At 41.4% G+C, this 140270-nt stretch overlaps 2 protein-coding genes across 5 annotated transcripts; one reads left to right on the forward strand and one right to left on the reverse strand.

Moving 5' to 3' along the window:
- Positions 1 to 16141: 16141 nt before the first annotated feature.
- Positions 16142 to 94278, forward strand: RAF1 (Raf-1 proto-oncogene, serine/threonine kinase). 4 transcript variants are annotated; one of them, XM_028101669.1, is made up of 17 exons: positions 16143 to 16518; positions 65449 to 65681; positions 69847 to 69959; positions 72161 to 72263; positions 72573 to 72730; positions 74018 to 74116; positions 75906 to 76059; positions 79571 to 79598; positions 79707 to 79834; positions 80195 to 80312; positions 88196 to 88280; positions 89017 to 89193; positions 90890 to 90936; positions 92182 to 92300; positions 92664 to 92795; positions 92905 to 93039; positions 93233 to 94278. In XM_028101669.1, the coding sequence occupies exons 2-17, from the start codon at positions 65475 to 65477 to the stop codon at positions 93374 to 93376; spliced, it is 1947 nt and encodes a 648-aa protein (XP_027957470.1). In that variant the 5' UTR covers positions 16143 to 16518; positions 65449 to 65474; the 3' UTR covers positions 93377 to 94278. The 4 variants fall into 4 exon arrangements, with proteins under 4 accessions (XP_027957473.1, XP_027957470.1, XP_087883355.1 ...); XM_088027229.1 differs by lacking the exon at positions 16143 to 16518 and adding an exon at positions 32794 to 32954; XM_028101672.1 differs by lacking the exons at positions 79707 to 79834; positions 80195 to 80312 and having other exon boundaries at positions 16142 to 16518.
- On the reverse strand, positions 94175 to 121665 carry MKRN2 (makorin ring finger protein 2). The gene is made up of 8 exons (XM_028101674.2): positions 121552 to 121665; positions 107856 to 107984; positions 106248 to 106429; positions 104751 to 105055; positions 103405 to 103619; positions 101408 to 101518; positions 95840 to 95984; positions 94175 to 95683 (listed from the first exon to the last, which is right to left on the reverse strand). The coding sequence occupies exons 1-8, from the start codon at positions 121575 to 121577 to the stop codon at positions 95546 to 95548; spliced, it is 1251 nt and encodes a 416-aa protein (XP_027957475.1). The 5' UTR covers positions 121578 to 121665; the 3' UTR covers positions 94175 to 95545.
- Positions 121666 to 140270: the final 18605 nt, after the last annotated feature.

Raw genomic sequence — 140270 nt, forward strand, 5'->3', positions numbered from 1 at the left:
TATATGTTATACAAAATTGGATAATAACCCTACAAAACAAAAACCTACAATGATGAGAGAATGATCCAGAACTCACAGTTGGCACCCATTCAGCCTCGGTTCCGCTGTCCCAGGTCATCCTCTGCCTCTGTGACCCCTGGGCAGTTCTTCTAAGTTTCGGTTTTCCTTCTGTAAAATGGGGCTGATGATAGTCCAATCTCATAGAACAGACCTTAAAATTCAATGATAATACACAAGAAGTACTTAGCATGGTTCCTGGAATTCAGTGAGTGCTCAATAAAAATTTAGTTTCCCTTACGATTATTCAGGGCTGATGTATGCTCCTTAGGCCAGGGAGGCTCCAGCCCAAGGAAGATCCAGATTCTGGCCACAGAGAGAAGCAAAAAGTGAAGGCTGGCTGCACACGGTCTAAAGGGCTGAGGTGAGGCATCCAGCATAAAAGCCTGTGGTCAGGATCTGGAGGTCCAGGAGCAGTTTAGAAAGTGAGGTGCATGGGGCGGGGGATGGGGGGGTGGCAGAGCACAGCAGCTCACGATGGGGATTATGTACTGGGGGTGGGAGTAAGGGCTGGAGATGCTTCTGGAGTAAAGCCCAAAGCTGTACTCCTCTCCCAGCCTTCCAGGTCTGGAATAATCACCCAGCGCTGAAACTTGCCTGAAGCCTCCTCCCTCCAAGTAAATAGGTGTTGCTATTTCAAGCCAGGCCTGTGATAAAAATACTTGCTTTGCTTTGGAGGGATTTTTTTCTTTTTTCTTTCTTTTTTTTTAAGCCATGAAAATTTTCATTTTCAAATAACAGGGCAGTAGGCTGTCTATTTTAGGTTGGGGCCTTTGGCTTGCTTTCAAAGTCATGGCCCAAATGAGATCTCTTTAGAAACAGGTCACTGCCCACTCTGCACGCGTTGATCGTCCGGTAGAACAAGCCTGGATGGATGCACCTAAGAGACTCTGGGGCCTGTACCCGAGGGGCAGAGTTGGAGCGAATTGCAATGCGAGCCATTGTTTATGCCCGAACGTAACAGCGAGCCCCGGCGTCTCCCCTGGGGGCCCCAGAGCCCTCCCCACGCCCCCGAGTTGTCAGGAGGCCGAGCAGCCAGTCAGTCTCTGTTTCCACTTGGAGAATCCTGGGTCAGGGTGGGGCTGGGATCTGGGAAGGCTCTCCACCTTTTCTATAAATCTGCGGGGCACGCAGCAGCTTCGGAGCCAGGCAGGAGCTCCAGTTGGGGTTGGCCATCTGGAAACGGACTGAAAGTTTTCCATCCTCTGTGGACCAAAGGGTGCCTTTAGGGACTGAGAAAGAAACTCTGGAGGGGATGGCCTGAGGTGGGGTGGAAAGAACCTGAACAGATTTCAGTTTGAATCTTGGTCCTGCCCCTCACTAGCTGTGTGACTTTGGGAAGGTAACTTCACTTCTCTGACCCCTTGTTTTCTTCTTAGTGAAATGGAGGTAATAAAAGCAAACCTTACAAGACTGTTGGGAAGATTAAAGAAGATAATGTATCTTAAAGCATCTAGTACATATAGAGGGGTCATCAGATATGGAAACACAGAGGAATTTTCAGAGTAAATGGTTTATTGGTAATACATATCTCTGTATTTCCAGACATTAGGGTTCTTTTTGGTATAATTGCTAGCACTGATATACTTAGAATGTGCCAGGCACTGTTCTAAATGCTTAACGTATATCACCTAATGAATGCTTTTAAAATTTTTTAAATTTAAATTCAAGTGAGTTAGCATCAATTCATTAATTCTTTTTTTCTTAAAGATTTTATTTATTTATTTGAGAGAGAGAGCATGAGAGAGAGAGAGAGCACATGAGAGGGGGTAGGATCAGAGGGAGAAGCAGACTCCCTGCTGAGCAGGGAGCCCGATGTGGGACTCGATCCTGGGACTCCAGGATCATGACCTGAGCCGAAGGCAGTTGCCTAACCAACTGAGCCACCCAGGCACCCGAATTCTTTTTTTTTTTTAAGATTTATTTATTTGGGGGGGCGGGGAGTGGCAGGCAGAGGGAGAGGGAGAGAGAGTCTTAAGCAGACTCGGTGCAGAGCCTCTGGCAGGGCTCGATCTTATGACTCTGAGATCATGACCTGAGCTGAAGTCAAGAGTCAGGTGCTTAATGACTGCAACACCCAGGCGCCCCAACTCATTAATTTTTAATAACCCTAGGAAACAGGCACTACATCATCTCCATTTTACAGGTGAGGAAACAGGCTCAACAGTCAAATGACTTACCCAAGGCCACACAACTAGCAAATGGTATAACCAAGAATCAAACCTGAGCAGTCAAGCCACACTACTGCTAACCATTATGCTATACTTGTTTTTTTCTACTACAATTGATGTCTTGATGCTCAGATGATGCTAACAGGTAAAAATAATGACAGCAACAATCACGGGTCACAGAGTCCCAGCACTGCAAAGAATCTTAAGAGGTCACCCAGTGGGGGGCGCCGGGGTGGCTTGGTCCGGAGTGCCCGACTCTTGGTTTTGGCTCCGGTAGTGGTCTTGGATTCCTGGGATGGAACCCCGGGGCGGGCTCCAAGGGGAGTCTCTTCCTCTCCCTCTGCCCTCCCCCCCACTTGTGCACACACATGCTCTCTCTCTCAAATAAATAAATAAAATCTTTAAAAAAAAAAAGATGTCACCCAGTGATTATGGTCTTAACCTTCTGCCTTTACAGTCAAAAATACACTGAAAATATTTGGGAAGTAATTAAGAGGTGATTTTTTTTTTTTAAAGATTTTTATTTATTTATTTGACAGAGAAAGACACAGCGAGAGAGGGAACACAAGCAGGGAGAGTGGGAGAGGGAGAAGCAGGCTTCCTGCTGAGCAGGGAGCCCCATGCAGGGATCATGACCTGAGCTGAAGGCAGACGCTTAAGGATTGAACCACCCAGGCGCCCCTGGTGGGTATCTCTCTCTGTTTGATTTATTTGCATGTTCCTTTTTGTGAATTGTCTGTTCCTATCTTCTATTTTTCTGTTGGGTACTTGGTCTTTTCTTATTGATTTTGGAGCTCTTTTTATAGTAGAGAAACCAATTCGTTGTTAATTGAATTACAAGTATTTTTTTCCCCAGTGTGCCACTTGACCTTTGCTCTTGTTTAAGGTATTTTATTACCATGCAGAAAGTTGACTTTATTGTTGAATTTATTAACCTTCTTTTACAGCTTCTGGCATCTGTATTATGCTTAGAAATGCCTCCCCTATGCTGAAAAAACTATTTTTTTTTAACTTTCACACGTTTTCCTCTGGAATGTCTATGGTTTCATTTTTATATTTAAATCTTTCAATCATTTGAGTTTCATTTTGGAATTTTGGTATTTTCCTAGGGGCTCAGAAAACAGCACTCTTGGTCCCATTCTTCTCCATGCCTGGCACTTCCATGTTCCGTGTGAGATCATCTCTGTCCAGTTTTCCTTGGTTCCAATTTTGATAGGAAAATTTGGCCTTCACTTGGTGTCTATATTAGTTTCTAGGGTTGCCATAACAAAGTTCTACAAACTGGGTGGCTTAAACAATCAGACGTTTAGTCTCGTGGTTCTTGAGGCCAGAAGTACGAAATCAAGGTGTCGGCTGGCCTGTACCCTCTCTGGGACTCTGGGTGCAGTCCTTCCCCGCCCTGGTGGTGTCTGGCAGTGTTCTGTCCGTGGCTTGCAGCCGCCTCACTCTAATCTCTGCCTCTGTCATCACGTGGCCTTCTCCCTGTGTGTCAGTCTTTTCCTCTTCTAATAAGGACACCAGTCCTATTTGGCTAGCGCCCTCCCTACTCCCATATGATTTCATTTCCATTTGGTCACATCTGCAAGACTCTATTTCCAAATAAGGCCACATTAGCAGGTGCTGGGGATTAGGACCTCAACACAGCCTTTGGGGAGACACAATTCAACCTATAACGTTTGGTTCCTCAAAAATAATCTACCCTCCGGAGAGACATCTTAAAAGTTACGGAATAAATCATAAAGAAAAACACAAAATACAGGTGAAAGACACTGTTGCTTAAAACCCTCCCAAACTGGCACAACAGTAATAACTAACTACAAAACCACTACAAATAAATGAAACAGCTCCAAAATAAAAAGGCAAGGGAAAAAAAGAGAGAGAGAGACTAGGAACAAACATTTGCCATCAATATTTAAGAAGGGAATAATTCACAAGAATTCACACATGTTGGTAAGAAAAAAACGCCAATACCCCCACAGTGCAAGGTCATGAACAGGTTAAGTCAGAAAACGGATATGCGGGAAAATATTCACCTGCATGATTAATCAAAGAGCTGCAGTGATAAAGTACTTTTTTAAAGCCGTGATAAAGTACTTTTCTTTTTCTAATAACCGACAGAAAAAAGATCATGGTATTTTTGTGCCGGCGCAGTGATGGTGAAACTGGCTATTTCCCATGCTGCCGGTGGCAGCGCCCTTTTAGAAAACAAGCTGCCAATATAGATCAAGGGCCATAAAAATGTTTATTCCAGTTGATCCAGTAATTCCACTCCTGGAACTCTATTCTAGAGAAATAATCTGAAGTGTGGAAGCTGTTTGAAAAGGCAGAGCAAAGGGACATTTATTGGATCCCTGCTTGATGCCAAGCTCTTTACATATCTTATCTCAATTCTCTCAATAACCTTGTGAGGTCAGTATTTGCTCCATTTACAGATAAGGAAACCAATGTTCTGTGAGGTTAGGCCCCTGTCCAAGGTCACACAGTTTTTTTTTTTTTAAAGATTTATTTATTTATTAGAGAGAGAGAGCCCACACTGGAGAGAGGGGCAGAGGGAGAGAGAGAATCTCAAGCAGACTCCCCGCTGAGCACGGAGCCCAAAGTCTCAATGTCATGACCCTGAGATCATGACCTGAACTGAAATCAAGAGTCTTACACTTGGGGCACTTGGGTGGCTCAGTCAGCTGGGTATCTGCCTTCAGCTCAGGTCATGATCTGAGGGTTCTGGGATCGAGACCCGAGACCAGCATCGGGGTCCCTGCTCTGCAGGGAGCCTTCTTCTCCCTCTGCCTGCTGCTTCCCCAGCTTGTGCTCTCTCTGACAAATAAATAAATAAGATCTTTAAAAAAAAAAAAAGAGTCTGACACTTAACTGACTGAACCATCCAGTGACACTGGGCTTTAATCTGAGTTCTTTTTTTTTTTTTTTAAGATTTTATTTTTAAGTAATTTCTACACCCAACATAGGGTTTGAACTCACACCCCCGAGATCAAGAGTAACAGGCTCCACCCACTGAGCCAGCCATGCTTCTGATCTGAGGTCTAAAGTCACTGGGCTCTCCTCTCCCCCTGGCTGGTTGGGAGCCAGAGCACCCGGCCCCTCCTTCAGGCCTGCTCACTCACTGCCAAGTACCAGAGGCAGTGAGGTTTGCACCAAGGGTCTCTAATATTTCCTTGGACTCTGAGGTTTTATGAATTTATTTATTGCTGTAAGTAAACATCAGGAAGGATAAATACAGAGATAAGTAAGAATTATGCAGAAAATATTTGACAGACTTCGTTTTCACCTTCAGCTTTGGACTTTCAGCCAAGATTGATCTTTGTTTTGGATTTTCATTTTGGGTATATTGATGTTTTCTTAATTAAGATTAACTACTGGGGCGCCTGGGTGGCTCAGTCGTTAAGCATCTGCCTTCGGCTCAGGTCATGATCCCAGGGTCCTGGGATCGAGCCCCGCATCCGGCTCCCTGCTCCGCGGGAAGCCTGCTTCTCCCTCTCCCACTCCCCCTGCTTGTGGTCCTGCTCTCGCTGTGTCTCTCTCTGTCAAATAAATAAACAAAATCTTAAAAAAAACACTAATTCAATGGTTTTAAGTTTAGAAAAGGGGAATGTAAAATGCTGCCTGGAACTGAAGAGCCCAGGTCTGGCTGGTTGCAGGTCAGGTTGGTTTCAGTGCTTAACAGATGTTAAGGACCCTGCAAGCCTCCAGGCTCAGCTCTCAACTGTGCAAAGGTAGCTGAGGCAGCCCCAGGCCCCTCACAGTTCAAGTCCATGGGAAAATTCAGAAGACTCATTCGGAGCGGCTTCAAAAAGCTGGAGATTCACTTTGGTTGGATCTGATTGGGTCATGTGCCCATCCCTGAACCAATCACAGTGACCAGTACCATGTGCCAGTTTGATTGGCCAACCCTGGATCACATGCTCTGTGTAACACTGAGCGCTGTCTAGACCGTATGCTATGTTTGAGTTTCTCACACGTGGCTGTGTTTAATTTGTTCCTCCCTTTCTCCCCCTACCTCGACCTCTGCACAGTGAGCCCCCTGGAAGGCAGGGACCATGCTGGGCATCTTTACATCTCCAGTGGCAGGCTCAGTATGTGGCTCCTGGCATGCAGTATGTGCTCAGTAAATGTTCATTGAAATAAACTGATAATGGAGAGTGAATTGGGGAACTGAGATGTTTGTCCATAAGGTTTATGCAAAACAAAGCAACGCAAGCACTGCTCTAGCCCTGATTATTTCATTCTCCCTTTGGAATCAGCCAACCCAAGCTAATGGAGGAAACTGTACCCATTTTAGACTCTGGACATCGGTGACAATGAAATAACCCGAAATTAAAGTTTTAGTTGTTCAGGAAGCCTTAGGATTTGCTTCCAAGCTGGAGCCACAGTTCTTCTGCCTTAGCGAATAGTGAAATAAGTGTATATTAAGCACCAACTGTATGCTCAGCGGTACATGCTGGGGGATGAGGGTGGTAGAATATCGCAGAACTGAATAATATGGCCCTCATTCCAGAGACTGAGAGAGGCCTGAGCCACTTCCATCTTTTGACGCTCCTGGTGTATTTTTTTTTTTTACGTGCACAAGTGCCAAAGCCCATATTAAAAAGAGCGCATGATGTATTTTAAATGCTTATAGTTAACAAAGTAATGTGTTTAAACCATAACCCCCCATTTCCAGCATAACGCAAATTAATAATGCTCTTTACAAGGTAATGACACCATTTATTTTGGAAACTTAATTCATAGTTGTGGCTGATTGTCCTTTTCACAGATGGCTGTATCCCACATGAGTTTCTGTAACCTTGCCAGTCCCTGCCCATCAAGAGCTGGAGTCTGTGTCCCCTGCACTTAAATCTGGGCAGCACTGTGACTGCTTCCACCGGCCGAGTACACTGGCAGTGAGGCTAGGTGACTGAGTCATAAAAGACTGCGCAGCTTCTGCCTTGTTTACTGGTGCTCTTGCAACGCCATGTGGGAATTCTGACTCCCCCAAGGCCACCGTGCTGGAAAGGCCAACTGGAGGTACGTTGGCAGACAGTCCTGGCTAACCACTCCCCGTTCCCCCACACATACCTTCCGGCCATCTCCACAGAGCTGCCAGACATAGGAGTGACAAACCATCTTGGAAGTGGACCCTCCAGCCCCAGCTATTCAGATCACCTCCAGCCATCAGAGTCCTGACCCTGGACAAGCCATCCCTGCCAGGCCCTGTTTGCATTTCTGACCCACAGAATCTGGGAGCATAACAAAATGTTTGCTGTTTTACACCACTAAGTTCGGAGTGGCCTGTTACACAATGGGCAACCGGAGTAATAGTCTACCAGAGCCAATGTGGTCCACTGATAAGGCTTCAGGTTAAATTGTATGATGAGTGCTTTCTTGTATTCTTGTCAGTGTAACCTCTATGACTGTTTGTGGAGAAGCTTCCAGGGCCATAGGGCCCTCCTGGCTTCTCTCCAGGGTCGTCGACATAATTTGTGGGGCCCAGCACAAAAATGAAAATGTGGGGCCCCTTGTTCATAAAGTAGGAATAAAATGACTTTAAAGGCATTAAAGTGTAGAACTTTTTCCTTTCTCTCTCTCACCTCATCATGGTATTTCGTCTGCGCTCTTTAGTGTCGGATTCCCTGGGCGCAGGGATACTTAGGGCGAGTGCAGACCCTGACGGCTGTGTGTGTCTGCTGGTTGCTGGAGTCCCCCTCCGGGCTGGCTGCCAGACTGAAAGGCTAGACCTGGGCCGGAAGCAGGAAAGTCCATCTCCCCTTCCCTGGACGCACCATCTCAACTCCTGGTGGATAGTGTGACCCTTAAGGGACTGCAGCCTCTGTGCCAGGTGGTGCTCAGTACCTGGATCAGAGGTGGAAATGAGGGCCCCCACGCCCCCACCTTGCCTGCCAAATGTACAGTGGTCCTGACACACTGGGGAGGGCATATCAAGATCAAACATGCCCTCTCCCTCACCTGTGCCTAGGCCTCCCCTGGGCTACAGGACCGCCAAGGTTGCTGGGTGGGAGTGGAGACAGTGAGGCTGGGCAGGACCCGGCTCAGGTTGGGGGCGGAGGCGAGTGCCAGAAAGGAAGGGGAATAGGCTGCTGAGAACCACCAGGGAGACAGGAGGCAGGACCACTTGTGAGCAGAGCTTCCAAGCCTCTGGGGTGTAAGCTCCATTGTCCTACCGGACTTCACTTAACAAAACACAAATTCAAAGATAAAATTTATTATGCATTTCAAAACAGAGACCACAGAGTTTTAAACCCCAAGAGCTGGGCCTTCTGAGTGTGGGGGCCCTGTGTGATGGCACTGATCTCATGCCCAGGAAGCCCACCCTGGCTCTCCCCAACACAAGATGCTTTTTTTTTTTCTAAAGATTTTTATTTTGGGGCGCCTGGGCTCAGTTGTTAAGCATCTACCTTCGGCTTGGGTCATGATCCTGGGGTACTGGCATCGAGTCCTGAGTCAGGCTCCCTGCTCAGTGTTCTGAGCTGCTCCCCCTGCTTGTGTTCTCTTTCCTCTGCTGCTCTGCTTCCTCTGCTGCTCCCCCTGCTTGTGTTCTCTTTCTATATAAAATAAATAAAATCTTTAAAAAAAAATTAAAAAAAAGATTTTTATCTTTAAGAAATCTCCACACCTGGCCTGGGACTCGAACTCACAACCCTGAGATCAAGCATCACACACTCCACCGACTGGTGCCCGAGCCAGCCAGGTGTGCCTCCTCAACACAAAACACTTTAATAGGATCTCAGCTTCACCAAAGTCTTGTGAGGTGGGCGTATTATCCCCATTTCACGGACAAGAAAATCTCTCAGACAGATGGAGTAGCTTGTTTGCCTGGCCTGGAGTCACATGGCTAATGGAACAGGAGATGGAAATTCAATGTCTGCTTCCAAAGACGGTAGCTTTCCTGCCCGCTGAGGCAAGGAGAGGTCAAGAAAAGGCTGCATAATAAGGTGTGGGCTAAAGCAGGCGGAGTCACATGGAAATTCAGAGAAAGGACAGAACATTGTAGGTTGCAGCTGCCAGAGGAGACTCCGTGGAGACATGGATGTTGAGCTGGGATTAAAAATAGGGAGGAGTGGGGCACCTGGGTGGCTCAGTCGGTTAAGTGTCTGCCTTTGGCTCAGGTCATGGTCCCGGGGTCCTGGGATCGAGCCCCGCATCGGGCTCCCTGCTCAGCGGTGAGCCTGCTTCTCTCTCTGCCTGCTGCTTCCCCTGCTTGTGCTCTCTCTCTCTGACAAATAAATAAATAAAATCTTAATATATATATATATATATATATATATGGAAGAACATTTCCAGCAGAGGGAATAGCATGACCTGCTTCACCTAGTGTGCTGGGTTCCACAGGCCTGAGAGGAGAACAGGTGCCATTCCCGGGACGGGAGGAGTCAGACCAGTGACCTTGGAGAGGATGCCCTTTACCAAATGTCGTGAAGGGCACTGAGGCCTGGGCTTGAGCAACTCTTCTGGAGGGATGTTTCGGTGTGAAGGAGAGGCATTTCGAAGGTGGCGGTGGAAGGCAGAGCGTTGGGGCTTAGTGGAGGGATGAGTGAGAGAATTGAGCCTGAGTCTAGACCATTTTTAGACAGATTTGGCCCTAAAAATTTAAGGGGAAAGAAAAGAAAGAATCAGGGTGGAAGGGGGAAAGGGACATACGAAAGTGCTGGTGTTTTTCTTCGTCACGTTTGGCAGACTTGTCCAGTTAGAGCAGAAAGCAGTATGTCAGGGAGAGGCGTTGGAGAGGGAAGGGAGGAGGAGTGCTCGCTGAGCACCTACTGCGTGCCGGGGCCTGTACTTTCCTGTTTCATTTCCTCCCAGTAACCCCTGACGGCAACTCTTCCAGCTCCTGCACCACCCGAGGGAGAGGCCGAGAATCACAGCAGTGAGGGCAGGGCTGGGATTTGATCTCTTATTTGTCTGACTTCAGAGCCCAGGGCTTACCCTTCTGTACAGAGGAGAGGTGAAGGGTTGGGTTTAGCAAGGCAAAAAACGTGTGTTCTCCTCAGCAACTGCTGCATTAGCAATCTGCTGGAAAGGGGGCAGTAAACAGGGGCTCAGGCTCCTGTTGGGGGTGGGTCGTCACCCCTGAGGTGTGGTCTGAGGCTGGGAGGAGGCAGGTAGAGGTTAGCCAAGGAAGTGGTGGGAAAAGGCTGTGCATTGGCCACGCCCAAGAGGCGGGTGGACCCCATAGTTGCTGCATGTGGGGCTGCCTAGGCAGGGCACCTTTTTTTTTTTTTTTTTGAAGATTTTATTTATTTGACAGAGAGAGACACAATGAGAGCGGGAACACAAGCAGGGGGAGTGGGAGAGGGAGAAGCAGGCTTCCTGCTGAGCAGGGAGCCTGACGCAGGGGCTTGATCCCAGGACCCTGGGATCATGACCTGAGCCCAAGGCAGACGCTTCATGGCTGAGCCACCCAGGCGCCCCAGCAGGGCACCTTTTATCTCGGGGCTCTGTAGCTGAGGAGCTAGCATGGAAGAAAGGATGTGGTTCTGGGAAGCCTGGAGAGGTGGGCCAGGCAGCGGAGGGCATAGCCCTTAGGGTCCCTGGTTAGTGTCCTGGTGAAGGTCACATTGAGTTGGGGGGCTGGGGTGGGTAGTTTGTGTGGAATGTGAACACTGGAGAAGGTGAGAGGGCTGTGGGACAGACTGTTGAGCCCCTTCTCCCCTCTGTCTCTTATTCCCCCCTTCTCAATCTCTGTTTCCAGTGTGGACCATTTCACTGCACTTCCAGGCCTGTTTTTTGTTTTGTTTTGTTTTAATTAAATTTTTGAGTGGGTAACACATTCGCATGGTTAAACAATTAAAAATTATTAGAAGTTTAAGACAGAAAAAAATGAATACAACTAAGATAGAAAAGATTTTTAAAAATTAAAAAGGAAAGAAAACACGAGAAACAAGAAAAACGTAAATAAAAATTATAAAATGTAAGTCAGTGCAAACTGCTTTTTCCCCTCCTATACTCCATACTCCCAGCTCCCACCTTCCTCCTCGCCTGTGATCACTGTTAGTAGCATTTTGTGTCCTTCAGACTTAATTTAAGCAGATGTTTTTCTTCCTTTTCCCAAAAAGCATACAGTTCACACCGTTTTGTGCCTTTTTTTTTTTCCTTCAACAGTATTTCTTGGCCATCTTTCCATATCGGTACATAAGAGAGTTCATCTTTCACCTAACTGCATGACATTTCTTTGTTTAGATTACAAGCAATGTAGCAAGGAATAACCTTGTACATAATCATTTCACACACAAGTGTATCTGTAGGATAAATTTCCAGAAGACTATCTTTGACAAAAAGTATACACATTTATAATTTTGATATTGCGAAATTGACTTCTATAGAGATTGTTCCAGTGTACATGCCCCCAAGTAACTTCTGAGAGAGCCCAGGTATTAATTTTGATTTGGTTTCCAAGATGACTGCTTTAGGCTTTCCTGTATAAGATACTACAACATGTATATTGTAGCTGACACCCCAGTAGCTAGTCCCTTAACCACTCCTCCGCCCCTGTTGAGGACTGCCTCATTATGGCTTAAGGGAGATTGACTCTAGGGGAGATATCTTTTGCCCCTCCAGACCTCCCCTTTACTATTCTCTTCTGCCTCGGGGAGGCAGTCTTCAACTGAGAACTTCATGCTGTTTCCCAGACTTATCTGCAAAGTCACATCTTGATACCTTTGCCCATATTGTTCCCACCTCCTGCCCTGTCCTCCCAACTCTTTTCAGTCTGGAAAATTCTGACTTCTCCTTTAAGACTCAGCCTAAGTGCTGCCTCTGTGGAGGCCTCTCTGACAGAACCGGGCACTCCCTCCCTCCTCTGAGTGGTACCACAGAACTCCGGTCAGCTCGCCCTTAGAGCACATTTGGATCACCAGGTGGGGTAACTGTTTGTTTACAAGGCTCTGTCTCTCCCAGAGCCCAGCCCAGGTCAGGCCCACACTTCAAACTCCTCTGTAACTAAAATTAAACTCACTGGGGAGGCAGGATGGTATGGAAAGGCATGGAAGATGTGGGAGTCAGACTGGATATGACTCCATCCTTTGTTCTCTTCCCACCTCACTCTCCCTCATTCTCTGTGCTCTAAACCACACTGGCCCACACTCCTTTCCCACTTCATGGCCCTTCACATGCCATTCCAGCTGCTCGTCCCCTGGTTTCCTCATCTTTCATTGCCCAGCTTTATCTTACTCCCTAAGAGAGGCCCTCCATGGCTGCTGAGCCTAAAAGCACACCCCCTTCCCATTCTATCATTCTGTAGTCATTCCCTTCATCGATTGACCATGATCTTAGTTCTTATGTTGATTTGTTTCCCAGTTTGCTGCATGTCCTCCCCCATCAGACCTTCAAATCCTTCAGGGCAAAGACCTTGGCTTATTCACTGCCATGGGTCCAGGGCTAACACAGGAGCTGGCACATGATAGGCAGACGGAAAATCTTTATCAACTGAATGATGAATGAATGAACAAATGAACAGGTCCAAACCCCTTCTCCATCTCTTCCCTAGCTTTGTCCTTGGATTAATTACTCTCTCAGAAGGGTTCCTCATTTGAAGATCAGAAATTTCAGGTAGTAATGTGTACGGGTGATTGTGTAAAATGCCTGATACATGAAAAGTTCCCATAAATGGTAGCTATCACTTGTTTTTCTTTCCTTCACCTGAAAAATTCATCCTTTTTGCCAGGCTTAAAGACCTTGTACATCTTTACAAAGAATTTTTTATTGAGGTGTAACATATGTATAGAAAGAACACATATCAATTTCTACACACACATACACATACATACAAACACACCCATGTAACTACCTCCCAAATTAAATAGAACATTCCAACACCCAGGTAAGTTTCCATGTTAGCCTCCCCCCAGCCAATGACACCTATTCTTTCCCTCCTCTCTTTGATCTGAGATCATGGCATGTCCATTCTTCCTCCAAACTCTGACTCATTTCTGCCCCCATTCCTCTTTCTTTTCTAAAAACTCTAACTCTTTTGACCTTTCCTACCACCAAGCCAGAGTTTCGTAAAGTAGAGGACATGCAACCCAGTCGGGTGCAAGATGATGCCTGCAATTCTACTCTTAGGTATATGCCTGAAAGAACTGAAATTAGGTACTCCAACACTACATATATACGCATGCTCACAGCAACACTATTCACAATAGCCTAAAGAAGGAAACAGCCCAAATGTCTATCAACCAACTGTGTATGGTGGAATATTATTCAGTCATAAAAAGGAATGGAGTACTGATTCATGCTGCCACGTGGATGAACCTTGAGAACATATGCTAAGTAAAAAGAACCAGACAAATGGGTCACATGTTGCCTGATTCCATTTATATGAAATATCCAGAAAAGATAAATCCTCAGTTATAGAATGCATCTTGGTGGTTGTCAGGGGGTGGGTGGGAATGGGATGGGGAGAAACTGCTCAATGGGTAAGGGGTTTTGCTTTGGAGTGATGGGAATATTTTGGAACTAGAAGTGGTGATTGCAGGGGTGCGCCTGGGTAGCTCAGTCATTAAGCATCTGCATTTGGCTCAGGTCATGATCCCACGGTCCTGGGATCGAGCCCCGCATCAGGCTCCCTGCTCCGCGGGAAGCCTGCTTCTCTCTCTCCCACTCCCCCTGCTTGTGTTCCTGCTCTCGCTCTCTGTCTGTCAAATAAATAAATAAAATCTTAAAAAAAAAAAGTGGTGATTGCACAATACTGTGAACATATTAAATGCTACTGAATTGTTCACTTTAATAGGGTTAAGTTTATGTTATGAGTTTCACCTTGATAAACTATTTTTGAAAAAAATGAATAGCCACTCTTACTTGTCAGCTGAGAGGTTTGAATGAAGCACAGGCACCCTAAGTGAAGTGTGGGCAAATAGCAGCTGGGGGCCACCGAAGGAAGAAATGGCCTGGGGGTCAGCAAGTGTGGTTTTGTTGCTCTACCCTAAGTAGTAATGATATTATGAGAAGAAATAGCTATAATAATTACAACTAACACTTCTATGTTTAATACGAGCCAGGCACTGTTCCAAGTGCCTTACATCTTAAACTCACTAAATCCTTATAACTCTAAGAGGTGGACACTATCACGTTTTACAGATGAAGAAACTGAGGAACTGAGGTTTAAATGAGTTATCTCAGTCACAGATGAGGAAGTGGCAGTCCAAATTCGAAACTAGGCAATCAGACTCCAGGTACTGAAGTCTCAACCCCAGGCTCTGTGCTAAGTGCTTTCCATGTGTTATCTCATTTAATCCTGTGAGGTACACATTATTGTTATTACTCCTATTAAAAAAAGACAAAAACAACTCTCATGGACCTAGTTTTTTTTTTAAAGATTTTATTTATTTATTTGAGAGAGAGAGAATGAGAGATAGAGAGCACGAGAGGGAAGAGGGTCAGAGGGAGAAGCAGACTCCCTGCTGAGCAGGGAGCCCGATGTGGGGCTCAATCCCGGGACTCCAGGATCATGACCTGAGCCGAAGGCAGAAGCTTAACCAAGTGAGCCACCCAGGCACCCCTCCTGGACGTAGTTCTATATTCATGCCTTCCAGTCTTTCCTCTGCATTTATTTTCATGTTGGTCCTCACATAGTTGCCCTCACATAGTTGCCCTTATCTCATCTCGCTTCATCTTCATTTTTCTATATACTGCACATATTACTATCTGAATTTATTATTTATACTTTCTTTTGGTCTCTCATCACTAGAAGGCAGGGCTTTTGATTGTAGATTTCCCAATAACCAGAACAATGTGTGATACACAACAGGCTCTCATAAAAATTTAAATGAATGTTGCGCATTGTATTGGGTGGTTTTGTGTGCCTGTGCTTGAATAGCATCATACCATACAAAATGTTCTTATAAAAAAATGTAATGTCTTGGATTTAAAAAAAAAAATCAGTACCTAGATCCTCCTCATCCATCTTTTTAAAGGTTTTATTTGAGAGAGAGAGCACAAGCTGGGGGAGAGGCAGACTCCCCGCTGAGCAGGCAGCCCACACGGGGATCATGACCCGAGCCCATAACCGGGATCTTTTTAAGACATAATATCCCATGCCGTGGATGTAGCACCGCTTATTTAAAGTTTAACACATCTTTCCCAGTGTATCTCTAATGCAAACAATATGGCAATAAATATCTTAGCACATGCCTGTTTGTGCTATGGGTATGGGTACACATTTCTCTAAAATTAGTGTCTGAAAGGGGAATTGCTGGCACGAAGGGCGTACACATAAAAAATGTCAGTAGACAACGCCAAATTGCCCTCCCCATAAGCATTCCGGCCAGCGCTGAATTTGGGTACAGAACAGGTTTTCATATACTTTGGACCAGACTGGATATTATGTCTTGTCAACTTTTTGCCAATCTGATGGGGGGAAAGTTCCCTAATTTACAGATGAGGAAAGTGAGGCTCAGAAAACTTTTATGGTCGGGGTGCGTGGCTGGCTCAGTCAGAAGAGCATGACTCTTGATCTTAGAGTCGTGCGTTCGAGTCCCACGTATGGTGTGGAGATTACTTACTTAAACTTAAAAAAAAAAAGGAAAATTTTAGGGACTTTCCTACACAACCCGTAAATGGCTGAGTGGCGGTTCGAATTCTGACATGCCTAAGGCTAGGACGCGCCAAAGCTATGCACAGTATACTGTGTGTCCTCCGCTAAGTCTGGTTATCTTCGGGCCTTGTGATGCTGGCAGGCTTGCGTTCCCCTCGCCGCGAACCCTGGCCGTTGTTGACGGCCGACCCTCTCTGCCGGGCGCCGGCCAACACCGGTCCCATAGTCTCCACGGCTCCGAAATGGCGACCGTCGACATCACGAAGCCACGCCCTCCCCCCGGGGGCGAGGCCTGAGTTCAGGCTAGAGTGATAGATGCCCGAACGAAGTTTGAAGTCCGCTGCCAGGAGGGTTCGCGCAGAAGCAGAGAGCCGGTGGCGCCGCAGGTCGGGAGGAGGAGCACCGAGTGGAGGGCTCGTTTGCCGGGGCCGCCCGAGAGTCTCTTCGTCGCGGGCGTTGGGGCCGCCATCTTAGATGGCGGGAGTAAGACGAGGACGAGCGTAAGACGGGAAGGCTTTCCTGCCGCTCTCCTTGGGCCCGGAAGAGGGCCAGCTGGCCCGGCTTTGGGGCGTGTGCCCCGAGGCGCGGAGCGCGAGTGCGACGATGCGGGGACTGCCCGGGGCTCCGTCCCCTGGGCTAGGGACGCGCCGAATGTGACCGCCTCCCGCTCCCTCACCCGCCGCGGGGAGGAGGAGCGGACTAGACGCCGCCGCCGGACGACGGGACACGGAGGCGGCTCGACTCCTTCAGGTAGGCGGCAGGGCCGGCCCTGGCTGTCGGGGGATCTGGGCGGCGGGGCTGAAGGGGCAGAGTTCCCCGGCGTCCGGGCCTGGGCGGCGTTGATGGAGCGACCCCGCGGCTGCCGGGTGAGGGCCCGGGCCAGGCCGCTGTCACCTCGGGTGGCCCTGGGCGGGCGGGAGCCCTGGGGCCCGGTGTCATGGCCGGCCAGCCGAGTTTCCACATTCTCACTCAAATTTCCTTGTGTTTCGGGGAAATGTGCTAGCGCCACCCCTGTACTCGGTGCACATTCCTTATATTTTGGCAATGGGAAAATCTGCCCAGAATTGCCCCGTATCTATGTTGTCATTCAGGTGGACTAATTTCTTTCTGGTCGCGGAGGGGGTCCCGGTCTTGCATTTTATCTCAGAGTCCGTCACTCAAGAGACACCCTTACAGGGAGGACGAGAAGAATCGGGGACGAGAGGAGGAAGTGGGTCAGTGCCCCACCACAAAGGCATAGGGGCCTCGCCTTGGGTTTCGGGACTCTGTGGGTTACTAATGAAAGGTTTGGAATGCGCATACTGAGGTTTGGCCCTGGGATGCTTTAGAATGAAGATCCAAGGCTGTCTTTTGTGTAAAGTGAGAGCCGCCAGGACGCTTCGGTTCTGCAGCTGCAGAGGTTCTGCAGAGCTAGTCGATGCCCAGAAAGAGGAGTTTGGACATCATGAGAGGAGAGGAGGCTGTGTTCATTCATTGTTCTCTTTTCTGGGCTCTGGGTGTGCCCTCTGGTATTCATTTCTCTGGTGGGAAGAATGTTGGATCCCCTATGTCTCCTTGAGATGTGACCAGGTTCTAGAGGGTCGTTTAATCTAAGTAGGGACGAATTCGGCTCACGTTCATGGAGTATTTCTGCCTACTTCGTCCTCTGTGGGCTAAGCGGAGGGAACCTGCTCTTCTTTCTTTCCACCAAGGCGTGAAGACAATGCGCTACGATAAGGATGGACTTACCAAAGTGTTGTGGGAATTTGGAACAGCTAGTTTTGCCTGGGGGAGTTGAGGAAGCTTGAACACTGGAGGGAACTTTGGCGGCCAGTTTTGGACCGATGAGTAAGTGCTTACCAGGTGAGGAGGAGGGGAGAGCATTATAAGCTGAAGGAACCGCTGGTACAAAGGCATTGGGACATGCAGGAGTTGGGATGCATTTGGGTGCAGGAAGGAAATGGTGAGAGATGAGGGTCTAAAAAGTTGTGAAGGATCTTTATTGTAGAGAGAGTGAACTAGTTGATTTAATTTGGATTATTTTAAATGAATATTCTAATCTTTTCTTGCTGATAACTAATTTCCCCCTTGATGATGTTGAAGCTGATAGTAATTGAAAAAATTTACTGTGTTAAACCCATTTAAGAACATTTTTGATAAGTGCTTTACGTCAGATGTTTTGCACTTACACAGTGGTGAATGAACTGAACTTCATATTCCTAGGTGTTGTTGTAAAAGATTTTTCTAGGGTTTTACTTGCTCACCAGAATGTTGACTTTATGCATGTAGTGCACGCTGCTAATACTGCATTTTAAATGGTTGTTGGCAATAAAAACCACGCTGCCGGGTCATGTAGAAATTGGGAGATTATATGAAACAGCTGAAAGTATTTTAATTTATTAAGTGTGTTGTATATAGTGAACTTTCTTTGCATTGATTCTGTGGTTTACAATTTTGTTAAAAAGTCTTTAGCTCTATAAACATAATTTACCCCAAATTGCTGTATTGTCGTGATTAATGCTTATGCTAAAGTGATTATTATGGTCTTAACAGACTTCAGCTAGCAGTTCCTGAGTTTTTCTTGGGTTGTGATGGTTATAGCCACTGAAGAACATTAAGATACTTTTGGCTTGTTTTCACCCTTATCACTTCAAGGGCTAAGCTGTTTAAAATGCAACAGAAACATTTGACCCAGTTGAACACTGGATACTTGGGAAAATAGACCTGTTAGTGTTTCTGATGGAAAAGCTTATCTTTTAGGTATGTGGTGTTTGTGATTAAAAATTGAAGCGGGGTTGCTTAGCCTTGTTAAAACTTTTGTCAGTATTTGAAAAGTGTAAGCCTTCAAAGTAGAAGGCTTGAGTGAAATACATTAGAACATATTTTAAGGGATTTGGGTTAGCAGAAGAAAACAGGGAAACATTAAGCTGGTCATTTGTGATGAAAAGGAGCTAAAAGATGAAATGGAGAATGATTAAACATCAAGTATTGTATTACAACTGCTCTGAAACTAGTTGTGTTTAGTTTAAAACATGCCATTTGTGAAATCCAAAGTAGGTGGTTTGCTCTGAAGATTAAACAACAACTTCTTGGAAGTTAAATTTGAGTTTTCCAGAAGTACTAGGTTACTTATTAAATGGAAAATACAATAATAACTTTAAATTTCTATTTCAAGTAGTTTGTTAGTAGTAGATGTATGATTCTACATTTTAATTTCACATAAAACTTTTTTAGTAACCTGCTTAAAAATAGAAAAATGTTATATGAGGGAATGCTTTTGTTTGCATGTTAGGAACATAATAGGCCATACATAATAATCCTGGTCTTGGGAGGAGCTTGTTAGCCAAACAGCATGCCTTAATGTTGACTTGCAGAAGAGAATTTTAAATATTGCTTTTGAAAGGCAGTGGACTGTGTGACAGTAGGGGGTTTATGAAACCACAGAATCAAGCTTGCAAAGGTTTTTTGTTTTTCAAATTGTTCAGGTCATGGAAGTCATTTCTTAAAACTGTAGTTGGAAAATTGCTCACCTTGACTAAGTTAATTGGAAAACCAAGGAACACTGGGTTTATTTACGATGAGGTTGTATAGAGTTAGAAGTTGTCATATTGTGTGTGTGTGTGTGTGTGTATGGATGGTTAAGAATTCCTGTTTGCTAAATTGACTAGGTGCTAAATGTAACACTAGATGTTTGTGTTACAATTTAGTTAGTATTTCTGGTATAGGGCTAAACTACCTTACCTATCATCTTCATGATAGTAATGGTTGGGTATTTTATTGCCTTAAAAATGGAGTAAAAATTTGGGGTGCCTGGGTGGCTCAGTCATTAAGCGTCTGCCTTAGGCTCAGGTCCCAGGTCCTGGGATCGAACCCCCCATCGGGCTCCCTTCTCAGCGGGAAGCCTGCTTCTCCCCCTCCCACTCCCCCTCTTGTATTCCCTCTCTCACTGTCTCTCTGTGTCAAATAAATAAATTCTTTAAAAATTTTTTTTAAAAAAATGGAGTAAAAATTCCTTAATTTTGTATTAAAGTTTTCATCTTTCATTTTACGGTGGCTGAATCATTTTGTTCCTCCATTTCACCCAGAATACTTGTGTAGCTCTCAATGATTTTCGTGGTTAACTTCAGAGCTTTTAGCCTTTCTCCTAAAATTGCTCCTAAAATCTCAGTTTTTAACCAAGGAAAATGTCAAGTGGGTGTTGTTTCTTTGTTATTGGTTTTGGCCCAGGCTATCTCAAGTCTCTTTGGCAAATCACTCACAAAGTGTGTTAATTGCTTCACATTCCAATCAGTGTACATAGTTTTTCTTGAGGAACACTTGATACATAGTTTTATTTTTAGACCAGATTCTAAGGGAGTTTAAGGGGTGGGGATTAACAATCCTAAAGCTAGTTTCAAATTTTAAAATCTTTGTGATTTTTGAGATTGTTGGTATTTTTGGTTAATGAATGGAAAGCAGCAGGCAATGACAGTCATTGTTTTAGGGGTCCCAGTATGTTTAAATGCTGGTGAGGACCTTGTGGATTTTACTGGTGTCCTCTTCCTCCTCTTTCTACCTGTTGGATTCCATTTATTGTCATATAGTAACAAGCATAAGCACATTTTTACTGTTGGAATCAAGATCTTCTATTTTCTACAATCCTGCTATGGAAAACAAAAGTGGTCTGATTTCTTTGAAGCTACTTAATACTAGGCATCACATTTGGACAGTGTTTACTTTTTTCCATCCATGTACATTTCTGATGGAAGAGTCAGGCTAGTTATTGTTTAACTGTGTTAATATGTCTTTAAAATTGAGTTTTCATTCCTTTTTTTTTTTTTTTAAAGTAATCTCTACACCCAACGTGGGGCTTGAATTTACAACCCCAAGATCAAGAGTCGCATGCTCTACCGACTGAGCCAGCCAGGTCTTAATCTAGGTATTTCTGAGGGATCCTTTTCAACCACGGATAGCTTTTAACATCTGTACATTACCTGGGTTTGGGATAGATGAAATCCTGAATTTTCCCTGGAAGAATACGACTTTTGTTCTCTGTGGCAAATCTCATTAGGAAGCTCAGAGTTTCTTTCTTTCTTTTTTTTTTTTTAAATTTTTTTAAAGATTTTATTTATTAATTTGAGAGAGAATGAGAGAGAGAGCACGAGAGGGAAGAGGGTCAGAGGGAGAAGCAGACTCCCCGCTGAGCAAGGAGCCCGATGTGGGACTCGATCCGGTTTCTCCAGGATCATGACCTGAGCCGAAGGCAGTCGCCCAACCAACTGAGCCACCCAGGCGCCCTCTTTTTTTTTAATAAAAGATTTTATTTATTTATTTGACAGAGAAAGACACAGCGAGAGAGGGAACACAAGCAGGGGGAGTGGGAGAGGGAGAAGCAGGCTTTCCCGCTGAGCAGGGAGCCCGATGCGAGGCTCAATCCCAGGACCCTGGGATCATCATGACCTGGGTTGAAGGCAGACTCTTAAGGACTGAGCCACCTAGGCGCCCCGGAAGCTCAGAGTTTCTATGAGAAGCATTTCTCTGGATCCAGAAGATCATTCAGAAAGGAGCTATCATTTGCATTTAAGAGAATTTGTTTATAATAGAAAAGACTGGAAAGAGTTCAAATGTCCAACAATAGTGAAATGATTAAGTAAATGATGGTACAGCTACTTGATGGGGCACTGTACTTGTCATTAAATACAGATTATATGAAGCACTGATGACATGGAAAATGCTGAACACAAAATTATGTATCTGGAATGATTACAGTTGTATAAAAAATACAGTGGAATATTGTTCAGTAATAAAGAAATGGTGTACTGTTAAATTCTCCAACATACATAAACCTTGCAAACATTATATTAAATGAAAGAAGCCAGTCATAAAAGACCACGTATTGTATGATTCCATTTGTATGAAATGTCCAGAATAAGCTAGTTCACAGAGAATGTAGGTTAGTGGTTGCCAGGGGCTGGAGGGAGTGGGGAATGGGTAGGGACTGTGATAGGGGTTTTTTTTGGGAGTGATAAAAATGTTCTCAAATTGTGGAGATGGATTCGCAACTCTGAATATAATAAAATTGAATTACACACTTCCAGTGGGTGAGTTGTATGGTATGTGAATTACTCTCAAGATGTTAAAAAAAAATCTCAAAACCTACACATAGGAAGAAAATACATGTAGATGTTAACAGTGGTTAAACAGTAGAAATAAGGATAATGTTCTTTATACTTTCTGTATTCTCTGAATGTGTTGCTTTTATAATAGAAAAATGCATTTAAGAAAATTGTATTCATGGTGTGGATCTTTATGTTACCCCAAACATTCAGTAGCTGTTAGATTCCATTGACAACTATATTTTTGAGCTTCTTTCAGCTGTTTTCTTTTTTCTCCAGATCGTCAGACTTTTCTTACTATTTGCCTTGACTATTGTTAGAACCTCTGAAGTGAACTTTTTTCTTATTTCTTCCCATGGTTGTGCTTTCTCCACACTGCTGTCAGATTCACTCTTAACTGTGCGGCTTCTTAAAAATTAAATTTTATTAATTTTTTTGAGTAGATAATAGTTTCGCATGGCACAAAATTCAAAGGATACAGAAATTTAGGAAGAGTAAGTAAAAGTTGTGCAGGGTAATTCTACCTCCCCCTTTGTTTCCCAGCTACCCAGCTTTCTTTCAGGGAGGGAAATAATGGGGTTTTATGTATCTTTTTTAAGATTTTATTTGACAGAGAATGTGTGAGCGCACAAGCAGGGGGAGCTAGAGGGAGAGGGAGAAGTAGGCTCCCTGCTGAGCAGAGAGCCCAGCATGGGCCTGGATCCCAGGGTATCACGACCTGAGCTGAAGGCAGACGCTGAACCGACTGAGCCACCCAGGCGCTCTTTATGTATCCTATTTTGTAATGTTAACAAGAATATTCAAATGTAGATGTGCTGGCCTTCTGTTCGCAAAACTTCCAAGAGTCTCCATTGCTTATCACACTAAACATACTTTTTTTTTTTTTAAAGATTTTATTTATTTATTTGACAGAGAGAGACACAGCAAGAGAGGGAACGCAAGCAGGGGGAGTGGGAGAGGGAGAAGCAGGCTTCCCGCTGAGGGGAGACCCTGATGCGGGGCTCCATCCCAGGACCCTGGGATCATGACCTGAGCCGAAGGCAGACTCTTAACAACTGAACCACCCAGGCGCCCCAGACTAAACATACCTCTTGCTTAATGTAGATTCCTCATACTATCTTTGGTGGAATGCAAAGGCTTTTTTTTTTTTTTTTTTTAAGCACTTATGTAGGTGCGGGCTAGTGTGCTTAGTGCAGGGTGAATGAGGCAAGTTCCTGCCTTCAACTACCTTATCTAATGAGGAGAGATTGACACAATTTCCTCACTTTTATCTTCCTCTTTTAAGAGCCATTTTGAACACCATCTTCTAAATATCATTTCCTGATCTTTTTTTCCTGTTCTCACTCATTATTTTGTTTCCTTCCTTGAGCCCCACCTTTAAACTTTGCATTTATTTTTCTTATGGCCTTTATCATGTAATCATTTCTGAGTTTACTATCCCATTAGATCATAAACTGAAATTAATGCTTCCTACTCTATATGCAGTTCCTTATTTATTGATATTTGTAAAAAGCTTTCCCTTTGAGAGGCTGAGGGACCATGTTTGTGTGCTTCAGTGAAGGTGTTGAGTCTACATTCCAACACTTAATACTAGGTTTTATAAGACCCTCTATTTAAACTTAAATTATTTCTTTTTTTGTACTATGCACTATAGATTTTATATGTATGTATGGTGACATATATGAAAGTATTTGTTTACTTCTTTGCTTAGAAGATTGTACCTTAATCATCTTTGACTACCCAGAGTTTAGCATAATGGCTGATACCTGATTGCAGCCAATTTGTTGAGTGTAAACTGCTAAGTAGTGTTAATTGAACTGAATTTTTTGTATAGATATCCTACAACTCTGGCTAGACTTAACTTCCTTAAAGGTGGGGCATATCTTACTCTTGTTTATAAATCTCCAGTTCTTAAAACTTTGTCTTGATTATGTAATGAACATTAACTGAATGAGTGGAGATTCAGAGATTAATCACCTGTGGACTTAGTTCCTTCCTACTACTGTCCATCACAAACACACCGATGTTTGCTATTAAGAGGATATACTTACTAAACTCAAACTCAGAACTTTGTAACTTAGGATATCTGTGGAAGGAGTCATCTTGCTTATCCTCTCCCTCTATGGGGCATTATTTGTAGATTGCTCTGGGTTCTCATTGCCAGCTCCATGAGGACATTTGCCTGCTTTAGTAGCTCCCTGATTCACTGGCCCCAAAGCACTCTTGTCATGCTGGCTATTTCCTTTTGTGTTCATAGTCTTTATACATGGAAGAGAGTTTTAACCAGAGAGGATGTGAGGGGGTACGTGATATTCTACCTTCCTTCATGTTAGTCTGGACTGGAATTAGAATGTGATTGTGAATTGTGAGAGTAGAGATCATGCATGACCTTCATGACTCATATTTAGCTGACAGTGTGAAATGGGCCCCTTAGGCTTTTTTGGAGGGGGACAGGTAAGCTATACATAAAATTTACCATTTTAACATATTTGAGTGTACTGTTAAGTGGCATTAAGTACATTTACAGCATTGTGCAACCATCACCAATACCTATTTCCAGAACATTTCTATCATTCCAAACAGAACCCGTACCCATTAAACAAAACTCGCCGTTCCTTCCTATTTATCTTTGGTAAATTCTACTTTCTATGAATTCACTCATTCCAAGTACCTCATATAAGGGAAAATCATACAGAATTTGTGATATTGCATCTGGTTTATTTTACTTAATGTTTTTCCAAGGCCCATCCATATTGTACCATGTTATCAAAATTTCATTCCTTTTTATGGATGAATAATATTCCTGTGGGTGTGGGTGTGTGTAAGGTATTTTGTTTATCCATTCATCTGTTGATGGATTCTTGGGTTGTTTCCACCTTTTGGCTGTTGTGAATAATGCTGCTATGAATATTCGTTTACAAGTATCTGTTTGAGTCTCTGCTTTCAATTCTTTTGAGTGTGTGCCTAGGAGTGGAATTGCTGGATCATTTGGTAATTTGGTTTTAACTTTTTGAGGAACTGCCAAACTGTTTTCCACAGAAACTGCACCATTTTTTACATTTCCACCAGCAATACATGAGGGTTCCAATTTCTTTACATCCTTGTCAACGCTTGTTATTTTCCCCTTTTTAATGATAACTATCCTAATGGATGTGAAGTGGTGCTAGGCTTTTTTCTTACTGCTAATTAAATCTAATGAGGAAACAAACTTAGAAGTTCGCTATATTTGCATCTGATGGATTTTTTTCACAAATATATTTGTACATAATGCTCTTCAAAGAGGTATCACACAACTAATGACTCCTCTTTTTTGAAAAGAATAAACTTTTTTGAGAAGCTAGTACATGTAGTTGGTGTAGTTTCTTTATGCCCTATATCCTTTTACTCTAAAGTGTATTCTGTCAACTAGAGAAAGATGATTTCAGTTAATCCTGTGAGATAGGATCTATTAAGTGAGAAAAGTAGAGTGCAAAAATTAATACACAAAGATCTCATCTTTATAAAGAAAAATATTTACAAGTGTATATATATATTTTTAAAGATTTTATTATTTATTTGACAGAGAGAGTACAAGTAGGCAGAGAGGCAGGCAGAGGGAGAGGGAGAAGCAGGCTCTCTGCTGAGCTGGGAGCCCGATGTGGGGCTCGATCCCAGACCCCTGGGATCATGACCTGAGCTGAAGGCAGACGCTTAACTGACTGAGCCACCCAGGCGCCCCTACAAGTGTATATTTATGCATAGAAAAGGTTAGATACATATATCCACAAATGTTGGCAAGGGCCATCTATAGGTTATTATCTTTTGTATTATTTAGACCCCCCCATTAACATGTATTCTGTAATTAGTGGTTTTTTTTTTTTTTTAGGATTTTTTTAGAGCACTTGTGCATGGTGCGGGGGATGGGGTGGGGTGGGACAGAGGGAGAGAGAGAATCTTGAAGCAGACCCCTTGCTGAGTGTGGAGCCCCACACGGGTCTCAGTCCTAGGACCCTGAAATCATGACCTGAGCCAAAATCAAGAGTTGGTTGCTTTAGCGGGCTGAGCCACTGAGGTGCCCCTGTAATTAGTGTATCTTTTAAAAAACTAATAGATTGGAAAATATAAATTATTACAAAAAACCTATGTATGCATGTGCATATGACATCTGTATGGGATTATAAGCATGGAGAAAATACCAAAAAAGTAATAGGAGGTTGTTAACATAGGTTACTTGGTCGGTTTAGATGGGGGAAGAAAGGGAAGGGTAAAGCAAAGAAGGGATTTTAAAAAACATTTAGGTGCTATAGAAAAAATAAAGCAGAGTAACAATTTTAGAGGGTACTGAGGATGGAGAGGGGTTGCTATTTATAATGGGTGTGTTTGTAAAGTTATTAAATATGAAGGTTTAAAATAAAAGGAAAACAAAGTTGTGTAAAAAGTAAAAGACGGTACTGTTCTTCGTCAGACTTGTTTCCAAACTTTTCCTCTTCTCTACTCCCTGGATACACTTTGGCTTTTACTTAACTCTGCATCTATCTATTGACATGCTACCCCTTCTAGTTCAAGTACTATGGTGAAGTCATCCTTAACAGTCCACCTCTTTCTCCACTCAAGCTAGAAGTAACCTTTCCACACTCCCAATTTCAGACTTGGTTTCGGCTTAGGTCGTGATCTCAGGGTTGTGAGATCGAGTTCAGTGAGGAGTCAGCTTCAGATTCCCTCTCTCTCTTTCAAATAAATAAATCTTTAAAAAAGTCACCACCCCTCCCCCCCCAAAAAAAAGACTGCCACATTTTATAGGACTGCTTGTTATCCTGAAAGTTCTTAGCACAATGCCTAGCACATAGTCAGTTTTGGTAAATGGTTTTCTTCTACTTTAAAAGCTTCTGGAAGGCAAGGGGCAATGTCTGAATTTTATATTCTTCAAAGCAGCTAGCAGTTAAAAGTAGATTCTTAGAAATTGTTGAATGAATAGTGCTCCTTATTCTTTTTTTCCTCTCAGTTCTATGCCTGGTTGCAGTATATACAAAAGCATCTGGTTCCTTAGATTATATATTAATATTTTTATGTGGTAGATAGTGATTTAGTATCAATGAAAAAAGGTTAAGATAAATATTGTAATTCTGTCTTTTCTCCATTAATATTTTATTCAGGTACTTGAGCACCTAATTTTATGTAAGGTGTACTATACTGGATGATGGAGTATAACAAGATTTAAGAAATATAGTTCTTTTCCTTAAGGCATTCATACTTTGGTATATAATTATATAGGTTACGTTTTCATGTTTTTTTTAATCCTGTGGCAAAGTATCTGGGTATAATTTAGGGCTTTAATGAGTTAATGGTCTAATTACAGGGAAAACTTGTGCACATGTCCTTGTTTTAAGAAAATTCTTGAAAAGTTGATTTAAAATATTTTCTGAAAAAAAAAGATGCTATAGATTTTTGCAGGTGCCTTCTTGTAATTCTACAAAGTTCTTAAAGCAAGCAAGGTGGGTGCCTTTGGGGATACCACTAAAGACTAAGGATATCTTTTCTATATGAGAGCCATTGACTCTGGAAGGAATGATAGGAGATTTGACTGAATCAGATGGTTACTTCTTGAAATAGTTCTGCCAAGTTGTAAACATGAAGGACTACCTCCTATCTTAAGGATAAATTCCAGTGTCTGCCTGTGCCAATGTGCAGAATAGTGGATTTATTTATTTTATATTTCATGTCTTTATTCTTGAGGAAGGCAAAATGCTATTTTTTAAGTTACTTGTTGATTATGCAAGGTTTGCCACTAAAATTCATGCTTTTTATGTGGAATAGAAATTAGCGGTACGGGGTTGCCTGGCTGGCTCAGTTGGTAGAGCATGCAGCTCTTGATCTCAGGTTTGTGAATTCAAGCCCCACATTGGGCATAGAGCTTATATTTAAAAAAATTGTAAGTAAATAAATAATTTAGTGATAAAAGGTTAAGTCAGTGTTTCCAGGTATTAGCAGGCTGAGATATCTGGGTGGTTTTTGTTTCCCTTCCTTCACCTTTGTGCAGCCATCTTACTACCTCATTATTACCTGGCCATGAGAATGTTCATCCCTAAACCAGATTTTATTTGTGCATTGTATATTTTGGTACTTTTGTTAATGGTATACTTTGTAAATGGGTCTGTTCATTTTAAAATTAGCAGTTACTGCCTAAATAAAGAAACTGACAGGTTTGGAGATGAAAAGTAAAACCTGGGCTGAAAGAGTTCAAGATAAAGTGACTTTAAATTAAAAATAATGAAAAACTAATTTGTGGCAAGAGTTAAATATGAAATTGTTCCTAGAGGTCTTTTACTGTAGAGCTGATTGCTTTAATATATTGTTTTGAACTAGCTGATTTTTAACTTGTATTTTTAAAAAAGAATCTTTTCTAAACTTGGGCAGCCTTGGCTTGCTAACTTTTAGAAGGGTAAAGTGTCACATTTCCTCATGTGCCTTTATGCTGCCCAGTCATCTGATGAGGTTGCCAGTTTGTGGTCAGAAATTGAGAAAGAGGAGTGAGGAAACTCAAAATATTGACACACATACCACCTTGCAGTGCATCAGGGTGCCCTTTTGGACTGGTTGGAAAACTGTAACCTAAGCCTTTTCCAAACTAGACATATTTCCTAGCTTGGATGAAATGACATTTGATTTTTTTAAGTATTTGAGCATGTCCGTCAGCAGAAACTTTCTCTGGGTGAGGGTGATTTTTTCCAGTGTTGTGTGACCAACTGAATGATAATAATGATAAAAGAACAAAACACTTCCTAAAGGAAGCTTGGGGAAATCATGAAACATTGATCACCCGATCTCTCAGGTGGGCCAAGGCTTGACTGAAGAAAAGAATGAGCTTAAAGGAGAAATGAATAGTGAAGTTGCATTATAAGCACTTTAAAATATAAGTATTTAATTGCATTTTCACTCTGCCAAAAAATAAAAAGTTTTTTAATAGTGCAGGCAATTTCAGCCACCATTATTCATTCTGAGTATACATTCTTAAGAGATTTTTATTGCATTTGAAAAAAGTGATCTATTTTGTTATTCTCAGTTCTCACAAGCCTTATAGTTTGCGGCACAGTTGAGTATGATTCTTTTTTGTCTAAAGATATATTAAAAACAACGAAAAAAGACCTATAGATAATAGCTTACCTTGTTGACTACTGCCTGCCATGTTCTTTTAAGAGCTGACCTTAATTCATTTAATCTTCCCAACAGCCTGATGATACAGGTAAATTATGATCTTCATTTTAAAGAGGAAGAAAGAGAGACATAGAGTAAATACTCTAAATACAGCCCATCTATTTAGGGAGAGATTAAAGGGATTTTCTAGGGTAATTTCGACTCCATCCTACACCCTATCTTCACCCTAGAACTTAGCCCCTATGTATGATGCAGACTTAGTGTTTTTGTTAGAATTCTGGGAATGCCTTCCACTTCATAATTCTCTTTATGATCCATGGTAGTTTTATTTCCTTCTTACAAGCCTTATATTATTGACCCCTCCTAATCCTGTATTATGTTTTAAACTAAATTCTGAAGTTATTGAAGGCATGATCTGGGTCCTAAACTAATTTTCCTCTCCAAGTACTTATTTTTCATAGAACCCTCAGAGATAGCCCCTTTGAAAAGAGGTTTTTTTCCCTTAACTTTTGTTGACCTAAATGTAACACATTTCTATTATTTTTTCCTGTAAGATGATAATCATTTTGCTAATACTTTATATGTGAACACTTTTCTTCAATATTTGATGTAGGGATTTAGTTCAAAATAACACTTTTAGAAAAATTCTTTCTAAAATGTTTTCTTTCTCCACTAACCAGTGTTTCATAAACGTCTAGCAAACATCCTGTCACTTACGTGTAAAGCATACCCAGCTTATGCAAGCACAGGGTGAGGATTGTGAGTTTACACTGAAGCCTTTAATCTAAAGCTTAGAATGATTGGAGGTATTCACCTGATTCTTTATCTTAAACATTTATCACTTAATGGAGGGACTTCTCTTTTTGGAAAGTTTTCTGTGCTAATTTTGCCAATTTTTATGAAAGTGTTTAAAATGCTTGGAATGGGTGACTCAGTTAAGCGTCCGACTCTGGATTTCGGCTCAGGTCATAATCTCAGGGTAGTGAGATTGAGCCCCAGGTTGGCCTCTGCGGTGGGCGTGGTGTCCGCTTGAGATGCTCTCTCTCCTTCCTTTTCCCCTCCCCCTGCGCATCTCTCTCTCAATAAATAAGTAAATACATAAAGTCTTTAAAAAAGATTCCTGGGGCGCCTGGGTGGTTCAGTCGGTTAAGTAGCTGCCTTCAGCTCAGGCCATGATCCCAGGGTCTTGGGATCGAGCCCTGCATCGGGCTCCCTGCTCCAAGGGGAGCCTGCCTCTCCCCCTCATGTGCCTGCATGCACGCGTGCTCGCTCTCTTTCTCTGTCAAAAACATAAATAAAATATATCGAAAAAAATTTGAAAAGATGCTTGGAATTTTATGTAATAGATAATTCTCTGAAAAGTGAGCATAGTGGGAAGATACCTAAAATGATTTATTGGCTTTTAGTATAAAGCTTCATTGTACAATTAAGTAATTAAAGCTGAGTAGAGACACATCTTTGGAATTGTGTTATGATCAGAATGGCTATTAGTGGCTTTAAAAATTGTGAACTACTTTGTTTATTTCATTATTACCATTTCTCCTGCTTTATATTCCCAGTCTATTTTCTAATTTTCTGATCTATCAGAAAGATATTTAAGTGTTAGAATACTTGAATTAGTTTACTGGTTAAAATATAAACTGACATATACTTCAAATATAACTGTATATCATATAGTGTTAAAAGAACTACTTTTACCTGTATTTTACTTAAAGAGCAGTGAGCTGGGATATTTTATATTTTTCTTACGCATCAAGTCACTGTAAATTGTACATGGCTTATTTTCTCTCTCTCTCTCTCTCTTTTTTTTAAAGATTATTTATTTGACAGAGAGAGACAGCGAAAGAGGGAACACAAGCAGGGGCAGTGGGAGAGGGAGAAGCAGGCCTCCCGCTAAGCAGGGAGCCTGATACGGGGCTCGATCCCAGGACCTAGAGATCATCACCTGAGCCGAAGGCAGATGCTTAACCCACTGAGCCACCCAGGGACCTCTAAGTATTTTTTATTTTTTAAATCAGTGTGTTGTAATAGAGCTGGGATTTACAGTCTGAGGATTTGAAAATTTTTTTGTTTTGCTTTTAAATTGTGGCTAAGCCTTTTGAATTTCATTTTCATCTAAAAAAGAGATAGGAATAGTACCTGCTTTAGCCTGTCTAACAATCCTTTGAGGTAATGGAGAGGAGAGCTGAATAACCTGTGAAGCTTGTCAAATTGTAAGTTCTCTTGAAGTAGACTTTTTGAAATCAGTCTCAACCTTACAGAATGCATTGCTACGTTCTCAGAAAGTAGCTTTAAGGTAGATTGCTTAGGAAGTTCTTAAAACCTCATTTTACATCAACATGCTGGCTGCTTTAGGTATGTTTGCTCTACCACTTTAATATTTTTAAGTGAAATGTAAGTATTTGAAGAACTAAAAAATGAGATTTTTCAGAATGTCTTATTATAGAAGAAAATTTAAAATGTGGATGAAGTATTTACATTGTTTGGGGTGTGTGAGTGTGTTCTCCTCAGAAAGGCAATAGTAAGATTTATTTGGCACATTGGCTTGGCTGAGGTAGGGAGAGGGTAAAACAAAGTCAGCTTTAACCCCGAATTTGTCCAACTGCTTCTTGACTCTTTTAGGCAGAAGTTTTAGGACTTTTTGATTCTTTTTTTAAATTTTATTTATTTATTTGACAGAGAGAGACACAAGAGAGGGAACACAAGCAGGGGGAGTGGGAGAGGGAGAAGCAGGCTTCCCACGGAGCAGGGAGCCCGATATGAAGCTCGATCCCAGGACCCTGGGATCATGACCTGAGCCGAAGGCAGACGCTTAACGACTGAGCCACCCAGGCGCCCTAAAATTTTATTTATTTATTTGAGATGAGAGCGAGAGAGCGAGTGAGCATGAGCTGGGGGGTGGGGAGATGTGCACAGAGGAAGAGGGAGAACCGGACTCCGCAATGAGCAGAGAGCCCTCGTGATCCTGACCTGATCTGAAGGGGCAGATGCTTAACTGACTGAGCCATCCAGGTGCTCTGACTTTTTGATTCTTGTATGCTCCTGAAAAGCTTCCTGGTTAATCAGGATTGTTAAAATTTTTTCTCACCATGGGTCAGAGGAATCTAACCCCAACTTTCAGGAGAGGAGCTGTGATAAGATAATCAATGAGAAGTGTTCTCTATCTCCAGAAGTTGGTAGAGTAGCATTTCCAGACAAACATTTATGCCTCAGATTAGGCTTTAAGGTGGGAGATGGACCTTGAAGCAAAGGACTCAAATCACTTAAAATTATACCCTAGGTACTGGTAGTTACATTTTCATAATTGTAGTCTTTTCAGATTTCACTTGTCCTGAGGCTACTTAAAAGTACTTTGTATGTGTTGCTCCCTAATAATCTTGCGCCTTAAACATAATCTTGTTTTCAAAACATTTTTTTACCATCTGCTAAACTCAAAATGCAAAAACAAGAGGGCTTTTGAAAAGTTTATTTTGTTTTCTAACTTATGTTTTATTAATCTGGCATGATTTATTGATTTTTGGAAATACCTCTGAATGCAGCAATTTGCTGAAATTATTGCTGGAGCTGGGCCACAGGGTGAGAAGGCTGAAATGAATGTGTTGAGTTTAAAATTAAAATGCCTTTATCACAACTTGGTGTTCTCCTGGATTATGAGCATCAGAATAAATTATACAAGGTTTTTTTCTAAGATCACTTCTAAACAGTTTATTAGGAATTGTACTAGGAAATAATTTGATTTCTTAAAAATTTTTCACAAACATGTATGGCCCCTATATTTACTACTCTCTTATTTTGATCCTTAACGTGTTTACATACCCAGAGTGTTACCTGCTGTAACCGGTTTCTCAGCTACGTGGTGCTTTGTGGAGATTGGGGCATGAGGATTGTGGGATCAGTTCTCAGAACTCTGCAGACTCTCTGGAAATATAGTACAGCTTTTTGCCTTCGTCAACAGAGCTGAAGAAGGACGGGGGGTGAGTGGTAGGTACTATACTGTTAATAGCCATTTGATTTCTTTCCTGAGGTCAAAAGTACAATATTATGGAGAGAACTTATACCTTGCCTTACCAACGTGTAGATGTTTAAAAAGTTAATCTTATTTCTGGAAAGCGTAAGGAGATGAAAATCACGCAACGGTCTTCAGACGTTTCTACTTAGCATATAGTGGAAAACTCATTGGCTATACAGGTGTGTGTGTTCATGGAAACCCTCAGGAATGTATTCCTGGTTTTATTTTTTTTTTTTTAAGATTTTATTTATTTATTTATTTGAGAGAGCACGCAAGAGAACATGAGCGGTGTGAGGGGCAGGGGGAGAAGCAGGCTCTGCCGAGCAGGGAGCCTGATGTGGGGCTCCATCCTGAGACTCTGGGATCATGACCTTAGCCGAAGGCAGATACTTATAACTAGCTGAGCCACCCAGGTGCCCCGTATTCCTGATTTAAAAAAAAATATGAATTTACTGTAAAAGTTGTTTTTCTTAACATTCCTGTATTTTTTAATTATTCAAGAAGGAGTTTGAGAAATATATGATGAGCTATAGAAATCAGCTGATTAGCTTCCAGCCGATTAAACTGTTGACATTCAACAGTCCCTTTTTTTTTTTTTTTAAAGATTGATTTTATTTATTTGACAGAGAGAGACACAGTGAGAGAGGGAACACAAGCAGGAGGAGTGGGAGAGGGAGAAGCGAAGCAGGCTTCCCGCAGAGCAGGGAGCCCGATGTGGGGCTCGATCCCAAGACCCTGGGATCATGACCTGAGCCGAAGGCAGACGCTTAACGACTGAGCCACCCAGGTGCCCCAACAGTCCCTTGTTTTTATTCACAGAAAAATTGGTTTTATCCTTTTACTAAAATGAAGAAGAATTATTCTTAGGACTCCTGTTAATGGCCTGTGCTATTTGAACCGTAGCAAATACAGGGAAAGTAGTGACTGCTATCCGATTATAGAGTCATTTGCAAGCATGATGTGAAAATGTATCAGCTTCCCCAAATTTTAGCTTTTGCATGTTCTGGGAATTGTTTATTTTTTCTCCTTAATTTTACTGAATGGTTGGTTTTGTGGTTGACAGCATATGTATATGAAGAACGTGTTAAATTAACATCAAGAATCTAAACTATAACTAGCATTGTATGGTTATGCTTAAGAAAGCATTCGTTTTTTTGGGACATGTACCCAGTATATTTGGGGATTATTGTATTTTCTTTAAGCTGAACTCTTCCCACTCCCACATCTGAAGTCCTTCTTTTTCTAGACATTCTTTTGCATTCTATGTGATCTTCTGCATGTTTAAAAACACAGTTCTGCATTTCTTTAGTAGGGGCACTATGGTTTAAAACCACTTTTTAATTTCAGTGGTGTGTATTTAGGACAAATTGGATATGTGTGTATGTGGAAATGTTTAATTCCGTGTGCCAGAGCAGGTGAACAAATTGGATATGTGTGTAGGTGGAAATGTTTAATTCCGTGTGCCAGAGCAGGTGAACAAATTGGATATATGTGTAGGTAGAAATGTTTAATTCCATGTGCCAGAGCAGGTGAACAAGAATGGTGCTTGGTTTTATTTTTAAAATAAAACAACTGTGAAGAGAAATGCCAAACAACACTGGTAAATCAAACTTTGGAAATAAGTCCAGCATTATAGAATTCCATAATGACTTCAGTTGGGTGTTAACAGCTGGTTTTTGTCTCTTTGGAGTCTGTATGATGAGCTCATATGACTTTAGCTGACTGCCAGTCATCGGTTGTATTGTGCATATTCTTACAGTTGTAGAATTCCACAATTGTCAGTGTTCTAGTCTTAAGAGTATAGCCCCTTAGTATAGTATAGTGTGATTCATAAATGACTGCACTGATGATTTGATAGAACTCAGCACTCACTGGACCCAGTTGCCAGCATTTGTTATTCAGGAAATGTCTTAAGGACCTGCTGCTGTATGCTAGACACTGTTTTTATTTTTAAAATTTTATTTATTTCAGAGAGAGAGCAAGAGAGTGCAGGCATGAGTGGGAGGAGGGGCAGAGGGAGAAGCAGACACCCTGGGGCGCCTGGGTGGTTCAGTTGTTAAGCATCTGCCTTCGGCTCCTGGGATCGAGCCCCGCATTGGGCTCCCTGCTCACCGGGAAACCTGCTTCTCCCTCTCCCACTCCCCCTGCTTGTGTTCCCTCTCTCGCTGTGTCTCTCTCTGTCAAAAAATAAATAAAATCTTAAAAAAAAACAAAAAACAGACACCCTGCTGAGCAGGGAGCCTGATCCCTCCATCCCAGGACCCTAGGATCATGACCTGAGCCGGAGGCAGATGCTCAATCAACTGAGCCACCCAGGCACCCCTTGGTTGTACCATTTAAGAATATGCCCAGTAGGCCAGTTTAAGGATATTTCTATGAATTCCCTCCTTTAATCCCTTGATTTCGGTAATTGCCACCTGTAAACTACTGAAGTAGACCACTTGTTTGTTTCTTTCACACACCCCCCTTCATGTAACGGTATCCCATATTTTTCTCTGAGGATCTGTCAACCCTTATTCCCTATTACATAGCCATTCAGTTTTTTTTTTTTAAGATTTATTCATTTGAGAGAGCGTGTGCACTTGCTCACTCACAAGTGAGAAAAAGCAGCAAAGGGAGAGAATCTCAAGCAGACTCCCTTCTGAGCCAGATGAGGGACTCATCTCATGACCCACGAGGTGACCTGAGCTGAAACCAGGAGTTGGATGGACGCTTTAACTTACTGAGACACTCTGGTGCCCCACAGCCGTTTAGTTTTAATGACATTGACCTCATCTTTAGGTTTAGGGGAGAGTTTGATTAGCTTAAAACAATCAGTAAAGCCCAGCCATTTGGACGTAATGATTTGCTCACAGTGACTCTCTGAAGGTCAATGAGATGTGAAGTCATGTTAGGGAGTTCCTCATTCCAGAGAGCTTCCTTGAGAAATGCAATTTACCTCCTAGACTTAGATGAGAATGCCTGTAGCTCTCAGAATCTGCTTGTAGTCACTGATACTTATGGCTTGGCATGAGGGAGTGCTAGCCTTAGAACAAAACAAACACCAAGGAAGGCAGAGAGAAGAAAGCAGAAGAAACTAGATCTTTAGTGGTATCTCTGGACCAGGCTTTCCTAAAGCCATTCTACCTTTGGTCTTGTTAGTTAAATGACCCAGTAAATTATTTTTATTCATGCAGTTTGAGTTGGGTTTTCTGTTACTTGCAACTCAAACTTTTAAGTAATAGCACCCAGCTTACCCCTAAACCACCTATAATTCACTTCAAATATCTGGGAGCCTGTACTTAGGAAAATAAGGTAAAAGTGTATGCTGCCAGGTGAATTAAATTTGTCAGCAAGTATTGGTTGACCTGCTCATCTATTCATTTATTCAGTTTATGTTTGAGCACCTACTCTGCCAGACCCCATGCTAGGTGAAGGAGCTGAAGATTGGTTCCTGCTTTCAGGGAACTTACAGTTTAGAGGAGTAATAGTTAAGTGTCTTTTTTTCTTGAAATAAGCTTCTCCCCACCATTGTTTCAGTTTTCTTTGTTGTAGAATGTGCTGCTCTGTCTCATTTGTATCTCGTTATTATAATATTTCTACCTTGCAGTAGAGTGTATAGTTTTACTACAGCTAAATAATATGTAATATATCCCCCACCTCATTTGTTAATCTCCATAAAAGTATAATGGGTAAATATACTTGAGCTGTTAAAAACTGTTACTGGCATATAAAACAGCAAGTCATAGAAATGAGCAAAGGGAAGAGCTGGTCAAAGGGTTTCTAATTGCTGCTGATCCTTCTCCTAGTGATACTCGATTCCTTATGGATCATGCAGTGCTTTCAGTATTTTGTCTATAGAAGCTAAGGATGCTCGGGGCTCCTGGGTGGCTCAGATGGTTAAGCGTCTGCCTTCGGCTCGGGTCATGATCCCAGCGTCCTCGGATCGAGCCCCACACCGGGCTCCCTGCTCAGCAGGGAACCTGCTTCTCCCTCTCCCTCTGCCTGCTTCTTCCTCTGCTTGTACACACACTCTCTCTCAAAAATAAATAAAATCTTAAAAAAAAAAAAAAGCTAAGGATGCTCCCCGAAAGATGTAAATGCACACATGCACAAGATTCTGTATTCATTTTCTGGGAGTTCTTGAATTCACTAAAACTCTCAGGGGTTAACAGAAGTTAAAACTCTCAGAGGTCTCAAGTTAACCTCCATACCTGCCGCTAAATGATGCTCTAGTTTTTAAGCTTGCTAGTGAGCATAATATACCACCCCCCCAAACTGAGTAAGTTCAGCTTCCCACCTGAAAAATTTGTAATAGAAGAGGTGCACAGTTTTTGCTCACTTTCAGAGTGCTATGTACTAGACGCTAAGCTAGGTACTTTACATACATTATCTTATTCTTCACTGTGATTTGGTTCTGTTTGGATTATTACTGTTTTTGTTTTATAGCTGAGGAACCTGAGACCCAGGTAGTTTAAAAGTAAGTTGCCTAGCACTGGGTGTTATGCACAAACAATGAATCATGGAACGCTACATCAAAAACTAATGATGTAATATATGGTGATTAACATAACAATAAAAAATTAAAAAAAAAAGTTGCCCAAGTTTAGATAAGCCTATAAGTAATAAAGTTGGATTTCTTTTTTTTTTCCCAAAGATTTTATTTATTTATTTGATAGAGAGACAGCAAGAGAGGGAGCACAAGCAGGGGGAGTGGGAGAGGGAGAAGCAGGCTTCCCGCCAAGCAGGGAGCCTGATGCGGGGCTGGGATCATGACCCAAGCCGAAGGCAGATGCACAACGACTGAGCCACCCAGGTGCCCCATAAAGTTGGATTTCAAACCCAGTACCTTTCCTTACTTCTTAAGTAATTGCTTAGTTTGGTCCTCAGAATGTAGTAAGCAATCAGATTATTGCTGCTGCTGTTCATTTATTTAGCAGATATTTTTTTGAGTGACTGCTCTTCATACTTTTACTTCTTAAGGATAGAAATGTTTTTTCTTAGGACATTTAGGTGCAAGGAACAGTATCCTTTTCAAACTAGATTAGTGAATCTTGTGGGTGCATACTGGGCTTTGGGGCAAGAAAAGTTGCAGGCTGTATGTGAGAGTGGAGTCAGGAAATAGTTCAGAAACCCAGATGGCCACTACTGAGTTATTGCAGACCTGCCTTTTTGTTAGGTAACAGCTTTATTGAGATATCATTCACATATCATGCAATTCACCTTTATATACATTTATAGTATATAATTAAGTTTTTTGGGGATATATTAACAGTTGTACAACCATTACTACAGTCAAATTTAGAACATTTCCATCACCCCCATAAAGAAACCCTTTAGCTATAACCCTCCAAACCTCTCTATCTCCCCAGCCCTAGACAACCACTAATCTACTTTCTATCTCTATGCGCTTACCTGTTCTGGACTTTTATATGAATGGAATCATGTATTACGGTTTTTTATGATCTACTTATTTCATCATCCATGTTGAGGCATGTATCAGTACTTCATTCTTTTTAATGTCTGAGTAATATTGCATCATTTGGATATCCATTCCTCCATTGATTGGGCGTTTTTGCTATTAGGAATAATGCTGCTGTCTAAGGTTCTAATAACCTACAAGTGCAACTTAAAGGCCTGTAATTCCAGTCTGTAGGAAAGAGAGAAGCCTGATGTTTTTTATTGCTCTGGGCAGTCTTTTGGAAGAGAAAAGAATAATTTTTATTGGGTTTTATTTGGAAATATTGAAAGTAACAGGAGGATACTTTTTTAAGATTTTTATTTGTTTATTTGACACACAGAAGAGAGAGAGAGAGGTAGCGCGAGAGGGAACACCAGCAGGGGGAGTGGGAGAGGGAGAAGCAGGCTTCCTGCAGAGCAGGGAGCCCGATGTGGGACTCGATCCCAGAACCCTGGGATCATGACCCGAGCCGAAGGCAGATGCCCAACGACTGAGCCACCCAGGCGCCCCTCATAACATAAATGTACTACCTTAACCATTTTTGTGTATATAGTTCAGTGACATTAAGTACATACACATTCTGCAACCATCCACTACTATCTCCAGACCTTTTTCATCATCCCAGACTGAAACTCCGCACTCATTGAACTCCCCAGTACTACCTCCCCTTGCTGCCCCTGGCAACTGCAATTCTACTTTCTGTTTCTATGAATTTGACTAGGTATGTAATGTAAGTGGAATCATACAATATCTGTTTATTTTTATTTTTATTATTTTTTAAGTAAGCTCTACATCCAGTGTGGGGTTTGAACTCATGACCCTGAGATCAAGAGTTGCATGTATTAGTACTTCATTTCTTTTTTATGACTAAGTAATATCTTATTGTTTGGATGTACTACATTTTATTTATCCATTTATGGGTCTTGTGAACACTTGAATTGTTTTTTGTTTTGTTTTGAACACTTGAATTGTTTCCAGCTTTTGGCTATTAGAATTAATGCTGCTGTGAACATGGGGGTGTGTATATTTTGCTTTTAGTTCTTATGGTTCTATCCAGAAGTAGACTTCCTGAATCATAGAGTAATTCTGTTTTTAATTTTTTGAGGAACTGCCGTACTGTTTTCCTTGGTGGCTGCACCATTTTACATTCCTACCAGTAGTGCTGCATAGAAGGTTCCAATTTCTCCACATCCTTGCCAACACTTCTTTTTGTCTTTCTGGGTAATAGCCATTCTAATAGGTGTGAAGTGGTATCTTGTGGTTTTGATTTGCATTTCCCTGATGATTAGTGATGTTGAGCATCTTTTTGTGTTCTTTTGGCTGTTTCTATATCTTCTTTGACAAAATGTCTATTCAGATTCTTTGCCTAATTTTTAAATTTGGTTGTCTTTTAAATTACTGAGTTGTAGGAATTCTTCTATATTCGCTAGAATGTTCAATGTTCATATTGTATATGCAAATCTCTTGTCAGATATATTATGTGCAAATATTTTCTCCCATTCTGTGGGTTGTCTTTCACTTTCTTTATGGTGTCTTTTGAAGCACAAAAGTTTTTAATTTTGATGAAGTCCAATTTATTTTTTCTTTTGTTGCTTGTGCTTTTGGTGTTGTATCTTAAGCCACTGCCAAATCCAAGATCATGAAGATTTATTCCTGTCTTTCCTCCTAAGTGTTTTATAGTTTCAGAGTTTTAGCTCTTACATTTAGGTCTTGAACCAGTGGGTTAATTTTTGTATATGCTGTGAAGTAGGGGCCCACCTTGATTCTTCTGCAGGTGGATATCCAGTTGCTGTGACCATTGAATTATTTGGCACCTTTCTCATCCACTTATCTGTATGTCTATTCTATGCCAGTACCACACGGTCTTGATTATGGTAGCTTTGTAATAAGTTTTGAAATTGAAGTGTGAGTCCTTCAGCTTTGTTCTTCTTTTTCAAGATTGTTTTGTCTATCCTGGGTCCCTCGAGTTTCCATTTGAATTTTAGGGTTAGCTTGTCAATTTTTATGAAGAAGCATATTTTGGTAGGAATTGTGTTGAATCTATAGATAAGTTTGGAGAATACTGCCATCTCAACAGTAAACTGGCTCTTACTGTTTTGAACCTACATGGACCAACATTCTTTTAGCTCCTGAGTGTACGTTTTCTTTTTTTTTTTTTTAAAGATTTTATTTATTTATTTGACAGAGACACAGCGAGAGAGGGAACACAAGCAGGGAGAGTGGGAGAGGGAGAAGCAGGCTTCCTGCCGAGCAGGGAGCCCGATGCGGGGCTCGATCCCAGGACCCTGGGATCATGACCTGAGCCGAAGGCAGACACCTAATGACTGAGCCACCCAGGCGCCCGAGTTTACATGTTTTCAGTTCAAAGGACCATTCTGTCTAGTCTCTGAATTTCATATCCAGTCCCTAGCTTGGGTCCTTGCTACATTCCGTTGTAGGGGGGCCTAGAGGGACAGGATCATGAATATGAACATACAAGGTTGCTGCTCTGGGCTTATTCCTGTGGGTGAAGGAAGGAAGTTCTCCAGAGAGGAGTGTGGGTTTGAAAAACAACATAGAGTTGTCCAGCACACTTTTCACTAATGGAGGCAGTAATTCAGGGTAGAAAGGCTGTGGTACATTGGAAAGTATAGTGGAGAACCTTGCAGTACATCCATGGTTGAGGCAGGAGGAAGAACAGAAGCCAGTAAAACAGATAGCTCTTAAGAGATACAATTGGAGACAGAAGAAACCCCTGGAAATGCAGTATAATGGAAGTCTGTCTGTCTGTCTTTAAATTTTCTTTCTTTCTTTATTGAAGTATAGATGACACACGGTGTTACATTGTTTTCTGATGTACAGCATAGTGATTATATGTCATGCTATGTTTACCACAAGTGTAGCTACCATCTGTCACCATACAATGATATTATAATACCGTTGACTATATTCCCTGTGCTATACCTTTTATCTTCGTGACTTACTCATTCCATAACTGGAATGAAAGGCTCTTCAGGAGCCAGGCAGAAGGAGCATTAGGCTGAGAAAAGCTCTAGATTTGATTGCTAGGATTTTACTGATGATCAGACTTGCTTAAAAGCCTGACAGATAAGTAATGGCAAAGTACAAGCTCATGTATTTAAAGAATGTATTGCCTGTTTTAGACAAAGATGTTCGATATAACCATCAGAGAAATGCGCATCTAAACCACAGAAAGAGGGCGCCTGGGTGGCTCAGTTGTTAAGCATCTGCCTTCAGCTCAGGTCATGATTCCAGGGTCCTGGGATTGAGTCCCGCATCAAGCTCCCTGCTCAGCGGGACTCTGCTTCTCCCTCTCCCTCTGCCCCCCACCCCCAGGCTCGCGCGCTCGCTCTCTTACCCTCCCTATCTCACTCTCTCTCAAGTGAATAAATAAAATCTTAAAAAAAAAAAAACCCACAATGAGATTATCACCTCGCAGCCATCAGAAATGGCTATTATCAAAAAGACATGAATTAACAAGTGTAGGTGAGGATGTGGAGAAAAGGGAGCCCTCATACTTTGTTGGTGGGAATGGAAAATAGTATGGAGGTTCTTTAAAAAATTAAAGATAGAACTACCAAATGATTCAGCAATACCACTTCTGGGTATTTATCTGAAGAAAATGAAAACACTAATTCAGAAAGACATGCGGGGCGCCTGGGTGGCTCAGTCATTAAGCGTCTGCCTTCGGCTTAGGTCCTGATTGGGATCGGGCCCCACATCGGGCTCCCTGCTCCGCGGGAAGCCTGCTGCTCCTCCTCCCACGCCCCCTGCTTGTGTTCCCTCTCTCACTGTGTCTCTCTCTGTCAAATAAATAAATAAAAAATCTTAAAAAAAAAAAGACATGCACCCTTATGTTCATTGCAGCATTGTTTACACAATAGCCAAGATAATGGAAGCAACCTAAGTGTCCATCAGCAGGTGAATAGATGAGGAAGATGTGGCATGTGCATGTGCGCCCACACACAGAGATATTATATTACACAGCCATAAAAAGGAATGAAATCTTGCCATTCATGACAACATGGACGGACCTAGGGGGTGTTATGATAAGTAAAATAGGTTGGGCAGGGAAAGACAGGTACTATATGATTTCACTTACATGTGGAATATAAAAAGCAAAACAAATGAACAAACAAAACAACAGAAATAGATTCATAGATATAAAGAACAAACCAATGGTTTCTGGAAGGAAGGGGAGTGGGGGATTGGACCAAATAGATGAAGGGGATTAAGAGGTACAAACTTCCAGTCATAAATAAGATATGGGATGTAGTGTATAGCATAGGGAATATAGTCAGTAATACTGTAAAAACTATGAATGGTGACAGACTGTAAGTAGTCTTACAGTGATCATTTCCTAATATATGTAAATAATGAATTACTATGTTATATACCTGAAATTAATATTGTATGTCAGATATACTTCAGTAAACAAAATATACTGCCTTTGCTAGACTAGTGTTTCACCAACTTTATTTACATACTACCTTTTACTAGAACAGAGAATCATCTGTTGTATTACTAAATATTTTAAATAGCTCATGTTTAAAATTAAGTACATTTATAGTACATTTATTTTTTAAAGGAAACTTTAAAACATTACCATATATAGAAAACCAATATAGGCATTCCTGCCACAATGCAATAAATGTTACTGAAAATCCATACATTTTGACATATCGATTTATACACCAAAAATAACAGGGCTTATAGGTAAAATGAGGACAGACCAGATTCAATTTAAGACTCGTAAATGCGAACGTAAATATTAGCATAGTTCAAAAGACAGTTTAAGTTTTTTTTTTTTGAAGATTTTATTTATTTATTTGACAGAGACAGCGAGAGAGGGAACACAAGCAGGGGGAGTGGGAGAGGGAGAAGCAGGCTTCCCGCTGAGCAGGGAGCCCAATGAAGGGCTTTATCCCAGGACCCTGGGATCATGACCTGAGCTGAAGGTGCAACAACTGAGCCACCCAGACACCCCGACAGTTTAAATTTTTTTTTTTTAAGATTTTATTTATTTGACAGAGACGGAGAGCAGGAACACAAGCAGGGGGAGTGGGAGAGGGAGAAGCAGGCTTCCCGCCGAGCAGGGAGCCCCATGTGGGGCTCGATCCCAGGATCCTGGGACCATGAGACCCGAAGGCAGACGCTTAACGACTGAGCCACACAGGCACCCCGCGACAGTTTAAATTCTTAATAAATATATACCATAGTAAATATAGAACTTTAACTTTTAGAACTTTGAGTCACAGAGTTAAGGGCTGAATGATAACATCATCCTGAATGCAGAGACAAAGCAGGTGCAAGTTTCTTTGCTGGAGATGTAGTGATGTATTGAGGGTGAATGGATGTGACTCAGTATCACATGTTGATTTCTTTTTTGCAAAAACGGGGAGAACCATGTTAAAAGCACTTTTCAAAATACATAGTCATAATGAACCCAGAAGAAGTTGCTAGAATAGGAATCACATGTAGTACTAGATTCCTTTGCTGCTGTTCTAACGAAACAACAGTATTAGTTTTTAGTTAGATATTATGGTCTGTCAGTGGCTTTGAGTTGGAAATCTTTTTTTAAATTTTTTATTAAAAAAGATTAGGAAGTGCTAAAGAAGTATTAAAGATACCAAACTGAAACTTTTTCCTTACCATGATCTTTATGGGGTGTTATTTTATGTCATGTCCACAAGTTTCCTAAAATCATTTTATAAACCATGAATAATATGTTGGCTATGCTTTGGGAAACCCTATGCTGTTAAGACCCTTTTATTCATGTTGTTCAACTACCTAGAGTTTCTCAAGACCCAGGTCTCACTGTCTCCTCTACAAGAGTGTACTTAAAGGGATATAGGATCATGTAGAACTTTAAAAATGTGAACTTTCCCCCTTTTTCTCTCTCAATTCTCTGAAGAAAAGAAGAAGCAATTGTATGGATGATTGCTGTTGGTGGTAGTTTGAGGTTGCTAATCATGTAATTATGACTTTTTTTTTTAAGGTTTTATTTATTTGAGAGAGAGAGTGAGCCTGAGTCGGGGGGTGGCGCAGAGGGAGAGGGAGAAACAGATCCCCGCTGAGCAGGGAGCCTGATGTGGGGCTACATCCCAGGACCCTGAGATCATGACCTGAGCTGAAGGCAGATGCTTAACCAACTAAGCTACCCAGGCACCCCGTAATTATGGCTTCTTGTCCCCTGATGCACAATTGTTATCTAGGGATTTCCCTCCGCTGGCCTCCTGGGGATTCCATTTGCTTTCCTGTGTGGATGCCATTTCTTAGATCTCAACCTTTTCTCTTTTGTTGATTTACTATTACTCATCTAACAAATTCCTTCAGAAAAGGATCATGAAGAATAAACATTCTGTAATTTTGAATGTCTGAAACTAGGTCTCTCCTACCTTTATTGATAGTTTGGCTGATTATTCTAAGTTGGAGATAATTTTTCCTTAGAATTTAGAGGCTTTGCTACATTATGTCTTCCAGTGTTGGGAAATTTGAAGCCATTCTTTTTTTCGTTTTTTAAAAAGATTTTAGGGCGCCTGGTGGCTCAGTCAGTTAAGTGCCTTCATCTCAGGTCAGGATCCCAGGGTCCTGGCCCACATCAGGCTCCCAGCTTGTTGGGGAGTCGGTTTCTTCCTCTTTCTCTCGCGCGTGCTCTTACTCTCTCCCTCGCAAAAGTAAATAAAATCTTTAAAAAAAAAATAAAAGATTTTATTTTTAAGTAATCTCTACACCCAATATGCGGCTTGAACCCACGACCCCAAGATCAAGAGTCTGACTAAGCCAGTCAGGCTCCCCTGAAGCCATTCTTATTCCTGAAAGCTTTGTATTTTTTCTCTAGAAGTTTATAGGATCTTCTGGTCTTCCATTGTAAAATTTAATGTGCTAGGCATTTGATGGGCTCTCTTCTGATAACTCCAGTTAATCTGAGAGCTCAAGTCATTTAGTTGTGTTTTTTTTCTCTGTGTGTTTTGGTCTTTATCATCCATGTTAGAGGCTCTCCTGAAATGTCTGGTAATCCTTAGCAATCTGTATTTTTATTTTTAAAAGGATAGGATTAAACAGCTGATTGGAATCTTTGAGTGCAGTGGGTTAGGCTTGTGTCTTTGAGTTCAGTGTAAGGCAGGGGAACTCATGTCAGTTTCATTGGGCCTGGTTGCCCAGCTATGGAAGAAACTGTTGGTCTCTGCATTCAGTTAACATTGTTTTCAGAATGGCATGAATGCTTTCACCTGTACCTGGCATCTCCCACTCTAGAGACCTTCCATTTTACCTTTTCCAGGAATAAACCCGTCTTATTAGAAGGGGTTCAGAGAGCTCTTTGGGGACTAGGCCATTACTGAATTCAACTTTTCTTTGAAGGAGTAGAAAAAAACACAAAATAATCTCATTCAATACTTAACCTGCTGATGGAAAGCTGACCTGGTATGAAATTCTTACAAATGTTTCACCTACTGATGTTGGCTTTATCAATCTGTATCTTTACCCTTTTTAAACCTTTAGAAGCTTTTGTCACGTGCTTGCTTCGGCAGCTCATATGCTAGAAGCTTTTGTCCCTTCTAAGAAGTTGAAGTAGCATCACAACCCTCTTTTTCCGGGTTAAACCTCCCCCACCAAAAAAAAAAAAAGATTAGAAAAAATGTGGCCAATCACTTCAGAAAATAAACTTAACTTAAAAACAGTCACTCAAGGCCAGTTTTAAAATACTAAAAATATGAAAGTGGCAGCACTCATACATAATTCTTTTTTACATAGTAATTCCATTCCTAGGGTGTTAGGCAAAATACCTATATATATGAAGGTGTTTATTTCAAGTTCTCAGTTAGGACAAATAGAGCACACTATTGTTTGTAAGATGGGTTCTGATTTCAGAGATTTTAAAATTTGAAAAAATTTGTGACTTAAAAATAGTAAGAATTAGGGCGCCTGGGTGGCTCAGATGGTTAAGTGTCTGCCTTCGGCTCAGGTCATGATCCCAGGGTCCTGGGATCGAGTCCCGCGTTGGGCTCCCTGCTCCTTGGGAGCCTGCTTCTCCCTCTGCTTCTCTCTCTCTCTCTCTCTCTCTCTCTCTCTCTCTCTCTCTCTATCCCTCTGTCTCTCATGAATGAATAAATAAAAAATCTTTAAAATAAAATAGAGAGACAACTAAATTTAAAAAAAAAATAGTAAGAATTACATCCAACACAATGGAGTATCACTACAGAAATGATTATCAAATATTTAAAATTAAATTGGAAAAGAGAATAATGTAGCACAGGATTTGGATCAAAAAATGCAATTGTGCATATATATATGGACAAGGATTAAGGCCATTACTAGCTCCAAGGCACCATTGCTAAATAGCAAAAGGTCCATAGCTCAGATAGAAGGGCTGCCTCCTTTGTATGAATTAGGAGAATCCCCTTCCTCTAGGCTGATGCTGAGTACCAGGCACATTGCTTAGCAAGTGAAGCATGGGCTGAATTTCTACCCTCTCTGATTTCCTATGCTGGGTATCCTTGTGTAAGGCAGAAGCTATAACTGTGTCATTTACTATATGTAAGGCACAGTGTTAAGTGCTTTACAAAGATTGGACAATTTTCATATCTCAATGAAGTGTTATCTTCTTTTACAGTTAATTCTTCAGCTCAGGCATCTTCTGAACTCCATAATTATGAACCTGCTGCTTGTGTAGTTAATTTGCAATATAGCAGCTGCAGTAGTCCTTTTAACACCTAAGATTGTGTGTCTTCTCTGCTCAGAACCTTTCAGTGGCTTTCCATTTCACTCAGTAAAAGGTAAAGTCCTTACAGTGACCTATAAGGCAGTATGTTATCTGCATTGCCCCCTCCTCCCCTCAACTGTACTTTGACTTCACTGAATTTTATGATATCTTTGCTGTTCTTTGTACACAGGATTTAGGGTTTTCTCTCTGGCTGTTCCTTGTGCTTTGAATATTCTTCTAGCTATCTGCAAATCAAACTCCCTGACTTCCAAATCTTGGCTCAGCTGTACCTCCTCATTGAGGCCTACTCTGACCAATATAAATTGCAACTTGCCTCTGTGCCCTAGCAGTGATTATAACCCACTATCATCTTACATAATTTATTTTACTGTGTGTCTCTCTGCTGGAAGATGTACTTCTAATACCAGGGATCTTTGTCTCTCATTCACTGAGGTAACCTAAGCAACTAGAGCAGCACCTGGTACATAGTGGGTGTTCAGTAATGTTTATTGCATGAATGATTGAATGAAAATGGTGTGGGAGAGGTTAAGCATTTTGGCAAAAGTCCACACAGCTAATAAAAGGTGGAGGTAGATTTTGAACTGATATTTATGTGTTTTGTTTCTACTATTGGAAGATAATATCCAAAGAATGTATTAGGATGAGTAAGATTATGAATAACTTTTTTCTTTTATCCTCCCTCCCCAAATTTAATTTTTATTATGTCCTATTTTAAATAAAAGCATAATTAAAAAATAGGTTACCAGAGTAGAAGGAAAAAGCCAGCTATCAGGAAGCTAGAGCAGGCAGCCACAAGGTTGAAATCTGGCACCGCATCTGAGGAAGAGCTTGTCTCACAAATGCACTGATCTTATCTGCCTTAAGGGGCGCCTGGGTGGCTCAGTTGGTTAGGCGACTGCCTTCGGCTCAGGTCATGATTCTGGAGTCCCTGGATCGAGTCCCGCATCGGGCTCCCTGCTCGGCGGGGAGTCTGCTTCGCCCTCTGACCCTCCCCCCTCTCATGTGCTCTCTCTCTCTCATTCTCTCTCTCTCAAATAAATAAATAAAATCTTAAAAAAAAAAGAATAAAGAATGATGGTGTGATAAAGTCCTGGTAAAAGTTGTGAGTGCTTTTGATCTTAGATATTTTGTGAGTACTCTTGGTGCTCTGTGTAACCTTGGACAATTTCATTTAACCTTTTCGGTCCTTCAAAACCAGGATAATAGTCTCTCTCAGAGTTGTTGGAAGGATTAAATGATATGGTATTGTAAAGAACTGATACTTATTACGTACATATTGAAATATAAAGAGCTACATATTATTATACATAATGTTGTAGGTTCTTAATGGTGTTGTACACACTGAAATGTAAAGAACTCAATAGTTATTAGCCAGTGTCATTATTATCTTTATTGCTGCTGCTTATTTGGTACAGAATTTTTAGAAATTTTAGAAATATTTGATGTGTCTTGTTACTTAGTGAGTTTTGGCACGTGGCAAAGTAGAGAGCAAACTAATACTGTTATTATTCAGATAGCTATAACAGGCTTTGCTAAATATATGTATTTTTCATGGATGCTTGTTTTTGGTTCTGATTTTATGTTATATCTTACAAATAACCATTGTTTTCTTAATAATTTACATAAATTTTAGCTTCTATAACTACCATCCATTGGTTTTGAAGTCTTGGTTGAGTAACTCTTACGGGTCAGGTGTCCTACTAAGTTCTGGGAGAATAAAGAAGGCATGCACTCAATCCTTAAGGAGCTTACAGGTAGTTAGGGAGGCAGACATGTAAGTAAGTGGAAAGTGCTGTTAATATATATTTAAAGGGGTGCCTGGGTGGCTCAGTCGTTAAGCGTCTGCCTTCGGCTCAGGTCATGATTCCGGGGTCCTGGGATCGAGCCCCGCATCGGGCTCCCTGCTCAGCGGGAAGCCTGCTTCTCCCTCTTCCACTCCCCCTGCTTGTGTTCCCTCTCTCACTGTCTCTCTCTGTCAAATAAATAAAATCTTAAAAAATATATATATTTAAATATTATGACTATGAAAAAGTAAGGAGTAATAAATTCTTTATGATTAGGGAGCAAAGAAGGGAGGCTTTATGAGGGAGAATTTCAGGTGCTTTGCCTAAAGAACATTACGGACCCAAAGCCTCAGTAGAGGCATACAAAATTCTATTGAGGGGATGCCCTCAAAGAAAGACTTCTGGAAACCAACTTTGTACATTTTAAGGTTTTCATACTGTACAAGGGCTGCAATCTCTGAAACAATTCAGAAGAGACTTTATTTTTTAATTGCAAGATTGTAAATAAGTACAATCTTTGTTGTATGTGCTTTGGAGAAGGATTTAAATTGGGGAAGGCATCTACAGTAAATTCAGTGAAATAGTTAACACCACACTCTCATTTGGTATTTTCTGTGAAAGCCGAAAAGAACATCATCTCAGCAGGCAGGAAATGGAAGGCCTCATGGCAACAAAGATCATTATAAGAAGTGATAAATGAGAAAGTAGAGGAAGGGCTATTTTTAGGGAGAGATGAATATTAGAAATTCAATAATTAATTTAGTAAATAAGACTATATATAGAGTGTAAGAACCATGGATATATACCTTCCATGCCTTAAAAATGGCATATTATCGGGGTGCCTGAGTGGCTCAGTTGGTTAAGTGCCTGACTCTTGGTTCCCACTCAGATCATGATCTCAGGGTTGTGAAATTGAGCCCCACATTGGGCTCCACGCCTAAAAAAATGGCATATTAAAAGTTAGCCATGTAACCCAGTCAGCCATTGGAGAATGGTCTCAGATTGCTGTCAGTGTGTCCATTAAAGTAGATATCTTCACAGTAAATTTGAATGATAAATAAAGTCACAAAATAACTAAAACTGAGAAATGAATGAAAATTTAATATACTGAGTTTTTTGAGTACACATAGCAATAAAGTATATGAAAACAGGAAGAATTACATGAAGTAGGAGCGCTATTTCTAAATGTAAGGTAGAATTAGCACACACAGAGTTCATTGGGAGGGATAAGAAAGACACTTTAGGACTATATGGATCCTTTAAAAAAGTGATCATTCAAGGGTAAGAAGATGTATTTTGTATGGGTTAATGCATTTGGAGAAATCAATGTAAGGTGGTCTAGGGATTCTGGGCTTTCAAACTTAGTGGTCCACACTAAACAGTACTTTAAAAAAAAAAATTCAAGTAATCACTACATCCCGTGTGGGGCTCGAGTTCACAACCCCGAGGTCAGGAATTGCCTGCTCCTCCAACTGAGCCAGCCAGGCAGCCCAAAATGTACATTTTTATAATGTGTGTGTATCTGAATCAAAGATTTCTTATCTGTACGATGTGTGATACATCCTGTTCTATCTTATTTTTGAAGAAAGCTGGTCATAACTCATCAAAATGATTTCCTGACAACTAAAGGAACATACCCCATAGTTTGAAAACGTACTGAGTTACACTCTAGGAAAGAAAGAGACTTGAGCTTTTTAAGTCTCTTCTCTGAAGAATCTGGCTGTTAAGGTACTGATTCTTGGGGCATCTGACTGGCTCAGTAAGTAGAGCATATGAATCCTGATCTCGGGGTTGTGTGTTCGAGCCCCACGTGGGGTGTAGCGATTACTTAAAAAGTCTTAAAAAAAAGGGGTACTGGTTCTGTCCCTTTTTGAAACGATATTGGTGCTGTTTTAATTATACCACAAAAAGGGCTCAGGCTTTTTCACCAAACAAGTGTTTAAGGTCAGGGAACTTCTGTGATAAAAAAGCTAATAATTTTGTACATATGAAGAGAGTTATCTAAAAAAACATTTTTTTATCATTGGACAGAAATGAGCTTTTAAAATTAGATTCCATATAAACTCTTTGTTACCAAAGTTATCTTCAAATGGTGTACTTAATCCTCTTTTAAACAATATACTTTTATGTAAGAGTTGAAAAGTTTGTATAAATACCAAGAAATACGTTATGAACAATTTTAATTTATCTTTTTTTTTTTTAAGGTTTTATTTATTTGACAGAGAGAGAGAGTGAGAGAGGAAACACAAGCAGGAGGAGCGGGAGAGGGAGAAGCAGGCTTCCCGCCGAGCAGGGAGCCCGATGCGGGGCTCGATTCCAGGACCCCGGGATCATGACCTGAGCCGAAGGCAGACGCTTAATGACTGAACCACCCAGGCGCCCCTATCTTTTTTTTTTTTGATGTTTACTTTTGACACCACACAACATGTATAGTCCTTTATTTATTTTTTTTAGTTTGTTTTGGAGAGGGACAGGGAGAGAGAATCTCCAGCAGACTCCCTGCTGAGTGAGGAGCCTGATGTGGGGCTTGATCCCACGACCCCAAAAATCATGATCCGAGCCAAAATCAAGAGTCAGATGCTCAACCACCTGAGCCACCCAGGTGCTCTTATAGTCCTTTAAGGTGTTTAAAAAATTTATTGCTGGCAGATAATGTGACATTGGCCTCATTCTGACATTATGGAAAACAGTTTACCATTTTAGCAGTGAAACCCGGTAGTTTTTTTTGCCCCTTAAATGTAAAAGTGTATAAAATACTCCCTATATAAAACTTAAAAGTTTTCTTTTTAAAAAGCTTTCTCAGGGGGCGCCTGGGTGGCTCAGTCGTTAAGTGTCTGCCGTCGGCTCAGGTCATGATCCCAGGGTCCTGGGATTGAGCCCACATCGGGCTCCCTCTCCCACTGCCCCTGCTTGTGTTCCCTCTCTTGCTGTGTCTCTCTCTGTCAAATAAATAAATAAAATATTTAAAAAAAAAAGCTTTCTCAGGCAAAACAAAGTAGGATTTTTCATAACTTTTCATAGTGTTTTTCCTAGACAAAAATGTCTGGTTAAATATTCTTCATTTTTAAAATTTTAAAATTTTTAATTGAAGTGTAATTGACATAATGAATTAGTTTCAGGTGTACAGCATAGTGAATGGATATTTATATACATTACAAAATGTTTACCATGGTAAGTGTAGTTACCACCTGTCACCAAAGTTAATATAATATTAACTACCTAGTGCTGTACTTTTCTTTCCTGTGACTTATTTTATAACGAAGTTTTTACTTCTTAATGCCCTTCACCTGTTTGGCCCATTCTACCCCTCTCCTCCCCTCTGGAAACCACCAGTTTGTTTTCTTGATATAGAATCTGTTTCTGTTTTTGTTTTGTTTTTTAGATTCCATGTTTAAGTGAAATCGTACAGTATATGTCTTTCTCTGACTTACTTCATTTAACCTACTACCCTCAAGGTCCATCCATGCATCCATGTTGTCACAAATGGCAAGATCTCTCTTTTTTATGGCTGCGTAGTAGTCGTGTGTGTGTGTGTGTGTGTGTGTGTGTGTGTACACATGTACACACCACATTTTCTTTATCCTTTCATCTTTTGGTGGACACTTGGGTTGCTTTCATATCTTGGCTATTGTAAATAATGCTGCAGTGAACATAGGGTGCATTTATCTTTTCAAATTAGCATTTTTGGTTTCTTTGGGTAAATGCCCAGAAGTGGAATTACTGGATCATGTGGATCATCATTTGATTTTACTGTGTTGAGGAACTTCCATACTGTTTCCATAGTAGTTGCACCAGTTTACATTCCCACCAACAGTGCACAAGGGTTCTCTTTTCTTCACAGTCTCACCAACACTTGTTATTTTATATGTATATATATAGTGGTTTCTTATATGTACACTAGCCATTCTGACAGGTTTGTGGTGATAATCTCACTGTGGTTGTGACTTGCATTTCTCTGGTGATTAGTGATGTTGAGCATCTTTTCATGTGTCCATTGTATGTATGGTGTGTTTTTGTTTTTGCCTTTTTTTTTTTTTTTTTTTTTTTTTTTTTAAGAAATGTCTTCAGGTCCTCTGCTCATCTTTTAATCAGATTGGGTGTTTTTTTGTTGTTCAGTTCTATGAGTTTTTTTTTTTTTTAAAGATTTTATTTATTTATTAGAGAGAGAGACAGCCAGAGAGGGAATACAAGCAGGGGGAGTGGGAGAGGGAGAAGCAGGCCTCCCGGCGAGCAGGGAGCTGGATGTGGGGCTCGATCCCAGGACCCCGGGATCACGACCTGAGCCAAAGGCAGATGCCCAGTGACTGAACCACCCAGGTGCCCCATGAGTTCTTTATATATTTTGGATATTGACCCCCTATTGGATATATTGTTTGCAAATATCTTCTCCCATTTAGGGGTTTGCCTTTTCATTTTGTTGGTATTTTCCTTGGCTATGCAAAAACGTGTTAGTTTGATATGACCCTATTGTTTATTTTTTGCTTTTGCTGCCCTTGCTTGAGGAGACAGATCCAAAAAATACTGCTAAGACCACTGTCCAAAAATTTACTGCATATGTTTTCTTTTAGAAGTTTTATAGTTTCAGGGCTTATATTCAGGTCTTCAATCCAATTTGAGTTTTTGTGTGTATGTGTGCATGTGGTAAAAAAAGGTTACTTCACTCTTCTGCATATAGCTGTCCAGTTTTCCCAGCACTATGAAGAGACTGTCTTTTCACTATTGTATATTCTTGCTTCCTTTGTTGTAGATTAATTGCCAGTATAAGTGTGGGTTTATTTCTGGGCGTTCTGTTCTGTTCCACTGAAGTGTGTGTGTGTGTGTGTGTGTGTGTGTGTGTGTGTGTGTGTGTGTGTGGTGTGTGTGGTGTGTGTGTTGTGCCAGTGCCATACTGTTTTGTCCATTGAAGTGTGTGTGTGTGTGTGTGTGTGTGTGTGTGTGTGGTGTGTGTGGTGTGTGTGTTGTGCCAGTGCCATACTGTTTTGTCCATTGAAGTGTGTGTGTGTGTGTGGGGGGGGGGTGCCAGTGCCATACTGTTTTGATTATTATAGCTTTGTAGTGTCCTTTGGAATCTAGGATTGCAATCCTTCCAGCCTTTTCTTTCTCAAGATTGCCTTGGCTATTTGGAATCTTGTGGTTTCATATAAATTGTAGGATTATTTGTTCTAGTTCTGTGAAAAATCCTATTGATACTTTGTTAGGAATTGCACTGAATCTGTAGATTGCTTTGGGTAATACGGGCATTTTAACAATACTCTTCCAATCTATGAGCATGGTGTATTTTTTCATTTATTAATTGTCTTCATTTTCTTTCTTCAGTGTCTTTAATAGTTTTCAGAGTACAGGTCTTTCACCCCTTGATTAAATTTATTTCTAGGTATTTTATTTTTAAAATCATTTTAAAAAAAGATTTACAGGGGCGCCTGGGTGGCTCAGTTGGTTAAGTGGCTGCCTTCGGCTCAGGTCATGATCCTGGAGTTCCAGGATTGAATCCTGCATCGGGCTGCCTGCTCAGCGGGAAGATTTACAGAATTAGGGTGCGCATGAGCAGAAAGAGAGGGAGAGAATCTCTGAGCATGGAGACAGTCGCTCAGCATGGAGCCCAATGCAGGGCTCAATCCCATGACCCTGAGACCATGACCTGAGCCAAAAACCAAGAGTCAGATGCTCAACCAACTGAACCACCCAGGTGCACCTCTCGGTATTTTCTTTTTAATGTAGTTGTAAATGGGATTATTTTCCTAATTTCTCTTTCTGTTAGCTTGTTATTAGTATATAGAACCTCAACAGATTTTTATATATTGATTTTGTATCCTGAAGCTTTACTGAATTCATTCTAAATTTTTTTTTTTTTGGTGGTCTTTAGGGTTTTCTATATATAGTATGTCATTTGCAAATAGTGACATTTTACTTCTTCTTTAGCAATTTGGATGCCTTTAATTTCTTGTCTGCTGTGGCTAGGACTTGCAGTACTATGTTGAATAAAAAGTGATTAGAGTGGGCATCCTAGTCTTGTTCCTGATTTTAGAAGAAAAACTTTCAGCTTTTTACTGTTGAGTATCAGGAGTGGGTGTCATATATGGCCTTTATTATGTTACAGTATATTTCCTCTGTACCCATTTTATTTATTTTTTTAATCATAATGGATGTTGAATTGTTAAATGCCTTTTCTGCATCTGTTGAAATGATCATATGATTTTTATCATTGATTAATGTGGTGTATCAGATAGTTGCAGATATTGAACCATCCTTGTCTGCCTGAAATAAATCCCACTTGATCGTGGTGAATGATCCTTTTAATATATTGTTGGCTTTGGTTTGCTAATATTTTATTGAATATTTTATAGCCATGTTTATTGGCAATATTAGCCTGTAATTATCTTTTTTTTGGTAGTGACTTTGGTTTTGGTATTGGTATGCTGGCTTCATGAAATAAATTTGGAAGCATTCCTTTCACTTCAGTTTTTTGAAATAGTTTGAGAAGGATAGGTATTAGGTTTTCTTTAAATGTTTGGTAGAATCTGGGGCACCTGGGTGGTGCAGTCGGTTGGGCATCTGACTCTTGGTTTCAGCTCAGGTTGTGATCTCGGGGTCGTGAGATTGAGCCATGTGTCAGGCTCCATGCTGAACACAGAGTCTGCTTTAGATTCTCTCTCCCTCTCCCGCTCATGTGTGCATGCTCTCAAATAAATCTTAAAAAAAAATTAAAAAATAAATGTTTGGTAGAATTCACCTGTGAAAGCATTGGGTCCTGAACTTTTGTTTTTTTAGGAGTTTTTTTCTTACTGATTTCATTGCCAGAAATTTGGTCTGTTCAGATTTTCTGTTTCTTCCTGATTTGGCTTTCTAAGATTACGTATTTCTAGGAATTTATCCATTTCTTCTAGGTTGTCAAATTTGTTGGCGTATAATTTTTCATTGTCTTTTATGCGTCTTTTCTATTTTCTTTGTCTCAGTTTATTTCTGCTCTTTATTTCCTTCCTTTTACTAACTTTGGACTTTGTTCTTCTTATTCTAGTTTCTTAAGGTGTAAGGTGGGATTGTTCGTGATTTTTCTTGTTTCTTGAGGTAAGCCTGTATTGCTATAAACATCCTTTTTTATTTTTTATTTTTTTATTTTTAAGATTTTATTTATTTATTTGAGAGGGAGAGAATGAGAGATAGAGAGCACGAGAGGGAAGAGGGTCAGAGGGAGAAGCAGACTCCCTGCTGAGCAGGGAGCCCGATGTGGGACTCGATCCCGGGACTCCAGGATTATGACCTGAGCCGAAGGCAGTTGCTTAACCAACTGAGCCACCCAGGCGCCCTAAACATCCTTCTTAGAACTGCTTTTGCTGTGTCCCATAGATTTTGGAACATTGGGTTTCTGCTTTCATTTGTCTTAAGTTATTTTTTATTTCCTCTTTGATTTTGTTGACTCATTGGTTGTTTAGTAGCCTATTGTTGTAGCCTCCACATCTGTGTGTTTTTTCCTGTAATTGATTTCTAGTTTCATACCTTCGTGGTCAGAAAAGATGTTTGATAGACTTCAGTCTTCTTAAATTTTTTTTATTTTTATTTTTATTTTTTTAAAGTTTTTAAAAAGATTTTATTTATTTGACAGAGACAGAGACAGCAAGAGCAGGAACACAAGCATGGGGAGTGGGAGAGGGAGAAGCAGGCTTCCCGCTGAGCAGGGAGCCCAATGTGGGACTCAGTCCCAGGCCTCAGGGATCATGACCTGAGCTGAAGACAGCCGCTTAACGACTGAGCCACCCAGGCGCCCCAGTCTACTTAAATTTATTGATACTTGCTGTGTGGTCTAACATGTGATCTCTCCTGGAGAATGTTCCATGTGTACTTGAAAAGAATGTACACTTTGCTGTTTTTGGATGGAATTTTCTGTGTATATATATGTTAAGTCCATCTGGTAATGTGTCATTTAAAGCCATGTTTCTTTACTGATTTTTGGTCTGTATGATCTATCATTGATGTAAATGAGGTGTTAAAAGTCTCCTGGTATTATTGTATTACTGTCAATTAATTTCCTTCTGTCCTTCCGTCCTTCCTCTCTATGCCCAACATGGGCTTGAACTCATGATCTTGAAATCAAGAGTCACATGCTCTACTGACTGAGCTAGCCAGGCGCCCCTGTCAACTTCTTTCTTTATGCTTGTTAATATTTGCTTTATATATTTAGGTGCTCCTATGTTGAGTGCATAGATATTTACAATTGTTGTATCTTCTTGTTGGATTGATCCCTCTATCATTATGTAATGCCCTTCTTTGTCTTGTTACAGTCTATTGTTTTAAAGTCTTTTTGTCAGAAACAAGTGTTGCTGCCCCATTTTTTTTTTTTAATTTCCATTTGCACAAAATACCCTTTTTTATCCATTCATGTTCAGTCTGTATGTGTCTTTAGGTCTGAAGTGAGTCTTTAATAGGCATCATATAGTTGGGTTTTTTTTTAATATTTTATTTATTTGACACAGAGAGGGAAGGAGAGGACACAAGCAGGGGGAATGGCAGGTAGGGGAGAAGCAGACTCCCTGCTGAGCAGGGAGCCCAGTTGGGGCGTGATCCCAGGACTGTGGAATCATGACCTGAGCCAAGGGCAACCGCTTAACCGACTGAGCCACCCAGGCGCCCCGGGTTTTGTTTTTTTAATCCATTCATTCATTCACCAAACACTATTCATCCTTTGACTAGTGTTTAGGTCATTTACATTTAAAATAATTATTGTGGTATAGGTGTATACTTATTGCCATTTTGTTAATTCTTGTTGTTTTGTAGTTCTCTGTCCCTTTTCCTTCTCTTTCTTTCCTTGTGTTTTGGTGACTTTTTTAGTGTTACGCTTGAATTCCTTTCTCTTAATTTTTTTGTGTCTGTTACAGGTTTTTGGCTTGTGGTTACCATAAGGTTCATATATAATGTCCTAAGTATATAGCAGTCTATTTTAAGTTGATGGTCACTTAAGTTCATACATTCTAAAAACACTACATTTTTACTCCCTCCATGTTTTGTTTTTTTTTTTTAATTGTGTGTGTGAGAAAGAGAACGAGAATGAGCAGGAAGGGCAAAGGGAGGGGGGAAGAGAATCTCAAGCCGACTCTGCTAAGCACAGAGCCCAACACAGGGCTCAGTCTCTCACAACACTGAGATCAGGATTAAGCTGAAACCAAGAGTTAGACGGTTAACCAACTGTGCCACCCAGGCACCCCCCTCCCTCCATGTTTTATGTATATGAGGTCACATTTTACATCTTTTGTGTATCCCTTAACTAATTGTAGACATAATTGATTTTATTATTTTTGTCTTTTAGCCTAAATACTAGCTTTATAAGTGATTGATCTCTGCTATATGTTTGCTTTTTTTTTTTTTTTTTTTTTTTGACAGAGCACAAGCATGGGGAGTGGGAGAGGGAGAAGCAGATTCCCCACTAAGCAGGGAGCCTGAAGCAGGGCTTGATCCCAGGACCCTGGGATCATGACCTGAGCCGAAGGCAGACTCTTAACTGAGCCACCCAGTCTCCCTTATATGTTTGATTTTAGCAGTGAAACTTTTTTTCTTTTGTAATTTTCTTACCAGCCTATTTTTTTCCACTTAAAGAAGTCCCTTTAACATTTCTTGTAAGGCCAGTTTAGTGGTGATGAACTCTAACTTTTGTTTGTCTAGGAAACTCTCTCCTCTTCAGGTGTGAGTGATCACCTTACTGGGTTGACTATTCTTGGTTGTAGTTTTTTTTTTCTTTCGGCACTGTGAACATATCGTGCCACTCTTTCTGGACTGCAAACTTTCTGCTGAACAATCAGCTCATAACCTTATGGGGTATGAGGTTTCCTCTTTTATGTAACTAGTTGCTTTTCTCTTGCTGCTTTTAAGATTCTCTGTTTATCATTAATTTTTGACATTTTAATAATGATGTATCTTTGTGTGGACTCTTTTGGTTTATCTTGTTTGGGGCTCTTTTTGCTTCCTGTGTCTGGATGTCTATTTACTTTCCCAGGATAGGGAAGTTTTTGTTGTCATTGCTGTTTTTAAAGTAGGCTCTACACTCAGCGTGGAGCCTAGTGTAGGGCTTGAACTCACAGCCCTGAGATTGAGACCTGAGCCAAGATCAAGAGTCAGATTCTTTTTTTTTTTTTTTAATTTTAAAGATTTTATTTATTTATTTGACAGAGAGACACAGCAAGAGAGGGAACACAAGCAGGGGGAGTGGGGGAGGGAGAAGCAGGCTTCCCGCCAGGCAGGGAGCCCAATGTGGGGCTCAGTCCCAGGACCCTGGGACCATGACCTGAGCCGAAGGCAGATGCTCAACAACTGAGCCACCCAGGCACTCCCAGGATAGGGAATTTTTTAGCTGTTATTTCTTCAAATAAATTTTCTGCCCCCTTTTTTCTCTCTTCTCCTCTGGGACCCCTATAATGCTACTGTTATTACAGTTGACATTGTTTCTGAGTTCTCTTAACCTATCCTCATTAAAAAAAATTTTTTTCCCCTTTTTGTTATTCACTTTAGTGATCCCACTACACTGTTTCCCAGATTAGTGATCTGTACTTCTTCATTCTCTAATCTGCTGTTGATTTCCTCTAGTGTATTTCTCATTTCAGTTATTGTATTCAGCTCTGATTGGTTCTTTTTATATTTTCTCTTTGTTGAAGTTCTCACTGAGTTCATCCACTCTTCTCTCAAGTCTGGTGAGTATCTTTATAACCATTACTTTGATTGTTTATTTCTGTTTCATTTAGTTCTTTTTTTCTCAGGTTTTATTTTATTTTTCATTTGGAACATATTCTTCCATCTTCTCATTTTGTCTGACTCTCTGTGTTTCTGTGTATTAGATAGGTCACCTATATCTCCTGGTCTTGAAAGTAGTGGCTTTGGGGCGCCTGGGTGGCTCAGTTGGTTAAGCTGCTGCCTTCAGCTCAGGTCATGATTCCAGAGTCCTGGGATCGAGCCCTGTATTGGGCTCCTTGCTCTGCGGGGAGCTTGCTTCTCCCTCTCCCTCTGCCTGCCGCTCCCCCTGCTTGTGATCTCTCTCTCTCTGTCAAATAAATAAATAAAATCTTAAAAAAAAAAAAAAAGTGGCTTTAAGTAGAAGGTGACCTTTGGATCCTAGTAGCTCAATGTCCGTCCCCCCCCGCCCCCCACCCATCACTAGAACCAAGTGTTTGATGAGTGTCTCCTGTGGTTGGTGCTAGTCCCCATCTCGGCTGGCTGCAGTGACTGGGTGTGACTGCTGTGGGTGCCCTGGTTGGCAGGACTGGCTCCTGGCACAGCTGGCTGTTGCAGGCATGCTGGTGGGAGGGGCACCAGTCCTGTCTGGGGCTACCCACTGGGTGTGGTGGGGCAGTAATTGTTTTAAGGGGTTGCTGGTCTTTACCGAGGGTGTCCACTGGGTGTGGCGGGGTGGGAGCAGCTTTGGAGGGGCACCTGCTGCAATGGTGGGGCAGGTCCACTGGGGAATGCTGGGGCAGGTGAGTGGTGGTAGCAAGGTAGAAGGAGAGTGTCAGAATTGGTTCCCACCAGTTAGGCTGAAGGAGGGCAAAAAAAATGATGCCCATCAGCTCTTCCCTTCCTGCAGAAAGTTTCTACAGATTCTGCCCCATTAGCACACACCCTAAAATTAGTAAATCTCTTTTGTGTATAATCCAGATGCTTTTCAAACTGCTGCCTTTGTGCTAGGTCTGGTACAGTGTGCTAGGTCTGGTACAGTGTGCTGGCCGTTTAAGAACAGTCCAGTTTTCTGTAGCCCTCTGCCTCTCCTGGAGTTAAGATCGGCTGAGTTTCAAAGCCAGGTGTTGTGGGGGCTTGTCTTCCTGGTGAGGATCTGGGGCAGGGGTTACCTTATGTAGGGCTAGATTGGTTTGCTTCCCAGGGAACACCTGTGTGTGTGTGTGATATCCCTCCTGCTTGTGAGTTACTACACTGGGGGTTTCAAAGGTTCCCAGCTGTCTCTTCCCCCTCTTAACCTTCTCAGTATGGTCCTATAAAAAAATCTTTAACTGTGAATACTATTTTGCTAGTCTTTGAGTTGCACTTTATGTAGTTGCAGCCTTGTTGTGTCTGTAGGAGCAGGTGAGCTCAGGATCCTCCTACTCCACTGTCTTCCCAAGCTTCCCTGGATAAATATTCTTTAAATTAGACCTTTAGCCAGTGTGTTGGGGTAGCATCCCTTCCTGGGAGTTCTTATTTTTGTAAACTAGTCTTGCTTTAAATTGTTTATAGTTTGGTTTTATGCCTTTAGCTCTGAAGTACTTTAGTTTATTGAGATTACAGATAACGCTGCAGTAAGTATTCCTTAGTAGTGCTGGGTATTTCTGTAGTGCTGGCTGTTACATTCTCCCTTTAAGATAGATTGTCAAATGGTATAGAAATTCAAATATTTAAACAGCTAAGAGACACTATTAGTTAGACTGTTGCAGTTTACATTCTTATCAGCAAGTAGGAGAGGTAGGTTTTCTTGAATGCCTGTGATGGATATTTTCCTTTTCTGTCTTAAATTTTATAAATGCGATGTTAAAAATAGTATTTTGCTTTTCAAAATTCGCATTTCTCTACTATATATGTGTGTGTATATACACACATACAAACGCACATAAACGTGTTTCTATTCTGTGAATTTAATTCCATTTTTTTCTGTCATTGTCATATTTTTGTTAATTTTTAGGAGTTCTTTGTATATTAGGAATAGTAATCCTTTATAGAGAAAGAAAGAGAAATATCTTTTTTAAAATGATGGATGTATTCCAACATAGTGAATTTCTCCATTCATAAGAGAGTGCATTAGTTTTGAAACTTTTCTTTGGGATTGTGAAAGACTTCACATTTAGAATTTCATTTCTACTTTGGGCTGTCTAGTTTTAGTATGTCTCTAGGTATGTCTGAGATTTGGCCAACAGATCAGTAGGAGAGAGCAAAATATTAGAAGCTAGGTTTACATTTATGTTATATTTATTTGAGGGTAGTATCAATGGGGTTTCTGAATATCTCCAGTTAAGACAAGTGTATTGATGCTGAATGGCTTTTAGAAGCGGACTTTTTCTTGTTTTCAGATGTGTACCCTTTAGTAAACTGATTAAGGAATACCTTAGAATAGAACTTCCTGTGGTGAACAGGTTAGTGGCGTATCCATCATCCCTGAGGCAGCTGGTAGGCCCTTGGTCTTCCTAGCCTGTCTGCTGACCTCAGCATGCCTTACAAATACGGTTCATTGTTTTGTATGAGTGACGTGAAAAAGGTTGGGAAACATTGACTTAATATGCTTCTTAGCCTAGTAAGTGGTCTTAACAAACCCACATAGAAAAATAAAAATGATAAATGATAGTCTAAAACTTGAGAATTTAAGTGGGTTTTCTTTTATTTTGTCACTTTTAATGAACAGTTATTATAGTATGTTCTATACTAAGTGCCAGCACTGTTATTTTCTAAGTGCCTTCAAGACTTAGAATTCATCATAAAATGAGTATGTTCTTGGAGTTAGGCCATGTTTAAGTCTTGTCAGTGGGTTCTTTAGCTAATAGTTTATAGTACAGTCTCTATACCCCTCCCCCCAATTAAATACATAATGCTGTTTACTGCAGTTTGTCATTTGCTGAATGGTAGGTATTTTTTAAAGGTGTACTACTAAATGGAGATTTAACTAACATTTACTAGTTCTGACAGATCTGTTCTATTAAAAAAATTATACTCTATAAAATCAATCCAATCTTTTAAAAAAGGCAGGGTGGGGGTCTCCTGGGTGGCTTAGTCGGTTGAGCATCTGGCTCTTGATTTCAGCTCAGGTCATGATCTTAGGGTCCTGGGAATTGAACTCTGTGTCCGACTCCGTGCTCTCTGGGGAGTCTGCTTGAGGATTCTCTCCCTCTCTGCCTGCTCATGCTCTCTCTCTGAGTCTTTTAAAAAATTATATATGTTTTGCAACATTATTCTGGTTTCTAACTTAATTCATTTAATACTTGAGTGCCTTCAGGTTCTAAGTACTGTATTAAGGACTAAGAATATAGTAGTGAATAGGATTTGGCAGGGTCCTGCCTTTGTGGAGTAGAAGGAGGGTGGATGGTACTAACCTAAATCTGTACTAACTAAATCTGATCAATTTAACATAGTAGTAAGTGCCATGAAGAAAATAAGCTGGATTATTTAATGGGGGTAGGGAGGAAGGTCTTTTGGCTGGGGTGGCTAGGGAAAGCATCTCTAAAGTGATCTTTTAGATGAAGGCCTTAATGATGTGAAAAGTCCAGCTCGTTTGTTTCTGAAGGTGTCAGCCTTCCAGGTGGAACAAGAAATTCAAAAGTCCTGCGACTTTAAGCTTGACATGTTTGTTCAGAAAGAAGGAGTTTGGCTTATATTCTGAGTCTAAAATAGGGGAGGGATATGTTGAGTTGCATCTTTAAGATTGCTCTGGTTGCTCTGTATTTCTAGATCAAGGGAACCATATCATTTCAGGCTAATGAGATGCTCAGATGAACCCTCTTTCCTCATCTTTTTCTCTCATCTGGTTGTAAACTTCTTCATCTCTTCCTTTTTTAGTTGGGAAAAAAGATCTAGGGAAAAGAGCTGTGGGTGCCCCTAAGAAGTGACCTTATGGTAGTGAAGGGTTAGAATTAGGAGTGTGAAGGGGCTCAGGTGTAAGTGCCAGAGGGGAAGGCAGTGTGTCATGGCCCTGCCACTTGAAGGCTGTGATGTCTTGCCCTGCCTCTCCCCCTTACACAAATACGATAGGCTTCATAGAAATTTACAGTTGTAATAGTAAAACACAAAAAACCAAAAAGTAGATAGATAATATATAGGAAGTAAAAATTCCTCACAATCCTGCTGAAATAATCCCTGTTAATACTTTATTATTCTAGATTTTCTCACCTCTTTATGATTCTAGATTTTCCTCTTTCTAGACTAACATAAAAAGAGGTTCAAACTATATTTTTCATTTTTTGTTTTGTCTTGGATAGCTTTTCTCCATCTGCACATACAGATTACTTCATTTACCACATAGATATTAACATTATGTTTAGTTCCCTGTTAGGTATTTGGTCTCTCCCAGTTTTAAGGCTATGAACGATGCTATAACGAAGACGTTTGTACATATATCTTTTCTCTTTTTTAAGTTTTTATTTAAATTCCAGTTAACATTCAGTGTAATATTAGTTTCAGGTGTACAATTTAATGGTTAAGCACATACATACCATCCATCACCCAGTGCTCATCACAAGTGCACTCCTTAATCCCCATCACCTAGTTAACTCATCCCCCTACCCACCTCCCCTCTGGTAGCCATCAGTTTATTCTCTGTAGTTAAAGGTCTGTTTCTTGGTTTGCCCCTCTCTTTTTTTCTCTATGCTCATTTGTATATATCTTTATACACTTGCCTTATACTTCTGTAGGATAAATTCCTAAAGAGTGCAATTGAATTACTAGGTCAGTCTTTAAATTTTCTCACCTGCAAAATGGGGATGTAAGTCCTACCTAGAGTATTTCTCTAAGGATTAGCTTGGATAATATGAATGGGATGTATGCAGTATATACTTCCTCATAATCATAGGCACTTAGTAGATGGTAGGTATTATTAATAATAAGACAAAGTAAGTTTCTAAGGGAAGAAGGTGTGAGAAGGATGGGATTCCCTGTCAACATCACCATTTTCTAAAGAAGGAGATAAACCTCACTTCTGCATGATTGCTGACTCCCAGTCAATGCCAGGGCATGGTGTGTCCAAACTGTACAGTATCTAACTTTATCGTTGTTCTGTGACTGTCTGTGGATTTCTATTGCAGTTTTCTTGTTGCCTACTTAAAACACTTGGTTATTTTTGGTTAGGTGACGATCTCTGCTTGCTCCTGTTTGTAAGTTCGTTTTTGTACCAAACTGAACTGTGAATGTTAGGGTGGAAGGTTCATGAACTTTAAATTTAAACATCCATAGAATCTGGTTATTTTACCTATCATTTGGGTATTTTGGGGCAAGTAGTGTGATTTTTCTGTGCCTCATTTGTTTAAAGGGTAAATGGAGGATGGTATTTAAAGGCTTTGAGATCCTTATACACATTAAGTGAGATCATTTATATATCAAGTGTCTAATACACATCCTAGAAATACTAATTTCCTTCCTTTAAGGCAGAAAATTATGGCTTACAGTTCTTTTTTTTTTTAAATTTCACTTCTCATAGTACTTACATGTTACTGTAGATACCCAAGGGTAGTCACTTGCACTTAATACACAATAACTAAAGAAGAAGAGAAATGTAATTTAAAAAATATTAGAAGCCAGGAGACCTGGGCCCATGGTCCAGGTTGGCTTTTAACTTATAACCCTTGATGAGTCTTTTGATCTCTAGCCCTGATTTTGCTCATTTTTTAGTTGTCTATGAAATATTTTATGGGAATAGACTAATATAGAAGTTATCTGATTTATTTAAGCAGAAGGTGTCACTTAAGAGAAAGTCCACATACTACTGTTTTCTAAGTACTCTATATATTGTGTTGTTGAATTAGTTGCTTTTGTTCTAGAATTAAGGTTTTTTTTTTTTTTTAAATCTTAATCAGGTTTAAGTGTTGTGTAAGCTGCATCAATGGAGCACATACAGGGGGCCTGGAAGACGATCAGCAACGGTTTTGGATTCAAAGACACAGTGTTTGACGGCCCCAGCTGCATCTCCCCTACAATAGTTCAGCCATTTGGCTTTCAGCGTCGGGCATCAGATGATGGCAAACTTACGGACTCGTCTAAGACAAGCAACACTATCCGTGTTTTCTTGCCAAACAAGCAAAGAACAGTGGTATGTAAATGTCTTCTTTCAGAAAATTTCGCAGTCCATCTGCCTATAAAAAAGCATTTTGGATCATTTTACCCACCTTGAAGATGGGCAAAATCTTCACTGTCACTTAGCGTCTTTATTAATTGGCTTTCCAGTTGCAGATTTCATTACTTTATAGTGCTGTGTTCCTTCCACATCCCCTACTTTCCTCCCACTCCTTGGCCTTCCTTTTATTATTACTCTTGCCCGGAATATCTTCTGCCACTTCATTCAAACAAATAGTATGTTTTTGTGGGGGTTTCTTGAAAAGACTTTTCTTTTGAAAAGCTCCCTTAGACCTTTCCAGCTGATTTTTATGTATGTGTGTATTATGGATATTAAAACGCTTACTAAAATTTTTGGACATTACAGTCACATATATAGAAGAAAATAAAATTACCTAGAAAAAATTATTTTGGTAAATTTTGTAGGCCCCAGGAAAGCTGAAGGTAGCTTAGGAAGCACAGCAACTTAGAAACTGCCTCTCAGTTTTCTGACATAGAATCCCAACTTTTCCAAGAAATTACTGCTCAAAACAGTTTCTTATTATCCTGGGTGAAAAAACCCTGCCTGGTTAAAACAGGAAAGTGAAGTTGTGCTAATTTTGCTTGGTGGGACATTTGGAAAAAACCTATAGTTCAAAACTTCCATGCCTCCTCCTTTCCCACCCCCATTTTTGAGTAAAATCAGTGCATTGTGTTTTTTTCTGTGTACCTAGATGAGACAAAGTTCTGAGGTTAGGAAGTTCAGTCCAGAATTTTCTGTTTGTTCCTGACAGTTCCGCTCTCCTCTCCCCAGTTTACTAATAAATTCCGTTGTACTTCTTTTGTGAACTTCAGGAGCCTCCAGTTACAGTATGGTACATTTACGTACATTTTGAACTGAAGGCAAAACTGAAAAGGTGTTTAAAGTTTGAGTAAATTTATCTTTGTTCCCCTTCCTAAAAATAAAAGTTTAATGGCTGGCAAAATAAATAGTAATAACCTCCTTATGTTTCAACAGTGACCTTTCATTTGCAAGATGATTTTTACCTACTATTGCTCATTAATTTTCTTTCTAACCTTAAATGGAGAACCCAGATGGGGAGTGTGAATGTAATGGGAAGCTGAAGACCATATAGTACTGCTTCAGGCAGGGTGTTACCGTGCGGTCTTCCCTATTCTCTACTACCAGATTGCCTGAAGACTGGGAAACTTAGTTTGGCTTAATAATTAAGTGTATGGACCTTTAAGACACCCAGGCCCCAATTTAAATCCCTGTATTGCCTTTTATTACCTATGTCATCTAGACAAGTTACATAATATTTTGAGCCTCTTGTTTCCTGACCTTAATGAAATGAGGCTCATGCTGAATACAGTAGCTAGTTTATAAGAAAATGGTAGCTGTGATTGAGTTTTTTCTACGTCTTTGTAGCCCTTGACAGCTTTCGGTTGAGCACAGCTGGTGTTTGGAAACCAGTGATTTGGAAGCTTGATTCTCATACAGCTTATGAGAAGGCTCTAGCAGAGAAAGTTAGTTTCTGCTAATTCTTTGACCAGAGATGGACCATCACTGTCTGGAAGAACCGTCTTCTTTCAGCAGGCGCCCATCTTTAGGGGACCAGTGGAAGGAGTCCCTTGGCGGCCAGCATGATGAGTCGGCAGTTTCTAATCATCCCAGGTTGCTTCACTGCTTGGAACCCAGAATGACTCTCATAATCACTTAGTGGGCTGCAGAAATTAGTCAGACTTAACTAATTTCAACATGTATCCATGGGGAGTTGTAGAGAAGAGAATGACCGAAAGGATACATATATGATTTAATTAATTGTAGAAGTATAATTGGTAGTTGATTGGGGAAAAAAACAACCTTTTTCTTGTCATTTTATGTGTGTCTCTTTGTCACTGCCTGTTTACTGGATGAGTGATTGGACCATAGCTAAGGACCATTAATTTACCATTAGAATCACCTGACATGGGTTAAAATACAGATTTCTGGGCTTCATTCAAGATCAAGTGAATCAGAATCCTTGGATGTGTTGGAGTGGGGTGGCTGGGAATCTATATTTACAAAAGCTCCTTGGCTGATTCTAATGCCGGTCACATTTGGGAACCCCACTGGATTAGAGAATATTTAAAGAACTGTCTAGCTCTTAAGAGTCTATATGTCTTTTATTTATTTATTAAAGATTTTATTCATTTATTAGAGCGAGCATGAGCAGGGGGGGGCTCAGAGGGAGAAGCAGACTCCCTGCTGGGCAGGGAGCCCGACGTGGGACTCGATCCCAGGACCCTGGGATCATGACCTGAGCCGAAGGCAGTCGCATAACTGACTGAGCCACCCAGGCGCCTGAGTCTGTAACTTTTAATGAAGATTAATGATAGAGCACAGATAGCACTTTATATTTTTCAGAGCCCCATTATACACAGTTTTTGATGCAAGTAATGATTGTTAGTGTGTGTTTTACTCTTCATTGTCCTCATTCTTGGTGTCTTGTCTTCATAGTTCAGATCAGTATATCTCACTTTCACTTAGTTTTGTTTCTGAAAAGCTAGAAGTTAGTGATCTTTCTAAGGGTATAACTGCTTCAAGAAGTCTAAAATAAATATGCTATGGAACATTTTAAATAAATACTTCAGACTTTTCAAATAGATCCACGCACACACTCACCTTCCTCTGGGAGGGGACTGGGTGGGCCACCGTCGCTCTCACACTCTCACTGGACACAGGAACTCCACTGTGAGCACTGCGCAAGCCCCGCAGATCTACATTCTGTTCTCCTTACTGGCCAATCTGACTCTAGTTGCCTCACTTTTAATTAACTTTATTGGCTTTGAAAACAAAATGTGTGGGGAGTGCCTGGGTGGTTTGGTTGGTTGAGCATCCGCTCTTGATTTGGGCTCAGGTCGTGATCTCGGGGTTGTGGGATTGAGCCCTGTGTTGGGCTCCGTGCTGAGTGTGGAGCCTGCTTGGGATTGTCTCTCTCCCTCTGCCCCTCCCTCCCCCTCCTCTACCCCCTGTTATGTGTGAGCTCTCTCTCTCTCTAAAAAATAAAATAAAATATATGGGGCTTTTATCAAAACTCTTAAGGTTTTTTTTTCTTTTTTTTTTCCTTATGTTAATCACCATACATTATTAGTTTAAGGTCTTTTTTTTAAATTTTTTTTTAAGATTTTATTCATTTATTTGACAGACACAGCGAGAGAGGGAACACAAGCAAGGGGAGTGGGAGAGGGAGAAGCAGGCTTCCTGCTGTGCAGGGAGCCCGATGTGGGGCTCGACCCCAGGAACCTGGGATTATGACCCGGGCCAAAGGCAGATGCCCAACGACGGAGCCACCCAGGTGCCCCGAGGTCTTTTTATATAGCTGCCATTATTAGCACCCAGAGTGCTCACACTTCTACTAGGCCTGCCTAGCTTTTGAGGATTGGGTACAGGAGAATGTGGAGGGACATACACTAAGGCTACCTGGAATGGTGTGCACATTTATTTAAACTCCCGGTGTTTGTCTTTGTAGCAGGACAGAAGCTCTGTTTCCTCTTCTTGCTTTCCCTTACAGGTGTGAAGTGTATATGAAATGGGATTTTTCTTAGGAGGATAAACCATTTTGTTGAAAACAGGTTGAAATACAAATTTTGACCAGAAAAACTCTTGTTTGCTTATAGAACAGATTGGTTTATTTTCCTTTCTGGTGGATGTTCATGCTTGCATGTATATTTCAGCGAGTTAAAAAGATTAGAGCTGTGTAAAGAGAAGTTTGATCATTTTATCTCTCTCAGCCACTCCCCTGATGTTAATACTAGAGGTGTATCTTTTCACACTCATGCAACATATATAAACATACATGGGTTTCCCACCCTTTGAATAATCTGCCTCTGTTATTCTGAAAAATATTTTCCCACAATTAACATATCATGGATACCCCTCTCTCTAGGTCATTATAAATAATGTAGTAGTGGCAGTGACATATAAAGATATTCTAGGCTTTGCTCAAGCACTCACCTATTGCTGGACATTCCAGGTATTTCCTGCATGTGTATGTATTTACCATTAACAGACAATGCTGTCATAAATCTACATATATCCCTACAGAATGATGCATTTAATTCTGTGCTCACTAAGGGATGTGCAGCCTTTGTTGATTCTAAAGATGGTCTTTTGTTTATAGGTCAATGTGCGAAATGGAATGAGCTTGCACGATTGCCTTATGAAAGCACTCAAGGTGAGGGGCCTACAGCCGGAGTGCTGTGCCGTGTTCAGACTTCTCCATGAACATAAAGGGTAAGAACTCAAAAGTCAGCTCCTTTTTCATACTAGTAAGGAGCTGATGGCTTCAAATAATAACAGTTCCCATTTCTTAAAAAGTATACTAGCTTCCTATAGAATATTATGTATTTATATGCCCTTGTTCATAGACAACTCAGAAAAATAAAATACTAAGAACTTGAAATTATTGCTTGAACATTGCATTGAAAAAAGAATACATATTAGGTGTTTGGTAGTATTCCATAGATGGAAACAGTAGTGTCAGCTGATGTGTTTCTTGAGAGCAAAAATTTTTGTGTTTCCTGGAATGCAGTGGACAGAATGGGTACTCAGAAAATGTTTGCATTATTATTTATAGTTAAAGAATCTTATCCTCAAGAGATTAACTCTTCTGTAATTGATTTTTTTTTTAAAGTTTTTATTTAAGTAATCTCTACACTCAATGTGGGGCCTTACTCTGAGATCTAGAGTTACATGTTCTTCTGACTGAGCCAGCCAGACACCCCTTATTCATTCATTTTTTATACAGTTAATGTTTACTGAATCCCTGCAGTTCGGCAGACATAGGACTAAAAGATGCAGGAGAATTTCTGCTTCAAGGAAGATCCATAGTTAATCTTTCTAATGGTGGCGGCAAGATGGAGGTATCCCATCAAAGGCTAGGAGTAATAACCCATAGCTTCCATAATTATCCATTATCCATTATTATCCCCCCCAATTTGGGGGAAGTAATCTTTACTTTCTTCTTGGAAAATGCTAGTTCTGTTACTGATCTTCAGCTTACATCTTTTCTGTTTCAAGGAGTTCCGCAGTTTGAGAGAGTAGCCTAGGGAATGAGTCAACTCAAAAGGGCCATCTTAAATTCCACTGTGCTGTTCCTCTCAGCTTAGGAGGCAGTTTTTTGAAGTGCAGATCTTTGAAGCAGATGTCAGCTTTATCTGGATGTAGGCCCCAGGTTGGTCTCAAGCTAATATGTAGTGCTCCTTAAGGACTAGAGGGATTCTGGGACAGTGAGGGGCTTGTCCACTCTCACTTAAGGCCACATTGGTTTAGAGCTACCGTCGCTTTTCTCTTGGACAGATAGCACCTGAAGACTGATGAGAACACAGGGCTGCCCCCCCCCCTCTTTTGGGCAAAATAGGACTTTGGAGTCCTTGTATAGGGAATTATATTAAGGAATGGATTATTTGCTATTGGGTAACCAGAAAAATGGCTGGAATAGGCTTCTGGTAAGCAAAGGGAGAAGTTTGAATTGTGCTATATATGTGTTGTTTTCTCCCTACTTTAGAATATTCTTCCTTCAGGAAGTGGGCCTGATGAACTAACTGCGCAAGACATGAGAGAGGAGTTTCATTTTTTTTGAAGCTTTTTACTTTGTTGTATCTATTTTTCTGTGTTGTGTAGGCACAGAAAGAGTGGTGGCAGAGTAAATGTTAAGACAGTTAAGTCCACTATCAACTTATATTTATAGACTCTGAAACATCTCTACATATGTGAGCCTATTAATAATAGAAAAGTGCATTTCATTCGCAATTCCTTTGTATTTATGCATCTGCCTGACTGAAGTAGGCTACGGAAGATTAAATTTTGCTTTTACAGCAATATTTATACCCAATTTTAGGATTTTAGAATTTTTATAGGATTTTAATATCACAAAGTCCAGTGTATTACATACTTACTTCATCATGAGATCATTATAGTTCATTCTTTTAATACTTTTTTTTTTTTAAGAGAAAGGGAGGGGTGGGGCAGAGGGAGAGGGAAAGGAGAGAATCCCAAGCAGACTCCCTGCTGAGCACAGAGCCTGACTTGGCTGGATCCCACAATCCCGAGATCATGACCTGAGCTGAAGTCAAGAGTCCAGACGCATAACCGACTGAGCCATCCAGGAGCCCCGTTGTGTAGTTCGTTATTTTAAAATAACCTTTATTCTAAGAGCACAAGCTTAAAGTCCAGCTGAGCTGGATTCCAATGTAGGCCTATACACTCACTGTGTGGCCTTGTTAGGGCCCCCATTCTCTCATTTTTAAGATGGGAATAATAATGCGTACTTGATAGGTTTGTTGTGTGAATTAAATAAGCTAGTGTTATATGGGATTAAGTTTTATGTTTATATAGTAAGAGATAAATGGTAGCCATTGTTGTTTATTGGCCTTGAACTCTTACCTTGTTTAAACATTTCCCTTTTATATTATGTTTTTAAAAATCCCCTTCAGTAAAAAAGCACGTTTAGATTGGAATACTGATGCCGCCTCGCTGATTGGAGAAGAACTTCAAGTAGATTTCCTGGATCACGTTCCCCTCACAACACACAACTTTGTAAGTTACAGAGTTCTCTTTTTGTGGCATGTTGGGTGCTTTGGCATAATATAGGACTTTCTCAGAGGTACGAGGCATATATATTTTTGGATTGTTCAAAACTGCCATTATGCCATTGTTTATAGTAAGGCAGTTTAGGTTTAATTAGCCACAGATAATACTTTAATTTCTGGGCATGAATTTTACAAATGTTGGAAGTACGAGTCTTCATTCTGTTTTAAGACCTCTCGGGGACCAAGACGGAAATTACTTTGTCTTTTGTTGTCTTTCATTTATTCAACATAATTTACACCTGTGTTCTTGTTCTAGGCACGAAAGACCTTCCTGAAGCTTGCCTTCTGTGACATCTGTCAGAAGTTCCTGCTAAATGGATTTCGTTGTCAGACTTGTGGCTACAAATTTCACGAGCACTGTAGCACCAAAGTACCTACTATGTGTGTGGACTGGAGTAATATCAGACAGCTCTTGTAAGGCATTGTTCTTATTTCAAAGAATATAAATGGGTGGGAAGGTATAAACTCTTTTGAAGGTGCTTATTGTATATTTGACAAGTCTGGGTTTTAGACTTACTTTAAATGAATTATCATGATCTGGAAACCATCTACTTTAGAAACATGACAGTTCTGAAGCCAGCGGGTTTTAGTCTGGCATAGCTCTCCAAAACAAGCAGGTTATAGGACTGTTAACTGTCAAATAGAGATTGATGTACTGTGATTCAGTAAAGCAAAGAACGAAAGGATGTGAAAACCAAAAACACTTTCGGCTGTCCTCTCTCAACAGTATCATCTATTCGGTTGCTAGTAGATACTATTTATTTTGTTAAATATGCTGTACAGACCTTTGTTATTGGGAAGGGGCAGAAAGCATGGTTGGTGTTCTTTTCTTCACCTCTAACGGGAGAAAACATTAGTTTTAAAGTGATGTAAATGTAAAACCTCAAAAGATACTTGTGTTTAGTGAGGTTTAAGTTGAGACTACATGTTCCAAATTGCCTTTTAAGAACTGTTAATGGGAGTATGAAAAGTCAAAGTTTTATCCCTTTTTAGAGTCCTAGAAAAACAAAGGGAGTGTTGTCATTAAACCATGATGGGAATGCCTTTTTTGTTTTCATGGTAGTCACATTGCTTTTGCTTGTGTAGCCTGAGTGGCACAGGCTTGGAGTTCAGCAGACATGGGTGAGAATCTTGGCGTTACCATTAATTAACCACCGCTGAGCCTCAAGTGCACTCATCTGAAGAAAAAAGGTAGTACCCTCCTTGCAGGGTTCCCGTGAGGATTAACTGAAGTAGCACCTGTGAAATTGCTGGGCACAAGTGTTCATCTCATTGAAAGAAGATGCCAGTTAATGCTAATCACTTTTATTTATGATTTTTGGTGCTGAATGACATTTTTCATATTCAGTCTTTTTATCTGTGTGTTTCCAAGACAGAATATTTCCAGAAAAGTTCTGTGTGATTTAGCTTATCATGTACTCTATGGTAGTGTTAAAACTGGATCCTGGACCAGTATTCTTTTTTTTTTAGAAATGCACACTAGAGCCTATATGTTCATTGGCAGGTCAGTATTTTTCACGTTCTGTACTCATTCAAACCCAGTCATTTGGGTTGGTTGTCCCTTTTGCTCTGGGTAGCCTAAAATGGTCGAGCAAAATGTGACTAGAAGATGTTTAGTTTGAGTAACTGTTAGCAAGAGTAGCAAGGAAAGGCAGTCTGACTCTGTAAAATTACTGCAATTCTTCCTCTGATTTCATGTAGATTGTTTCCAAATTCTACTATTGGTGATAGTGGGGTCCCAGCACTGCCTTCTTTGACAATGCGTCGGATGCGAGAGTCTGTTTCCCGGATGCCTGTTAGGTAATTTTTTTACTTACAGCTTTTCTTTGGAAAACTCTGTTGGGGTGGGTGGGATTGAAAGCCTGAATACAAAAGATCGGATTTCCTTTGCATTCCCTTCTCTGCCTGTGTAAACCCTTTACTACTGCGGGACTTAATATTGGTGTTAAAGCAAAATGTGGTCTTGTAGCTTTTACATTTTGGAAAGTGACTGTGACTGCAGTTTTCTTCTATTATCATAGCATGTCCCTTTATAGCTCATCACATTTTAAAGAGCTTCAGATTTTGCCTTCCTCCGTATGGTAGCAAGTTGTACCTCAAGGGAGGGGTCCCAAAACTATATACAGTAATACAATAAAGATAAAACTCCTAACTTTAGAATGCTAATTATGGCCTTGCATTATTGCTAAAACCATGGTATTTAATAGACTGCGATCTTTAAAAAGAGTCGAATTAGATTTTTTTAAATTTTTACAAAGATTTTATTATTTGAGAGAGAAAAAGCACAAGTGGGATGAGAGTCAGAAGGAGAAGCAGACTCCCCGCTGAGCAGGGAGCCCCCGATGTGGTACTCGATGCTGGGACTCTGGGATCATGACCTGAGTCGAAGGCAGACACTTACGGACTGAGCCACCCAGGCGCCCTCGAATTAGATTTTTAATATGAATATCCTTTCTGATGTGCCTGTGAGTTTGGACATAACTTCTTTTTATTCTGATCTCCAGCTTTAAAGTCAGAGCTTTGTTGAGTTCACTTGTTCAGTGTTACATATGAATTTGGAACCTAAAATAAAATCTACATCTTTGTCAAAATATCTGACTTTAATGTATATATAATTGAATAACATTTAATGACCTTTTAAAAACTACCATGGAAATTTTTAAAGGCAGCATATCTCAGAACAAGGAATTTGTATTGAAATGATATCTGGATATACATTTGTGTATGACTTTTATTTTTCTTGATAATTTGAAAAGCAAGTCTGACCAAAATTTTATATGCTTCTGAAAATTTCATACTAGAAGACAAGCTTCTGAGGGCCTAAACATGCACTTACCTGAGAAGGTAATTTTTCGGGGCAGTAGAACAATTTCTCTTAGAAAAACTAGCCTTTTATTCCTTGAATTCATGCATAGTGTTACTTGAATCTGAACAAAACTCAAAATAATCTGTAGAGCAAATAATGAAAATGTTATATTTACTGCATGTTCCCACTGTGGTTGATGGGGGAGTGGAGTTGGCTGGAAGAGGCCAGTGATTATTTCACAGTTGCGCATTGGCATCTTGAAAACTGAATTCACATTAACTGACTTTGAAAGCTGGTTAAGTGGGGAGAGGGTGCATAGTGGCTAAAATGCTGGTTTTTTTGCAGAGATGCTCAATAGTCTGTCTTAAATCTAAGACTCTTCCTTCAGGCTCTCTAAATCAGTCTGGGCAAGTGCCAACTCGCTTGGTTGGTGGTGGCATGGTTGGCAAATGCTAATCTATTCTCTCCTAGAGATAGTCTGAAAATTTTGTATATTCTGTCAAGGTGATTTATTAAAAAGAAGACAACTTAAAATGTATTGTTGTTTTCATGTGAATTCCAAGCGCATGTATTCTTTCCTTTCCAAAAATTGGCATACAAAAGCACCTAGACAGAAGAAATTTTTTAAGTGGTGCCTGTTGAAAGAAGGGAACATTTTGTCCAAGGTTTTAGTACAAGTAGGGTTTGTCCCTGAGTATCTTAATGAAGTAAATAGTTGAAAGACTTCACCAGTGGGGAGGGCTGAGTGTCATTCATGGAGTTTTCTTTTTCCTCCTTGTCTAGTTCCCAGCACAGATACTCCACACCCCACGCCTTCACATTCAACTCCTCCAGCCCTTCCTCTGAAGGTTCTCTGTCCCAGAGGCAGAGGTCGACGTCCACACCTAATGTCCACATGGTCAGCACCACCCTGCCTGTGGACAGCAGAATGATTGAGGTAATAGGGCCCCTTGTGGGTGGTGAGGAGTTACCAGTTGGTTATTGGGGTGGGGTTGACTGTTGTGTCAGAGAGTTTTGGGTTTCTTTTATTATTTATTTATTTATTTATTTAATTTTTTAAAAGATTTTATTTATCTGACAGGAATAGACAGAGAGGGAACACAAGCAGGGGGAGCGGGAGAGGGAGAAGCAGGCCTCCCGCCGAGCAGGGAGCCCGATGTGGGGCTCGATTCCAGGACCCTGGGATCATGACCTGAGCCCAAGGCAGACGCTTAACGACTCAGCCACCCAGCGCCCCGAGTTTGGGTTTCAAACCTGATAAAGAATGTTGCTGCACTTTCTCAGGACCCTGGATTTTGTGAATTTATTTTTTAACTATTATATCTGTACCCTGGCTGGATGATCTGACTGGAATATCATTCAACTGGAGAACTAAAATTTCCTGAAGAAATGTTATTAACATTTGTACTTGTTCTTTCCATTTTAGTTTTGAATAGGACTTGAGTGAACTAGTGAATGAGCTATATAAAGAGTAGTTTGGTGTGGGAAAGAAAATAATAGTGATGGAGAACCACAAGCCCTCTGAGAGACTCTGATTTTATTTAGAAATAAAAGGGTGGAGTCATTGGATTACTAAGGAGGTTATTTAGGGAGATGTAAAAGTACCCAAAGCTAGCGTTTTCAAACTGCTTTTTCTTTTCTTGGCTTTTTGGTGTGTTCTATTTGTTTGGTTTGCTTTCTAATTCATCTTTAATAACAACTGAATACACTTAAATACTTCCTTTGTTCTTTATTCTTCTTTATTTCTCATTGCTTTGAACTAGAATAACAGCCTGAATGCTTCTGCCAGGGCGTGGCCCAGACGATTTTGTTTGAGGGGAAGAGTAGGTATTCTTCTTCATGCCTTCGCTTTCTTGTAAGCTAACAGGGTTGCTGAGACTGTCAGACAGCAGCCTATCAAAAATGAAGCAGTCACTGAGTTAAATTTTATATTTCTTGCCAGACTTGTTTTCCTGTTTTCTTTTTTGACAATAGAGTATATAGGAGTTTAAAAAAATGTGGGATTGCTGACAGGTGAAATAAATTTCTCAAGTAAGATTTTGAGGCCAAGGGCATTAAAGGGTTTTTTAAAAAATTAATTCCAACCAAAGACTAATGCTAGATTTATTTAGTTGGTGCCCAGAGCATCACTGTTGTATTCATACCTCTTTTAGAAACCAGATATGTCCATTTGGTTGATATGCCCTGAAAATCTTTTGCTAAAAGCTTATCAGTGACAACTATGTTCTCCCTGCATCATGAATTGTTCCTTGAAAAATCTCAGGGACACCTGCCACTTCGGGTAAAACTGTACCTCACTCAGACCTCAAATCGCTTTACAAATGCCTGTCCTACCAGTCAGAGGTGGCAGGGACTCAACAAAAATGTTGGCTTCTGAATGTGGGCCTGAACTGGCCATTTGAGGGGGCACTTTGAATAGCACAAGATTATTGTGAGGAGGTCATGTGTATGCAAGTTATGAATTTTGTTACTTCTATTATGATTAGCCCTGATAATAAAATGATATACTAGTGATTTGTTATATGATTTGTTTCTGTGTAAACACCCTAATACTGAGAGGGGACATTAAAAGTGAAAATTCTTGAATTTTTATTAAAAAGTAACTAGCACTATTGTGTTAATTCTCTCTAAGCTTTAGAGGCAGAGCAAATTTTGATTCTTTTTTTTTTTTAATCACGACTCAGCTTTTTAAAGTATACATTCTTTGTTTAAACCATTTGTCGTTCTCTTTAATATTTAGATTACAAGATGATTGAAAAGTTCTTTCTAGGGCGCCTGGATGGCTCAGTCGGTTAATGGGCTGCCTTTGGCTCAGGTCATGATCCCAGAGTCCTGGGATCGAGTACTGCATCAGGCTCCCTGCTCAGCAGGGAGCCTGCTTCTCCCTCTCCCTCTGCCTGCCTCTCTGCCTACTTGTGCTATCTCTTTGTCACATAAATAAATAAAATCTTAAAAAAGTTCTTTCTAGGATAAATCCATCTGTAGAAATTAGCTCAGAATAAAATACGAGGTATATAATGGATACAGGGCAGAAAATTACTGTGACATTAAGAAAAAAATCCTAGTGCATAGGAATATAATTCTGGTCAGTAGAAATACATTGTGCCATGCTTTGACTAAAAACAGAGTGGATTAGTTGGATAATAAAGCCATAGCTGCTGAATATTCTGTTGAAATTCAGGTTATTTTTGGCTAGTGTTTTGTCTACCTGCCAGTCATCCTGTCTACTTAAAAACAGAGATTCCTGGGCTTCCCACCTTCCCTCCCAGAAATGCTTAATCAGTCCTAGTTGAGGGGAGGAGGAATCTGTATTCTTAAACACCTCTCCAGGTGATTCTAAAGACTGACCAGGTTTGGGAACCCCAGGTCCAGGCTTTATTGCTTGGGTGGGGCTGCCAAGGGCAGCTTGGTTTATGATTCCTTTTATCTTGTAAAAATGTTGTGGAGTGGAAACATTCCATTAATAGTTCTGTGAAAAAAGTATCTTTATTGTGGTTACACAAAGAAAACAGAGTTGGGGTTCCTAGAAGAATACCCTTTTTGAGGATATGGAGGCAAATGGTTTTATATAATAATTATTTATATATTCCAAGTGAGGATTTATAAAATGGGAATTTAGGTCTTATGGAAGGCCTTGTGATTTAAACTGTTCTACCCAGTTTCTAATAAGTTCTAAAGGTAGTCTTTGACTTCTCAAGCTAAGTAGAATGTAACTAATTTCAGAGTTTACCCATAAGGTCTCCAGGAGCATTTTGTGGTGAATGAGCTCAGGGCTGAGATCCATGCGTGATGGTTTTGGGTTCTGTTTCTGCCACCTACTGGCTGTGTGATCCTGGTCAAGTCTCTATCTGTTTATATGTATTTTCTTGTATGTAAAATGTAGGTTTTGGACTGGGGGATTTATGGTCCTTCCAGCATTTCATGATTTTAGGCTGGGGTACAGTAACGTAGTCATGATGCTTACCCTTATCCAATCCAACTCTGGTCAATGTGCCCTGAATTCCTAGAAAAGTAAGAGTGAGCTTGCCACCTAATCCCCAAGTTCTGTTTTTGTTTCGTTTTATTTGAGCCTCAGTGGAGCAAGATCCTCAATCATTGGAAAGATCTCAGCTGATAATAGTGACTTTGCTAGTGTTCCTGCAGGAGTGTCACTTTGCTATATGCGTTGTTTTCTCCTGAGAAAAAGAATGTTTCCATTCCAAATGAATGTGGTATATGAAAAAGCTAACATCAATTTTCCAAATAATTGGTGATAATCTTAGAGATAATTGGCTACTGCCATTTGGTAAATTTAATCAAAGGAATGTTAGAATATATAATTAGACCTTTTGTATTTTAGAGGTTTTATAATCTACTTTGTTTTTGTAAATTCTCCTCCTCCCCTTTACTTCCCCCAGAGAACATCTTTTCTGGTGCAGAAATTGACCAGCTTTCCTTTTCTGTTTCAGGATGCAATTCGAAGCCACAGTGAATCAGGTACTTGTCCAGAGTTACTTAGCAAATAATAATGGGCTTTTTCTCTTTATGCTATGTATCTTCTGTTGGCTTATCCATGTGTGGATTCTGTTTGTCTTGTCTATTAAGCCTCACCTTCAGCCTTGTCCAGCAGCCCTAACAATCTGAGCCCAACGGGCTGGTCACAGCCCAAAACCCCTGTGCCAGCACAGAGAGAGCGGGCACCAGGATCTGGGACCCAGGAGAAAAATAAAATTGTAAGTATGGCTTACAGTACCTCCTGCATGTGAGGATTTACTAAGAAAAACCTAGTCAGGATTGAGAATACTTTTAATTTGGGTAGGGTGGGGGCTCTAATAAAAAAACATTTAATAAACATTTATAAACATCAGTGCCATTTTTGGCATGCTTGTGTTGAAGAATTTGGTGGCTTGTTGTAAGGCAGGGCACAATTAAAATGATGTTTTTTTCAAAATATCAAAATTGGAATTACAGGTAGTGTCCATCTTTAAAAGATAGGAGAATGGGTGGATTTGGGTTGCTCTTTTCTCGGACACCCTCATTAAACAGAGCTTTACCATTGCATGGAGTGTGTTAATGATCTCTGCTGGTTTCAGAGGCCTCGTGGACAGAGAGATTCAAGCTATTACTGGGAAATAGAAGCCAGCGAAGTGATGCTGTCCACTCGGATTGGGTCAGGCTCCTTTGGCACGGTGTATAAGGGCAAGTGGCACGGTATGTTTGGGGCACTCCTTTTACCGCAAGGCCCAGAGAGGGCCAAGGAGGGGATACTATAGATTCACTGTGCTGTGCCGCTCACAGTGGTGCTCTCCAGGGACACTTGATTACATCTGAAGCTTGAACTTAATATCTCAGTGACATTTCATAGCATTGTTCTTAGATTCAGTGATGCTGTAATTGGTATGGTATCGTTTCCAGGTGAGCCTAGAAATTGGTGAACAAGAGTTGAGCCCTCTAGTCAAGTGTCAGGAACTGATTAAATACAGGCTGCACGGAGGCCATGCTTTCAAGTTCCTTAGATGAGTAAGAGTCTGCTGCTGTGAGGGGGGCATGGATTCTAAAACAGAAAGCTGGGAAAAACCTTAGAGATTGGCATGTAGAAAACTGAGGTCCCAAGAGGGGAACTAACATGCCATTGGTCAAACCGCTGGGCTTAGGAAAGCCTGGAGCCTCATGAAGCAGGTTCTGTTGCGCTGCCCTGGCTCGGTTGTGGGGAACCCCCATCAAGCAGGGAACGCACAGACTTCATTCTTGAATCTATGTGGAGTGTTAGTGTTCTTATTGTAATGGAAACACTTTGTCACTTGGAAGAAATGTACTATTTTAATATCTGTGGACACAGCTTATGTATTTTTCCCTCAGATTTTTAATGCCTCTGGCTTTAGGATGTTAGCAAATATAGGGAATATTTGTTTGAAAATGCTCCATGTTCCCCAAAAGGCGTCCTTCTAAAATCACATTTTAATGAAGCAAAAAAAACCGTAAAGTGCCTAGCTGTATTTCTAGTTTGGATGGTTTCATGTTTGTCTTTATACATACAGGGGCAGAGATTGAGAGAAGTTAACATCAAATGAACAGAGCATTAAAATCAAGATGTTGAAAACTGAGAAACATCTCCAGTCTTCTGAGTACCTTACATTAATAAATATATGGGTTTGCCACTTGTAGCTAGCTAATCATCTGATAAATTTCTTGTTCTTTAAGGAAACTGGCACAGGACTGAATATGTGATTCCTTTTCCTTTGAAAATTGTATCTAGTATACTACCGGCCTGCCTCCCCGGGTCACAGAGAATTTATGCTCTTGCAGAGTATTTCCCAAATAGATGTCACAGATGTCTTGGCGATTCCCTTAGAAAGGAAAACAATTAAGTTTTTTTTTTTTTTTTTTTTTTTTTACTATTGAGGTGTAGTTGACATACGATGTTCTTTTAGTTTCAAGTGTACAGCATAGTGATTTGACAATACTCACCACACTAAGTATAGCTGCCGTCTCTGTCCCCATACAGTGTTATGATATTATTGACTATATTCCCAATGCTGTACTTTTAATCCCTGTGACTTATTTTATAACTGGAGGTTTGTACCTCTTAATCCCCATCACCTGTTTGGCCCATCCCCCACTCCTCTCTGGCACCACCAGTTCTCTGTATTCGTGAGTCTGTTTCTGCCTTTTTTGTTGATTGTTCCCTTGTTTTATTTTTTAGATTCCACTTGTAAGTGAAATCATGTGATATTTTTCTTTCACGGATTTATTTCACTTAGCATAATACCCTCTAGGTCCATCCATGTTGTTGCAAATGGCAAGATCTCTCTCTCTTTTTTTTTTATGGTTGAGTATTATTCCATTGTGTATATATATCACATCTTTATTCATTTATAGATGGACACTTAAGTTGCTTCCATATCTTGGTTATTGTAAATAATGCTGCCGTGAATGTGGGGGTGCAGATATCTTTTCAAGTTAGCGTTTTCATTTTCTTTGGGTAAACACCTAGCAGTATAGTTACTGGATCTTATGATAGTTCTATTTTTAATCTTTTGAGGAACTTCTATACTGTTTTCCACAGTGCACCAATTTACATTACTATAAACAGTGCACAGGGTTTCCTTTCATTCCACATCCTCTCCAGCTCTTGTTATTTCTTGTCTTTTTGATACTAGCCATTCTGACAGGTGTGAGGTGGTAGCCCATTGTAGTTCTGAGTTTTTATCGACATTTCCCTGATAATTAGTGATATTGATCGCCTTTTCATGTACCTGTTAGCCTTTTGTATATCTTCTTTGGAGAAATGTCCGTTTAGAACCTCTTTCCATTTTTAAATCAGATTGTCTTTGGTGTTGTGTGAGTTTTTCACATATTTTGGACATTAACCCCTCATTATATAAATCCTTTGCAAATACTTCTCCCATTCAGTAGATTTTCTTTTTGTTTTTGTTGATAGTTTACTTGGCTGTGCAAAAGCTTTTATTTTGGTATAGTCCCATGGAAGAAGAATGTAATCCTGTGGGATGGAGTGCTTGTATCTGAGACAAGGCTGTTAGTAATTATAGGAGGTGGAGCAGTGCATATTGCTTTTAATGCTTCCATTAGGAGCACTTAATCATTTTTATAAAAGAGTTACGTATTTTAGGGAGAGAGCAGGGGGAGGGGCAGAGGGGGAGAGAGAATCCCCAACAGACTCCTTGCTCAGCATGGAGCCTGACGTGGGGCTCAATCCCAGGACCCTGAGATCATAACCTGAGTTAGATGCTTAACCAACTGAGCCACCCAGGTGCCCCTGCACTTAATAAGTTTTATACCACATTTTTAAAGCATCAGCTGAAAGCCAGTAGATGTGTAGTTAAGTGGTGCTCAAATTTAAGTTTCCTCTTCTTGAGCATTTGTATTTGGGGGGATTCATAATTTTTCAAATCATTAGTTAGATTTGCCACAGTACTGCCTGTGAGCTTGTGTTTTCTCTTAATTCTGTAAGCTTTTGGACTATGGTAAGGGGATGTATTTGTTACAGTGTTACTTCCAGAAAGACTTCTGTTAGAATGTAGATAATATGTCTAATACTTTTTTTTTTTTAAGATTTTAAATATTTATTTGACAGAGCACAAGTAGGCAGAGCGGCAGGCAGAGGGAGAGGGAGAAGCAGACTCCCCACTGAGCAGGGAGCCTGAAGCGGGGCTCGATCCCAGGACTCTGGGATCATGACCTGAGCCTAAGGCAGCCACTTGACCGACTGAGCCACCCAGGTGCCCCCAAAGATTTATTTATTTATTTAAGATTTTTTATTATTTGACAGAAAGAGACACAGCGAGAGAGGGAACACAAGCAGGGGGAGTGGGAGAGGGAGAAGCAGGCTCCCCACTGGGCCGGGAGCCCAATGTGGGGCTTGATCCCAGGATCCTGGGATCATGACCTGAGCCGAAGGCAGACGTTTAACCGACTGAGCCACCCAGGCGCCCCAACATGTCTAATAACTTTTAAGATTCTAGTTTTTTTTAAGTTTCAAAAGTCAGAGGAACAAGGAGCAATGGACTTTTATGTCAGCCCCTCAGAAAGCAAGCCATGGTCTGTGAATGAAGAAATAAAACAAGAGGGCCAGGGAAACCATAATTTCTGGATTGTTTGTGCTATACTTGCTTCTTTGTGTGTTTTGTTGTTGTTGCTGTTTTTCTGGTTCCTGTATACCATATAATGTTTATTCAGTTTCTTAAAAATTACACTTGTGATTTAAAAAATTTTTGATTCTGCCTAGGAGCTGTGAAAGTAGACAGAGTCTCAGAGCACCCAAGATGGAGGCCTCAGATCCATGAACTAAAGCTCACTTATTTCATGTAAGAAGCTGTCCTTCGGCTCACACACAGAGCATAAGTTTGGGATCTGATTTGCCAGCCTCTGCAAATGGTAAACAGTACAGTAAAGGGATGCAGACAGCAGTACCGGTGGTAGCCGGGGCCATCACTGATGGCATGTGGAGAAGGCAGCAAAGCCCTTGGTCTCAGGCTGCTTTAGTGTTGAGGCCACCAGCCTGGTGGAACCCATGTCTGGGTCCCCATCCCAGCCTAGCGCTGAGGTTTATAACTTTTGATTCAGTAAGAAGAGCCAGAGTGGTGTTCATTCTATTCTGTTCTAGAAAGCAGGGGTGTACCTAATAGGTTTTAGGTAACCCTAAATGTTTAAAACAGGAAATGGGTGTTTAAAAAAGGTGTAAAACATCCCATATTTACCAACTGATAATAGCTCTTCCTTCTTCAGTGGTAGCTGAATGAGATAACCAGTATCTTAACTAAAAACATGATAAAATCAATAGGAATGTGTCTTGTTTGTAGTACATTTGCCTCTGACTTCACTGTTAAGGGAAAGTAAGGAGCCCTAGTGTCATGAAAAGTAACTACTTCCCATAGTTGCTTTGAGCAACCCTCCATAACATGTTCCCTGGTCATTTACCTCGGTCATTTATATTACTTGCTAAAGGAAGGAAGTACCATACTTTAGATGTTGTAAGATTGCCAACTATAAGGGTGTGTGGATAATTCCAGAAGGAAAATAAGTGTTAATACTATACAATTTTCTAGTCATCTTAGAAACCTGTTCAAAAGAAGAGATTGGCAGTAAGCAGTATTACTAAATATCTGTTGCGTGGAATGCTGGAGAGGTGGACTTGGGTGGTGTGCTTGGCCCTGAGGACTTCCAGGGCAGGTTGGAGAACAGCCTTTGTTGGATGCCCAGACCTGGTTGTGCACACTTGGGGGCCTCCAGCTGGGCATCGAGTCTCAGCTTCCCCGCCAGAAACTGACTCCTGACCTGTGCTGTGAGCGGCTGGGTCCCTAGTATTCCGTGTCAGCGGCTGTCCGCACAGACCACGCCAGAACTTCAGATGCCTTGTCCGTTCATAACAGTCCTTGCGGACAGTTGCACCTTAGAATTCATTCATTTCTTTATCCGCTGTTTCCCGAACATTCTTCTAGTATCAGGCATTCTTCTAGGGGCTACGAGTGAAGCAGCGAACAAAACAGATAAAAATTCTTTCTCTTATGGAGTTTCTGTTCTGGTGGGGACAATAAGCGAAGTAAAGTAGACAGTGTGTAATAAGTGCTAAAGAGAAGAAAATGGAGGAAAGTTGGTATGGAATGTCAGGCCCCGTGCAGTTTTGGTGGGTTAGTAGGGAAGGACTCTGCTGAGGAAGCAGCACTTGCATGATGATCCGGGGGGGGCGGGCAGATACCTGAGGAAGCAGCAATAGGGGGTTTGAAGTGGTCCACTCGCCTGTTTGAAAAGGTGTTGGAAGTCAGTGGGTCTCAGATTATGCAAGACCTTCAGGAGGCTTGGGCGAGCCTTGGCCTGAAATTCAGGATACTGGGGAGCTTATTACCAGAGAACTCATTCTAGTTCGGGGCAGCCCTACCAGCACAAAACTGTTCGTTCTTTATAGGAGTTGAAATCCATTTTCCTGTTTGCCCATTGCTCCTAGCAGATTGAATTCCTGTTATGGCAATGCTTGGAGTATTTGCATGAAAGTGAAGGAATGCTATAGTGTACAGTCTCTGGGTTTCAGTAAAAAATTGCATATAATCTGTTAACTACAAACCGTGAGCTGGCAGACAGGATGGGTCCTCGGAGGCGCCATAGGGGCTCTGTCTTTGGTTTGACCCTGTTCAGTGTCCCCACCAGTGACTTGTGTGAAGGCATAGGCATAGGCAGCAGATGACTTACGCGGAGCCGTAGTGCAGACTTGGGTAATAGAGTTTAGAAAGATGAGAGAGTTTGAACTGGCTCTGGTGATGGAACAAAGAGATTATGAACTCTGAACAGGGATAGTAAGTCCTGCTCACTTTGCCAAAAAGTATAGAGGCTGGAGGTGGAGATGTTCGTCTGACTGCAAGGTCAGAGTGAGTCACTATGAGCGGGCTTTGGCTGCTGGTGAGTCTTCTGAGCTCTGAGGTTATGTTATGATCAGGTCCAAAATGGGTGACACAGAAGGTGAGTTCGGTGACAACCGGAGTGCACCTGTGGGAGAGCTGTAAAAAAGGGAAGGTCCCAAGGAGCAACCCTTCCTGAGGGCCCATCCAGCATCTCCCCAAGCCTTCCTCTACCCACCCTGGCCTATCCCTTTAAAACCCTACCTAGTGCCTGGGCCACAAGCATTGTCCTTCCCTGGCCCCACCCTCAGCCATGTCAGATCAGCCCACCTTCCTGGGGTTTCTTGCCTCCACCCCTCCTTTCTGTCACCAGTGTCACCGCTGTTGCCTGTATCTTGTCTGCAGATGCAAGGCTCTTGGGGCAAGACTCCTCCCTGGCCTCTGTCCTGGTCTGCAGGGGCCCAGATCACACACCAGAGTTCCCTAAACATAGCTTATAGTTTTTTCATTCCCCTTACCTTCCCTTTGTTCCTGGCGTATCTAGTTTGGGACAGCCTGGCCCATTTAGTTAAATCCTTCCCTTGGCTTATATCCTGTTTGTTTCAGAAAACCTTTCTACATCCTCTCTGCAAACAGATTTACTCTCCTGTCACCCGCCCCCAGCATTCTCATCTTGGCTCAGAGTGCTCCAGAATGAGCAATTCTGCAGGAGACTCTTATCCTCCTACTCAGTCATAAGGAACTTTAGGTGGGGCTGCATGGTTTACCAGCTCTGTCTTCTGGATCAAGGGCAGCTCTGGGCCCTCGGTAAATCCATGTGCCAATGAATTGGATGAGCTTCTGCTATTAAGTGGGGACTTCAGCTTTAGATGATAAAACCAGAGGCCACAGGGTAACAGTTTGGGACCTGTCTGTCCTAAGAACCATCTCTTTACCAGTTCTCAAGTGAAGTGAGGAATGTTCCCATGGAGGCTGCTGCAAGGGGGCACTGCCGAGGGGGCGTGTTTGATAAGTGGGGGAATTCTGTTACCTCCAAGGTGCCATCAACCAGCTCCTACCTCGTTTGATCCTCAGAAGTCTGTGTTTCAGTAAAATTAATTTGCCAAGAAAATCTGAGGTCCTTATAGGGCTTTGTGTCATTTATTATAATTACTATGCTAAATACAGCGTAGAAGCACTTCAGAAAGTGTAGCACACATAAAGTAGACTCGATCTCTGGATGTTTCTAAGGTTATGTGAAGAGGCTCGCAGTGTGGCACAGTCTGTGGTCAGTGTGGAAGTTAGAACAGAAGGTCAGCCACTGGAGTCAGACTGGGGTTCTGATCCCGGCTCCAGCACTTCTGGTTTGAGGCTGTATGACCTTGGACGGGGACTGAGCTTCTGTGTTGCTTGTGAAACGAGGGTGACGTGACAGTGCTTATGTCATAGGGCAGCTAGGAGGCCTGAAGGCGATAGTGCCAGTGAGGGCACACGGCATACCAGGGCACAGTAAGCAGGCAGTGTGAATCACTAGGGTTACATCTTCATGGTATTAAAGGCAAAGAAGCTTAATTTCAGTATCATCTTTGAATTTGTATAAGGCACCATCTCAGGTCTCACTAAAATGTGGCTGCTGAGGGGCGCCTGGGTGGCTCAGATGGTTAAGCATCTGCCTTTGGCTCAGGTCCTGATCCTAGGGTCCTGGGATCGAGCCCTGCAGTGAGCTCCTCGCTCAGCAGAGAGCCTGCTTCTCCCGCTCCCTCTGCCTGCTGCCCTGCCTACTTGTGCTCTCTCTCTCTGTCAAATAAGTAAAATCTTCCCCCCCCCAAATAATTAAAATCTTAAAAAAAAAAATCAGTTGGAACCAAAAAAGAAAAAAAAATGTGGCTGCTGAGTTTGGTATCACCTGCTTGCTAAATGGCCTGTCTGCTGGCCCCCTCTGTGTCTGCCCACCACTGCCTCCCTCACAGGCCTGGCTTTGACCCTTCAGACGTGTGACCTCGCCACTGGGGAGGCCAGGCTTCATAGGAAGAGTTGAAACCAAACCTGTTCAAGGCCTGTGTGGTGGTATTTAAAGGATAGTAGTAGTATAACATATTTAACTTTTTTCAGCCACTTGAACAATTTAGAAATTTGTGTATTCTATATGTGTAGGTACGTGATATCTGAATAAGTGATTCACTATCTTTCTCAAAACTAGGGTATGTGAAAAACAGCAAAATAAGGTCATTCAACTGATTGCACTGACTACAAACTAATTTGCAGGAGATGTTGCAGTAAAAATCCTAAAGGTTGTCGACCCCACACCAGAGCAGTTCCAGGCCTTCAGGAACGAGGTGGCTGTCCTCCGGTGAGTAGGGCGCCAGCCTGTCCAGCCTCCCCGGAGTGGCAGGGGTGGGCGTGGCTGGTGGGGCAGGAGCCTGCAGAGCATGTGCACCGGTCTCTGAGGGCCCACGGCTGGGACTGGTGCTTAGTGTTCACTGTGGGTGGAACTCTTTCCTTACGAGTGGAAGGTTTCCTTCCAGCTCACCTGGTTGTCAAACCTCTAGAAGCCGCCTGTGATGAGCACACCCCCCTTCCGCTCCTCCAGGCCTGTGGGCACACTACACTCAACAGCCCAGGTTCTTCTCTGGGTTTTGGTTTGAGATAGGGAGAAACAGGTTCTATTTTCGCATTTATTTCCAAGAGCTCTTTTTATGGCTAGTTTGCCTTATTCTGGACTTCAAAGCCTTCAGCTTCTAAGTCCTTGAGTCATTATTTAGAGTTGTAAGAATAAGGTGAATAATGACGGATTCCACAGATCTGGGGTCCCGTGACCCCTGTGGGAGGAATCACGAGTTGATTGGAGAGAGTGTCCTCTCTCTGAAGGCCAGCACTGAGGTGAATAACAGTGGGGTTCCTTTGTCACAACACCAGCTTGATGATCAGCAATCTTGCGTGTTTGCTTTGCCAGCCACCCAGATTGTAAGCATAGTGGCATCAAGGACACATAGGATCCAGCTTCAGTGGGAAAGCAGAGTAGATCTCTCTATTCTGCAGCAACTGAAGAATCAGAGCCTTTTTTCTCTTCCCCCTACCCCCTCCAGCAAAACACGGCACGTGAACATCCTGCTCTTCATGGGGTACATGACGAAGGATAACCTGGCGATTGTGACCCAGTGGTGCGAAGGCAGCAGCCTCTACAAACACCTGCATGTCCAGGAGACTAAATTCCAGATGTTCCAGTTGATTGACATCGCCCGCCAGACTGCTCAGGGAATGGAGTGAGTAGATGGTTTGTTGACTGGAGAGTCTGGGGTCCAGGCATCAACTTGACCTACATCGGGACCTGGGTTAGGAGAAAGCCAAGTCTGCTAAGTGGTGGGCTGAAGGAGGGAGAACTCCAGGTTCCTCGCCCAGGCTGAGGCCACCTGCCGTGGGGCTTAGATTCAGGTTAGAGCCACTGCCCTCAGAATTCATCCAGACGCTGAAGAGTGTAGTGTGGGCTCCAAACCTTCTGCTTGGACAGCCGTGGCACTGTCTTCTGCAGGAATGTGTGCTCTGAGCCGTGGTCCACCAGCACGTGTGCTTGTTCCACAGGAGGGGCTGAGCAGATGGTTTTGGATAATTCATTTTCCTTTTGGAGAATGCTTAAAAGTCATCCCTAGCACCTGCACGTAACACTACCCGTTTGAGTCTCTGTGCTTGAACACATTCCTCTGTGAAAGGGGTGTGTGTGATGTGGTGTGTGTGTGAGTCACACTTCTCCTCTGAGGTACCTCTTACGTGGAAGAGCGGAAATACCTTATAGCCCCAGATGTCTGGAGGCGTAAGCTAAAGCTGTGCTTGCAAGTGCTATGTAAAATCTCAACGTTCTACTTTTAAAATTCATACGGAATTTACATTCTATACATTTTTTTTAAAGATTTTATTTATTTATTTGAGAGAGAGAGAATGAGAGATAAAGAGCACGAGAGGGAAGAGGGTCAGAGGGAGAAGCAGACTCCCCGCTGAGCAGGGAGCCCGATGTGGGACTCGATCCCGGGACTCCGGGATCATGACCTGAGCCGAAGGCAGTTCTATACATTTTAAGAAATAAACTAGCCAGGGGCGCCTGGGTGGGTCCGTCAGTTAAGTGTCTGCCTTCAGGTCATGATCCCATCGAGGCTCCTTGCTCAGCCAGGAGCCTGCTTCTCTTCTCCCTGTGGCCCTACTCCCGCTCCTGCTCTCTGTCTCAAATAAAATCTTAAAAAAAAAAAAAAGGAATTACTTTTTAGAAAAAATTACAGCTATAATCCACATATTATAAAATTCACCCCTTAAATGCATACAACTTAGTGGTTTTTAGCACATTCACAGCGTTGTGCAGACGTCACCACTGTCTAATTGTAGAACATTTATCACGATAGAAGATGAGGTTGGGGCGTCTGGGTGGCTCCGTCGTTTGAGCGTCTGACTTCGTTTCAGCTCAGGTCATGAACTCAGGGTCCTGGGATCGAGCCCTGGGTCAAGCTCTGCACTCAACACAGAGTCTGCTTGTCCTCCGTCGCTCCTCCCCCACTTGTTCACTCACTCTCAAACAGAAAGAAGATGAGGTCTTTTGTGTCTGGCTCGACTTAGCATAACGGGTTTGGGGGGTTCATTCATGCTGTAGCCCGTGTCAGTACCTCATTCTTTTCTGTAGCTGAATAGGATTTCATAGTATGGGTAGGCCACATTTTATTTATGCGGTCATTGGTGGATGGACATTTGGGTGGTCAGGATTACTTTTTGAGTAGAAGTGATGCTTTGGTCACTGTGGCCTCACTTCCAGGTAAGGCATGATGTGGCCCAGCCTGCATCAGCGCCCGGCCAGTCCCCACCTGTAGCCCCTCACTGGGCGGCAGGCGCCGCAGGTGGCTTCCTTCCTAGCCAGAATTTGAAGCTGCTTTCTTCCTATGTCCCTCAGACTGTTTTTAATGATGTATTTTTCCTTCACAGCTATTTGCATGCAAAGAACATCATCCACAGAGACATGAAATCCAACAGTATCCTTTGACGGTTGTTCCGTTTGACTGCTCAGTTCTAAATTTAGAAAAACATAAGGGAGACTTTTTAAAGTTTATCCCAGCAAAAGTGACTTTGGAAAGATTTGCACAAGAGTTGAGATACATGTAGGGGTTATGCTTGAAGTTTTATTATGCTTTTCATTACTAAATTTAACTTGGAGGGATGGGGCTTTGGTTTTTCATGTTTATGTCTAGCATGTGGGACAGTGTGTATCTGGTCAGAAAGTAACTGCAGGCCAGATGTTTCAAGATTGTCAAAGTGATGACTAAAAACTGTCTTACTTCAATGTACAGAAGTGGTTTCTTTAGAGGTCAGTGTCGGAACCAGCCCTTCCCCTTTCTGAGACGGTTCCTATAGAAGGGGACTGAAGATGGAGTTTTCGTGCCGTAGGGCAGGAAATATAACCCTTGTCCATGTGCCTCCCGCCTGCAGCCTTTCTCCCTCAGGAGTGTGGTTGGTGTTACAGCCCTGCTCGGCTTCGTGGCCAGTGAGAGGAGCCACAGCTGGGTTGAGTCAGATTGTGGGACGTGGCCTATTTGGGCCACTATGTTTTAGTGATGGGTTTTTGGGAGTGACACATCCCATCATGAGAGCAGAACCCACAGATTTGAAGGAGGTATGTGTTACTGGGCATTGGCAGATCCCCCAAGTTGGCCTTAAACTGCCTGACTTCTTTATCCAGAAATGAGGTGAATTTGGTCCTGATTTGAAGTCACCAGGCGGTCCCTGTTCTAGTAAGAAATCTCTTAGGACAGTGTTCAGTGCTCAGTGGGGGATGTGTCCTTTGTTCTTCACGTTTCAGTCAAGGGCACAAAGCAGGCAGAAACAAATGTAAGCCATCACGGGCCAGGCCTGTTCCTTGCAGATGGCAACCTGTGCTCTTAGAAATCTTGGGGTTTAAGGCACCTTTGTTATATGGGAAGGTCAGAAGGCCAGGGACCTGGCATCTAGAAGTGGAAACGGGGAGAAGCAGCATGGGGAAACTGCCTGATTTTTGGCGGGAGCCAAATAATCTGGCACCCTGAGCAACGGCTGTGTGCCTCCTGGAGGAAGGGGCCTTTCAGAAGCACTTTTTAAAACTTTAGAAATCCAAGCAAACCAGTGCAGAGAAGGCTGGGGACAGACAGGAGGCAGAGAGATGCTGTGCTCTTAAGACCTTTGGGAAGTGTTTCAAAATTAACTTGACCATTCTTTTGAAACCAGAGTCCTTAACAAGCATTGAGATATATTTCTCCATGAAGGCCTGACGGTGAAAATTGGAGATTTTGGTTTGGCAACAGTGAAGTCGCGCTGGAGTGGTTCTCAGCAGGTTGAACAACCCACTGGCTCTGTCTTGTGGATGGTGAGAAAGAGGCGAGGCTCCCACTAGCAGGGTGCGGAGCACAAGGGGTGCCCTGGAGGTCTGTGTGCAAACTTACAGCGTTTGACATCTCCCCACCGTCCAGATACCTCAGTGAGGCCTTGAGTGACATCAGACAGCCTGAGGCAAATGTGGGCTTCCCGGAAGCTGGTGATCAGAACCAGGCGGAGGCATAGGTGGTGGGTCCCAGAGACTAGGCTTCCTGAGCCTGTGTTAGCCCGAGCCTGAGCGGGGAAGAGTGTAGAACTAGGGAAAGGCCTCTCCTGCCCAGGGGGAGGGACAGCCTGGCGCCTGGATGTCTCTGGGGCCCAGATGGTGATGAGTGAATGCATTTTGTCCCTGTAGGCCCCTGAGGTGATCCGAATGCAGGATAACAACCCGTTCAGCTTCCAGTCTGATGTCTACTCGTACGGCATTGTGCTCTATGAGCTTATGACAGGGGAGCTTCCTTACTCCCACATCAATAACCGCGATCAGGTACGTGCCCTGGTGCAGACTGGCGCGGGAGGGCCGGACAGGGCTGTGCGAGCCGCCACTGTCCGTTTTGTTCCTCCACCCAGCCCCCCGACTGTGTGCTTGCTCTTAGATCATCTTTATGGTGGGCCGAGGGTATGCCTCCCCAGACCTCAGTAAGCTATATAAGAACTGCCCCAAAGCAATGAAGAGACTCGTGGCCGACTGCGTCAAGAAGGTCAAGGAGGAGAGGCCTCTCTTCCCCCAGGTAAGACTTGGCGCAAGGGTGCAGGGCCAGCTTCGAGGAGGGGTTCCTAAATGGAAATGAGCAGGGAGGTGGGCTCATGGTCACCACCAGGTGCCGCAGGTGGGGTGGGAAGGGCCTGCGTTTGGGCTCCTCCCCGAAAGCTGCCGCTCCTGCTGTGACACCAAGGCCACCTAATGACACTGCCTCATTGCAGATCCTGTCTTCCATCGAGCTGCTCCAACACTCTCTGCCGAAGATCAACCGGAGCGCTTCGGAGCCATCCCTGCACCGGGCGGCCCACACTGAGGACATAAACGCCTGCACACTGACCACGTCCCCTCGACTGCCTGTCTTCTAGCGGACTTTGCACCTGCACTCAGGCCACCGGGCCAGGAAGGGAAGTCAGCAGGCACCAGCAGGCACCAGCTTTCTGCTCCCCTTTGATGGACGCAGAGAGCTCATTTTCAGAGAAGCTGCTGCTAAGGACCTTCTAGACTACTCACAGGGCCTTAACTTCATGTTGCCTTCTTTTCTACCCTTTCTGGCCCTGGGAGAAGGAAGCCATTCAAAATGCTGATTTGTCCTGCTCCCTCCCTGCAGCCCCTATGCTCTTGAGCTGAGAGCCTTCTCCAGATGCGCCCGCGGCTGCCAGATGGCAACCCGTGATCTGGAGCCCCAGCTGTTGGCTGAATGAGTATTTTTTTTTTAGGGCAAAAACAAGCACTCAGAGGGGAAATGAAGGTAGCAGACAAACCAGCCCTGATGTGGACATGTGGGTATCAGCTCCTAGAGGAATGCTTATCATGGAAAGGACTGTTCTTCAGAGAGTGGTGTGGCGTCAAACAGGTAGTTTTGCACATAACACACCAAACAGCCCAGGACTGTCGAGAGACCACGGCCGCCTGAAGGGGCATTGGTACTATGGACCTTGACTTCCGGGGATACTTCCCTTTCCTTGGAGGTCTCCAGTGCATCGGGACGGTTTTCCAGAAGAGGTGCTTGGCCCTCCCCTCCCCGTCTCCTCCTGCCCTGTCAGGGAGCAGTCTTCCATCTCACTGAATCTGTCTTCCAGGAGCTGCCCCTGTGGGGCGGGGCCACCAGGCCAGCCTTTCTCTTCAGTCACATCATGTGGATGCAAGGAAACCAGGAATACAGGTTTTCTTGATGATTTGGGTTTTAATTGTTTTTATTGCGCCTGACAAAATACAGTTATCTGATGGTTCCTCAATTATGTTATTTTAATAAAATAAATTAAATGTAGGTTTAATGGCTGTTTCTTCCTTCTGCTGAGCTCACAGCCTGAACTCTACCCCATCTGTTCATCCCTCTGGAGCAAGAACTCAAGCAGCAGGAAATGGGCCCAGAGCCTCTGCTGGGAGAGAATCTAAATCAGCCTTTGTACTGTCACCCTTCACTAAAGAGTTAACTATAAAAATTATGCAAAAAGCACTCTAAACTCAGGTAAGAGCAGACCTTTTTCTACCCACACTTCAATGCATTTTATAAAATATTTGGTATCTATAACTGTTTATAAAAATAGATTAATTCAGGCTTGGGGTGAGTTTGTTCTGGTTCACAATGTTAGGGTCCTTCAATTAAAGTCACAACTTAAGACAGAGGAATTGTTTTTTTAGGACCTTTGCTGGGTCAGAACTGGAAACTTTGTTGGGTGCCATTAACTTTCTACAAAATTTGAAATCAAAGCCGGGCTTTACAGATTGCGTGGCTTTGAGCAGGGGCACACGTAAGAGCATGTGTGTGCTGAACCCTCAGTAAAATGACCCTTGGGGCATGAGCCCAAGGAGAGCCCACAGGTGACAGCCAGGGATGTGCTTCCCTGGAGTGCGTGGCCCTGACACCAACCAGAAATGAGGGGCTGTACCTCTGCTTGGCTGCGCTACACTTCCTGCTTCGAGCCCCCACCCGTACAGGGAGGAAGGTTTATACCCGGTTTACTCAACACACGGGCAGGGCAACAAGACTCCTGCTCTGACGGGGGACCGCACTACAAGGAAGAGCACTACAAGTTCTATGCTAAGGTGTGCGGTCGGTGCCCACTGTATGCTGATTTATATGGAGCTTTTCGAGAAACAGCTTTTGACGACACACGAAGTACATGAGGGGAAATGCACTAGAGGGATCGTCCCACAGGGGTGAAGAAGCCTTTGTCAAGAAAACTCTGCTTTAAGGGCAGCTGCAAGGTGACTGTTTCTAGGGACCTAAAGCTCAAGAAGGACAGGAACTACGCTGGTTAGCTGGTCCCCCTAAGGAGCCTGAGGTGCAACTAAAGAGAGCAACTAGAAAAGTAGCGTTTCCATATACTTAGTAGGTTATTTTATATCCTTCACTCCTCCCATGGCTGTAATAATGGAGAGGGGATGAGACCAAGGTTAAGTACAACCCCAATCAAATCCAAGCCACGTGCCACGTCGGGTTGCAGTAAAGGAAGCTCTGCACACCCTAGCTTGGGGAAGTTGGGGAAGGCTCGGCCGGCAGAGCCCAAGATGCAGAGGGAACTGTCCACTCCTTAGGGTTCTGACGACTCCACTCCAGACAGGTGCATGAAGAGGTCCCCAAGCTCTGTCATGTCGACATCTTCAGTGTTGGGGACATGCCGGCTTTCTCGATTCTCAATGAAATCCCAGAGCCGTACTGAATTAAAGAACTGCAAAAACAGCCAGCAGATATGCCTGGTTATTATTAACAGCAACATGAAGGCCAGCTTATTTTTCTTTTGCTTACCCCATTCAGACAAGGGGCCAGGAGCAGTACCTGGAAGTGCCACCAGGTAAGTGTCCTTGACAGATGGCAAAATCCTTACCCTCACGGTGCCCTCAGAACTGAGCTGCTTCCGAGGTTTTTCAGGCTCTGCCAGCCGCCCGTCAGGATAAGCGTGGCGGTAAAGGCATTTACTTCCAAATGGGCAGGTCCCCTTGCCTTGCTCAAAGTACTTACAAGCTTTTTTCCTGAAAAGTAGAAAGAAGAAGTCAGGAGGATGATGGGAGAACGTGGGGCCCAGAAGAACCAAGGCCTTCCTCCATCCCTCACCACGATGCCAGAGTTAGATGAGCCTTACTTCCTATGTGGGAAAGTTGAGGCTCAGTGAGGTTAGGATGCTGATTTCCAAGCTGAATCATACTGCCGTGGTGACATGCAGCCTCACACAGAATTGAACCTTATGGGGGACTCCAGTCTTTTGAGCTCGCAGTGCTCCAAAAAGGCCTTCAGGAGAACACAGGCCTGGCAGCTCCTCTGGGCCGACTGTCTGGACTCCCCAGGGTTCTGGAGCTGGGCTACTTGCTTCAGCTAAAAGTCCCAATGGGAGTCCCACCCAGGGCAATTTCCCTTCCTCCTGGCCAGCAATGTCGTCAAGGGAGAGGGAGCCTTGACTTAGGAGGCACAGAAAAGCAGTGAATGTTAGCAGTTGCCCAAAGTTACAGGTCTCATTCCAATTTTCCTTGGTCTCCACCCTCTAGATCTACAGCAGGGCTTCTTAACTATGGACCCCTTCTCAGAGCAGTGTTGTTGTTTTTTTAAATAGATAAAACACATAGGGTAAAAAAATAACTTTTTGCTGTGTTTTTTAGGCCTATCTATCTTCAAATTCTACTCACAGACCCCATAGACCCCTATGTTAACCCCTGCTCCTGAGGAAAAACACAACCAACTAGAAAATTCCCGTTTCTTTTTACTTAAATGAAATTTGACCTCTACAATCGTAAATGGTCTCATGGTGAAGAAGAGGTGGAGATGCCCAAGAAGGCAAGAGGGCATCTGGGAGTGCTGAGGAAGGGAAGATGCATCAAGAAAGCCAAATTGCAGCAGAAAGGGCAGGCTGCTACCAGGGGCAGCTGGGGTATGTGATGGTGACAGATGACAAGGGGGACTCCTAGATGCCACTGTTCTCCTTGTCTTCTCAGACAAGCGGATGGCAGAAACCGGTGATGAGGGGGCTCTGACCAAGTTCCCTCACAACCGTCCACTGCAGGAAGGAGGGCCGTGCTTGCCCGGGCGCCTGCTCCCACCAGGTCTGACCCTGGCGCCGGCTGGGGAGTGGGTCCAGGCAGAGCTGTGTGTGTCCACCCGTCACGGCCTCCACCCCGAGACTGTGAGCAGACCTTCCAATGACGGCTCAAGCGGGGAGGTCGCTGGGCGCTGGCTTTAATAAACTTCTACAGGTTCAAGAAATCATTCTCTAGTCCTGCCTCCCAAATAACTGCTTTTTCCTTCCCCAGCCTTACCTCCAGTGCACGCAGACAGCCTCCTTGTTCTCAGCTCTCCCATGCGACTGTGACTCCTGCTTAACAGAGCCCCTCCCCGGTCACCCTGTCCCTTCCGTACCCACACTGAAGCCACGTGGGCACTGTCCTCTGCCACCCGCCTGCCGCAGTCATTTCTTAATCGGCCTCCTTCCCACCAGCTTCCAGCCGCTTCACAGATGACTGGGGAGCATGCCGAACAGTGTGTCACTTACTTCACTCCAGTCTATCCTTCCACACGCCTCGTTCAACCCCAGGGCCACTCCCACTGCTCCCCACACACATCTGTACCATTCTGTATCCAAGCCATTCCGTTCCCCCTCACTCCCAACACAGCGGTTCATGCTACATGGCTCAGGGGCCCCATGCTGCTTTCCCTGATGCTTCCAGTGGATCCAAGTGCTTTCTCTGTTGGGACATGTGGCTTGGGCCGCTCAGGAAGAATCTGTCACCAGAAAACATGGATCGTAATTGCCCTTTTGCAATTTCCCTTGAAATTATCTTACTAATCTGTACTCTATGTCCCCCACTGGTGCTTAGCTTGAAGGCACCTAGCCCATAGTAGGCACGCATTAAATGTGTGTGAAATGCCTAAAAACACCATCATCAATGAAAACTAAGGCCAGGAAAGACCCAGACAGAAAGAACATGAGAATTTCCAGACCACGCCAACACAGCTGCTTCCTACAGGCTGGCCCCTCTGCCTTGCCACTCCTGCCCTCTGGTGGACACATTCCACCACATGCAGGAGGGGACCGGGTAAACCAGGAAAGTATTAAGCCTTTATTAACTGCTCACAGGCCATCTCAAGGAACCATTAAGGGAAGCACCCACTGGAAAGCAGGGAAGCAGTCCCCGCAGAGAAGGGCATGAGAGGGAGAACTCCAGATACTATGTATTAATTCAGCCCAAAGGGCTGGCCCAGACATCAGTGCAGCAAAAGCTCACAGACCCTTAGCTGAGGGTAAGAAACCAAACAGATTCGAACTGCTGCCCAAGAGCTAGAAGCCCAAGAGCTAGAATTTAAAGACTTTACCTGCATATAAAAACATCAACGCTTTATTGTTTGACCTAAGAGAATCCAGAATCTGGACAAGATAACACTGGCAGTGTCTAGGCTACGATTCAAAATGATTCAACATACAAAGAATCAGGAAAACGTGATCTAGACACCAACTTCAAGATGACAAGGAGTTGAAAGCAGCTACTACTGGGGAAGATGAACAGTGAGGGGAAAAAATCGGAAAGAAACGAACAGACCCCAGTGCCCGTGTGGCAGTTATCAAAAAGTCTTATTACATGTTATGAAGAGTCCCAGGAGAAGAAAAAACAGCGGGAAAAAAATTGGATGGCCAAAATTTCCCTTAATTTGGGAATGACAAAACCTTACAGATTACAAGAAAACCACTCCCAGGCAAAATAGCAAACTGCTGAAAACCAAGATAAAGAGACATTCTTGACAGCAGAAAAATGACCTACTATAATCTAAATTACCACTGACTTCTCCAACTAGAGACCAGAATACAGTGGAACAACATTTGCAAAATACTAAAAGAAAATAGACGAACTATTAACCCAGAATTGTATTCACTGAAAAAGGAGACAAAGATGTAAATAGAACTGATAAGACCAGTATATCCTTTAAGAATGAGAAGAAAAGCTATTTCTGCTAAAAAGAAAAGAGTTCATCACCAGCAGATCAATAAACGTTAAAGGCAGTTCTTGAGGCTGAAGGTAAATTATACCAACTGGAAGGAATTCTATACCAAATCAAAGAGCGCTGGAAATAGTGAATATGTGAGTAAATATAAACTTTTTTTTTCCTCTTAAAAATCATAGTATTTACCTTGCTGGGTTTTTTTTTTTTTTTTAAGATTTATTTATTTATTCATGAGAGACAGAGAGAGAGGCAGAGGGAGAAGCAGGCTCCCAAGGAGCAGGGAGCCTGATGCGGGACTCGATCCCAGGACCCCAGGATCATGACCTGAGCCGAAGGCAGACCCTTAACCTTCTGAGCCACCCAGGTGCCCTACGTTGCTGGGTTCTAATGTATGTAAATATTACATCCATATCTTGTAACAGTAAAGTTGCAGGATACAAAATCAATATATAAAAAATCAGTTGCTTTGCTACAGACCAACAGTAAACCACCAGAAAGAGAAATTAAGAAAACAACCCCATTTACAATTGTATCAAAAAGAATAAAATAGCAGGGCTAAATTTAGCAGAGGAGGTGAAACAGACTTATACCTAAAACTATAAGATACGCTGAAAGAAATGAAAGGCATAAATAAATGGAAAGTATCCCATGCTCATGGATTGGAAGAATGCTATTAAGATGTCCACACTACCCAAAGCAATCTGCAGAATGAAAGCAATCCTATCAAAATCCCAATGGCATATTTCAAAGAAACAGGACACACAACTCCAAAATTGTATAGAACTATAAAAGACCACAAATAGCCAAAGCAATCCTGAGAAAGAACAACAAAGCTGGAGACATATCCTGATTTCAAGTTGTACTACAAAGCTACAGTAATCCATATAGTATAGTACTAGCAGAAAAACAGACACATAGATCAGCAGAACAGAACAGAGGGCCCAGAAATAGGCCCATGCAGATATGGTCAATTTACAACAAAGGAGCCAGGGATATTCAACGGAGAAAAGACAATCTCTCCAATAAAGGATGCTGGGGAAACTGGGCCACTGTCTTACACCATACACAAAAAAACAGCTCAAAATTGAAGACCTGAACGTAAGCCCTGAAACCATAAAAACTCCTAGAAGAAAACACAGGGGGTTAAGCTCCTGGACAATGGCCTTGGCAATGGTCTTCGTGGATTTGCCACCAAAAACGAAGGCAACAAAAGGAAAAATAAAAAAGTGGGACTACATCAAACCAAAAAGTTTCTGCACAGCAAAGGAAACCAAACAAAATGAAAAGGCAACCTACTAAATGGGAGAAAATATTTGTAATCATCTATCTGGATAAGGGGGTAATATCCAAAATACATAATTTATATAAGAACAAAAACAACCACCACATTCCATTTAAAAATGGGCAGAGGAACTGAATACATATTTTCCCAAAGAAGACATCCAAATGTCCAACAGGCACATGAAAAGGCACTCAGCATCACTAATCATCAGGGAAATGCCAATCACAACCACAATGACATAGCACCTCACGCCTGAGAGAAGAGATTATCTACACTTCCATGTTTGCTGTAACATTAGTCGTAACAGCCAACACACAGAAATGACTCAGGGTCTGTCAACAGATGAACGGATAAAGAAGATGTGGAATATACATACAATGGAATATTACTCAGCCATGACAAAAAAGGAAATCCTGCCATTTGTGACAACATGGATGGACCTTGAGGGCATTATGCTAAGTGAAATAAGCCAGAGAGGGGCGCCTGGGTGGCTCAGTCATTAAGCGTCTGCTTTCGGCTCAGGTCATGGTCCCAGGGTCCTGGGATGGAGCCCCGCATCGGGCTCCTTCCTCCACAGGAAGCCTGCTTCTCCCTCTCCCACTCCCCCTGCTTATGGTCTCTCTCTCACTGTGTCTCTCTCTGTCAAATAAATAAATCTTAAAAAAAAAAAAAACTTAAAAAAAAATGAAATAAGCCAGAGAGAGAAAAACAAATGCTGTATGAGATCACTCATGTGGTATCTAAAAACAAACCCAAACATAAACTCATTTAGTAAAAAAAGTGTTGCCAGAGGCTAAGGGAGAGGGTAAATAAGAAAAAGTTGATAAAAGGGTACCAACCTTCAGCTATATGATGAATAAGTATCTCGTGTAAAACATGGTGACTACAGGTGTAACACTGTTTATAAAACTGAAATTTGCTAAGAGAAGAACTTGGAGATTCTCCCCCCCAAAAATAAATAAATAATAAAGTGATGGATGTTAATTACCACAATGGGAGTATCCTGTCACAATGTAGATCAAATCACCATGATAACACTTCAAATATCTTATAATTTTATTTGTTAATTATACCTCAAAGCTGAAATTTTAAAAATTACATTACTTTGTCGGATTCAAAGGTATGTAAATATAATGCATTTGCCAGGCAGGCACCAGAATCCTATCTGAACTCAAAGTAAGTACTTACCCCATTCCCTGTTTGAAAGCTTCAATCAACTCGTTCTTTTTATTCTGATCTTCTACCCAATACACACTTGGAATTACAAACTCTGATATCACACGGCATTCTGGACAAGACCTGAAATTAGAATCAAGGTTAGTATGGGAGAGATGAAGTTATAAATCCTGTGCACACTGCACCACCAAACCCCTTGTTCAAATGCATGAGCACTCCAAATGTTTCCTAACCAAAAATTCCACAAGGTGCAATAACAATCCTCTAAGAACCTTCTTTACTGTTTTCTTTTTTAAGTTTTTATTTAAATTCCAGTTAGGTAACATATAGTATAATTATTTGTTTCAGGTGTAGAACCTTACTGTTAAAAACGTTCTTTTCAACAATAAGACGACTACCCAATTTGGGGCACTTGGCTGGCTCAGTTGGTGGAGCGCGCAAATCCTGATCTCGGGGTTGTGAGTTCGAGGCCCCCACTAGGTGTACAGATTACTTAAAAATAAAATTTTTAGAACAAACCAGCCCAATTTTAAAATAAGCAAAAGATTCGAGTAGGCATTTCTCCAAAATGGCCAAAAAGCATAAAAAAGATGCTCAAGATCATTAGTTATCAGGGAAATGCAAATCAAAACCATAGGAAGATACCACTTCGCACCTACAATCAGAAATACAATAACGAGAGTTGATGAGGTTGGGGAGTAACTGGACCCCTCCCATGTTGCTGGTGTGGCCACTGTGGAAAGGAGCCTGGCAGTTCCTCAAAATGCTGAACAGTCACCATAAGGCCCAGGAATCCCACTCCTAGCTAACTACGCAAAAGAAATAAACACAGGCCACAAGACAACTTGTCCATGAGTATTCACAGCAGCATTATTCGTAATAACCAAAAGAAGGAAACAATCCAAATGCCTATCAACTGAGGACCCCACTAACTGTGGACATCCACCCAGGGCCATGCTCCTCAGGCCTCTGCGTGGGCCTGCGAGGACGGGCCAATGCTGAGAGCCGTCAGATGGGGGGAAGCAGCCAGGCCTAGAAAGGCTAAGTGCTGTAGGACTCCACTTACAATCAATGCCCAGGACAGGCAGAGCCAGAGGCTAGAAAGTAGAGGAGTGGCCGCTGAGAGCTGGAAGGAGCAGGGAGGAAATGGGCAGTGAATGGACACAGAGGTTTCTTTTTGGGATGATGAAAATGTTCTAGAATTAGACTGAAGTAATGGCGGCAGCAACTGCGAAAGGACTAAAAACCACCGAACTGCACACTTTTATCTCAATAAACCTGGTATTCTACCACCCACATGTGTGACTTTGGGCACATTACTTGACTTCACTCTACCCCAGTTTTCTTATCAGTAAATGAGAATGGTCACTGGGTCTGAGAGAATTATTAGTTAATGTGTGTGAAGAGTTTCTAACAGTACACAGCACACATTCACTTTTCAGTATGAGTAGGCTCTTACCCCGTCCCTCTGAAGAATTTAAGAACCCTGTGTTGTTATATGTCAAGGATATCTCAATAACGCTGGGGAAAAAAAGAATCCTGTGTTGGCTCCATGGAGCACAACCTGTGTATCATACATTATGTGAAATGTGTTAGATGTATTATTCCATTTAATCCTCAAACAACCCTATTTTACAGATGAAAAAAATAAAGGTTGAAAAGGTCAAGAGGCAATCAGTAAAGGCAAAAGGCACACCACTAGTAACTGTTAGTGCTGGAGTCAAATAGGCCAGTGCTATGAACACTTTCTCATACAGATGATCCCCGCTGAGTGTCCCCAAACATCCTGATGGTTGGCAGCAGTTGTTACCTATTTTTTTTAAAGGAAAAGTACTTGGGCTCATCAAGAAGGCTACTTGATGTGCCCAGGCTCTGGCCATCACGGGTTTGGACTCACTAGTTATCTTCACACTGGAGGACAAGGGGAGGGATTAAGAGTAGACAGAAGAAGGCCCCCAATCTAACGCTCTCCCCAGCTTCCAGAGTAGAGACCCCCTAGCTGGACTTACTTAATGATTGGGTTCTCAAACTGCTTGGCACATCTCCACTGCCGGATGCAGGACAAGCAGTATGTGTGATTGCAGTTGGAGAGAATCCCAAATCTCCTCTCAGAAGCAGATGCCTTCTCAAGGACCACTTCCATGCAGATACTGCACATTTTGTCCTGACTTGCTTGGAAGGCAAAGGCCTTTTCCATCTCATGTTCGAACGTCGACATGCAGATCTAAAGTATGGAGAGAAAGGAAGGCCACACTGTAGGTTCTGGGCTGCTGGACACAAAGCTCTCTCAGACCACAAAAAGGACTTCACACCATCACCTGCCCAGCCCCTTGCTTTCCGAGCACGGTACAGTCACCTCCAGTTTAGAGCCAAGACTATGGAGGTCCCAAAAGATTCAAGGACCCGTGTGGAATCAGAATTCCCAGAGCCTGAGACCCCGGTCTCCTGGCTCTTCTGGGCACCCTTTCCCCACTCTGAACTACATCAATATCAGAAATGCTGGACAATCCTTAACTTGAAACATCAGGCTGGTCGTCCCGAGTCAGAGGTAAGCAGCACCACTTCTCAAAAGAGTAAGTTATTTAATGAATGTATTCATTCAGTAAGCAGGTGAACACTTCCAGGTGAAGCATCGTGTATCAGGCATGAGAGTCAATGCGAAGAGCACGAAGATCCAGGCTCTGCCCTCGGGAGCTCATGATGGATACAGATGGGAAACAAACCAACACGTACAGCACAAAGACCTCAACACACCTGGGTGCAGAGGAAAGCTCTCATTCTGCGCTCCCCTGAACGCCCCCAGGAAGACAATGGAGAGTGGAGACTCAGCCTTCACACACTGTGGCCTGCTCATCATCATGAGCTCTGACACTGAGGCTGTGGGCTCCTTTTGGGCGCTCTTACCCATCTTCATACCATGCACAGAGCCTAGTGTGATGCAGCGCCTCCATAACACTGGGGACCTAATGACCTGAAAGGTCTCTTCCAATTCTTGGCTCCTCAAATTCTCTAGAACTTGGCCTGCCTGGACCCCAGGCACAAGGGTATGTAAACCTATGGGGGTGTGTGTGTGTGTGTGTCAGTCACACACACCACACTCCTGAGTTAGATTCATTCTCTGAACTTTGCATTGCTTTATGTTTCCAATGCCTCTTCCCTTTTTCTTTATTCTAAATAATCAAAAATTGTCAAAATGACACTGGGAAAAAGGAGTTGAAAATAGGATTATAAACATGCCAGGTACATATTGAGGGCATTATGGGCAGAGAGATGATTACAGGAATACCAACAATTTTGTCACTTAGTGCATTTTAAATTTCGTAAAATAAGTTCACGCAAAGCCTGGCAATTTTACCTTCTCGTGAGCTTTCCTTTGCTCTGGGTCGAAGGGATGCAGGACTCGTAACCTACAGATCTCGCACACTTCTCCATGCAAGTAGACACAAGCGTCCCCGAACCGGCACTCCCCAGCCGCTGCGTAGGGGCACAGCTGCCGCTCACCACTGTAGGAGCTGCTGGCTTCCAAGTCGTCAAGGCCGCTCCTGATTGCATCGAGGTAGGAATGCGGCTTCATCTCTGGGCTATTCTGGGGATCACTGCAGCCTCCCGGATTACTCACCACACTTGGGGAAGTCTTTTCGTCAGCCATGCCAGAGAGATCTTAATACAAAACACACAGCACACACATAAAAGAAAACTTGGCCCAAACTTTCTGGTAGGCAGTTATTGAAAACCTAACAAATTAAAGTAACTCTGACCTTGGGAATTCCACTCTTTGGACCATATAGAAAAAAAATAGGCCAAGAGGGAAAAACAGAAGGAATAGTATAAAATGCTCATAGTGACATTACTATAATCATGATTTTGTTTTAAAAAGGAAAAAAACATAATTGGCAACACAGGAAATTCGCAAAACAGACCATGATATACAAAAGAACAGTAAAGTTGCTGTTTAAAAATGACAAATATGGAGATGTCAACCCATGGACCAATAAACACTAAAATAATGATAATAATGATGGTTTTTTTAAACACCAAAATATAAGTCAATGGGAAAATGAAGTCAATAAAATACAGTGCTTTCCTTTATATTAGTAAAGATACCGATCATTATAAAGTAAACTAGAATGAAAATCTAGTGAGTCTTTGGGTCCCGAGGCCAGTGTTGAATCCCTCTATGGCCCCCTTCTCCCCTACAGCCTTCCCACCGCGTGCACTTAACGATCTTTTTAGAGAGGACACGATTACTTGTTTGCTTAGGATGGACTCTACCTATCTTATCCCACACAATTCCAAGAACCAGAAATCCCTTTACTTGCTGAGGACCAGCCAATAAAAATAACTTTTATGATCTGTAGCCTACTTCCTCCCCAAGCCCTGTTCCAGGGTACACACCACTCCCCAAAACCCAATATACTGCTCTATTACCAAAGCTGCTACTGGAAATACCAAACTGGCTAAGCATAATAACTAAGACTATGAACTGACCTAGAAGTAAAACAGTGAAACATGCTCTTTATCAAAATATGTGGCTTTGAAATGAGTCACCCGGTGCTTCTCAGCATTGGGGAACCACCCCGTGGAGACAGCAATTACACGCTGACAAAAGGTGCCTTTGCACGTCTTGTCAGGCCAAACTTGGCAGTGAGCCTAGCCTGCAGGCAGAACCCATCATCTGAATGCTCTGCAGCCGAATGAAGCCGTCCTCAGGGTAGGTCTGGTGCCTACACTCGAACACCTGGCAGGGGGACTAGGTTAGGAGCCCCCGGGGTAAGAGGGACCAGAAAGAAACATCACGGACAAGCAGGACTGCTATTCCAGAAGAGGCAACGAAATGACTCTGCTCACTCACTTCGGTCTCTAAGTACCAACGTTCTCTTTTCACGTTTCCCGGGCTCATGTAAGTTAGTTTTCATGATAGATGCGGTGAGGTCGGAAGCAGGGTGAGGACTGTGGAAACCCGGGGAGGGCACCCCGTGGGGCATGGCGCCCGTGGCACCACCGGCTGCAGCAGAAGGCCTCGTGTGATCATATCTAAATGAAACGCACAGCAAACGCATTAGTGAAACACTACCTTACGTGCCTCCTACACTCCCTAGACGGGGACCATCTCTTCCTCTGCTCCACTTGTGGAGGTGGAGAATGAGACAATCTTTTCCCATATTTTAAATAATAGAAGGCTTATCAATTAGTAAGAAATGCCTGGTAATTCAGAGTGAGTGGTAGGTACACTGCTGTCTAGCACCACACTTAAGTGTCCTTGGGGGACGTGAGTGGGACAGAGTACAGAAATCCTGAAAATTCCAGCCAGATGTCGAAGTGAAATCTCCTGAGACTGAAGCCAGTGTTCTTCTGGCAGGAGTCCCCCAAAAGTTAATGATGGCCAGTGTAAGAGCTGTAGACTGGCCTTTCCTGGACTGTCTCTCTGGGGCACGCACTGGTGGGGCGGGGGGTGGGCAAATTCTACAGCCTCCAGTCAGCACAGGAAAGGACATACCAGCCCTTCACTATAAAAGCGCTTGAACAGGTTTTTGGAATGTTTTCCTGTTTAGAACTTGCCTATAGATGTGAGTGGGAAAAAGGCAGACTCTATATGCATATAAATGTTCACTGCAGGGATGCCTGGGTGGCTTAGTCGTTAAGCGTCTGCCTTCGGCTCAGGTCATGATCCCAGGGTCCTGGGAATCAAGCCCCACATCGGGCTCCCTGCTCAGCGGGAAGCCTGCTTCTCCCTCTCCCACTACCCCTGCTTGTGTTCCTTCTCTCACTCTCTGTCAAATAAATATATAAAATCTTTAAAAAAAATAAATAAAATAAATGTTCACTGCAAAGGTACTCATAGCAAAATAAACAAACAAAACCAAACTGGAAACCACTTAACTATCTAAGAGAGGAATAGTTAATAAAATGATGGTATGTTAACATTATGAAACATAAAACTAGTTAGGAAGTAAAGTAGCCGCTCAGGGAAAAGCTTGTGACATGTTAAGTGAGGAAAAAACCAAGACATATATACTGTGAGTGCAATTTTGTAAAAGACTCATAAGAATAAGGCCTGAAAAGTGTTTTGAAAAATTAAAATTACTTTTATTGTAATGAAACTGAGATTTCAAAATGTTCTGCTATACTTTTTATTGTTAAATTACTTTCAAATTAGAATTTTCCCCTCATCAGGGTGCCTCGATGGCTCAGTCGATTAAGCATCTGACTCTTGATTTCAGCTGAGGTCATGATCTCAGGGTCGTGAGACTGAGCCCTGCTTTGGGCTCTGCACTGGGCGTGGAGCCTATTTGGGAATCTCTTTCTCCCTCCACCTCTGCCCCTTACCCCCCCACACTCTCTCTCTCAAAGAAATAAAATCTAAAGAAAAGAGTTCCCTTCATCGACACCCATGCATGCTCCAAATGAAGGCTCTGAGTCCCTGAGAGTATTTAAGCTGATAGAACAGCTTGGGGCTTGCCTGCAACGAGTCCCATAGGCGCAGTAGCCTTTCTGATAGTATTTGCAGATGGTGGATGGCTTGCTGTTCGCCAAGTCATGTGAGAACAGGCACTGGTTTCCTTCCCGACACACACCATGCATAAAGTACCTGAAGAGACAAGCGGAGGCATAAAACTTTTAGAGGCACACTTAGCTTTATGAAATAACCATATTCTTAAATCTAGCATACAAATGCTTATCATGCATGTATTATATATCAAGGCTCTATTAGGCACTGGAGATACACATTATTTCCTTGATTCTAAGCCATAGTGATTTTTGATACATCACAACTAATTCAATGACCGTTTTCTGGAAGAAAAATCCCATAAATGTCTGTTTTAAGATATACCCTCTTGATTTGAGATGTTACATATGTAAATGTGAGACTCAAAACTGAGAAAATGCTCTGAAAAACTGTTCTGTTCTCATGAAGCTTAAAGGGTATGGTTGTAAAGGAATCAGAGACCTGGGCCCAAGATCCAGCCCTGCCATATAAGAGCAAGTCACAAAACAAACTTCCCTGTGCCTCACTACCTTCATCTATAAAATGAAAATTACATGATCTACTTACTGGGTTGTGGCAAGGATCAGATTAGATAGTGAGGCACCAAAAGGTATACACAAGAACATCCCCCTGAGGTGTCAGGTTCTGACCCCGAAGAAGTACTGGAAGGCACCCTGATTCCGTCCTGCTAGAGTACGGAAACCCGGCTAAATACTCAGAGCAAACAGCAGACAGATTTCGAAGGCACGTGCCCTGGTATTAAGGGTAAAGAGTCCTGAAGAGTATTTTTAGACTCACCATAACAAAGCTTAGAAACAAGTTTCAAAAGGATCAAGCGGATAGCGAATAACTTATTGTCAGCCAAAACATACTTTAGCACTCTTTGAAGGAAGACAATAAAATCCAAATGCTCAAAAACACTCACAATGGCATCCAATAAAAAATTAGCAGCTATGCCGAAAAGCAGACTAATGTGACCTAAAACCAGGAGAAAAATCAGTCAATTAGAGGAATGACAGATGATGGAATCAGTAGACAGGACTTTAAAAACAGCTATTATAAGTATGTTCAATTATGCTGAGCATGAAGAGAAATGGAAAATATAAGAACCAAATGGAACTTCCAGAAATGAACAGTACAATATCTAAAATGAATACTACACTGGATAAACTTACTGTAAATTAGACAGGACGAAAGAAAATCTCAGAAGACCTGAAGACACAGCACTAGAAACTACTCAAAATGAAGTACAGAGAGGAAGAAAGACAAAGGACAGATTTTTGCTTCTGGCTATGAAAGAGCGTGGAACTCGCCCTTCAGGGTAAAAAAAACAAACAACAACAACTAGAAAACAGAACAATAAATATGAAACAGCTGCTCTGAGACAGAGACAAAAGACAACACAAGACTAGTCTTTGAGAGAAGGGAAACAGGGGATGTGAGCCCAGGTTCATCCTGGTTTCTGCTATGAGGTGTATTCTGGCCCTTGATGCAAGGAGGTGAACCCTGAGCAGAGCAAAGCAGTCTTGCTGAGCTGAAGAGACAGACTGGAGATCAAGGAGGCTGAGGTAAGCTCTATAAAGAGCTTGTAAATAGTCACACACACAATCAATTGACTTTTTTTTTGAGTTTTTTAAAATAATTTTTTATTGTTATGCTAATCACCATACTCAATCAATAGACTTTTGATAAACGTGTCTGGGTAATTCAATAGGGGAAAGAATAGACTTTTCAACAACAAATGCTGGACCACTGCAGTATCTATATGGAAAAAAAATGAAGCTCAAACATTATATTATGTGTCTGCTGATGTGACCCAATATGAATTAAGTATAAAACATAGCCTGTGATACATTCTAGCCAAAAACATTTAACTCGAATGAGTTAACGAATATCCAGATCTAACTCACAGTTTATAGGAAATACAGGGGAAGAGAAAAAAGCTAAAATCCATCATGAGAAAGCAATCAGATAAATACAAAAGAAGAGGTGGGATGTGGACCAGGTTTCTTTAACAAGTGTCATGGAAGGTGGGGAGGGGAACCTGAGTTTGGAAAAGAGATGGGTGTTTTTTTAAAAACTTAAATTTACCATACACTCAACAATTCCACTCCTGGGTATTTACCTAAGAAAAATAAAAACATATGTCCATACAAATACTTGTACATGAATGTTCATATAAGCATCATTCATAATGGCCAGAAAGGGACAGCTTGTACAATTCCATCAACTGGTGAATGGGTAAGTAAAATGTAATATAGCCATACAATGGGATATCATTTGGCAATAGAAAGGAATGAAGTACTAATGCATGCGATAACATGGATGAACCTGAAATACATTACGGTAAGTGAAATGACCCAGACACAAAAGACCACATTTTGTATGATTCCATTTATATGTAATGTCAAAAAAGGGGGCAGAGCACATGCTTCCTGAACTTGGGGTGGTTGAGTTCAAGCCCCACGTTGGGTGTAGAGCTTACATTAAAAGGGCGGTGGGGGTGGAGACAAATATGTAGGGACAAAAAGTAGGTAAGTGGTTTGCCAGACTGGGAGAAGGGGCAATGGGGAATGACTGTGAATGGGCACAAGGGGTCATTGTGGGGTGATGAAAATGTTCTAAAATTTAAGTGTGGTGTTGTACAACTCTAAATTTACTAAAAATCTTTTACTTGTATGCTTAAAATGGGTGAATTTTATGGTATATAAATTCTACTTCCATAAAGCTGTTGAGAAAAATTTAGGGGCACCTGTGTGGCTCGGTCAGTTAAGTGTCTGACTCCTGATTTCGGCTCAGGTCATGATCTCAGGATTGTGAGATCGAGCTCCCTATCTGGCTCCACACTCAGCAGGGAGTCTGCTTCTCTCTCCCTCCCTCTCTCTGCCTTCCCCTCGCTCATGTGAACTCTCTCTCTCAAAGGAATAAATCTTAAAAAAAAGAAAAAAGAAAAATTTAAAAAGGAGGGAGCTGTGCTAGGTTAGTAGACATTACATAAGGTACATAATAACCAGGTGCAATATTTAGTCCAGGATTATATCCTGGTTTGAACAAACCAGATGAAAAGACATTTTTGGAACAAATGGGAAAATCTGAATATGAACTGGGCATTAGATAAAATGAAAACTTATTGACATGGGAAGTTAAAGATTAACTGAAAAAAGCAGATTATAAAACAGCATTTACAGTAAAATAGTGCAGTCACTATGGAAAACAGTACAGTGGTTCCTCAAAAAATTAAAAATAGAATTACCATATGACCCAGCAATTCCACTTTTGGATACATATACAAAAAACCCCAAAAGCAAGGACTTAAGTACTTGCACACCCATGTTCCTAGCAGCATTATTCACAGTAGCCAAAAGGTAGGAACAACCCAAGTGTCCATCGATGGATTAATGGAGAGACAAAATGTAGCACATACATACAATGGATTATTCTGCCTTAAAAAGAAAGGAAACTGACACATTTTACAGCATGGATGAACCCTGAGGACAATGTGCTAAGTAAAATAAGTCAGACACCAAAGGACATATACTGTATGATCCCTCTTACGTAAGGTTCCTACAGGAGTCAGATTCCTAGAGACAGAAGAAGCATGGTGGCTGCCAGGGGCTGTGATGAGGAGGTTGGGGAGTCAGTGTTTAATGGGGACAAAGTTTCAGCTTGGGAAGATGAAAAAGTTCTGGAGACAGACGATGATGTTCCACAGCAGTGTGAATGTATTTAATACCACGGAATTGTACACTTAAAAAATTGTTAAGATGGTAAGTTTATGTTATGTATATTTTACCACAATTAAAAATTTTGAAAATAACACATTACATTCTCACTTTGGAAAAATCAATTTTTAAAAATGCATACACACATACATACATGAGTTTTAAAAATCTAGAAAGATATATAATTGCATGTTAAGAAAGGCATTCCTTGTGGGTAAGGTATATGGTAATTTTATTTTCTTATTTTTGCTGACCTGTACATTCTAACATTTCTACCACGAACATACACTGCTTTTGGAGTAAGAAATGATTTTAGTTTTAAAAAAATATACATACTGGTGAAGGTATGGTTAAAAAAAAATAAAATGCTCAGCTCAGTACCTATCTCACAGCAGGTACCCCCAAAAGTTCAGCTCTTATTAAAGTCCAGTAAAGCACAATGGCAATTAAGCTGACCGTTACAAAAGCGACCTGTGCCTTATCACAAAGCATGCAGAGTGCTGAGGAGACACATACCATGAACTGAGAGAGGGCAACATCCCAGAGGAGGTCAGGCCCAAGCACAGTCTGCAAAGTGATGGGGGTGCCAATGGGACAGAGGACAGAGAAGACCACAAGAGAAAGGCAAAGCAGGGAGGCACTGTGAGGGATGCAAACAGGCCTGCCGAGGGACGAAGCTGGAGTATCATTTAATTGTGCTCCAAATTACCCTGGTGTCAGCTAAAATACTGATGAGTGCTTCTTAAAACAAGGGATAACAAAGGGCCCGTAGTCAAGTCAACTTAGGAAATGGCAGTCTAGTCTTTCTCAGAGATTGACAAGAGTAGCAGAGGAAAGGTTTTGAGAGTCCTGTCATAAAGGAAACTGTTTACAGGCATACTTTGTTTTATTGTGCTTTGCAGCTACTACATTTTATAAATTGGAGGTTTGTAGCATTTACCCACATCATGTCTCTGTGTAACATTTTGGTAGTTCTTGCAATACTTTAAACTTTTTCATTATTATTATATTGTTATGGTGATCAGTAATCAGTGATCTCTGATGTGGCTACTGTAATTGTTTTGGGGTACCATGAACCCTGTCCATATACGATGGGGAATTTAACCAATAAACGTGTGTTCTGACTGCTCCACAACAGGCTGTTCCCCATCTCTCTTCTCTCTCCTCGGGTGGCTCCCCATTCCCTGACACACAATCATAGTGAAATCAAGCCAATTAATAACCCGACAGTGGCCTCTAGCTGTTCAAGTGAAAAGAAGAGTCATAAGCCTCTCACTAGTGAGGAAGGCATTTCGCAAACTGAGACAGACCAAAAGCTCTTGCACTGAACAGTTAGCCAAGTTGTGAATGCAAAGGAAAAGTTCTTGAAGGAAATGAAAAGTGCTACTCCAGTGAACACACAAATGGTAAGAAAGTATAACAACCCGAATGCTGATATGGAGAAGGCTGTAGTGGTCTGGAGAGAAGAGAACACCAGCCACAACATTCCCTTAGCCAGAGCCTAATGGGGAGCAAGGCCCTAACTCTCCGTAATTCTGAGAAGGCAGAGAGAGGTGAGCAAGCTGCAGAAGAGAAGTGTGAAGCTAGCAGAGGTGGTTCTTGAGGTGGAGGAAAGAAGCCGTCTCCATAACATAAAAGAGCAAAGGGAAGCAGCAAGTGTTGATGTAGAAGCTGCTGCAGCACGTTACCCAGGAGATTGCGCTGAGATCGTTAATGAAGGTGGTTACACTAAACAACAGATTTTCAATGCAGATGAAACAGCCTTCTAGTGGAAGAAGATGCCATCTAGGACTTTCAGAGACAGAAGTCAATGCCTGGCTTCAACGCTTCAAAGGACAGGCTGACTCTCTTGTTAGGACCTAATGCAGCTGGTGACTTGAAGTTGAAGCCAGTGCTCATTTACTCTCTGAAAATCCTAGAGCCCTTAAGAATTATGCTAACTCTACCCTGCCTATGCTTTGTAACTGGAACAACAAAGCCTGGATGAGAGCACATCTGTTTATAACATGGTTTACTATTTTAAGTCCACTGTTGAGACCTGCTGCTCAGAAAAAGATTCCTTTCCAAATATTATTGCCCACCGACAATGCACCTGGTCACCCAAGAATTTTGGTGGAGATGTACGAGATTAATGTTGTTTTCATGCCTGCTACCACAACATCCATTCTGCAGCCTAGGGATCAGGAAGTGATTTCAATTTTCAAGTCTTCTTATTTAAGAAATACACTGTGTAAAGCTATAGCTGCCATAGATAATGATTCCTCTGGTGGAGCTGGGCAAAGTCAATTGAGAACCTTCCAGTAAGGATTCCTCATTCTAGATCAAGAACATTCGTGATTTGTGGGGAAAAAGTCAAAATATCAACATTAATAGGAGTTTGGAAGATGCTGATTCTGATTTTCATGGAGAACATTAAGGGATTCAGGACTTCCCTGGAGGGAGCAACTGCAGATGTGGTGGAAACAGCAAAAAACCTATAATCAGAAGTGGTGCCTGAAGACGTGACAGAATTGCCACGATCTCATGATCAAACTTGAACGGATGAGGAGTTGCTTCTTATGGATGAGCCAAGAAAGTGCTTCTGTGAGATCTGCTCCTGGTGGAGATGTTGTGAAGACTGTTGAAATGACAACAAAGGATCTAGAATATGACAAACTCAGTTGATAAAGCAGTGCAGGGTTTGACAGGATAGACTCCAATTTTGAAAGAAGTTCTACTGTGGGTAGAAAGCTTTCAAACAGCTTCGCAGGCTACAGAGAAATTGTTTGTGAAAGGAAGAGTCAATCACTGCGGCAACTTTTACTGTCTTATTTTGAGAAACTGCTGCAGTACCCCAGCCTTCAGCAACCAGCACCGGGATCCGTCAGCAGCCAACAACATTGAGGCAACACCCTCCACCAGCAAAAAAATTACAACTTGCTGAAAGCTCAGATGACCGTTAGAATTTAGCAAGAAAGTATTTTTAAATTAAGGTACGTGCATGGTTTTAGACATAATGCTATTGCACATTTAGCAGACTACAGTATAAACGTTAACTTTTATATGTACTAGGAGACCAAGTAAGTTCATCTGACTCACTTTATTGCAGAATTTGCTACATCGAGGTGGCCTGGAACCGAAGCATGCCTATATGGTTATTACACACACCCTTTCCCAGGCTTTTTTCAGAAAAAGCCACTTGAGCTGCAGGGTGGAAGACAGATTTGGAGAGGGCTGAAAGTGTAGTGGGAAGAGCCTATTAGGAGGTTGCTTTGTAAAGGAGTTTTATCTGTGAACCTATGTTTTAACTTTATTTAAAAGAACATTTTATGGAAAATTTCAAACATATACAAAAGTAAACTAAAGGGCAGAATGAACTCTCAAGATGTCCCATGCTGAGGCTCAAAGAGGAGCGATGACTTAAATACAGAAGGGCGAATTGCTAGGATGGGGACCCCAACTCCATGCTTCCCAGATAGCCCTGACCTTCTCCCAGCACAACTGACTTCCCTGTCACTCTGCCTTTGCCCATGCTGTGGCCCCTGTCAAAAACACTGCACCCCATCTTTCAGTGCACTGAATTGTTACAAGCCGCCTTCCTCCGTGGACCAGCCCAGGAAGACTTCTCACCCTCCAGCCTACAGTGCACTGTCGCTCCTTCAAGTCAGAAGACTCACTAGTGGCAGCCACACACTATGGTGCTTCCCAGTCCGAGGCCTCTGACCAGAGAGAGCTAGTGCTCGTGAACACACAGTCAGGAACATCTGGTCTCTAATGAAGAAAGCCTGGGAACAGCTTCAGGAAGGCACAGCTGGAACATCACTAAATGTGACTGAACACAGAAAGCCTAAACCTAACCAATTACCTGGCTGTGTCTGGAACTGGAGACAGGCTTAGCAACAGAAGGCAGGCAATGGTCTCTAAGGTAAGTCAGGAAGGCCTGAGAGACCCAGACTGCCCTTTCCAGAGAAAGGATGCCAGATAACACAAGTGACAATTCATGCTGTACTTCAGCCTCTGCGATGGGCCTGGAAGGCTGCCTCAGCTGGAGGCCACAAGATTTGAAGACCTCCGATCCCTTCTTACTCACTAAACATACTTCCAACTTTCCTTACCTGTTCATCTTCCCAAAAGCAGAGGAAGTATTGGCCAGGCCCCCTAACAGTTCCTTTTCTCTCAGGAAAATGAGAAAAGGGTATCTAGTTTTTAGGTCTCTCTTGAGTTTAGCTATAGTAGAGCCACCTCAACACCAACAGAATCACACTTCTGAGCCTACAAAGAGGAGAACAGGACCCTATGACTTAAGTGACTACACAGAGGCACCATCTTATAGGGTTTTTCCTAGGTGATCAGCTAGGTTTTTTCCAGGTAACACCCCCCTGGGGGTCTTCCACTAGGTCAGAGGCTATACAGTAACTTGCTTTAAGGTGGCTGTAGGTTAACTTAAGGAAAAAAAAGGGCACAAAACCTGACAAACTATACAAAAGAGTATTTTTTGTTAGAAACTTAAAAGGAACTTAAAAAAAAGAAGGCCTATACCAAAAGGATATTTTTATTCACAGTAATGACTTTAAAAGTGTGCAGAAAAGAGTTAACACAGCAAGTCTGAGCCTGTTATCCTTAGAAAAGCCTATTTACAAGCTGGCCCCTGCCTAGCCTCTGGAGTTTGACTGATTCATAGTTTGCTACATGGTTAGAGAATTTCCCAAAGTGATAAGAATGGCTCACTGTCCTTAAACTCTACAATATGGTTCATGCTGAACATCTGCTTTCCTTCTGGGAGTCTGGAATTTCGGTAGATGCTAAGCAGAGGGTGACCAGCCTGCGCACTGAATCGTTAATGGGCTTCTTTGGGCACATGTTGCTGCATTTTTGTTGCTGGGGGAAGAGTATGCTACGTGACCTTTTATGGGAAGGAGTGAAGGTAGGAAGCCTGCACACAGGTTCCTCCAGATGCTGCCTGTGCTTTTTTCCCATATGATCTAGCCATGACTTCTTACTGTAACACTGTAGTAAATCTTAGCCGGCAGTCCAACTATACACGCTGAGTCCTGTGAGTCTTTCTAGCCAAGCTCTGGATGTAGGGGTGGGTCCTGGGGAATCCTGGGCACAAAAATATATTATACTTCTACAGAGTTGAATAATTCTTCTGAGAAATGCTATAAGACTACATTATTTCAATAGTCCTTAAATATGGCAATCTTTGAAGGTACAAAAGTTCAAAAAAACATTCAGCACCAACAGCCAACTCTGAATGGCAAAGGGTATCAGGATTAGTAAACTCAGGGCGCCTGGGTGGCTCAGTTGGTTAAGTGACGGCCTTCGGCTCAGGTCATGATCCTGGAGTCCCAGGATCAAGCCCCACATTGGGCTCCCTGCTCAGCAGGGAGTCTGCTTCTCACTCTGACCCTCCCCCCTCTCATGTTCTCTCTCTCAAAAAAATAAAATCTTTAAAAAAAAAAAGATTAGTAAACTCATAAATACTGAAGAGAACAGGCTCAAAGTGGCTATATGAACAGCTCCACAAAAGTAAGATCTAATAAATACTTCATTAATAGTTTACTTTGGGGAAACTAAACAAGAATAGTTCCTTAAAAGTGCGGGGGAGGGTAGGGGTAGGAGACTACCATAGGTTCTTTACCAAACACTATTTGTTAACCAAGCATGGAAAAGGACAGATTCTTAGTGGTGGTCCTACAAGGGTGCCTTTTATAATTCTACTGCCTCCCATAAGTCCTATTCAGACAACCTGCCTTTCAAACTCTACTATCTTTCTCATTAAAACAAATATTTAACCATCAACTAGAGCTTCTAGTTAGTTTTGCCACCTAGAAGCTGGTGACTTCATGCAAGGCATTTCACTTCTTTAAGTGATTAAGCTGAAATTTAAACAGCTTCAAAAATAACTTCTAGACCACCATCAGTGCCTTCAAGAAAGGGGAGCATGAAACAAACGTTATAAGAGATGAAACCAGCCCAGTCCTATTTTTGTAGTATATGTCATCATTTGTACTCCCCAGTGACAAACACAAAACTAGCTTGAACATACCTTGCTTGTCCTTTGGGGCATTTTGTCAACCGCTTAGAGATACCCCTCCTCATCTATGTTATACTAAGCTTAATCCAGGCCTCTTTCATATAGTACCCTGTAATGAACTTCCAACAGCTCAATCGTCATGATGGTCAAACCATCCCTTGTATCTTCCCAGAGAACACTGAAACATGAATTGGGGTGGGGGGTGCATAGAATGGAGGGGGAAGTGCATAGCTGGAGACCCAGAGTAAGATTTCTGGAGGACACTCCAAAAGGGTCTTTTATGCTAGGTGACCCCCAAAGGACTGTTTCAGACAATGCAGCTATTATATGTTGCAAAGGACACTGGTTCACTTCTGGCCACAGAACCACTAGCAGCTCTAGCTGCAGCTGAGGGCTGAGTCAAACAAAATCAATCTAGTTTCTTACATGCCTTTCAACAGGGCATATCTCTAGCAAAATGCTTCTGCAAATCATATCTGAGTATATGGGTAATTTGCATTCTCAGTGTCACTCTTCTTTATATGTCTCTACATATTTTCAGACTTAAATTTTATGGCTGTACTGCATGTGATAACAGATCTACTGAGGGGGAGAGGGGTTAATGCTGGACCCAGTGGTAGACCTGAAACAAATGTATGAGAGGTAGGGATGAAGTATAGTGTAGCGGTTAACACTGTGAAATCAGAGAACTTGCTATATGACCTTGAGCAAGTTATTTAAATTTCCAATTTCCCCATCCATCATATAATAATTGTACTTCATAGACTGCTGTGGTAGACTACTCTAAGGTTTGGCTGAGACAATGCACGTCAGTGCTTAGCCTACCACACAAACACAATCATTTGTTGTTACTATCTGATCTGTTAGCCAACCCTGTTAGTTAGGCATTACCAAGTCCATTTTACAGATGAGGAAGTTGTGGCACAGGTGGTACCAGGATCAGAATCCAGAACTGCCCAACTCCAGAACTCAAGCTCTTCTACTACCACTTACTAGCTGATAAGGTCCTTTATGTTTTGTGACTTCCAAAGGATTAAAAGCTCTAAGCTTGATGGTCTAAGGAAACAAGTTCTAGGTCTTCACCTAGTGATAATAAGACAAAGAGACCTCTATCACAAAAGGAGGAAGAAAAGACAGCAGGCATAAAGGCATTCACCAGCGCTTTGAAAACAGATTGGAAGACACAGGGACATGGTTAGCAAGAAGAATCAGCAAAAAATAACCCTCAACTTGAGATTCTGGTTAGAGTGGCATGCTGAGGTATCAGGAGAGCTGACTGACAGCACAACTGTGTGAGCAGCCATTCTTGTCATTCCAAGCAATAAATATATGGAACGTCTTTGTCGTTAAATTTGGGAATTCTAGCATTTCACATCCATCTCTTGGAGAAACATCTGTGTATCAGAATAGAAGAAAACTAACACTTTGTGTTGCTGCTATTCAGAATAAGCATGTACATCACATCCCACAGCCAGGAAAACAAACCAAAAAACCAATCTGCACCCTCAGAAAAATTAAAACCAGCTGAGCACCCTGTTAAGGTCTGGTCCCCAAAATAAATCATATCTTGAATATTTCCTGTGAGTTACCAATGTCTGGAGGTAAGACTTTAGTGAATAAGATAATAAAGTGAGAAAAGCTTTTCCACCATGAAATATTAATGTAAACTTGGTACTCTAGGTAATATTACGGTTGTTTTTTTTTTCATTTAAATGTGTTCTGTTTTGGGGGCGCCCAGGTGGCTCGGTTGGTTAAGCGTTCGCCTCTTGGGGCTCTTGGTTTCAGCTCAGGTCATGATCTCAGGGTCCTGGATTCAAGCCCCATGTCAGGCTCTGAACTCAGCAGGGATCTGCTTCAGATTCTCTCCCTCAGCCCCTGTCTCTGCTCGTGCTCACACACGCTTGCACACACACACACTCTCTCTCTCTCTCAAATAAGTAAATCTTAAAAAAAACAAAGTGTTCTGTTTTTTATTTGGTGGGGCAATCCTTGTGAGATCTGACTCCTTCAGACCCTTTTGCAAGTAAACATTTTTTACTTTCTATGTTTCTGCATGCATTTTCCTTTCAAATGCACATGTGAAAAGCTTTAAAAATTCCTGCAGTGAAGAAACTTTACCATCACCCAAATTTATTTGGAGGCCATCCAATCAAAGTATAGATTCTGATGCCACACCTTGGCCACTTAGAAGCTGAATGACCCAGGGCAATCACTTCACTGCTGAGACTCCATTTCACAATCTGTAGAACAGTGAGGGTTGCTGGGTTACACGTGATATGGCTGGTAGAGCACCTCAAAGAGCACCCAGCACATTGTACGGGCCCCAACAAACAACGGTTAGTACTTAAACAGAAGTGATCCCTCTCCAACATTCCAACCCACTCTTGATTTAATATGCAATAACGTCCTGCAGGATGCCTCTGGGAAACACAGAATTAAACCTTTCAGGTTAGGCCATCTCCCAGTGCAGAAGGAAAAAGCCAAGATGATCCTGATTTAAATTTTTGCTCCTGCATTTAGATGTGAAGTTAGGGGCCAGTCTCAAGTCCTTCTGAACATAAGATTTGTCTATAAAACTCGATACTACACAGAGTTGAGATTCAATTATAAAGCATTATATAAATGTGTACCCTTTGTGGACACATCTTACGAGGAGTAACCAGAATGTGCTATACAATTCCTTAGAATACTTGCTTCATACAAATAAAAATGAACACACACAGGTCTTCACAAAAGATCTAGCACAAATACCAAGCAAAATTATTTTCTATAGACACTAAGTGCAAATTTCTGACAACTGCTTCATATAAGCCAACTGGGCTTTGGATAAACTCTTTGAACAGTTAATATATACTAACAGAAAACTTTTTACATAGTCCCTTCTCAATTATTCATGCTAATGAAGAACAGTAACAACATAGATGATACTTAAACTGTTTATTACATAATCAAACCATACGACTGATTTTGGGGGGCAATGTTTCCCACACAGTTTTTCCTGAAACCAATTATTAAAATAAAATTTGCACTCTCCAAGTATCAGTTCACTAAGACTAGGAGCCCAGTACCACTAAGCCACAGGTTCGCCAAGGAACGAGGGTGTTACACAACCAAGCTCCTTCTGCTTCACAGGAGCAGTCACAGTGCAGCATCTGGTTTTGAATTTTCTGCACCATCCATCCATTACCGTTGTGTTTCTCCATGTAAATGGGTGTCTCAGTAAGAGTATCACGTAATCTCTTTCAGTCTGAATGTCCTGCACTGTAAAACGGGCATCATTTCTGCCTAGTACCGTTACCAAGAAGTGTAGTGACAATGAATATACAGCACTTGGAAATATGCGAAGCACTTCACCAACTTCCAGTAAATGCTACCCATCATTATTATTTTCCGCACAATTCTTGCCGACTCTGCAAGTTCAGGCTGCATAGAAGTTCTAAAAACTCTTAGGAAACGAAGACCACTTTCGGGACCCCAGCTTCTTCGAGGCCCTTATCATTGATCAACAACCTATTCCGGTGTGATACCCCATTAGTAAACGACCACTTAGCTTCCCTTTACCCAAATCTCCTTTTCCAGCTAAACTCTTTCCACAGGCCCCACCCCCACCCCCGGGCCCCAGCGCCCTGCACCGCCCTGGCTAACACGCCCTTCCAGCCCACAGGCCCCCGCGCTGGCGTCGCCCGGGGTCTCGGCCCCAACACACCGCCACCCACACGCCGGGCGCCTGGCTCCCGCCGCAGCGCGAGCTCCGCGCAGAAAAGCGGGACCGCGAACAGCTGAGCAACTTCTCAAGAATCCGCTCCAGCCTCAGTTTCCCTGGCGGTGGGGCTGGGGTGCACCGGCCGCCAGCGGCCCGTGGGAGGTTGGGGGCGCCGAGGGGAAGTGAAGTGGCCTGGCGCTCCCGGCCCCGGCGGCGCCGCGCACTAACCTGCAGGTGACCTGCTTGGTGCTCATGGTGGTCGGGCTTGAGGGCCCTCGTCGTGCCGCCGCCTCGAGCACTCGCCGCCGCTGTCGCCGCCTCGGCTTCGGCCCTGCCCATCCCGCGAGGCCGCGTCACGCCGGCGCACGCCGCCCCTCCCGTGTGGCACCTTTGTAGCGCCGGTGGGAAACCTCGTCGCCGTCATAATTGGTTCCGCCTGGGGGCTGAGCTCCCCCCCCCGCTCCCGTGCTACAGGCCAGGCATTTCCGAGCCTCCTGGGCGGTGCCCGGCTGACACCCTAGTCCTCACAGCCTTCCCCCGTCCGGTCCTTACAATCGCCTCACTCCCCACGAGGCGAAGTTCCCGCCTCTCCAATCCGCGCCTTAATCCCAAGAGCTTTTTCTTATCCAAACTTGCACCCGTTAGGCCCCTTTCTCAGGCCGCGCCTCAGCTGTTCCCAACAGACCTCGCCTCCCACTTTAGGAATTCCTTAGCTCCCTCCCAACTGATCTTTTTCAAGAGGTCTACTCCCACCCCAAGGTTTAGTTCCGTTTTTCCCCCCTCCGGCACTCCTGGGCTGTTCGTCTTCCATTTCCTAGGGTGGATACCCAAAAAGATATTCGTGACACTTCCCTCTGCTTCTCTATATCCTTCAGATCTGCTCCCACACTTCTCTCCAGTGCATCCTCTGGTTTCCATCGTCAAGGCTCCAGTCTAAGCAACCATTACTTCTTGCCTAGACCCATGCAATATAGCCTCTTACCTGGTTTTCCTGCTTCTGCTCCCGCCCTCTTCCAGTAGGTTATCACCGAAACGTATTTTTTTTAAAGATTTTATTTATTTGAGAGAGAGAGAGAGAGAATGAGGGATAGAAAGCACGAGAGGGAAGAGGGTCAGAGGAAGAAGCAGACTCCCCACTGACCAGGGAGCCCGATGTGGGACTCGATCCCGGGACTCCAGGATCATGACCTGAGCCGAGGGCAGTCGCTTAACCAACTGAGCCACCCAGGCTCCCCCGAAAAGTATTTTTTAAAACATGAACAGGATCATGTCATTCACCTCCTTTAACCCTTTCAATGGTTTCCCATTGTTTTTTTATAATATTCTTTTTAAAATTTTTAAACGTTGGGATATAACTGTCTAAAATATACAAAACACATGCCTCTGTGAGCTTTTTACATGTGTATACACTCATAAAATCACCAGATCAAGATGAAGAACATTATTCATACCCCAGAGAGCTCACTTCCACCCTTTCCCAGTCAATACCTCCCAAAGGTAACTGCTTGTTTTCACCTCTCACCACAAATTAGTTTCGATTGTTCTTGACCTTGATATAAAATGATGTCATTCGATATGTACTCTTTTGTCTGTCCTCTTTTGGCCAACATTATGTCTATGAGATCTATCTGTGTTGTTGTATATAGCTGTATGTTAGTCTTTCACTTTGCTGTAAAAATATTAAATTTTCCAATGAATGAGCATGGTATAAACTTGCAGTTACTTCAAACTTGAAATTCTCTCAGAAATTTAGGAAGTACATTGGAAAATTAATATTTCAGTGTATAGGTCTTCAATGACTTTTATTAGATTTATTCCTAGGTATCTAGATGAGTTTTTTTGATGCTATTTTAATAGATTTTTAAAAATCGTTTTTAAAAAAGATTTATTTATTTGACAGAGAGTGATAGTGAGAGCAGGAACACAAGTAGGGGGAGTGGGAGAGGGAGAAGCAGGCTTCCCGCTGAGCAGGGAGCCCGATGATGCCGGGCTCAATCCCAGGACCCTCGGATCATGACCTGAGCCGAAGGCAGACGCTTTAATGACTGAGCCACCGGGTGCCCTTAAATGATATTTTTAGGGCGCCTGGGTGGCTCAGTTGGTTAAGCAACTGCCTTCAGCTCAGGTCATGATCCTGGAGTCCTGGGATGGACTCCCGCATCGGACTCCCTGCTTAGCAGGGAGTCTGCTTCTCCCTCTGACCCTCCCCCCTCTCATGCTCCCTCTATCTCATTCTCTCTCTCAAGTAAATAAATAAAATCTTTAAAAAAAATGATATTTTTGAATGTCCTAATCATTTGTTGCTTGGCCCATGCTAAATTCGCATATTAATTCTAGTGTGGTGTTCACTGTTTTGGATTTTCTACACACACAATCATGCCATCAGCAAAGAATGACAGTTTTCAATCTTTATATCTTGTATTTCTTTTTCTTGCCTTAGGGCACTGTTGAGAACCTTCAGTGTAACCTTAAATGGAAGTGGTAATAGTGGACATCCTTGTCTTGTTCCTGAATCCTGGGAAAGTTTTTAATATTTCACCATTAATTAAAATGTTAGCCCAAGGGTTTTTGAAGCCATTTTCAAATTAAGGAAGTTCTTTCTCTTTCAAGTTTTCTTAGAGTTTGTTTTTTCTTTTTTAAATCATGAATGTGTCTTTGTTTTAAATCAAATTCTTTTTTCCCCCATCTATTGAGAAAACCATATTGTTTTATCCTGTCTTCTGTGTAAATTACATTAATTTTTTAATGTTAAACCAACCTTGAATTCCTCAGACATATCCCACTTGGCATATTATTCTTTCTATAAATCATCAGATTTTATTTGTTAATATTGTGTTTAGGAGTTCTGCATCCTTTTTTGAGAGATAAAGTTGGCCTGTAATGTTCCTTTCTAGTAATGTCCATGTCAGGTTTTGGTATTTGAGATATGCATAAAACGAATTTGGTTGCCTCCCTCTTTTCTCATCTTTGGAAAAGTCTGTGTAATATATGTATTAATTTTTTCCTTAAATATTTGGAAGAATTTACCACTGAAGCCACCTCAGCCTGCAGTTTACTTTATAGGAAGATATTTAATTAAACATTTAATTGATGTATTACATATAGGACTCCAGATTCTCTCTTAGTGTTGCAGGTTTGGAAAACTTCTCCCCCTGTCCCCAAATTAGTCCATTTCATCTAAATTGTTGAATTTATTTTCACAGAGTTGTTCATATCTTCTTTTAAAAAAATGTCCATTAGATCTGTAATAATGTTTCCTTTTCAGTATTGATATTAATATTAATGTTTTATCTCTTTTTTAAAAATCAGACTAGGTGTTTATCAATTTTATTAATCTTTTCAATAAACAACCTTTTGGCCTTGTTCATTTTCACTATTGTACATGCATCTTCTATTTCACTGATTTCTGTTTTATATTTACTATTTCCTTTTTCTGTGTTTTTTGCATTCAAATTGCTCATTTTCTACCTTCTTGAGATGGAAGTTTATATTACAAATTTTCAAAAGCTCTTCTTTTTTATGTATTTAAAGCTATAATATTCTCTCTAAGCAACTTTTAGTTGTATTCCACAAATTTTTATGTCATATTTTCCTTATCATTTGGTTCAAAATATTTTCTAATTCCCACTGTTATTTATTCTTTGACCCATAAGTTATTTAGAAGTATGTTGTTTAATTTCTAAACTACTGACGATTTTCTAGTTATCTTTTTCTTATTGATTCATTTTCATTTCTAGTATAATCTCACTGTGGAATTGTCTATTTTTCTTTTAGTTTGGTCAACATCTGATTTATATATTTTGAAGCTATGTTTTTAGGTTCAAACAAATGTAAGACTGCTATATTTTCTGTTTTGCCAACATATATGACTAAGAAATGTCCCTCTTTGTGCTAGCTGCACATGTGAATAAGGACAGTGCTACATCAGTATTCACTACAGTACTGTACATGTAAGACATGTGTATAAAAGGTGTTTCTAGGAATGCTAATATGTTTGTTGCATCAGGGTACTGTTTTCAGTGAAAGAATGTGTCGACCTCACTGTGATGCATGTAATACACTGGGTGAAGACACATGTATAAAAGATGTTCCTGAGAGTGCTAGTTTAAAAAGGAAATGTCAAGAAATTCTTATCTTAAAGTGTACTTTGTCTGATATTAACATAATCATATCAACTTTCTTTCAGACAGTGTTTGTGTGGTATATCTTTTTCCATACTTTTATTTTCAACTTACTGGGTGTTTTTGTATCTATATTGTATTTCTTATAAATGGCATATAGTTGATTAATTTTCAAGTTGGATAATCTTTGTTTTTGAATTATTTAGTCCCCTTACATTATATGTAATATAGTTATATTTAAATCTACCATCTTGTTATTAATTTTCCATTTATATCATCTGTTATTTGTTCTTTATTTTTCCTTTCTTGTATTCCTTTAGATTAAGTATTTTCCATTATTCTACATTTTTCTTCATTGGTTACACACTTTAAGTATACATTTTAAAAATTATTCTTTTAGTGGTGCCTGGCTGACTCATTTGGTAGAGCATGTGATTCTTGATCTTGGGGTGGTGAGTTTGAGTCCCACATTCGGTATGGAGATTACTTAAATAAATAAATGAACGGGGGCACCTGGGTGGCTCAGTCCATTAAATGTCTGCCTTCATCTCAGGTCATGATCCCGGGGTCCTGGGATCGAGCCCCACATCAGGCTCCCTGCTTGGCAGGGAGTCTGCTTCTCCCTCTCCCTCTGCCTCTCCCCCTGCTTGTTCTCTCTCTGTCTCTCTCGCAAATGAATAAATAAAGTCTATAAAAAAATAAAGAGTACATACGATCAAGATACCTTATCACTACTGATGTTAATCTTGGTCACCTGGATGAGGTAGTGTTTGTCAGGTTTTTGCACTGTGAAGCTTCTTTGTTTCCATACTGTCCTCTCTCAAAGGAAGTCACTATGCACAGCCCACATTTAAGGAGTGGGGAGTTATGCTCCAACTCCTTGACCGTGGAGTATCTCCATAAGTTATGTGGAGTTTTTCTGCATGGGAGATTTATCCATTGCTCCCCTATTTATTTAGTAATTTATGTATATCAATATGGACTCATGGATATTTATCTTATACTTTGGCTTATAACCTAATACTAATTTATTTACTTTGTTGTTCAAATTGTTCTGTCTCTGGCCACTGGGAGTTTTTTCAATTGGCTCCCAAAAATACTCCCTTGAGTTTTATTCTTTTTTGAGGACTTCAGCACTATATGGGACTACAAGATGTTCCAGGCTCATCTTGTATATCACCTACTTCAATTCTAGAATCAGCCATTGTTTCAAGCCAAGTTACTTCTTCTGGAGAATGTTATTCAAAACCAAGACCCAGGTGCTGGGTATATTCATTGCTACTGGGATGTCATTGCTTCTCAGCCATCTCAGCTGACAAAGCAAGCAAATATATGTGTGTGTGTACTAATTCATCTATCCATTTTGTTTTTGAAGGATATTTTTCCTGGATATATAGCTCTAGGATGATACTTTCTCCCCTAAACACTTTAAAATGTCATTTCCTGGAGCACCTGGGTGGCTCAGTTGGTTACATGTCTGCCTTCAGCTCAGGTCATGATCCCAGAGTCCTGGGATCCAGTCCCACATCGGGCTTCCTGCTCCATGGGGAGACTGCTTCTCCCTCTGCTTCTGTCTATCTATCTATCGCTCATGAACAAATAAATAAATAAATAAAATCTTTAAAAAATAATAAAATAAAATGTCATTTCCTAGTCTTCTGGCCTTAATTTTTTGTTATAAGGCATCCATCAATCTTATATTTACATCCCTGAAGTAAAGTGTTCCTTTTCTCTAGATGCTTTTCAGAGGTTTTAAGAAGTTCTAGAATAGCACATAGCAACAAAGAGGGAATGGAGAGAATCTGACTTCCAGAATTGTCACATTATATTATTTAAAATGCCCAGCTGTCAATAAAAATTATAAAACATTCAAAGAAAAAAGAAAATATGGAAAACAACAGAAACTCTCCCTGAAGAAGCCCAGATCTTGGATTTACTTAACAAAGATTTAAAAGTCAGCTATTTTAAATATATTCAAGGAACTAAAAAGGAACCATGTCTAAAGAATTTCTCATCAAATAGAAAATATCAAATGATAGAAAGTATAAAAAAGAACCAAGTAGAAATTCTGAGTTTGAAAATACAATAACTGAAATGGAAATTTTACTAGAGGAGCTTAACAGTAAATTTGAGCAGACAGAAAAAGAATCAGCAGTGAACCTGAAATATGAGTCAACTGAGATTATCTAGTCTGAGGAACATAATGAAAAAAGAGTAAATAAAAATGAACAGACTCAATGGGTATAAAGTTTCAGTCATACAAGATGAATAAGTTTTAGATATCTGCAGTACAACATAGTGCTGATAGTTAATAATACTGTATTGTACACTTATTTTTTTTTTAAGATAGTAAATCTCATGGTAAGTGTTCTTACCACAAAACAACACAACAATAAAAAAACAAAAAGGCACAAGGAAACTTTTAGCAGTGATGGCTATAACTATTACTTTGATTGTGGTGATGGTTTCGTGTGTGTATACATATGTCCAAACTCATCAAATTGTATATATTAAATGTGTATTTATGTATTATAATTTATGTAAATTATGCATATAATTTATACGCACATATGTATATATTATATGTAAATTATATATTAAATGCGTGCACTGTTTTGTATTTCAACCATACCTCAATAAACCTGTTAAGAAAAACAAAACAAGACAAAAAACAAAAACAAAACAAAACAAAAAACCGAAACAGAGCCTCAGAGAGCTCTGAAACATTCAAGCATACCAACATATGGGAGTCCCAAAGAGGAGACAGAGAAAGAGGCATGGAGAGTATTTAAAGAAATAATGGCAAGAAAACTTCCTCCATTTGATGAAAAATATTAATCTACACATCCAAGAAGCTCAACAAACTCCAAACAGAACAAACTCCAAATAGAACAAACTCAAAGAGATCCATATGTAAATACATCATAATAAAACTGATGAAAGACAAAGAATTTTGAAAGTAACAAAAGAGAAGTAACTTATCATGTACAGGGATTCTCAATAAAATTAACAGCTGATTTCTCATCAGAAAGCATACAGGCCATATGGCATGAAAAGACATATTCAAAGATCTGAAGGAGAAAGATTATCAACAAAGAATTCTATATCCAGCAAAACTATCCTTCAAAAATGAAAGAAAACATAAGAACTTCCCAGATAAACAAAATTGCAAGAATTCCTCACTTGAAAATATGCCCTACAAGAACTACTAAGAGGAGTTCTTCAGGCTGAAGTGAAAATGGACTACACAGTAACTTGAATTCACATGAAGAAATAGAACAAGTAAAGGTAACTATGTAGATAAATATAAAAGGCAACATAAATGCATTTTTTGTTTGTAACTTTTAAAAAAATGTTTCCTATCTGGCTTGAAAGACATCTGCATTAATAATTATAAATCTGGGGGTGTGGTCCAAGATGGAGGAGGAGTAGGAGACTTTAATTTTGTCTAGTCCCAGGAATTCAGCTAGATAGCTATCAAACCATTTTGAACACCTACAAACTCAACAGGAGATCAAAGAAAAGAATAGCAGCAACTCTATGAACAGAGAAGTGATGACTTTCTGCAAGGTAGGAGGTATGGAGAAGTGAATCCAAGGCGATATATGGGAAGATAGACCATGGGGGGAGGGGGCCTCCATCAACTGGCACCGGCAAGTGAGAGCAGAGGAGCACAAAATTGGAACTTTTAGAAGTCTGCTCTGGTGAGGGATGTCGCTCTGGTGGCTAAGCAGCGGGGGGGGGGGGGGGGGTGGAACCCTCTCTGGGACAGTGTGGTCTCAGGACCCTCGGGGTCACAGAAAGACTGGGGGTACCTGAGTGTGGCAGAGCTCCCAGGTATTGGAGTGGGGAAGTCGTTTGCAAAGAGTGAGCCGAGGAGTGGGCTCTCAGCTTGGGGTTGCCATAAACTGTGATCTGCAGGGACCCAACAAGCGGCAGATCCGGGGAGACTCCCCTTCCTCCCCTGGGGGGAGTGGCATGGGAGCGCACTGCAGGAATCTGCTGGGTTTGGAGACTCCAAATAGGGCTGTGTGCCTGAGAGAGAAATGCTTGGTCACAGGAGTGTGGCCAGAGACCAGGGAGACGGGAGCGATTGAATGCTTTTCTCTGAGGGCTCACTGAAGAGTGGGGCCCCAAGCTCTCAGCTTCTCTTTCTCATCTTCTAAAACTATGCAGAAAGCCTTTAGGGAACAAAAGTTACAGAGAGTAAACTGGAGCAGATTACTTAGCCTGGCCCCCTGGCAAGGGAGGTACAATTCCACCTGGGGCAAAGACATTTGAGAATCAATGCAACAGGTCCCTCCCCCAAAAGATCAGCAAGAACATCCAGCCAAGACCAAGTTTACCAATCAATGAGAACTGCAAAACTCCAGCACTAGGGAAATACAGCACATAGAATTCATAGCTTTCCCACCATGATTCTTTATCTTTCAACTTTAATTTTAAGAATTTTTTTCTTTTTCTTTTTTTTGTATTTTTCTTCTACCCTTTTTCAGCCAACTTTTTATCTTAATTCCTTTTTTAAAATCTTTTTTAATTTTCATTTTTACAGTCATATTCTATCCCTTCATTGTATTTAACCTTATTTTTTGTGTGTATATATATATATATATATTTTTTTTTTCTTTCTTTAAAATTTAGGATGCAGTTTCTTCTAACAGACCAAAATATACCCAAAATCTAATGTATGGCTCTGTTCTATTCACCCACCTGATCAAATTCTCTCTCTCTCTTTTTTTTTAATATTTCTTTTTTCTTTTTTCAACCAACTTTTTATCTTAGCAGTTGTTTTTAAAAATCTTTTTTTAATTTTCATTTTTACAGTCATATTCCATCCCTTCATTGTATTTAACCTTATTTTTGCATACATATGTTTTTCTTTCTTTAAAATTTTGGGATGCAGGGCGCCTGGGTGGCTCAGATGGTTAAGTGTCTGCCTTCAGCTCAGGTCATGATCCCAGGGACCTGGGATCGAGTCCTGCATCGGGCTCCCTGCTCCTTGGGAGCCTGCTTCTCCCTCTGCTTCTCTCTCTCTGTCTCTCATGAATAAATAAATAAAATCTTAAAAATAAAATAAAATAATAAAATAAAATAAAATAAAATAAAATAAAATAAAATAAAATAAAATAAAATTTTGGGATGCAGTTTCTTCTAACAGACCAAAATACACCCAAAATCTAGTGTATGGCTCTATTCTATTCACCAGCCTGATCATATTCTTTTTTTTTTTTTCTTTTCCCCCTGGTTTCAGGTCTCTTCTGATTTGCTGAGTGTGTATTTCTCTGGGCTCATTGTTACACTTTTAGTATTTTGTCCTCTCGTTCATCCTATTCTTCTCTGGACAAAATGACAAGATGGAAAAACGCACCTCAAAAAATAGAACAAGAGACAGTACTGACTGCCAGGGACCTAATCAATATGGACATTAGCAAGATGTTGGAACTAGAGTTCAGAATAATGATTATAAATATACTAGCTGGGCCTGAAAAAAAGCATAGAAGACACTAGAGAATCCCTTTCTGGAGAAATAAAATCTAACCAAGTCGAAATCAAAAAGGCTATTAATGAGGTACAATAAAAAATGGAGGCTCTAACTGCTAGAATAAATGAGACAGAAGAGAGAATTCATGATATTGAAAACCAAATGATGGAGAATAAAGAAGCTGAGAAAAAGAGAGATAAACAGCTACTGGATCACGAGGGAAGAATTCGAGAGATAAGTGATATCATAAGATGAAACAATATTAGAATAATTGGGATCCCAGAAGAAGAAGAAAGAGAGAGAGGGGCAGAACGTATATTGGAGCAAATTATAGCAGAGAACTTCCTTAATTTGGGGAAGGAAACAGGCATCAAATTCCACGAGGCACAGAGAACCCCCCTCAAAATTTATAAAAATAGGTCAACACCCCGACATCTAATAGTAAAACTTACAAATCTAAGAGACAAAGAGAAAATTCTGAAAGCAGCTCAGGAGGTCTGTAACCTACAATGGTAGAAACATTAGATTGGCAGCAGACCTAACCACAGGGACCTGGGAGGCCAGAAAGGACTGGCATGATATATTGGGGTATTAAACAAGAAAAATATGCAGCCAAGAATACTTTATCCAGCAAGGCTGTCATTGAAAATAGAAGGAGTGATAAAAAGCTTCCAGTATAAACAGAAACTAAAAGAATCTGTGATCACCAAACCAACCCTACAAGAAATATTGAAAGGGGTCCTCTAAGCAAAGAGACAGCCCAAAAGTAACATAAGACCAGGAAAGAACAGAGACAATATACAGTAATAGTCACCTTATAGGCAATACAATGGCACTAAATTAATATCTTTCAATAGTTACCCTGAATGTAAATGGGCTAAATGCCCCAATCAAAAGACACAGGCTATCAGATTGGATAAAAAAGCAAGACCCATCAATATGTTGTCTGCAAGAGACTCATTTTAGACCCAAAGGCACCTTCAGATTTAAAGTGAGGGGGTGGAAAACCATTTATCATGCCACTAGACATCAAAAAAAAAAAAAAAAAAAAAAGCTGGGGTGGCAATCCTTATATAAGGCAAATTAGATTTTATTTATTTATTTTTTATTTTTTTTTAAGATTTTACTTATTTATTTGAGAGGGAGAGAATGAGAGATAGAGAGCACGAGAGGGAAGAGGGTCAGAGGGAGAAGCAGACTCCCTGCTGAGCAGGGAGCCCGATGCGGGACTCGATCTTGGGACTCCAGGATCATGACCTGAGCTGAAGGCAGTCGCTTAACCAACTGAGCCACCCAGGCACCCGACAAATTAGGTTTTAAACCAAAGACTGTAATAAGAGATGAAGAAGGACACTATATCATACTTAAAGGGTCTATCCAACAAGAAGATCTAACAATTCTAAATATTTATGACCCTAACATGGGAGCAGCCAATTATATAAGGCAATTAATAACAAAATCAAAGAAACACATTGACAGAAATACAATAATAGTAGGGGACTCTAACATCCCCCTCACTGAAATGGACAAATCATCTAAGCAAAAGATCAACAAGGAAATAAAGGGCTTTAAGTGACACACTGGGCCAGATGGACTTCACAGACATATTCAGAACATTCCATCCCAAAGCAACAGAATACACATTCCTCTCAAGTGCACATGGAACATTCTCCAGAATAGATCACATCCTGGGTCACAAATCAGGTCTCAACCGGTACCAAAAGACTGGGATCATTCCCGGCATATTTTTAGACCACAATGCTTTGAAACTCAAACTCAATCACAAGAGGAAAGTTGGAAAGAACTCAAATACATGGAGGCTAAAGAGCATCCTACTGAAGAATGAATGGGTCTACCAGGAAATTAAAGAAGAATTAAAAAAAATTCATGGAAACAAATGAAAATGAAAACACAACTGTTCAACATCTTTGGGATGCAGCAAAGAGGAAAGTATATAGCAATACGAGCCTTTCTCAAGAAACAAGAAAGGTCTCAAATACACAGCCTAACTCCACATCTAAAGGAGCTGGAGAAAGAACAGCAAATAAAGCCTAAACCCAGCAGAAGAAGAGAAATAAAGATCAGAGCAGAAATCAATGAAATAGAAACCAAAAGAACAGTAGAACAGATCAACAAAACTAGGAGCTGGTTCTTTGAAAGAATTAATAAGATTGATAAACCCCTGGCCAGACTTATCAAAAAGAAAAGAGAAAGGACCCATAAATAAAATCATGAATGAAAGAGGAGAGATCACAACCAACACCAAAGAAATACAAACAATTATAAGAACATATTAGGAGCAACTATATGCCAACAAATTAGACAATCTGGAAGAAGTGGATGCATTCCTAGAGACATATAAACTACCAAAACTGAACCAGGAAGAAATAGAAAACCTGAACAGACCCATAACCAGTAAGAAATTGAAGCAGTAATCAAAAATCTCCTAACAAACAAGAGCCCAGGGCCAGATGGCTTCCTAGGGGAATTCTACCAAACATTTAAAGAAGAATTAATACCTATTCTCTTGAAACTGTTCCAAAAAATAGAAGTGGAAGGAAAACTTCCAAACTCATTTTATGAGGCCAGTGTTACCTTGATCCCAAAACCAGACAAAGACCCCACCAAAAAGAAGAATTACAGACCAATATCCCTGATGAACATGGATGCAAAAATTCTCACCAAGATAGTAGCCAATAGGATCCAACAGTACATTAAAAGGATTATTCATCACGACCAAGTGGGATTTATTCCTGGGCTGCAAGTTTGGTTCAACATCCACAAATCAATCAATGTGATACACTACATTAATAAAAGAAAGGACAAGAACCATATGATACTCTCAATAGATGCAGAAAAAGCATTTGACAAAGTACAGCATCCTTTCTTGATTAAAAGTCTTCAGAGTGTAGGGATAGAGGGAACATACCTCAATATCATAAAAGCCATCTATGAAAAACCCATAGTGAATATCATTCTCAATGGGGAAAAACTGAGAGCTTTGCCCCTAAGGTCAGGAACACGGCAGGGATGCCCACTATCACCACTGCTGTTCAACACAGTACTAGAAGTCCTAGCCTCGGCAATCAGACAACAAAAAGAAATAAAGGCATCCAAATTGGCAAAGAAGAAGTCAAACTCTCACTCTTTGCAGATGATATGATACTTTATGTGGAAAACCCAAAAGACTCCACCCCAAAACTGCTAGAACTCATACAGGAATTCAGTAAGGTAGCAGGATATAAAATCAATACACAGAAATCAGTTGCATTTCTATACACCAACAATGAGACAGAAGAAAGAGAAATCAAGGAATTGATCCCATTTACAATTGCACACAAAACCATAAGATACCTAGAAATAAATCTAACCAAAGAGGCAAAGAATCTGTACTCAGAAAACTATAGAATACTCATGAAAGAAATTGAGGAAGACACAAAGAAAGGGAAAAACCTTCCATGCTCATGGATTGGAAGAATAAATAGTTAAAATATCTATGCTACCTAGAGCAATCTACACATTCAATGCAATCCCTATAAAAATACCATCAACTTTTTTCACAGAAATGGAACAAAGAGTCCTAAAATTTGTATGGAACCACAAAAGATCCCAAATAGCCAGAAGAATGTTGAAAAAGAAAACCAAAGCTGGTGGCATCACAATTCCGGACTTCAAGCTGTATTACAAAGCTGTAATCATCAAGATAGTATGGTACTGGCACAAAAACAGACACACAGATCAATAGAACAGAATAGAGAACTCAGATATGGACCATCAACTCTATGGTCAAATAATCTTCGACAAAGCAGGAAAGAATATCCAATGGAAAAAAGTCTCTTCAACAAATGGTGTTGGGAAACTTGGACAGCCACATGCAGAAGAATGAAACTGGACCATTTCCTTACACCATACACAAAAAATAGACTCAAAATGGATGAAAGACCTAAATGTGAGACAGGAATCCATCAAAATCCTAGAGGAGAACACAGGCAGCAACCTCTTCGACCTCAGCTGCAGCAACTTCTTCCTAGACACATTGCCAAAGTCAAGGGAAGCAAGGGCAAAAATGAACTATTGGGATTCCTTTTTTTAAAAAAATTTTTTATTGTTATGTTAATCACCATATATTACATCATTAGTTTTTGATGTAGTGTTCCATGATTCATTGTTTGTTCATAACACCCAGTGCTCCATGCAGAATGTGCCCTCTTTAATACCCATCACCAGGCTAACCCATCCCCCTACCCTCCTCCCCTCTAGAACCCTCAGTTTGTTTTTCAGAGTCCATCGTCTCTCATGGTTCGTCTCCCCCTCTGACTTACTCCCCTTCATTCTTCCTCTCCTGTTATCTTCTTCTTTTTCTTTTTTCTTAAAATATGTTGCGTTATTTGTTTCAGAAGTACAGATCTGTGATTCAACAGTCTTGCACAATTCACAGCGCTCACCGTAGCACATACCCTCCCCAATGTCTATCACCCAGCCACCCCATCCCTCCCACCCCCAACCACTACAGTAACACTCAGTTTGTTTCCTGAGATTAAGAATTCCTCATATCAGTGAGGTCATATGATACATGTCTTTCTCTGATTGATTTATTTCACTAAGCATAACACCCTCCAGTTCCATCCACATCATTGCAAATGGCAAGATCTCATTCCTTTTTTTTTTTTTTAAAGATTTTATTTATTTGAGAGAGAGAGAGAGAATGAGAGATAGAAAGCATGAGAGGGAAGAGGGTCAGAGGAAGAAGCAGACTCCCTGCTGAGCAGGAAGCCCGATGCGGGACTCGATCCCGGGACTCCAGGATCATGACCTGAGCCGAAGGCAGTCGCTTAACCAACTGAGCCACCCAGGCGCCCGATCTCATTCCTTTTGATGGCTGCATAATATTCCATTGTGTATATATACCACATCTTCTTTATCCATTCATCTGTCGATGGACATCTTGGCTCTTTCCACAGTTTGGCTATTGTGGACGAACTATTGGGATTTCATCAAGATAGCACAGCAAAGGAAACAGTCAAAAAAAAAAAACAAACAAACAAAAGACAACCGGCAGAATGGGAGAAGATATTTGCAAATAACATATCAGATAAAGGGCTTGTATCCAAAATCTATAAACAACTCATCAAACTCAACACCAAGGAACAAATAATCTAATCAAGAAATGGGCAGAAGACATGAAGAGACATTTCTGTGGAAGACATCCAAATGGCCAACAGACACATGAAAAAGTGCTCAACATCACTTGGCAACAGGGAAATCCAAACCAAAACCACAATGAGATACCACCTCACACTGGTCAGAATGGCTATAATTAACAAGTCAGGAAACAACAGATATTGGCGAGGATGCGGAGAAAGGGGAACCCTCCTACACTGTTGGTGGGGAATGTAAGCTGGTGCAGCCACTCTGGAAAACCGCATGGAGGTTCCTCAAAAATTTGAAAATAGAGTTACCCCATGACCCAGCAATTGCACTACTGGGCATTTACCCCAAAGATACAAATGTAGTGACTTGGAGGGGCACCTGCACCCCCATATTTATAGCAACAATGTCCACAATGGCCAAAGAAAAGAGCCAAGATGTCCATCGACAGATGAATGGATAAAGAAGATGTGGTATATATATATATATATATATACACAATGGAATATTATGCAACCATCAAAAATGAGATCTTGCATTTGCAATGATATGGATGGAACTAGAGGGTATTATGCTAAGCAAAATAAGTCAATCAGAGAAAGATAATTATCATATCATCTCAGTGATATGTGGAATTTGAAAAACAAGGTAGAGGATCATAGGGGAAGGGAGAAAAAAATGAAAGAAGATGAAACCAGAGAGGGAGACATATAACCATAAGAGACTCTTAATCTCAGGAAACAAACTGAGGATTGCTGGAGTGGAGGAAGGTGGGAGGGATGGGGTGGCTGGGTGATGGACATTGGGGAGGGTATCTGTGGTGGTGAGCACTGTGTATTGTGTAAGACCAAAGAATCTGAAAAAGTAATACATTATATGTTAATAATAATTAAAAATAAACATTATGATAAAACAAAAAAGGAATTAAAAAATCTGTGTTGATGGGCACACATATATAAAGATATAACTTGTATGACAACAAAGGATGGGGAAGGGAATGGCACAATATAGAAGCAACGTTTTTGTATGCTACTGAAATTAAACTGGCATTAACATGACCTATATTGTTTTAATTTGTTAATTGTAATTTCCAGGAGTGCCTGGGTGGCTCAGGCGTTAAGTGTCTGCCTTTGGCTCAGGTCATGATCCCAGGGTCCTGGGATTGAGCCCCGCATCGGGCTTCCTGCTCGGCGGGAAGCCTGCTTCTCCCTCTCCCACTCTCCCTGTTTGTGTTCCTGCTCTTGCTCTCTCTGTCAAATAAATAAGTAAAATCTTAAAAAAAATTATAATTTCTATGGAAACCACTGAGAAAATAAATTTCAAAATATACAGTAAAAGAAATAACAAGGGAAATAAAATGGTACTTTAGAAAAAGCATATATTCCACACAAAAGATAGCAGTAATGGAGGAAAAGAGGAACAAAAAAAGACATAAGACATATTGAACACAAACAACAAACATAAATCTTATCTCATCAGTAACTACATTAAATGTAAATGGATTAGTTTTTAATTAAAGGGCAGGAGTTGGCAGAATAAAAGATAACTATGATCTGACTGCATGCTGTTTACAAGAAACCTACTTCCTTTTTGTAGGAAATACAAATACACGGGAAGTAAAAGGATGGTGAAGATATACGATACAAACAGTTACCAAAAGAGAAATGGAGTGGCTAGAACTAATACCAGATAAAATAGATGTATGACAAAATTTTTTACTAAAAACAAAGCTTTTAGAATGATAAAAATGTCAATCCATTAATATAACAATTAGAGGTATATTTGCACCCAAAACAGAAGGAGCAAAAACTCACAGAATGGAGGGAAAAATAGATCACAATATTTGAAGACTTCAATGTTCCATCTTCAATAATGGATAGAAAAACTATATAAAAGATAAACAGAATATAGGAACAATGCTATAAACCAACTAGACCTAACGAATATCTATAGAACTTCCAACCCAATAAAAACAGAATAGACATTCTTTTGAACTGCACATGGAACAATCTCCAGGATAGGCCATATATTAGTCTATAAAACAAGTCTCAATAAATGTGAAAGGATTGAAATCATACAAAATATTTTCTCAGATGAACATGAAATAAAACTACAAATCAATTATAAAAGAAAATTTGGAAAATTCATAGATACATGGAAACTGAACAACACACTCCAGAAATAACCAATGGTTATTGGTTTTTTAAGAAATACGAATTACATGGGAAATTAGAAAATATTTTGGGATGAATAAAAATAAAGAAATTACAGAATAAGAAATTACATGGGAAATTAGAAAATATTTTGGGATGAATAAAAATAAAAATACAACATACCAAAACAGAGAGCATACATTAAAAGCAGTGCTTAGAGGGAAATTTATAGCTGCAAAGGCCTCTGTTAAAAATAAAAAATAAAACACGAAAAGATGCTCAACATCACTTATCATCAGGGAAATGCAAATCAAAACTACAATGAAATATTACCTCCCCACTGTGAGAATGGCTAAAATCAACAACACAAGGAACAACAGGTGTTGGTGAGGATGCAGAGAAAGGGGAACCCTCTTGCACTGTTAGTGGGAATGCAAACTGGTGCAGCCACTCTAGAAAACAGTATGGACATTCCTCAAAAAGTTAAAAATAGAACTACCCTACCATCCAGCAATTGCACTACTAGGTATTTACCCAAAGAACACAAAAATACTAATTCAGAGGGATATGTGCACACTGATGTTTATAGCAGCATTATCTCCAATAGCCTAATTATGGAAACAGCCCAAGGGGCCATTGATTGATGGATGGTAAAGAAGATGTGGTATATATATACAATGGAATATTACTCAGCCATAAAAAGGAATGAAATCTTGCCATTTGCAATGAGGTGGATGGAGCTAGACAGTATTATGATATGCGAAATAAGTCAGAGAAAGACAAATACCATATGATTTCCCTCCTGTGTGGAACAACAAAGGATGGGGAAGGGAATGGCACAATACAGAAGCTGGGACAAGTGACAAGACAAATGAGATGAGCAAAGGGGAGAAAGAGAGAAACCAAGAAAGAGACTTTTTTTTTTTTTTGGAAGATTTTATTTATTGAAAGAGACTCTTAATTGCAGAAAACAAACTGATGGTTATTAGAAGGGAGGTGGGTGAGGAGATGATTTAAATAAGTGATGGGGATTAAGGAGTGCACTTGTGATAAGCACTGGTGATGTATGGAAGTGTTGAATCACTATACTGTATACCTGAAACTAACATTGCACATTATGTTAACTACCTGGAATTTAAATAAAAACTTAAAAAAAAAGAAATATCTTAAGTCAATAACGTAATCTTCTACTGTAAGACATTAGAAGAGGAAAGTAAACATAAAATACGTAGAAGTAAGAAAATAATAAAGGTCTGTGCATAAAGAAATGAAATAGAGTATAAAGACACAATAGTGAAAATCAATAAAACAAAAAGTTGGTTCTTTGAAAAAAATCAACAAAATTGACAAACTAGTTAGAATGCCAAAGAAAAAAATGGAAAAGACTCAAATTATTAACATCAGGCATGAAAAAGGGGATATTACTACCAACCTTACAAAAATAAGTTATAAGCTAATATTATGAGCATTTGTATGCCAACAAATTAGACTTAGATGAAATGGACAAATTTCTAGAGAGACACAAACTAGTGAAACCGATTCAAGGAGAAATAGAAAGGGGCACCCAGGTGGCTCAGTCATTTAAGCATCTGGCTCTTGATTTTGTCTCAGGCTGTGATCTCAGGGTCATGAGATTGAGCCCTATCTATTGGATTCTCTCCCTCTCCCTTCTCCCACTGCTCATAAGTGCTTTCTCTCTCTCTTAAATAAAATAAGATAAATGTGAAAGACTAACACTAAAAAAAAAAAAGAAAATATGAATAGACCTTTAACAAGTAAAGAGATTGAATTAGTAATCAAAAAACTTCCCCCAAAGAAAAGCCCAGACCCGATAGCTTCACTGTTGAATTTTACTGAACATTTATTTATTTGTTTGAGAGAGAGTGAGAGCGAAAGAGGAGACAGATGCTTAACTGACTGAGCCACCCAGGCGCCCCTTTACTGAACATTTAAATAAGAATTACCACTAATTTTTTACAAATTCTTGCAAACAAAACAAAACAAACAAACAACAACAACAACAAAAGCAGAAGAAGAAACACT

Source organism: Eumetopias jubatus, unplaced genomic scaffold (assembly GCF_037043125.1).
Source record: "Eumetopias jubatus isolate StellerSeaLion01/CBP00866 unplaced genomic scaffold, mEumJub1_p1.0 scaffold_1, whole genome shotgun sequence".
Taxonomy (NCBI): domain Eukaryota; kingdom Metazoa; phylum Chordata; class Mammalia; order Carnivora; family Otariidae; genus Eumetopias; species Eumetopias jubatus.

What these genes read in the sequence shown, in the direction of transcription:
- RAF1 (XM_028101669.1), top strand. Translation starts at nt 65,475, where the DNA reads ATGGAGCACATACAGGGGGCCTGGAAGACGATCAGCAACGGTTTTGGA. An exon ending in GTTTCCCGGATGCCTGTTAG is followed by an intron (nt 74,117 to 75,905) that starts GTAATTTTTTTA and finishes CTCCTTGTCTAG; the next exon opens with TTCCCAGCACAGATACTCCA. An exon ending in CAGACTGCTCAGGGAATGGA is followed by an intron (nt 89,194 to 90,889) that starts GTGAGTAGATGG and finishes TTTCCTTCACAG; the next exon opens with CTATTTGCATGCAAAGAACA.
- MKRN2 (XM_028101674.2), bottom strand. Translation starts at nt 121,577, where the DNA reads ATGAGCACCAAGCAGGTCACCTGCAG. An exon ending in TTTGAGAACCCAATCATTAA is followed by an intron (nt 101,519 to 103,404) that starts GTAAGTCCAGCT and finishes TTCTAATTTCAG; the next exon opens with GTCTTGTCCAGAATGCCGTG. An exon ending in GCTTTCAAACAGGGAATGGG is followed by an intron (nt 95,985 to 101,407) that starts GTAAGTACTTAC and finishes TCTACTTTTCAG; the next exon opens with GAAAAAAGCTTGTAAGTACT.